The 144,179-nt window shown below is 31.2% G+C and overlaps 3 protein-coding genes across 3 annotated transcripts in view; 2 read left to right on the plus strand and 1 right to left on the minus strand.

The window, feature by feature from the left end:
• Positions 1-40,223: 40,223 nt before the first annotated feature.
• On the plus strand, positions 40,224-101,739 carry LOC148308590 (uncharacterized). The gene is made up of 6 exons (XM_088261495.1): positions 40,224-40,920; positions 64,345-64,541; positions 83,696-83,835; positions 95,119-95,207; positions 98,527-98,719; positions 100,833-101,739. Exons 1-6 carry the CDS (start codon positions 40,357-40,359, stop codon positions 101,066-101,068), a joined length of 1,419 nt encoding a protein of 472 aa, XP_088117621.1. The 5' UTR covers positions 40,224-40,356; the 3' UTR covers positions 101,069-101,739.
• Positions 65,721-77,781, minus strand: LOC148308591 (cytochrome P450 CYP12A2-like). The gene is made up of 8 exons (XM_088261502.1): positions 77,549-77,781; positions 75,369-75,586; positions 73,970-74,216; positions 72,713-72,829; positions 71,473-71,751; positions 69,765-69,936; positions 68,812-69,060; positions 65,721-67,551 (listed from the first exon to the last, which is right to left on the minus strand). Exons 1-8 carry the CDS (start codon positions 77,650-77,652, stop codon positions 67,210-67,212), a joined length of 1,728 nt encoding a protein of 575 aa, XP_088117628.1. The 5' UTR covers positions 77,653-77,781; the 3' UTR covers positions 65,721-67,209.
• Positions 101,740-143,574: 41,835 nt separating the features above from the next.
• LOC148308592 (uncharacterized) overlaps positions 143,575-144,179 on the plus strand; it is a 49,197-nt gene continuing 48,592 nt past the window's right edge. The window contains exons 1-2 of the mRNA XM_088261528.1: positions 143,575-143,652; positions 144,172-144,179. The exon at positions 144,172-144,179 is cut by the window's right edge and continues 1,580 nt beyond it. Coding sequence (XP_088117654.1) covers positions 143,615-143,652; positions 144,172-144,179 — 46 coding nt within the window. The 5' untranslated portion in view covers positions 143,575-143,614. The remainder of the gene's footprint in view (positions 143,653-144,171) is intronic.

Genomic DNA, 144,179 nt, shown 5'->3' on the forward strand with positions numbered 1-144,179 from the left:
TTGCGAATACACCCTTAATGTCAAAGAGTTCACGCATTAGTAGAAGCCTGGGCATAACAAGCATTAAAAGCAAGGTAGAGAAAAGGCAATTGAGATGGTATAGCAACATAGGACGCAGAGAACCATATTAGGGAGATAAGAATTGAAAAAATGAAATTTCGCACAATTTATTGATAATAAAAGTATAATACTTTAATTTACTTTGTATCAAAAATAAAGCTTTCACTTTTATTTGATCAGAAGTGCGCAATAAAAGCTACGTGTGGTAATAAAAGCTTTATCTGTAGCCGTGTTGATATTTAGTATGGGAGATTAGCCTTATCTATTGTGGCTAATGCTGAATAACGTGTACGAGTAAATGTTACGAAAACAGCGAAGGATCAACGTACTAATTAGCTAAAGCAGAAAGCACGTACCCAGAAACACCAACAAGTAATAGTAGGATGACATTTTAATACCTGGAAAATTTATGGTTTTTCCTTAAAAAAATATGTTGTCTTTGGAAAATTTATAAAGTGCTTAATTGATTTATTCAGCCGTTAATAAATATATCGCTCACTCCTTTCAGCTTCGTCATATTTCAAAAATCCTCAATTTTCAGTTGTGTATGTTTTCGGAATGCCCAGAAATGATGCGAGGATTGTTTGCAACGACATATTAGTGTGGCGTTTTATTCGGCTAGACTATGGAATGAACTCTCCCCGTAAAAAATACACCTTCTCTTATAACTTTTAAGAAACGTCTGAGACATTACTATTTATCATTAGAATCCTAACTGTCCATCGAACTTCCTCCTTAAGTTTTTCCCTCTTCCTCATTCCCTAAACTCCATTTTTTCTTTGCCTTCGTTATTATCATTAATTTGTAATTTATGTTTTTTTTTCATGTTCAAGTACTATCTACCCTCTGATTGCAAACAGCTATATATGGTATCAAACGTTTTGACCAATATCACTAGTCTGTTTTTGGTTGGATGGAAGACATTGCTTTTTTAGCAATCAGCCCTCCAATGTACTGATTTCTTCCCTTCACACGAAGTTAAAATAAATGAATACATATTTACAGCATTTTGAAAGTGTCTGAAATACGTGTTCACAAATCTGGATTATCTATTAAGGAATTATTTTTTACATTTTTTGACATCTTGACATAGATGAAGAAGAATTGTGGTTGTCAATCATGGGTAGAATTGGTGAATATTTCGTGTATAAGGTGATCACTTACCAAGCCTATGACGATCGTAAGCATTTCAAATGCCAAGACATCCATAATCTTCTTCATCTATGTTGAGATGTTAAAAAACGTAAACAAAAAACAATTTTTTCATTAATTGATTCGGCAGTCACTTTGTTGTAAAATCTATCCTGTCTATGTTCCCACTGGTAAGAAATAAAAATAAAAAATAAAAAATAAAATTAATAAATAAAAATAAGAAACAGCTACTACCCCCTCTTCAACCTTCAACGTCCCAAGGACCCAACTCTAAAATTAAGAATTAGCTTCACATACGGTGTTTGAAAATGATGCGGAATGCATCGAAACACGTGTCACAGTAGATTTTAGGAATTGGTGGTATTTACTAAATAAAACATTAAATAAAATAAAAAATACAGTTAAACAAACCCTCAACAAAGATTAAGCAAAGTACGCAGTACATAAGGGGTGATTCAACCCTAGGCTAGGGATTGGGGTGAGTTGGGTACATTTTGGGTGATGACATTGGATCAGGTTGTCCGTCGAGACAATTCCTATTTGTGACAGTTCGACGAGTTTCTGGAGGTCTCGGTAAACAATACAATCTGATAATATATTAAGCGCCTTATCATACGAGTGTGAAATCCCAAGCTTAAAATTTTGTAATAATTTAAGTGGATGCGTGATTGAATTTAAGGAAATATATACGTTTGTACATTTTCGATATCTCGTAGTAAATTAATAATATGGAAATCTGGATATTTACAGGGCTTATGAACTGTCATAGGTTGGTTAGGTGATCACTTTACAGACGCGCAACGTTCATTATTCTACCCGTGATTGAAAACCACACTACTATTTTTTTGGAATTCCTACATATGTATAACATTAATTTAGTGGGATGAAAAATGATATTTTTTCACAAAATTTTGATTGTATTCACAAATCTTAATTTTGTCCACTTAAGAGTTATTTTTAACATTTTTGACACATTAACACACACTTCAATTCAAACCCTTAGACGCAACTGTTGGTGCGTAGGACACTGCACCATTTAAACGCAGTGTTATTTTGATCATTAACACACAAAGGACAGGTAAAAAAGCCTTCCACTTCAGATACTAGTCCAGGGTAATATTGAATAAACATTAGAGTGAAAAATCACTTATTTATTTGACCCGCCCTGAAAATCGAACCTGGGACCTCCAGTGTGCTATCCGAGCATGCTGACCATTTCGTTACACTATGGAAGTGGACAATACGTGCAAATACGACTGAATTTCAAATCACTTTATTTTTTATTAAGTGTCTCAAATCATTTGCTACGAATAAGGGTAGGAAAAAGAATGAAAAAATACGTGATCCTGTCGGGATTAGCTAGGAAAGTTTTCCAGGCACTTGAGACGTATGGGTTTAGGGGTGGAAATCTCTTGAAAGGATGCGGAAAGTAGATTAGGGACATGGAACAGCGGGGTTATGTTCGGAAGGGAAGGTTAAGTAGCTGGCTCAGACAAGGGTGTGGAATGCTGCCCAACCAACTCAGCAGGAAGCTACTCACGATCCTCAAGCCTGCGGGCATTCACTCGTCCATGGAGTTTTTTACACAACCATTTAATATTTATAAGTGGATATTTATATATATATATATATATATATATATATATATATATATATATATATATATATATATATATATATATATTATATATATATATATATATATATATATATATATATATATTTATATATATAAATATATATTTATATATATATATATATATATATATATTTATATATATATATATATATATATATATATATATATATATATATATATATATATATATATATATATATATATATATATATGTATATATATATATATATATAAATATATATATATATATATATATATATATATATATATATATATATATATATATATATATATATATATATATACATATATATATATATATACATATATTTATATTAAGAGATCGCGTTTCGAGTGCATTCAGTATAATTTCATCCTTCTTTCGCCAAAACTATGCTTCATTTCCAAACATTAGATTTGGTACCAGGACTGCATTGTGTATTGCCAGTTAGACTTGTTATAACTCACCAAATCGAATAACCAATAAACCCAATAACTAAAGACTTTTCTGGAAGATATCGTTTCCTAGCTTGGTCTTTAAATTCGATCTCTGAAGGGTACACAAACTTCCTAGAGTGTGTATTTTTTTGGGTCCAAATTATGTTTGTTTTGCCTCAATCTCCAAATAAGGCTAGAAACAAATACATGCTCTATGACCTTAATAGCGTCCAACAGGCTATCTCGTAAAATCACAATACAAGATTGAACGGATGAAGTGGATTTTAAAATGAATTTTGCTGGAAGAAACACAATTGACATCTCAACTGCATATGAAGAAGAACGTTATGTGTGGTCCAAATACTTGTTCACAAATCTGGATAATATTAAAGAAAACACTTGTTTTTATTTCACTTGAGTTTATTTATGACTACTAGTTTCGGAAGCAAAGCTTCCATCCTCAGGTCTAAATATTTGTTTACATTTAGACCTGAGAATAGAAGCTTAGCTTTCGAAACTAGTAGTTAATGATAAAATCTAGTGGCATAAAAACAAGTGTTTTCTATTATTTTTTGATATCTCATCAAAGATGAAGAAGTAGATGGAAGTCTGGGCATTAACGGGGCTGACGACCGTCATAGGCTGGTTTAAGTGATCAGTTTACACACGTGTAACATTCACCAATTCTACCCATTATTGACAACCACACTACTCAAATTCTTGGAAGTTCTATATGTATGAACCAATTAAGAAACCTTGTTATTGAATCACTAGAACTTCACTAAAAGACTATTTAGACACACTCAAAATGTTGTAACTGTTTTTTATAATAATTTTAACATGTCTTACCACAAAGTAAATGCCGAAACCATAAATATTGTATTTTCTATATAAAATTATAAGAAACGGTTTGACATTTCTTGAAAGCATTCGAAATCTATTTTAACAGTATTTTGATCAAATATTGTAAAACGAATAATTTCAAAAGTTTTTAGTTTTAGAAGCAACAGTTCGTAATTGGGAAATAACCTTTCAATCTTTGGGGAATACTGAATGTCTGCTACTCTTATTTAAGCCGACATGAATTATTAATAATAAATTCAAACGGAATCCACAGTTTACTATTATTTTTACCCTCTTTTGATCTCGTATACACGAGTAGATACCGTTTAAAACTACACGTAAATAATTCAGGCATCTCGTGACGTCATGCAGCAACTCCCCGTAGAAAAATAACAGGCAATTAAAATAAACTCTTTACGTGTTATGCGCTCCCGGTGAGCTGTACTAAAAACAGTTCTCATATTTTTAAAATTGTACTTGGTAATTTTTTGTTAGATGTGGATTTTGGATTTTGCGGCCTGAAAATAACTAGTTTTTCATGTTTCTTTAATGCATTAAATTTTATATAAAATATATATATTTTTTAATTCGAAAAATAAATATAATACTTATACCATATAACTCGAACTTTGTTTTAAAGCATTTATATTTTAAAAGAGAGAAATATATGTGTTTTTATTATTTACACAAATATTTCAATTTTATTCTATTTTTGTGAGCCTAAGCGGCTCATCATTAGAAAAAGGTATCAAATTGTGGTAGAGTGGATTCAAACCGAGAAACTCTGACTTAAGAGTCCGCGTCACTAACCACGGGACCACAACCCGACAATTTTGGTTTTATTTATTTTGATACTTTTTTCCGAATGGTTTCGATAAGCGCCTTGTCATCTTCGAGGATGGATATGTACATATATATCCCTGATGATGACAAGGTGCTTGTCGATACCAGTTGGAAAAATGTACGAAAATCAATGTGGTTTGATAAAGAAGTCTGTTTGAAGAAGATGATAAAGAAGAAGAAGAAGAAGAAGAACAAATAATCTGTGGTACATTTCATGAAGATTTTTCCTAAAAAAATCAAATTTGTTTCAACCATAGATGCTGCCGAAGATTGTGTATGAAGAAGATATTTCAAAATGACGATAAATACAACTTTTCGAAATTTGAGTCATGTGGTTGTGTCAATCTTGGGTAGAACGGTGAATGTTACACAGTGCATAAGATGATAATTTAAACCAGCCAGTGACAAATCGTAAGCTCTGTAAATGCCCAGACTCTTTGTTAAGGTATTAATAAAAAACTTCCTACATTTTTAAGCTTTTACCATTTTTGATCCATGATATTGACATCCATATTATGGAGAATTCCGTGTAATATTTTCACACGTCAATTTCAGTAACGCCTGTTAAATTTTAAGCAAAGTGAGTTGAAATTTTAATTAATGTACGTGAATCAATAGTTTTAGCGACAATAAATCAACACGTTAAAAATCCCATAAACTGAATGGCAGTCAAAATGCAATCTCACGGACAAATGTGCCGCAAAACAATGTTTGACAGATAATCGAATAGTAAAATAAGAAAATAATGCAAGGCTGAGGGTAAGCATTATCGATAAAATTAAAAAAAGCCGTTATGAGATGGTTTGGACATGTGGAACGAATGAGTGAAGAAAGAGCATTAAAAAAAAATTATGAGGTGAATGTAGTTAGAGATAGGAACAAAGGAATATCGATGAAAACTTATTTCCAATTGAATAATTGGCGGTTATGTATGGGATGGATGCATAAATATAGAAGAGGCAAGGGTTGTTTGCAAAGACATAGTGGTGTGGCGTTCTATTTGTCCTGCTTACACCTGCGTGGAGGCGGCTTGATTAGTTAGCTATATTAAACATTGATTTATATTTTAAAAAGTCCTAAAGTGCAACATCTTTAAACAACAGAAATTTATAAAAAATTTGAATAATAATAAACCCATAATTAACAAAATGACAATGACTTAAGCCTTGCCCCCATTGTCTATGTTTACATTGATAAATAAATAGGTAATTGATAAATAAATAATACTTGAAAGTGGTCAGGTTAGGAGTCGTAACAATCGGCGGGTATGTATGAGGAGATGCATGAACGTGGAAGAGGCGAAGAATGTTTGCAAGGACAGAGTGGTGTGGCGCTCTATTCTCTCTGCCTACCCCTGAGGGGAAGCGGCGTGATGGTTAGTTAGTTAGTTAGTTAATAAAAATAAGAAACATCTCTAAGAAGGGGGTCTTCGTCCTTCAACGTCCCAAGGACAAGTCTAAAATCACAATTAGCTTCACATACGGTGTTTGTAAATTATTCGGAATGCATTTCAATGCTTACCACAATAAATTTTTAGGAATAATGGTATGTACCAAGTAAAATTTTAATTAAAAATGGAAAGATATTACTGCATAGTGACTCCAGACTCAATTAATGAAAATATCAACAATCCCTTAAAAATGCATTCAGCGATGATACCTTTGACATTCGCTTAAATTTGCAATGCACATACTCGTATATTGAATTCAAATGATCCGGAGTTAATTTGGAATACGTAGACAGTAAACAAATAAATACAGCATCTTTGTGCTAACGTCAGCACCCCAGTGAAATGCACCCCTATCGCATCAAACTGACTAGCAGATATTGAACATTTAAATGTCAGTGCTCTCATGTCGTGAATAGAAGTTGAGCACGCTGGTTTCTCTCGGTTCAAGGTTACAAGGTTTAGAAACAGCTAACATAGTACGAGTAGATGAAGGCTTCTTCCATAAGATTATTTATCTAGTTTGATAACTGACACACACACAGACGTGAATTATTATATGATGTGAAAATGATAATGATTTATCATTTTCACATCATATGTATAATAATTCACGTCTGTGTATGCGCCCTTGAGGAAGTGTTATACGAAAATGGCACTCCTGTAATTATCCATTTTATAATTTTTATTTTTCATATTATTTTTTGACATCTCATCAAAGATGAAGAAGAATATGAAGTCTGGGCATTTACAGGGCTAAAAACTGTCATAGGCTGGTTTAAGTTATCACTTTACACACGTGTAACATTCACCAATTATATCCATTATTGACAACCACACTACTCAAATTCTGAACAAATTCTGTTCAAATTCTCAAAGATTTTGTGAACAAGTATTTAAACACACTCAAAATGTTGTATATGAAAAATAATTCCTATAATTGGAGATAATCCAGATTTGTGAATAATTTTAATTATTATAAGAATCATTTTTATCATCATTGATCAAATTCAGTTTTTTGCTTACATTTAGGTGTGGAAAATTGTCTTATTTTCGATTAAAAAGCTGTTTTATTAAATTTTGGGCAGTGATGTATTGAAATGAAGCATGGATTAGCGAAAGAAGTATGAAATAGACTGATGCAGTCTAATACGATCTCTTTGTGCGACAAAAGGGGATAAGTATTATCGATAAAATTAAGAAATGTGGGACGAATTATTGAAACCAAAGCAGTTAAGCAAATTTATGAGGCGAATATAGGTAGGAGCGGAGGAAGAGCGAGGAAAACTTGAAATGATCAAGATAAGATAGAACCTCCAAACTCTAACTGTTATGGTTATCGCATTTGACTACCATGCTGTGGGTTCCGGGTTTGAATCCGAGGGGGATAAACAAAAATATAAGTAATTTTGATTATCATGTTCAGAACTTTAAATATTTGGGAACCAAGAACTTCAATAACCTTCCTACAGATATAAAAGACATTAAAATGCCAAAAAATAAAAAAATAAATTATAAGATTATAAATATTAATCTAAAAAAGAAAAAAAATATGTAATAAATTAAATCACAAAAAATAAGTTATAACAATAAATTATATTACTAATTTATAAATAATAAGTCCCTCTCCAAGCACAAGAGCTAAGTTTCTTTATTGGAGAGATCTGCGTTATTAATTTTAAGATTGTAAAAGTAGAAATATCTAGAAAATTAAATGAAATAATATGAAAATAAAACTTTTATAACTATATTAAATAATAAATAAATAAAATATAATATCACCCTGAAATGTTACAAGCACAGAACTGATCACTTTAATGAAATTACCGATCTAGGTAATGCAAAGATACGATACAGTGCCCTTTGCACCATTATATGCAAATACCAGTAAAGCGGAAAGGTCCAGAATTATTTTTTGATTAATTTATTTAATCGAAATTTTATTTCAATTACGAATTGACCTTATTATAACAGTCCATCAATCGTTTAGATTTATTCTGAACAACTTCACAAGAACTCAACTGGAAGAATAATTTTAGATTGAGGGTGGTCTAATAACTTTAGGGAAAGCTTCGGCAAATACATTTAAACGAAAGTAAACATTCGCCCCTCCTGAAACTCCCGAAATACCTGGAAGAAAGCGTGTTAATTGTACTGAGATATTTAAGGGATTCCTTCAAAGCCTCGGTCAATTTAACAACCCTCAATTTAGGCCAAGGAAAAAAGAAATTCTGAAAGAAAATGTAACGAGCCTCTGAAAATAATATTTATTCACTTCTTGTCGTAAAAGGTTTAAGCCTTTGATGTTGAACATATAATGTCCTTAACTTTTATTTTGTCAAAGAATACTTTTTTTAATTATGTAAACAATAAAAAATAATCGCACTTTTGAAAAAATACAAATCTTAAATATGAACGATTATTTGGAATATTTAAAATGTTCCACAAAATATCTGAGAAAAACATTAAAATTATCATTATTACATTATTACATACGATGGAGATAGACATGTACCTAATATGGTTCCCTGAAGATGAAAGGTGTTTTTTTTCAAATCCGGAGAAAATAAAGTACCAAAAATATAATTGGTTATAAACAAAGTTCTAGTTTTATTTTAAAAAATGAGAAAAAGCTTGATTTGGTTAAGAATCTTTTTTGAACAAAAAACATCTGAAAAATGTATTTCTAATTGTGTCATTCTTAATAAACTTAGAGATTAAAATTCTGTCGCTTTTACAACAGTTTTCTGTTAAAAAGCTGATAATAATTTAGTGAACAATACTAAAATAGCGGTTAAGTAATATCTTAATAATTAATTAATCAGGTGTTGATTTAAAACCCATCAAAATTCTTTGAAAAAGATTTTTAATAATCTATTTCTTTGAACTCACTTATCGAAGCGAGAGATTTGGTTTTTACAGAGAGATTTCTTGTGACAACTTCTCTTTTGTTATAAATGAGATTGAGAAATTAATTGAAGAAAAAAATATTCGTAGTTGAATCATTATTTTCTTTTATAAATTTAAAATATAACTATTTAAGGAAATGTTTTATCTCAACTTTTAATCTAATTGAAATTTTAATCCTTTTTACAATTAATTTTATATTTTTTATCAGACTGTTTCATAAAATAAAGTACTTTTCTAGCTTTATAGTACTATTCTGTGAGTATGTATATATTTTCACTTTCATAATTATTATTTTTACGTAATTATTAACTTTTTCGTACATTTAATGCATTTCGTGAAAATAAAGTTAGATTCAAATAAAATTTCAGTACTTATCCCAAACGAAATTGTATATTGTGGACATGTGGAACGTATGAGTGAGGAAAGAACGGTTAAACAAATTTATGAGGCGATTGTAGTTGGAAAAAGAAGCAGAGGATGACCGAGGAAAATTAGGCATAATCAGGGATGTCAAATACTTAAAAGCGGCCGGGTCAGGAGTCGGGTAATAATCGTCGGGTATGTATGAGGAGATGCATGAATGTAGAAGAGGCGAAGAATGTTTGCAAAGACAGAGTGGTGTGGTGTTCGATTCTTTCTGCCTACCCCTGTGGCAAAGCGGCGTGATGGTTAGTTAATTAGTTAGTATTTTCCCTTTTAATAATATGAAAAAGATTTGTTGAAAATAGTGGATAGAGAAGGTGAAAAATGTAATGGTAAATATGTCCTGAATGAATAAATTTTTTATATAATATAAATTTTGAAAAAAATCTGTAAAAGTTTATTATGTAGTATGTTTTATGAAAAAAGCAATCTATTCGCAATTTTAAAAACTTAATTTGTAATATTTCAAAAGTTTAACGTTTATGTAATGCTGACTTTTCTATTCGACCCCTTCTGCGACCTACCCCTAACTAGCTTTCATAAAAAGCTTGCATTTCCTTCGTAATAACGACAATGAAAAATGGTATGCATATTTAAAAAATGTGAAGCGAAATTAGCATGGAAACCTTATATCTTACGTTATTAACCTTTGTTCTTATACTCCATGAAAGGTTCTATGAAAAATGACCAGTATATTTTATAATAACCATAGTTAATTTTTATTATTAATTTTTCCTTAAAATCACGCCGAAAGAGAAATTTTACAATGGAATAAGAAAGAAAATGAAGGGTGTAATTAATTGATAATAGGTAGAATCCAACCCATTTCTGTTAAGGCTGAGATCTCAAACGTTCAAATTCAGAACGCCACCTGCCGCGCTAGGAGTTAGACATTTATTATGTTTCCGCGCACATTTATTTTAAGAATATAAAATATATCGGATTTGTAAAAAGGAAAACTTGTTTTTTACCACTCGAGTTATATTTACTTTAACGACTAGTTTCGGAAGCAACAGATGCTTCCATCATCGGGTCTGGCGTAGTTGGGTAGATGTTTAACTGCGAAACTGACGTCGCGGGTTCGATTCCCTCCAAATGCAAAATCAATTCAAGAAATATTTGTTTTCAATTGGTTTGGGTGTTTGTGATATATTTTTCACATTTACCTTCCCTATCCTTACTATCCTACCTGCAGACAAGCCTCTAATACAGACTTTGCGGGTTAATTTTTTTTTAATATTTAGACCCGAAGTTTGAATGCATCTGAAGCTTCCGAAACTAGTCGCTAAGTAGTAAAAAACAAGTGTTTTCATTAATTTTTTAAATTAAATAAAAAATCACACAGTGAATGCTGAAACAATAAATAAAATAGCCGTGTTTACACGAATAAACGTAAAATTGTTATTTTACAAGCGTTTTTTTTATTATTTAAATCATCATGACATTCCATAAAGTTGATACTGAATCAATTAATGATATTTTAAAGATTTCGCTTAAAGGATTCGTGTCAATTCCATTTTATTCGAATCTAAAAATAATTGGAACATATCTCGCTAAACGATCAACGCTTTTCGAAGCTAAAAATAAAATGTTCCTTTTCACCCCCGAGGTATCAAATAACACGATATAAAGTAATTATTACCTTTTAGGTTACATGCGAACTTCACGTTATAATAAATAAAATTTATTTCACAGATTTATTGTGATTTTTATTTGAATTTTCATCATTCCGATGGTGTAACTTTCACTTGTAATATTATATAAAGAACTTGATAAGAATTGAAGGGTAACTTCTTTAAATAAAATTTTCTGGCGTTTAGGAATTTGTTATTATAATTAAACCTCGATATAACGGACCTCTATTTATCAGGTCAATAAATAATATATGCATTTTTGTATTTGAAGTAAGTTGATTGTACAAAAAACAGCAAACAAAACTTGATTACTTTTTCTAAACAGGATTACCGAAAGCAAACGCGTCGATATCAAACAGCCATGTCACTTCACGATAAGTTTCCGAAGACAATAAATAGATTTTTTTTTGTGTTTTGCATTTTTTATTTATATCTGAAAACAGTCTTCATCTTTTACTAAAACTAAAAGCATTCCGATTTGTTTTAATCATATTTTTATATAACGAAATTTTGGCTTCAACTGACACCTCGTCATCCGAATTAGTCCGTTATATTGAGGTTTTAGTGTATTTGTATGGGAAATGGAATCACAGAACCAAATTAAATATAACAAAATATTTTTTTAAGGAATATTTTGACCAATTGGGAAATTCATTTTTGTTATGTATGGGGTTAAAAAACGGGGGCTGCTGGAGGTGTTTGAGATGTGGTGCTACAGGCGCATATCGGGGATTCATCGGTCGGAACATGTGAGGAACAACGAGGTGTCAAGCGGGCCTGGAGAGTCTAGAAGCTTTCTAAATAAAGTGAACAATAATATAATAGGCCATAATATAAGATATATTATTTTGAGAAATAAAAAGACTTTGTTTTTTATCCACTCATATTTTTATAAATAACCAACTAGTTTCGGCAACAACCTGTTACCCTCTTCAGGGTTTAATTTATGACTAAACATATAAAGGTTGTTGCCTACGACTAAACATATATAGACAACATTTTGAGCGTGTCCAAATACTTGTTCACAAAATCTGGATTATCTCCAATTACAGGAGTTATTTTCATATTATTTTTTAACATCTCTTCAAAGATGAAGAAGAATATGGAAGTCTGGACATTTACAGGGCTGACGACCGTCATAGGCTGGTTTAAGTGGTCGTCAGCCCCGTAAATGCTCAGACTTCCATATTCCTTTTCATCTTTGATGAGATGTCAAAAAATTAAACATATATAGGTTGTTGCCGAAACTAGTTAGTTGTTAATAAAAATGTGAGTGGATCAAAAAACAAAGTCTTTTTATTTCTCAAAATAATATATCAATATGATCCACAAGGTTAATGCTTTCAATATTCAAAACATAATATAAGACACCCAGGCCTGCTTTTGCGATTGCGGAGAGCATGTGCGAAGGCACAAACTACAGAGGACGACCACACTTAACCTACATGGAACAAATTATCTCCGACATGCGCTGTAGCAGGTATGCCGAGTTGAAGAAACAAGCGAAGGATAGAGATGGATGGAGACTGACCATAAAAGAAGCAAACCAATTATAACGAAAATTATAACCCACGAAAAAATGGCCGATCAAATTGAGGAACAGAATTAAATACCAATTCTTTAAAGGAACATTTCTGTCTTTTGAGAATTAATTTTTGTTCCATGTATTAGCGATCAACTGAAAGAACATAATTAAATTACGACTTTTTAAAGGAATATTTATGTCCTTTGAAAATAAATTTTTGGTCTATCAAATAAATAAAAAAAATTGAATTAAATTATGACATCATTATAAGAAAATTTCTGAGAATTTCCTTTTGTTCCATATCTGTAAAAAGTCTTAACTAAACGTTTCTTTTCGAAATCTTTTGGAAAACCATTAAACCAATTATCAAATAGGTATGGACGCATTTTCATCAATTTCAATGGTTAAAATTGAAAAAGTGCTGATATCGAGAGACTTGTCACGATGGTTCGCATGATATTAGGCACTAAAAATTATATATATATATATATATATATATATATATATATATATATATATATATATATATATATATATATATATATATATATATATATATATATATATATATATATATATATATATATATATATATATATATATATATATATATATATATATATATATATATATATATATATATATATTTATATATATATATATATATTTATATATATTTATATATATTTTATATATATATATATATATATATATATATATATATATATATATATATATATATATATATATATATATATATATATATAAACATATATATTATTATACATATATACATCTTTATACATAGGATTGTATTATATTGACCTTTGAGCAGATTAAGGTTCGTCGCGTTTAAGTAAGGCAATCTAAAGTTATATTACTGTCTTACAACATGTAAGCAGCCCGTTTGTTCATCAAAAATCCTCTAGATTAATAAATCTAATAAGATAAGTAGATAAAGATTAAGTAGATAAAGCACTAAAAATAATTATATTAGTATTTTGTTTTAAATCTTTCCCAACTCTAAAGAAATATCTGACTATCTCACCATTTTTTACTAGCATAATCGTTCGTCAACCTTTCTGATCTTATATGTTACTGTGATGTTCTTTAATTAAATGCCAGGTGTCTTATATTCCTTTGAAAGCACTAAACAGTTATCATTTAAAATAAAAGTTTTTGGGGTCGAGAACCTTTAATTTTTAATTTATTTTTACATCAACATGAATGAAGACTAATATTAATAATAATAAAATAATAATAAAACCCTTATCCGCACCCCAATGATGCATAGGGCACTGCGTCATATAAACGCAGTGTTATCTTGATCGTTTACACATGAAGGAAAGGTGATCAGCCCTCCGCTTCAGGTACCAGTCCAGGGTAATAATATTGAATAAATATTACAGTGAAAAAATCACTTATATTTATTTTACCCCCCTTGGGAATCGAACCCGGGACCTCCAGAACGGTAGCCGAGCATGATGACCATTACACTACGGAGGCGGAGGCTTAATATTAAAGTCTTGATATTTACAGGATTTATGTCCTGTTAAAGGCTGGCTAAGTGATCACTTTACACACATGCAACATTCACTATAGTATCCATGATTGACGACCACACTACTCAAATGTTTGTAACTCCTACATACGAGTATATCATTAATCTCATGAGACTGTACATCTGCGTTCACAAGAACCATCTTTGTTGGAGTAAGAAAGCTTTTATTTATCAGAAACCATTTATCTATGTGGATGTATACAAGATTTGAACCTTTTTAAACACATTTAAAATGTTGTCATAAAGACCATTATGAAAAATGCATGCAAGATTCTTTTCGGATTATTTCACATACGCAAATACATTTTTTTACTTTTTATGCACCTTAAAATATCACCAGTTATTTTGGACATTTTCAAAAGATTTTGAATGTGTCCAAATATTTGTTGACAAATCTGTTTTTTTTTCCACTTATTGGTTATTTTTACGTTTTGTGATATCTCAACATCAAAAAACTTAGAAGAAGAATAAAATGGTAGTCTGTTTATTTTTAATTAAAATAAAATACTTACAAAAGATTTTCTGGCATCAAATTAAATTTTAAAGCGTCCTCACAGTTAACATAACGGGAGCCCATAAAGTGGTATGGTAAATCACAAAGTCTTGTATATGTAATATTATAATCAAAAACACCCCGGCAAAAGCTTCGTACAGCCTATTTAGTTCTTTTGTTCAAAGGAGTTTATTAAATCCGGGAAGGAACAAAGCCTCCAGAACGTGTGGAACTATTCAGCTACAGTGTCGGGATGGGATGCGGAAATATTTTCTTTGTGGTGCTATGAATTCACTAGGGGCTGCTTTTATTAAAAGCATTATCATTTTGTGATTTTTAATGAAATCATTTCAAAATAAAGCGCTTTTTGATATCCTTAAATTTATTGTAATTTACGTCTAAGTTTGCGAGAATTTTTTTTGAACCCAACTCCAATTTAATGGGGCATAAGGTACCACAGCAGATTAATGCCTTGGTCTTTATCTTCAACTTCATCTTCAACCACATTGCGCCAATATTACCCTGGACTGATACTTGTAGTGCAGGAATGATCATCTTGCCTTTAATTTGATGCAATACCCTATGCACTATTATGTGACGATAAGGATCAATAATAGTCAGTAGTTATTAATATTTAAAGCGCTAACACAGGGTCTCCTCTCTAGTGCAGTGGTTATTGAGTTTGTCTGTCGTTCTCGAGATCCTAGTTTCTATTCCCATGATTTTCACCATTCTAGCCAATGACAGGTCATAGGCCCAGACTGCCATATTTTTCTTTCCAGTTGAGATGTTAAAAAAAGAAAAAAATTCTGTTAAATGGAGAAAACCCAAATTTATGAAGTATTTGGACACACTCAAAATATTGTGAAAAACAAATCATTTCAATAATTGATACGGCGGTCACTTTTTGGTAATATTTATATATATTAATATAGGGTTTTACTTGGTAAATACCACTACTTCTTAAAATCTACAAAAATATATAAAATAAGATGTGTTTTTCTCACATACGGTGAATACATTGAAATATATATTCACCGTATGTGAAGCTTAATAAAAAATTAACTTCACATACGGTGTTTGAAAATGATGCTGAATCCATTGAAACACTTGACACAATTGATTTAAAAAAATGGTTTTTACCAAGTAAAACGTGAATTAAAAATATAAATTTAATCTGTTTTGAAAATAAACAGGTATGAAGAATACGTGTAGAAAATATGACAATTTTCGTACAACAGGTTTCTAAACTAAAATATCCGAAATATCTTTTTTGTTAAATTCGCTTATTGAAGAACTACCCTTTTTATCTTCTCTTATTCCACCCAAAAAACTTCAAATCCATTACTTTTTCCCAATGGCATTGTTAAGGTAATATATTTCGATGAAAACTCTAACATATGTACTTTTATTATTATATTATCTACCTTCATTTTACCGATAGAAACAAATTTACCTTTTCTGCGTTTTCGTGTGTGAAAAGGGAAATGTTTCTCAGAAAATAAATAAAATACTTCGATCCTGAAATGGTACTAAAAGGAATTTTTCAGCAAATTATTTCCCCGATAATTCTTTTTCATTCTAAAGTGCGTGTCTTTTATCTCGTGAAGTAAGTGCTGCCGCTCAAGGGTAGTTTTATCTGTGTTACGTATCGCTTACAGCATTTAGGGGAAAATATAACCTTACACGCTTCAAATTAACTCGAGGCTTGTAATTCTTGTAGAAAATATTTTACACGAGCTTTCGTGCAATTCAAAGTTTGTTACAACACAATTGTATCGAAATATTTACTAAATAAATAAATGACGATCAAACTTTAATGTAAATAATTAATTCAATGTAAGGATATTCAAAGAGGGTAGAACACCATTTAGATCTTACAGTCAAGAACATTACATCCAATTTGGAAAATAAGGAGGAATATTAGGTATAAAAAGTAGGGCATTAGTGTCTTGAGCACTCGGGATAATGCTCTCGCAAGGCAAGAAACAGCTGTCACGAAAATAGATCCGTTAGGTAAAATGAAAAATCTTAACTAACTCACTAACCATCACGCTGCTTCTCACCAGGGGTAGCCAGATAATAAAACACCAGTCTTTGCCAACACTCTTTGCCTCTTGCACAGTCAAGCATCTCTTCATTCACACTCGACGATTTTTTCCACTCATTACAATTTTCGAAATATTACGATTTCTAACAAATAAAATAATTATTGAAAGAAGAATCATGCATATATAAGAATAAAATCATATAAAATAAATTAAATTCACAATAAAAACAGAAATTTTACCAGTAACTACCCCAAATTTGAACCAATATTTTATTGTTTGTAATATTGTATATTTCGTCTATAATGATTATTTATTATACTTTTGTAGTCCAAGACACATAATTTATTTATCTTGATAACTGATAAAATTTTGAGTTGAAACAGATACTCAATATTGTAAAAAAGTAAGTTCGATATATAGATTTGGCATTTAAATTGTAGAACTCCATTATAATTTATATATTAATTATTAAACTAAAAACACTAATTTTTTGGTTCTACAAAATTGTATTTTATTGATAAAAACACATGAAAATTATATTTGTGACAATTGTTTCACCTTGTTATGGCATTTTCAAACTAATGTCATTAGTTTGAAAATGCTACAACAAGGTGAAATAATTGTGACATATATAAGTTTTTAACTATACAATACAATTTAGTAGACTCAAAATATTAGTATTTGATTTTAACATTTAATATAGAGAATACGTTTGGATTTTTTTGTGTAAATGTGTATTTAAATATATTCTGCGTACCCTGATTTGAAACTTTGTGCACTCCACTGACTTTCAATTTCATTTAACTTTTTAATTTTATTCACATATTTAAAACTTGGCGTGTTTATTTCAAAACTTTTCAAAATCTAAATCAAATTTTCTTGCGAAGAAAAGAAATCCATCACGTCTTAACGGACTTTATAACGAGGCTAACTTTCCTCTGTTGAGACCAACCATAAAAAAACAGGAAAAAGTTCTAAATTTTATAATCCCATCTTGAATTTACCATAAATAAACAACAATAAGTATATAAATATTGAAAAAGAAAATTGTGAGAAATACAGAATCGGCATACTAAAATTACCCCTTTTCATACAGAATTTCTCTTAAATGCTTATATTTTAGTTACAATATTTAATATTTATCAAATATGTAATATGTATCGGTCCACCTCCATAGTGTAGTGGTCAGCGCATTCGGCTACCGTGCTGGAGGTTCCGGGTTCGATTTCGAGGGGGGTTGAAATAAATATTAGTGATTTTCACTCTCATATTTATTTAATATCACCCTTGACTAGTACAAGAAGCGCAAAGCTGATCACCTTGCCTACACGCAATCAACGATCAAGATAACACTGCGTCGCTACGATACAGTGCCCTATGCACCATGGAGTGCGGATAGGGGTTAAAAGAAAAAGAAAAATTAAATGGGAAAAATAAAATGACACACCACTCTGTTCTTGAAAAAAATGCTTGTCACATTTTCCAAATATCACACTTTGCCAAACATCTTTTCCACATTCATGCATCTCGTCATGTATACACGCTGATTTTTTGACTCCTCACCTGATTGTTTTGAAGTATTTGACATGCCTGATCATGTCTAAGCCATCTGAACACACCTTTCTCAATTTTGTCGATAGCTCCTTGAAAAATATAGTTTTAAATAAAATCTTTTTTTTTAAATTACCCAACGTCCAAGTGACTCTGAAATCTAGCTACGACTTATGCAACACCGCTTATTCAGACTTATACTTTTTAACTTTCATAGCCTATGCTTACTCGTGAGTGGATTTATTCTTTATGTTTAAGGTTACTATAATTTCATGTAATTCATGAGTGAATATTCTAGGCAAAAAAACTCACTGAATTAAAAAAAAATCAGTAAGACATATTGCTGATTAAATACCAAAAGGCTGCAACGCAAAAAAAAAAACAAAATATGCCAAAAATTGTATCTAAATCATAAATATTTTCATATTCGAAAAATACACCCATGATTCTTGCGTTAGAAATGTCCATTTCATTTAGAATCACGGTCGTCAGCCCCGTAAATGCCCAGACTTCCATATTCTTCTTCATCTTTGATGAGATGTCAAAAAATAAAATACAATTATGGGTGTCTATTTCTAGTATAAAAATATTGACGATTTAGATACCATTTTTGGAATAAAGAGTTTAATTGTTTTTGCGTTGTGACCCTTTGGCATGATCTCAGCGATATGTAAAGATGTAAAGGTTTTTTAAAATCATATTTATAACGCAGTTAGGATGTTCCTCTGCTAGTGGAGAAGTTGAAATAAATCGACCAAGAAAAAATGTCTAATCTAAAATATTACAGGCGACAGTCGACCGTTACCAGCTGGTTATTAATTAGATTTGAAAATTTCTCATTAATTTCCTTTCACATTATTTTCATTACTGTTTAATTTTCCTTTCTTTAATGTCCTCAGCGTTAATTGAAGCGCTTCAAAAGAATATTGAAATTAGTATTTTTTTCTTGAATTATTAATTGGACGGTATTTTAAAATATCAACATTTTGTGACAAAGTGTTTTTCTCTTAAAACGTTTATAAAAACGAAAATTAACTCATTAATGCCATAATAAAAGCTTTGCTCGTTTAATAATAAAGGTTAAAGGTTAATTTAAAAGTGGGTGAACTTAGATTATAAATCATAGATTTGGACACACTCAAAATATTGTTGATTTGGTCAAAAATGGTAAAAATATACGAAAATTACACTTTCAATCTTCTCATAAAAAAATAAATATCCCGCAAAGCTTCTACTTTAAGAGGCTTGTCTGCAGGTAGGATAGTAAGGATAGGGATGATAAATGTAAAAATTCATCACAAACACCCAGACCAATTGAAAATAAATCCTTCTTGAATTTATTTTGCACTTGGCAGGAATTGAACTCGCGATGGCTGTTTCGCAGTCGAGAGTCTACCCAACTCGCCAAGGCGCCAGTCAAATTTAATTTATCATGTAACTTCTTCATCTATTTTGACTGCCATTTTGACACTCAACAAAGATGAAGAAGAATTTGAAAGTCTGGGCATGTATAGGGCTTACGACTAGTCTTTGACTGGTTAAGCGATCACTTTACATACGTGTAACATTTACTATTTTACCCATGAGTGACAACCACACTTCTCAATTTTTTGGAACTCCAACGTATATTTAAAATCTAACGACGCTTTATTCTTGAATTCACTTGAGTAATCTATGGATAGTTTGAAAGCTTTCATTAAGCAGAGACCCTTTTGTTTAGATGTATGCAAGACCCTAACCGGATTATCTTACATGCTGAGAGACGCCTGAAAACATGATTTTCAATTTTAATGGAGTTTGTAATTTGACCAGTTTATTTTATTCAAATTGTTCAACAAGGGTTTAGAGTCACCTAAAAATGTCGTGATTTTAAATAGGTAACTCAAGCATAAAGTTTTAAATTAAACTCTTCAACATTTTTTAAAAACCGTCTTAAAAAAACTCATTGTAGCTACCAATGGTTAGTTTGAGAAACTTACTAGATTACATATTTGACATACCTACCGTGGGACGCTTGAAAATATGATTTTCAATTTTAATGCAGCTTAAAATTTTACCAGATTATTTCACTCACAGCATTTAACATTGTGAATGTTATTTTATTAATTACCGGATATGAGGTGTATCACTTGTTCTTCCTTCGCATGTTTCCGGTGTTGTAACAAAAATCGTTTCAGGAGTCGAAATTTCAGAATGATAAGTACCCCTTAGCCCAAAAAGGTTAAGGACCTTTGAAGCAGGATCTTTTCCGCAAATATATTTTTCTCGTGGTGATTTTCTTTCTACTTTATTAAAGATTTTGGTATTATGGCGCGGAAAACGTGTGAGGTATTGAAGGATCGAAGCGATTTACTCATGACCGTGGGTAGATTTAAGATTTGAAAGTTTGCTCGCTTTAACTTAGTAACGTTTCGCTTTTCGTCTGAGCTATTTGCCGCTCGATCAACCTGTATTATTGGCTACAAATATGAAGACTTTTTTTACAAATAAAATCGTGTTATGTTTAAAATATTATACTTTATTTAAGTTTATTGGTGTAACTTGATGTGTTATCTTCGTTACTCACATGAAGGCAAGATGATCTTGCGCTTCAAGAACCAGTTCAGGGTAATATTAAATAAATATCTTCACTAGAATCAATCTAGTTTTTAAAAAAACTACATATGTTTTCATCGACAGGTGATCACAAAAACGATTGACCGAAAAATCAAATAAAAAATAGTAATAATAATGATTTTCTATAGTTAGTTTCTTGATCACCTGTAGCTAAAGACATGTGTAGTTTTCGAAACTAGTCTTGTAAAATGAAATTAAACTCATTAAGTATGTAGTGTTATCAATTTTTAAAAATCAATACATTAATCGCTCACTCCTTTCAACAACGTCATATATAAAAAAAACTTGATTTTTCAGGAGATCGTTTTTAATGTTTAAAAATATGATAAAATGTATTAAAAATAAATATCAAGCCACTTTTTGAACTTTTTACTGTGCAACAAATCTTTTTGGGTAAGACCTGAATGTTTTTTCTCCATTTGAAAAATATTTAGTATATTTAAAAAAATAATTAAACAATATCTTTTCTTCAAAATGCAAAATCAATACTTTCTGCCCTGTAGCGGATGATATTAAGGTAAAAATATGCCGCTATTGCAGAGACATAGTACATTTTCTGGGCATTCCAAAAACATGCACAACTGAAAATTGATGATTTTTTAATATGTGACGTTGTTGAAAGGAGTGAACGATATGTTTAATATATGATGTGTTTGTACATTCGCTACATTAAGGTCGATACGACGACATGTGCAATTAAAACAGCTTTATTATTACTACATCTCGTAGAGTGCTTTGATTAATGTAATTATTTTGACTTCCAATATCAGAACGAAGGAAGGAGCTTTGCGTTTACCCTTGAAACTATAAACCCACTAACATTTACACCGATTCGTGTATAGGGTAGTCCACACCCCAGCCCCTAAATAAGGGACAAAGTGCGTCGGAAGTGAACTCAAGGCGCGCCCTACTTCTGCTGCTAACTTCACACATAAATACGTTTCAGCGAGGTGATATCAGGAAACCGACTGAAAAACTTTTTCAGGAAATTCGGTGACCCAAATTCGATTCCTGAATTTTTCGATATCACGTCAAGAGTTATAACTTTTTTTCTTGGAAACTTTTATAAAATTAAACCGATGTTTTGAAATATTACGAGCTTTTATCCAATATTGATATTTACTCGTATATTGTATTGTATATTGGCAGTTGTTCTAATACTTTTTTTCATTAAAAGTTCTTGATAAAAATGTGCAAATAATATAATTTATATTTAAAGCACTAACTTTGTGATTTTCCATTTTATAATTAAAATGTAACTTTATTTTAAAATCACTATTAATATTTAATTATAACTTAATTATAATGTCTACCGGTTTCGACGCTAACCGCTTCTTTATCAAGACTGATTAATACTATAAGTAATTCATATAAGTAATTTAGTATTAATCAGTCTTGATAAAGAAGCGGTTAGCTTCAAAACCGGTGGACATTTTAATTAAGTTATAATTAAATATTTATAGTGATTTTAAAACAAAGTTACATTTTAATTATATATGTGCAAATAAGTTTTGAAGACACTACTTTGATTTATAAGAACAAACTAACTAATCATCATACCGTTAGAGGCAGATGGAATAGAATGCCATATTAATATGTCTTCGCTGCTTATAATCTTCGCTACTTCTACATCCATGCATACCCGCCGATTACTTTAACTGATCGCTTTCAGTGGAGTGAAAAAGTCACTTAAATTTTCAAAAGTGATTCATCGAATGGTTTAAAAATTTAACGAGTTGCCATCGAACATGAGCGTTTCTTTATACACAAGTGACAGGTAAAAATGTGTTTTTTACTAAACAATTTTTTAACCAGCAACACTTTAAATACTTAACACTGTACATTGTTCATGGTGGACAACATACTTCTTGACAGCTGCTGGAGCTGAGCATTTTCAATATTTTCATTTGCATTGATATTTAATAGATATTTAATATTGTTATTGCTTAACAATCATTGTTAAATAAAACATGTTGGAAATGTTTAGTTTTAATTTTATTTTATTTCTATGTAATCAGACTGAGCTACAATAACTCTTGGCTAAATACATCTAATGAAATAGTAATAAAAATGACGAAAAAACAGAAGAAAAAAATAAAATAAAACAAAAAAAGGAAAGGTCGGATCATAAGAAAATTGGGTTGTTGTTTAATTTTGTACGAATTGTAAGCCGCTTAGTAGTTCTAAAGCTGTCTTCGGAAATATTATTTAATTCCAAATCAATAAAAAAAACCCAACAAAAAAAACTAAAAGGATTAACTTTGTCCAAATTATTTCTTTCAATAACGCCAACCCTTAAAAGTGACATACATAATTACATATCGTATTTTCGAACAGCTTAATATCAGTAAATTGGAAGTTTTCTACTACTGCTACTACCATCACGCCATTTTCTTACAGTGGTAGACAGAAAGGATAAAACGCTCATTACTTGCTTCTTTCACATCCATACATCTAGTCATATATCGTAGTCGTACAGGAGAAAGTGACCAACTGACAAAACGTAAAATGTTCAGGAGGGCCGTTCAAATCACTTTTGCTTGGCAAGAAAATAAACATCAATGCCGTCATTTTTAACAAGTGAATATATTATACTTCCTAGTTTAAAATCCTTTGGGATTTTTTCAGGGCAATATTAAGCTAGAAAGATGTAAAACAGTCAATGATGACGTTTTTGTAAAAAATGCACTTGGTCACTTTCTCCTGTATGACTACGATATGTCCTCCATTGCGCAGATTTTGACACCATTAGATTTAAGGTTCTGATTGATCTGATCGTCCCAAGTCTTTTTTGGTCGACCTCCTTCTTTTCTTCGGTTTACATTTGCCACATATACGTTACATAGACTTCCAATATTGTAGCCCAACGCGGATAAAAAATTACATAATAAAACTTAAATTAAAAATATAAAATTTATATAGTATTAAAAAAGTTTTTTTGAAATATAAACTTACACAATTTTTTTTAGTATTTTTTGTATTATTCCTTCGTCTGAGATATTTAAATAGAAAACTAAGAACAAGCACAACGATGTTTTTCTTTGATTTTTAAAAATAATTACTAAGCCCTATGATGAGGTAAGAAGAAAGAAAATCTGGGGGAAGTTCTGTTGAAAATATTGAAAGTTTGATTTTATTACGAGGTGTGTCGTTCCATATCAAAATAAGCCAGGTCCACAAAGGATAAATGAAAAAAATAATACTTCCACAATGCCCTAAGCGATTCGGTTGAGAGAAATAAAATTAAGAAATAAATAAATAATACTCATTATGAAATAGAAACGTAGTAATTTTTAAAATACTTAAAAGTTATAAAATATTACTTCTATGGCAAAAACATTAAAATGGTTATTTCCTTAAAGTACTACTTCTACTATTACTTTCATGCTGTGTCACTGCAGGGCTGAGCAGATAAGATGGAAAGCCACACTCATTTATCCTGACATACACTCCTAGTTTGCTTCACATCCATACATCTAGTCATATGTAAATATATTTATAAATATTTGATATTTCTTTACTTTTTTATACGTATTAGGAAAGAATATTTTTCATGCCTTGTTTGGGATATAATATAATATAATGTATATATATATTATACAATATCACACTATCTGCCACTAATTTCAGCTGTACTAGGTAGAAATCAGAAATAAGCACCAAAAATTTGTCTCTGTTTAGACTTTTAATATATCATAAACAATAGTCTGTGATATATTTATTATTACATTATTATTGCTGATTGAAACAATGAAAAGGTCAATATCCCTTTAACCTTTTGAGAATCGAAAAAACATTTTAGTATTAAAAATATTACTTAATGTTTTGAATCGTCTCTTTATCTAGGCGTAATTTTGGACCTAGCTTGTTTTGATTTGGACGGACACAATTTCGAATCGTAATTCAATTCGACGCTTCACTTTCTCCGCCCGTTTGGGTACATTGTTAAGTATAATTGGAAATTTAGCGGTCCCGTCGTCGTTCCGAAACAATGATTTCAATTTTGAGTTTTCCTGAAATACGTGTCACACTCAAGGATGAACCGTGGGAGCGACTGAAAAGTTATTGGCCTGAATTTCAGAAATTTTAGCTTATTTCATAAAATTATTGTCGAGGGTACATTATATTATTTATTTTAAATGTTGAGAAAGTTTTGACACATGGAACGAATGAGTGAAGAAAGAACGGTAAAACAAATTTATGACGCAAATGTAAATAGAATTAGGAGCAGATCAAGGCCTTAAAAATCTTATCATGATCAAGTTTGTCAAATACTTGGGCCTTTGGTCCAAATCATCGGGTGATATGTCTGAGGAAATACATTTATGTGGAAGAGGTTAAAAAAAACGAGTAGCCCGCTAAGCCTCTACTTTAATAAGCTTATCTGTAGGTAGGATAGTATGAATAGGAATGGGAAATGTAAAAGATGTATCACAAACACCTATACTAATTGAAAATAAAAATGTCGCTTACTCCTTTCAACAGCGTCATATATCAAAAAACTCGATTTTTCAGGAGATCGTTTTTAAAGTTTAAAAATATAATAATATGTATAAAAATAAATATCAAGCAGCTTATTGAACTTTTTCTGTGCAACAGATCTATTTACCATAGGTAAAAACTGATTTTTTTTTCTCCATTTGAAAAATATTTAGTATATTTAAAAAAATAATAAAACAATACCATTTCTTCAAAATGTTAATACAACACTTTCTGGCTTGTAGCAGGTAAGTTAGCGTATTAAATTGAAAATATTCCCCTTTTGCTGGGATATAGTACATTTTCTGGGCACTCCGAAAACACGCACAACTGAAAATTGTCGATTTTTGGTATATGTTGTTTAAAGGAGTTGTGTGTAAATAGGTGTGAATAATCAAATTGTAAAAGATGCATAGCAAAAATTAAAAACATATTTCCAGGCCTTTTCCACTGTATTAAATAATACGCTAAGGATCTTGCAAGGATATAAATTTCATATTATTATTGTAGGCCAAAGCATCCCGTTATTTAAAAAAGGAATCAAATTATAGTGGACTGGGCTTGAACCCAAAGACTATTGATCACAGACCGTGACACTTACCACGGAACCATAACTTAATTTAAAAAAATGATATATATATATATATATATATATATATATATATATATATATATATATATATATATATATATATATATATATATATATATATATATATATATATATATATATATATATATATATATATATATATATATATATATATATATATATATATATATATATATATATATATATATATATATATATATATATATATATATATATATATATATATATATATATATATATATATATATATATATATATATATATATATATATATATATAAATATATATTAATAATTGGAACTTTTCAGATACCCTGGAACAATGAATAATTAATTGTTAGCGGGAAATGGTACCGAAGTCTGGGAATTTGTTTTTACACTAAACCGTTTATATATTTTGTCATTGACTTTTGTAGTCGGGACGAATAATACTCGGTTATAATACTTTGTTGAACTTATGGCGGTCGAAATGAAATGGAAACGATTGCCGAAAACTTATTTAATTAAGATTTATTGTCTAAAGAAACATAACTGTCCTTTAGATTCCGAACGATCATTATGTTTTTCGGCTTGTTTATTTATTTATTTTTCAAAATATATTGCATATGTCATATATATATATATATATAATATTCCCGATGAGTAATTTCTATTTCTCATTTTGGGACATGGAACTAAGGTTAACAAGACTGGAACACAAATAATTAAGTAAAAAAAAGATTTTTTTTTAATAACCAAAACTAATACATGGCAAAATATAAAATCAATAAAAAGGTATAATAAATAGGCAAAAGAAGCATATTTAAAATAAATTAATGATAAAAACACAAGGTAAAAAGGATATTTAAAATAAACAAATGAGAAAATATAAAAAATAAGAAAATATAACAATTGAGAAAAAAAAAACATAACATGAAAACAAAATAAAATAATATAGTTTGAATACAATATTTTGAGTGGATTCAAATCATTGTTCACAATCTGGATTTGTCCTCGTAGGAGTTATTCATATTGAAATCTGAACAAAATTGAAGAAGAATTTGGAAATTTTATTCACAAATCTTGGTTTCTTCACTTATGCGCTTTTTTACATTTTTGATATCTGAACATATGTGGAAAAGAATAAAAAAGTTTTGATACATTGACAAGATATTTATAATGCTTATGACTGATTAAGTGATCACTTTTCTCACGTGCTAAATTCACCATTCTACCCATGATTGATAAACACACTTCTCAAATTTTTGAAACTCCTATATATTACATATCATAAAACTCGTGACGGTTTATGTCTGAGTTCAGTAGAGCCATCCATTATTGGATTAAGATAGATTTTATTAAGCAAAATATCTTTTTTTAACTTTTTTCCAAATAAAATCCAAATACTGGTTAAAAATTATGGTCAAATTATAAGCTGTACCTAAAAAAATCATGTTTTCAGACTTCTCCTTTATGTTAAAAAATCCAGTAAGGATCTTGCATACATCCAAATAAAGCGTCTTTGCTACAAGTACCTCTGAAAAGTAAAATACCTCTTAAAATTAAAGTACCTCTTAAAAGAAAAGTACCTCTTAAAAGTAAAGTATCTCTTATAAGTTAAATTTGTCTCAAAAGTAAAGTATCTTTTAAAAGTAAAGTACCTCTTAAAAGTAAAGTGGTAAATAGAAATAAGCTTAGGATAAGACTTGTAAATAAACAGACATCCACATTCTTCTTCATCTTTGTTGAGATGTCGAAATCTGACAACAAATCTTCAATTTCATGTCCAAGATTTTTCAGGCATAGAAAACCATAATTTTGTGTTATCATTTTATATAAAAATATATATATATATAGATATTTACATATATTTATATATGTATATATATATATATATATATATATATATATATATATATATATATATATATATATATATATATGTATATATATATATATATATATAAATATATATATATTTTTTTTTTTTTTTTTTTTTTAAACTAATTTGCATATTTAGCCTCGTAATGCCTTTTAATGTTATACTTTTTTCAAGAAAGAAACAGAATCATTGCAAATATAGTTTTCAGTCCATCTGTCTTAAAAACTTCTCAGTTCTTCTGTTACTCTTCTCTTTCTTATTCCAACGTTTTAACTACTTGACGCCATTATGGGATAGCGAAATAGTGAAATACTCCCATATATTGGATATTATACGAATTACGCACGATGGAATGTTCTTTTGGTGGTTTTGTGTACACTAAAGGAAACAATGTGTGATTTGTTCCGCGGGTCACAAGAAGACACCCGGTGGGCCGTATGCGGCCCGCGGGCCGGGATTTGGCCACCCTTGGTGTAGTTGTTTCCCTAATTGATTTCAGGGAAACCTTAATCACGTTTCAGGACAGTTTCAAGATGGTTTCAGGACGCAACACCGGTTGTAATGGAAATTCTCGGAGCTGATAACAAACTTCCGGATTCTCTCGGCATTCGAGGACATCATTTCGGATTTCTCGTCAATCCCGTGACCCGACAATTATTAGTAATATTATAAACGAAATTCTACGAAATAATTCGCTTCATGAAATTAATGTACCCGGATGTTTTACTCATCTTAATTTAAAATAGATTACTGGTTTCAAATTATGTTTTCTTACCTTTACCAGCACGAAATGGTGCATCGGGCACTACATCGTATTAACGTAGAAACTCTTGTGTAATATTTTGAGCGTGTTCAAATACTAGTTCACAAATCTGGATTTTTTCCTAAAAACCCCTTTCCGCACCCAATGGTGCATAAGGCACTTATCTTGATCGTTGCTAACATGAAGGCAAGGTGATCACTCCTGCGCTTCAGGGACCAATCCAGTGTAATATTAAATAAATTTAAGAGTGTAAAATCACAAATATTTATTTTCACCCCCCCTTGGGAATCGAACCCGGGATATCCAGCACGGTAGCTAAACACGCTTACCATTACACCACGGAGGCGGACATTAAATTATCTCCAATTAGGATTATCTCCAATTACTAGTATTTTTTACTTTATTTCACACATACCTACAAATGGAAAGAGTTTCTGCTCAGAAAAAGCTTTCCTCATCCCACTAAAGATGGTTTTTGTGAACTCGCGAGTTTGATCAATATATCTAGAAGTTTCACTAATTTTGTAAATGTTGGATTTTTTTAACTCCTTTATATATTCATCAATCTCGTGACACTGTACGTGTGAGTTCACAACAGCCGTTTATGTTGGAAAAAGGAGTTTAAAAAATCGGTAAATATTACATGTGTGTAAAATAAACACATAACCAAGCCTATGACAGGCCATAAGCCCTGTAAATGGTAAAAACTTCCATGTTCTTCTTCATCATTATTGAGATGTCAAATTACATATGTAAAAAATAACTCCCATGTAAAGATAATCCAAATTTGTAAAAAGTTATTTATAGATTCGTCGTTTAATTTGTAAAACTCCATTTTAATTTATGTATTAAATGTTAAAATCAATCAATGAATTTTTGAGTCTACTAAGTTGTATTTTATTGTTTAAAAAAATACATAAAAATCAATTTTGTTACAATTGATTTGCCTAGTTATAACATTTTCAAACGAATGTTTAATTCGTTTGTTAACAAGTATTTGGACACACTCAATATGTTGTACGAGTAAAAAAAAATAGTAATATTTATTCAAGTGTTTTAGTTTTATATTTTAATGAAAGGATTCTTGTCTGTAGGAAGAAGACCCTTAATTTCATTTCACTCATAATAATAAAAGGACTTTTTCATTCGAGTTCAATCACCTCGAAACTTTGTTATAATAATACAATAAGGCGACCTTTATTTTGTAACCTTACGAATATACTAATAATTCTTATAAGGGAAGTACACCCTATCCAAATCAATTATGTATTGAATACTTTTCTTCTTATTTTCTCGATACGAGTAACTCGAGTTTTTGAATATCTTATTTCATGTATTTTATTTATTGTTTCGGCATTCACTTTGTGGTAAGACATAATGAAATTTGAAACGAAAAACACTTGGTTTTTTACCACTTGAGTTTATTTTATGACGACTAGTTTCGGAAACTATGCTTCCATCTTACCTTCCATCTTGATGGAAGCATAGCTTCCGAAACTAGTCGTCATAAAATAAACTGATGTGGTAAAAAAACAAGTGTTTTCATTTAAAATTTCATATTTCATGCAATATTTCATTAAACTGTATGTTTTTAGTTCAATCATTTTACATTCATAGAGCTAAAAATATATCATATATTGTTTTGTATATTTTGAAAGCATTCACTTTGTGGATCATATTGATATATTTTGTCGAGAAATAAAAATACTTTGTGTTTTGATCCACTCACATTTTTATTAACCAACTAGTTTCGGCAACAACCTGTTAATTACAACATTTTGAGTGTGTCCAAATACTTGTTCACAAATTTGGATTATCTCCAATTACATGAGTTATTTTCATATTATTTTTTGACATCTCATCAAAGATGAAGAAGAATATGGAAAATGTATGTGTTTACACACGTGTAATATTGGTGAATGTTACACGTGTGTAAAGTGATCACTTAAACCAGCCTATGACGGTCGTCAGCCCCGTAAATGCCCAGACTTCCGTTTTCTTGTTCATCTTTGATGAGATATCAAAAAATAACCTGTTAGTTGGTTAATAAAAATGTGAGTGGATCAAAACACAAAGTATTTTTATTTCTCGAAATAATATATTTTATATTTCATTGTTATGTATTTTTTTAGTAGGTACCACTATTTTTGTAAGATTTACATATATCTTAATATATAATTTTGACATCTCAACGTAAATGAAGAAGAATATGGAATTTTGAGTACTAACAGGGCTTATGATCTGTCCATTGCTCCTGATCTACAATTTATATGTCTGGGTCCCCTTCAAGGTAGTCACGTCTTCAATATTCTTACAGTGTTTGTGATTTTGGAAACAGTCCTGGAACAGTTCTTTTGTGATGTCCTTCAGCTTCTTCGTCACATTTTCCTTAATCTCGGGAATCGTCTCGAATTCTTTCTTTCTTTCAAAGGTCTATTGTGACCCATTCATGTTACTTCTAAATGAAGTACATTTGGTATCATACATGATAAAAATAGTGATGAACATTGGTAACATAAACCAAGCTAGGACACAAAATGCCGAACCCTCTTCTAGTGGAATGGAAGATCTGCTATTGACAGTCAACAGTCTGGCTTCTCCTGAGGAGTTTTACGTGGTTTTCCCACAGTAATGAGCAAATGCTGAGAAGTTCCTGATTGGCTCACATTAGATCATCCCTCCTGTTTCCAACACAGATTCAAATAAAAACATATTTATTTAGTTCGAAGAAACAAAAATCCACTTAATGATCTTTAAACCTTATACATAATAAGCAAGGTAAAAAATAAATGCAATTGCCATCTAATTTTTTTTTCAAATTTAAAAATATAAAATTAACACGTTTTATGACGTCAGTTATATTAATTGATAGGGGGACATGTACTCGTATAACATATATGGTATTTTTCAAGCAAAACGTTGAGAGAAATGCCCTATTTCTGAAATTTACATTGATAAAACCCCCATTTTATCAATTCGTTGATGACTAACAGTACAAGAATTAGAATCTCACCGTTTTTGTTTTTTATATTATAATTTTTCAATCCAAGCTTTTTAAAATTTATTTTAATTAAGGTACTTTTTCAATCAAAAACTCACCGCTTTCTAGATAGTATCTTTATTAAAAGTATGTCTGAAAAAGATATAAATTATGTTTTTATTCATTGTGCTGTTCCACCGCTGTATTGACTCGTCATCAGCTGTCACCCCCCATCAACCACCGCGGTTCCCCTTCATTTCCTTTTTTCCCGCCATTCTGGCATTACGACGTCACTCTTATTTCATCCCTTATCTACGTCAATTTATTCAGGCAATAATAATGTCGTTACCTTCGAATGAAATTGAGGAGCGTAATCGAAGCAAATATCTGCATTTTTATAACGAAAAAAACAGTCTTTATACACTCATATCTGAAAAATAGGGCTTTCGACAGAGAGGGGGTGAAAACTACAGGACGAAAAGAGGCTATTTGTGTATATTTACACCTGGAATGATTGGGTACAAATTAACAACAACGTTTGTAGCCAGTTACAATGATTAGTTTCTCCATTTGAAAAATATTTAGTATATTTAAAAAAAAAAAACAATACCTTTTCCTCGAAATGCAAAACAACACTTTCTGCCCTGTAGCGGGTAAATATTAAGTTTAAAATATGCCGCTTTTGCTGGGATATAGTACATTTTCTGGGCATTCCGAAAACACGCACAACTGAAAATTGACGATATTTGATTTATGACGTTCTTGAAAGAAGTGAGCGAAAAAAAAAATAATAAAAAAAAATATATATATATATATACAATATATATATATATATATATATATATATATATATATATATATATATATATATATATATATATATATATATATATAATAAAATATATGCAATATACATGCTTAGTACAAACTGTTAACAATGTTGCTTTATTTAAAGTTCTTAAAAATTGTTTAACAATGAATATGGGGACTTCGATATGTTCAACTCGACATTGTCGGAGCTGAGATCGCTAAGATTATAACTCGACATTGATATTGTGGTCTGTCCCTCGTTTCGCCTTTCTCCTTTCCCTTCCTCCTGTTCCTCTCCCAGGTATTTTCAAAAACTTACAAGCGTTGAATTTTGCTATTGGAAATACTTATTTTGTAACACTCGTAAATGTGAATGACTTGATGTACCTGTTCTGTTGAATTCCGAAATAAATAAAGAAATAAAATTTCTAATTTTTTAAATACAGTACAGGTTGATAGCCTCTTCCTATCTATTTTGTAAATTTTTATTACCCCATTTAATTTTTTTTTAAGTTTTTGGATTAAAATATCTGTTTAATTAATTTTCAACATCGACTACAGAATCCTTTAAAGTTCAAGAAGTGCTTCATTGATTGTAATAGATAAAAGTCAGGCAGAACAAGTTTTGGTGAATAGGAGGGTGAGATATACCCTCCCACTTTGGTTTTGTAATTTTTCACAAGCATTATAAGTGAGGGTGTACATTGCCTTAGTGCAGTATCAATCCACTTCGATCGACTAAATTAAGGCTTTTTTTCTTTCATCAGATGGAGACTCTCTAATTTCCGAAAATAATCTTCTGACGTTATTGTTTTAAATATAACAAATAAAACTCTTATCCGCACCCCAATGGTGCATAGGACACTGCGTTATATAAACGCAGTGTTATCTTGATCGTTTACACACGAAGGAAAGGTGATCAGCCCTCCGCTTCAGGTACCAGTCCAGGGTAATATTGAATAAATATGACAGTGAAAAAATCACTAACATTTATTTTACCCCCCTTGGGAATCGAACCCGGGACCTCCAGAACGGTAGCCGAGCGTGCTGACCATTACACTACGGAGGCGGGCAAAAATTGTTTTATTTATCAAAAATTATTGTTTTAACCGGTTTTAATAACTCGATGTAATCGATGCCTTAATTATCCCACCATACGCACAAAATAACCTTTTTAGTTTTAATTTTGGCTTTGCTGTTGGAATGGGTGTTTCATTTTACGTAAACCATATTTTACTCTCTTTATTGCAGAGGAATAACGTAACTTGTGTAAGATATTGAGGGTATGTTGGCAAAAAACGTAAACTCTTAATTTCTAGCTTAAAAAATCCCTGTTATTTAAAGCTTTTAGCTTAAATAAAATACCCGTTATTGATCTTACTCTTAAGTTGATTTTACTCTTCAAACCACGTAAATATGACATTTCAAACTACTTCGTGTATTTTTCCAGTTTAATGAACGTTGAAAATTTTATAATGCTGCATCATTAAGTCAAAATTGCATATAATTAATATTTGAAGCACTAATTTTGTGATTTTCCATTTTATAATTAAAATGTAACTTTGTTTTAAAATCACTAAACATATTTTATTATAACTTAATTTTAATGTATACTGTAAGCTAATCGCTTCTTTATTAAGACTGATTAATAATGGATTTGAACACAAAGTTACATTTTAATTATTCAAAATTGCATATTTTCAAGTTAACGTTTTTTGCGAGTATACCCACGATATGTTAAAAGTACAAATGTCTAGCAAATTCAAATTATTATAACATTTTTTATGATAATAATAATAATCATAATCTTGGATGATTTATATAGCGCCATTTTCGTAAAAAAATTACCTCAAGGGCGCTTATACAGGTATGGATTATGATATGAAAATGATAATGAGAGAAAATTAAAAATATATTGATGAAAAACGTCGTCAATCGGCTGAGTCTGAAGGCAGGAAAGTGGAGGCGCCGTATTGTTGCGCTTTCTTCTCGGTCTTCTTGGGCTGAAGCATGGCCAAGATGTTGGACAGGACGCCTCACTGTGTAATGGTAATCCCAGAGCGCAGCTTGTTAAGGTCCCGTCATTGTGTGGCGTTCCATTCTTCCTGCCTAACCCTGCAGAAAACTGTTGTAGTAGACCTCTCTGAGATTCGAACTGCTGACCTCGTTATACTCGTATATGTATCATCTCATCCTAACATTTGAAAATATCCTTTCTCTTTACTCCTGGTTTTATTTTTCTTTTCGAAATAAAATTTCATTAGAAATATGTATTTTGTGTTTACCATAAGGGCCTCTAATCCTCGAGATAATCTCGTCTTTACAAAATATGAAAATGAAACTTTTACCAATAGATTTTACTAGATCAGTTTTATATAACATCTTCGTGTAATTAAAAAGCAATTAAGTTTCAATTACTAAAGCATTTATAATCTCTTATTAATTAGGAATAGAGGGTGACAGTAATCTATAGCCCACTGCAGCGGTCACCAACTTTTTTGAAAGGGCAGGATTAATTTTTTTAAATGAAAAATAAATTCCAATTTTATTAAAATATTGATTTTTATACGTGTTTATTTTACAATTTTTATTTTTTTTATGAAAATGAAGGAATATGTAATTTTCATTATTAATTGAGTTATACTTGATTAATACCACTATTTCTTAAAATGTATTCTGACACGTGTTTCGATGCATTCCGCATCATTTTTTAACACCATACGTGAAGCTAAGTTTAAATAATTATTGCGAATAAAATAAATTTTCATATAATAATATAAAATGGAATAAAATAATAATCAAGGTATTGATATCTCAAAATAGATTATGATGAATATGTAAGTCTGGGTATTTACTGGGCTTAAGGTCTGTCATAGGTTTGGAAAGTGATCACTTTATTCACGTGTAACATTCACCAATCTACTATTGACAACCACACTACAAAATTTTCAGAAGCTGTATTTATTCTTTGATTGACACGTTATTTCACGTATGTGTTCTTAAAATAATCTATGGATGAATTAAGTGAGATTTTGATCTAGTAGATACCTTCATGAAATGTTTGTAAAAATTTCGGATAAAAATGAATTAAAGTTATAATATGACACGTTATTTCATTCATAAAATTTTTATTGTGTTGTATTTATGGTTTAATTGATACCTTGTTTTACGTGCTAGTTCTCATCACCATCTTAGGTTGACTTTTGTAAGTTTTTTTTTTCTTATATTTTTTCATACTCTTCTTTATCTTTGTGGAGATATCAAAAAAAATATTTCCTAATTTGGACAAACTAAGATTCTGGGCCGGATTCGGCACGCGAATCTCATGTTGGTGACCGCTGGCCCACCGTAATCAAGCTGTTGTTCAGAAACGAACGTATTTTTGGAATATGTAAGTGCTTAATATCCGTCGAACAATATTGTGTTACAATTTGATGATGGTAACTTAAGAAAACAAAATTTATATTTCAAACTCCCACCTGTGGTATTTTCGTGGACCTTTAGTTGGATTTGAAACGTTAGATGTATAAGTCCTAATTTACTTACACGCCTTTCACAAATACTAATTAGGGTAAAAACCATAGACCTTGAGATGGAAGCATAGCTTCCGAAACTAGTCGTTAAAATAAAATAAATATAACTCAAGTGGTAAAAAATCAGTGGTTGTCAATAATGGGTAGAATTAGTGAATGTTACACGTGTGTAAAGTGATTAAACCAGCCTATGACCTGTTCACCTCAGCTTTTCATTCTTTCCATATTTCACCATTCGAACATCTATTAAACACCGTTTTGCCGCGCATTCGTCTGAGAGATCACATTTTAAATGCATTCAGTTTATGGGAATTTTAATGTGCCGATTAATCGTCGTTGAAATTATTTATTCACGTACATTATTTAAAATAATTTGGCTTTTCTTTTAAATGTGCCAATTGTTTCCTGAATATCTTCAGAATCTTTTTATTAGACAATTCAAATTGTGGAACCTTTTCTCCTTTTTCGTATGTGCTAGTACATCCTTCTTCCTTTAAATTTAATGAAAAAAAATGTATTCTTTGTCTTGTCGGCTGAAACCCTCGTTAATATTGTCAACGAACCATGACTTTGTATGTGGCAAGGAGGATTATCTATGGGATTAATAAAATATGAAGGTAAATTGAAAATACAAAGGATGGTGAGTGCGAATGAGTGCTAAAAAATGTTTTCATCTTTCCAAACAATATTTTACGATTGAATTATCACGATATTTTTAGTATGTCTAATTTTTTTATCACATTTTTCTTGGTTTGTTTGCAGCAAAGAGTTATTTATATCAAGATTTTTATTGATATATCAACAAAGATTAAGAAGAATAAAGAAGTAGTTTACAGGGCTTACGACCTGCCATAGGTCAGTTTTAGTGATTATTTTATAGACGTGTAACATTCACCATCTTTCTCTACAGGGTTAGGCAGAGAGGATGGAACGTCGCACTGTTCTATCCTGAGATACTCCTAGCTTCCCTCGCGTCCATCCACAACAAGCCCTCCGATCACGTTCACTTTTAACTCAACCAGATTTTAGGTTCTGACAGATCGGGTTGTGCCAATTATTTTTTGGCCATCTGCGCCCATTGTGAATAATATATAAAACATAAATATCATATTCCAAAGATACAAAAATATTTTTTTAATTACCCAAATTCAACACAAAACAGTATCAACAAAAATTATATTTCAATGATTAAAGAAAACACTTGTTTTTTACCATTTGAGTTTTATTATAGACTACGTGTTTCAGAACTTAAACTTCCATCATTCAGGTCTGTATAATAACTTACACTATATGTTATTATACAGACCTGAATGATGGAAGTTTAACTTCTGAAACATGTAGTCTATAACAAAACTTAAATGGTAAAAAACAAGTGTTTTCTTTAATCATTGTAACATGTCTTACCACAAATTTAATGCCGAAACAATAAATAAAAATTATATTTACTTAAAAATAATAAAAAAATTCAATATTTTGATATTAAAGACACAAACACTCTAAAAACTTAACTTCATGAACACTACAAATACATACAGACTATACAATAGAAAACTAAACAAGATAACTACCTCGTACCGCATAAATATATATGTTCCCCTGCAATGTATATATTCTTTTAATGTATTACATAATACTTACAAAAAAAAAATTAAAAATTCTCTCCGAGTACAAGAGCTCAATCTCTTTTTTGGAGAGGCTGAGCGCAACTAAAATTATCAGATTGTATTAAGTACAAATGTTTAAAAAATCGTATTAAATTATATTAAAATGTAATTCTTCTTTTTTCTCTTCATTCTGTTGTAGGCCTTGTGGCCTGTTTTAAGAGGGATAACATAAAAAATTACAGAAAATAAATGAGTCATGTTTATAATGGATCAAATATGGTAAGGAAAGTTCTTTTCGAAATACTACGAGTATTAAAAAACTAAGGAATATGTTCCAAAGTTTGACACTACGAGTATAATCCTATTAGCAGGAAGCGAAATTATCTATATGAAATTCTAACAATTTACTATTAACCTCACTATGACCTGAGAGAGACTGGGTCGTCTAGCCTTACAATGAGAAAGGGGATGATCCAATGGAATTTAGGACACGTGTGTGTAAAGGAATTCGTCGAAAGCTTCAGAATATTACATGGTTTGACATCATTAGTAATTTTAACTATTATATCGACTTTAAATAGGTCAACCACTAAGCCATATCCTAGAAGGTCCTTAGAGATTATCCAATAGGATCAAATTATTTTCCTCTTCTATGGATGACTTTTATTGTTTGGGTCAGCGTTCCCAGACTGGTGTGAAATGTGTAATTAGAATCAAAATAATTGTGACCCATTTTCAGTATTGTCAATATTAACAGGTGCCGTAGCGTAGTTGGGTAGACGCTCGACTGCGAAACTGACGTCGCGTCGAAATTTTAATTTTAATTTTGAATTTAAATTCTGATTAAACATCAATTCATAATTTTCTTTTCCAAAATACATCACCATTATTGACTATGTTCCCATAGTCAATAATGGTGATATATTTTGGATAAGAAAATCATGAATTGAAAAAAGTGTATGGTCGGGGTTGTGGGCGTCTGTGTACCGGCCAACGTCGAGTCGGAATCGGATCTAGCTGACTGATTGAACTAATCACTAATCCCTTTCACTGCTTACACTGGGGTACTTCTAGAAAATTTGGCGATGGACTTACAATCTTGTATTTATTTAGATTGGCAGTGACAGGTATATTGAAAGCTTTTAAATGTAAATTTATAGTAAAATCGGGATACAATTTTATATTGTTTCACATTTTCAATAAATTTCGCAACTTAGTTAAAAAAAAATTGCTTAGCAAGAGCAGATTTGTCAGGAAGCCTCGATGCTTCTGTATCAGATCTGGGCATGCGGTGGGACAGCTTTCAATACAAATCCGCACCTGATGGTGCATAGGGCACTGCGTCATATAAACACAGTGTTATCTTGATCGTTAACGCATGAAAGAAAGGTGATCAGCCCTCCGCTCTCACCAGTCCAGGGTAATATGGAATAAATATTAGATTGAAAAATTCACTTATATTTATTTGACCCCCAAGGGAATCGAACTCGGGACCTGTAGAACGGTAGCCGAGTGGGCTGATCATTACACTACGGAGGCGGACTTGTGTGTAATGAAATAAAACTCAATAAGTGGGAAAAACTCAAAAGTACTTAATGCCAAATCTCGATGATAATAAAATCTCTGTATCAATTAATTGTATAATATTGTAACCACGATGTACTTTCTGGAATACTTCAACTCCCAGTTGTTTTTCGAAATGATAACCGCAAGGCGTGGGATAAATCTGACTTCCTTTTACCGAATTATAATCCCAGAATTCGATACGACAACTTGAATCACGTTTTGATAAAATAATATTTCCCCGATATCGAAGAAAAACATAATGATATTTCTTCGAGATAAATAAACGGATATCCTTTCAAAACGCGAGTTTCCGATCAAACACACAAAGGATAAAAAGATTTCAATTTATTTTTACAAATGCCTTGAAAAATTATAATACAATACAATACATACGTACATTATATTACGTACAACATGATTTAATTTATGAGGAGAATGTAGTTTAAATGAGAGCGTAAGAAAATTTTGGGTAACTAGACATTATCAAGTATTTCAAATACTTGAAAGGAGTCAAGTCAGAAGTCAGAAATAATCGGTTGGTATGTATGAGGACATACATGAATGAGAGGCGAAGATTGTTTGCAAAGACGGAGTGCTATGGCACTCTCTGTCTACCCCTTTACGAAGTAGCGTGATGGTTATCTTTTTTATTGAAAAATTCTATCATTAAAAATTTTAATTTATTTGTGTTTTTCTTTTTTACAGGTACCAGGATTTCACAGGATTGAAGAGTGATGTTCAAAAGTTGAGTTGATATAAAAAGAACAAAGGAAAAACTTACAGTGTAGTGTGGTATCATGGATTCAAAATGCGTTAGATCGTGAAATATTGTTGCTAATAGACATTTCAATGAAATCATTTTCAAATGCTTCTTACTTCTTCGATTTTTATTTTTCTAAGCTCTTCTTCTCTCTCCTTCAAAGTTTCTACGAGCCTTTCATGTTCCATTTCCCCTATCAAAAATGATGGCCACATCTTCTCTACGCAATCCCTTACGTTACGATTCCCGTACGTCAGGATTAGTTTGCCCGACCGCGTTTCCAGAGTCATTCAAAGACTTCTTCACAACCTTGAATGAAGACGACGACGGAGCAGAATTGCTAGCCACAATGTTAGAAGACAAACTGATACCCCGGTGCTCTGACACCAGTAGCGAGTCGGGACAGAGCAACTTCGAGGTAGTCAGAAAGACTCCTTGTAGAAGAGTAATGTCCGCGAGAACCTTCCAAAGAAGGGCGTCGGAGATCCACTGCAGGAGCAGACACAGGATCAGTTGCTCCCAGGCTTTCCAAGCGAGCGAACGTGATATCAAAGAGCACAACGGAGCCCAGAAGATAACATCTCCTTCTGAATCTCCTGAGAGGATCCGTAGGAGATCTTCGTCTCTGGCTGTCAATAGAGCTCCGCCCGATATCAAGAGGTTTCTGCAAGCTGAACCCCCGAGAACGGAAGCTAAGAGCCCAGGACACTCTCCGGCCCGATCTCCTAAGCCGCGAGCAAGGACAGCTTCAATGCCATTGCAAAGGGTAAGTTCTATCGATTCTCATTTTTTTATGTAAATATCACATATGAAACAAGGATACAAGGACTATGTATAGCTGGCAGAATGAAAAGATCGTGGCCGTGCAGCATTCGCGACTTTTTTGTTGTTGTTTTAGATGGGAGTTGCATTTTTTGTTTACCTTGCTTGGTATAAAGATACCTTGGTTTATAGATCATTAAGTGGATTTGATCATTGCCGGGAGGAAACCAAGTAAAACTCCCCAAGAGAAGTCTTCAACTGACCTTCCGTTCACTAGAAGGGGGTTCGGCATTTTGTATCCTTGCTTGGTTTATGGTACCAATGTCCTTCACTAGTTTTATCATGTATGATACCACCTCTCGTGAGAGTTCCTTATGATCTATCACAGATCCAATGTCAAGTAAGTCCCAGGCTTCCGCAACGCGCCTCCATCTGTTGTCTTTCAATATTTGCTACTAAACTGGGATAAGAGAGATGGAAAAGTTGTTCCGAAGGCCGCAAGACCGCGAAGCCTTTGCCAGAATGATTTCAAACGTTGTGAGGATCTGACAAGGTACAAGCAGAAGAAAGGAGAATTAATTAATTAATTTTAGAACTTAGTGCATAAACCCTGATGATGACAAGGTTCTTGCCGAAACCGGTTGGATAAAGTGTACCAATAAAAAGTGGTTAAAACAAAGTAGCTTATATTTTTTTTTACAAAAATGTTAATTATATTAAAACAAAGTTGTTTTATTTTATAAAGTTTATAAAATGTGCCACAAAGTATGTGTGAAAAACATTCAAGAGAACATTTTATACACTATATAATGTTATTTCATTTATTGTTTCGGTATTAACTTTGTGGTAAGACATGTTACAATGATTAAAGAAAACACTTGTTTTTTACCACTTAAGTTTTATCCCTTGACTAACCCCTTCCCCTTACTTTCCCCTCTCCTTATTTATAGAACAATTTTATATTTTAGTTACTATACAGACCTGAATGATGGAAGTTTAACTTCTGAAACATGTAGTCTATAATAAAACTCAAGTGGTAAAAAACAAGTGTTTTCTTTAATCATTCTATATAATGTTTGTAATTACCCAAAATTGAGGCTCCATATTTCCTTAATTTTTGAAAGTTGTATATTTGCAGTATGCAACAATCGCATTCGTATTTTGGTTGAAAGTGACATCTGTCAAAAAGTTTTTAAAATAAACAGCTTTCCATCTCTTGGCCTTGAGTTATCTAGGTTAATGCTGTGCCTTTGAGGGAGCAGTCTGACTTTGATCAATTAATCTACCATTTCATATCGAATGTACTCGTACATATCATCACGTACGTATTATCGAGATTACTATTATAATAATTACTACCTCGCCAACAAAAGATCCAAGTCCTTGATATATGGTTAGACTGCGGAGGCAGACGAATCAACAAATATGGAGTCCTTCAAAAATAATTTGGCTTAAAATAAATTATTTGTGCTAAATATAAATTATGTAATCAAATTAGATTATTTGCATATAATTTATATTTGAAGGACTAACTTTGTGATTTTCCATTTTATAATTAAAATGTTACTTTGTTTTAAAATCACTATAAATATTTTATTATAACTTAATTATAATGTCTACCGGTTTCGAAGCTAACCGCTTCTTTATCAAGACTGATTTTAACTAATAGATACAATAGTATATAGCGTTTTAGTATTAATCTGTCTTGATAAAGAAGCGGTTAGCTTCGAAACCGGTAGACATTATAATTAAGTTGAAATAAAATATTTATTCTTCAAACCCTTATCCGCACCTTAGTGGTGCAAAGGGCACTGCATATAAACGCAGTGTTATCTTGAACGTTAACACATGAAGGAAAGGTGATCAGCCCTCCGCTTAAAGTACCAGTCCAGGGTGATATTGAATAAATATTAGAGTGATTAAAAATCACTTTTATTTATTTGACCCCCCCTGGGAATCGAACCCGGGACCTCCAGAATGGTAGCCGAGCGTGCTGACCATTACACTATGGAGGCGGACAAATAATAAAATATATAAATATAATAAAATATTTATAGTGATTTTAAAACAAAGTTACATTTTAATTATTTATTTATAGAATATTTGCACTGAATTCAGATTTATTCAGCAAATAAAACCCTATCAGAGAAAAATAAACTGGCAGTACACAATGGAGTCCTGGTTCCAAACCTAATGTGTGTAAGTGAAGCATGGAGTTGGAGAATGAAGGATGAAAGTAGACTGAATGCAGTTGAAATGCCTTCTCTCAGACGAATGTGCGGCAATACGTTACAAGTAACATGTTCGAATGGTGATGTAAGAAGGGAATGCATATCTGAGATATAGCACTATCAATATAATTAAGAAAGGCGTGTTGAGATGATTTGGGCATTTGAATCGAATGAGTGAAGAAAGGATAGTAAAACAAATTTATGAGACGAATGTGGTTGGTAATAGAAGCAGAGGAAGACCGAGGAAAACTTGGAGTGAAGAGTTAAAGTATTTCAAAAAAAGTAGTGGTCAGGTCAGGAGTCGGAATAATCGGCGTGTATGAGGAGATCATGAATGTGGAAGAAGGGAATATTGTTTGAAAAGGCAGATTTGTGTGCTAATAGCTCTTTTTTTAATGACTTTATGGATAATGGAAGCAAATAGATTTTGTTTCATATATTTCTGTATTTTGGATCTTATCGTTCTATGTGCGTTACCATAAAGTATGATTGATTACATGTTTGAGGAGATGTATCAACGTGGATGTCACGAAAAATATTTGAAAATACAAAGTGATGTGGCATTCTGTCCTTTCTGCTTACACCTACGGGAAAACCCCGCGATGGTTGGAAAGCAAGCTCATAACGAATTTGTGAGAAATATAACGGATGTATTGAATATATATGTATATTTTTTTCAAATAACAGAAATTGTTTATAAGTGAACACAATCTTACATTTTTTAAAAACAAAAATTGAATTTATTTTATGTAATCAAAAGTTGTCTGAAATATAATTGGAATTTTCGTAAATTGATATCTGCCACGTGACAGCTCAAACAATATTTGGTAGAAAAATATAATCGAAACATCTAAAACATACATCGTTTACATTATAAAACTGTTCATTTTGCGGTTAGGTTTTAATTTAAATTTTTTGTTTTAAACCCGACGACTAAGAAGATTTACGGAAAAAGGGTTCGGGTATTTACAGGGCTAACGGTTTGTCATACGTCGGATTAAGTGATCACTTTATACACGTGTGGCATTCACTATTCCACGCACATTGATTGACAACCACACTACTCAAACTTTTGAAAATCATAATATACATTTGAAGAAGAGTTTCTGCTTAATAAAAAGCTGCTTTTCATTTCACCAATAGATGTCTTTAGAGACTAGTGAAGTTCTAGTGATTCAAGAAGAATGTTTCAAAATTGGTTCATATATATAGAACTTCCAAGAATTTGAGTAGTGTGGTTGTCAATAATGGGTAAAATTGGTGAATGTTACACGTGTGTAAAGTTATCACTTTAATCAGCCTATGACGGTCGTCAGCCCCGTAAATTCCCAGACTTCCAAATAATTCTTCATCTTTGATGAGATGTCAAAAAATAATATGAAAAATAACTCTTATAATTGGAGATAATCCAGATTTGTGAACAATTATTTGGACACAATCAAAATGTTGTAAATATACATACTTCGCTTCATATGCGAATTATGCGAATTCATAACGCATAATCTATGGTTAATTTGAATAAGATTTGTATTTGGCAGAGACCCTTTTAAATGTAAGTGAAAATAACTCCTTAGTTGTGGAACCCAGATTTATGAACAAGAATTTTGACACACCAAAAAGGTTGTAAATTTAATACTAAAACATATTTGTCTGAAGGATTGAATGAATAAAAATATTACAGTTATATACAATAAGACCTTTTATTCCCAATTAATGAAACTACTCATGTGTCAGAAATATGATACTCAAGGGAATCTCCTGTTATTATTTAATTCGTCTCTTTACACACATAAGCTTGTTACATTACAAACATCGCCTCTTTTGTTGGAATTAAATCATGAAAACATTTAGTTTAAACAGGATGTTGTTGTATCTTCCATTTTCTCTTACAAGGCCCTTACAAGGTTCAGTTATTTTTAGTTTCCGTAAATATCTTATTATAAGTGATAAAACTTTGTTCATTTATTTGTTTTTATCCTGAACATATTTAAAGTTTTACGAAATTGTATTCTGATTTTGCTGTGAATTTATATAATAAAACAAGAACCAAACATTTAATTTTAGTTTTCTACTGATGTTTCTTGGCAGAATTATATTTTATAAAAAAAAATAACAACGATGTAGTTGTTTCCAAATATATTTTATTTATTCTCAATATTATTAATATTTAAAGCATTTACTTTGTGGCTAGTCATTTTTACATATTTATTTTTTTACAAAAATGTTAATAAAATTAGTATTTAACCGCTCACCGAGATTTTTACGTCTACCGGTTTCGAGACGTACCTGTCTCTTCGTCAGGACAATCACTAACACAGCATGCAAACAATACTACCCTTCACCATCATAGCACCATTTACGCACTCAAAACTATACAAAATGTCTAACACATGCGATTTTTGGTCGACCCGAAGACCAACATGCACTATAATTTTCAATACAGACATGCGTTACGAGCCGAGGTTAAACGTGCAATAAAATAAGACCTGTAATCGAATCAACTTATATACTCGTAGGATGAAAGGAGTGGACGTGGTATAGGATTGGGGTACTCGTAGGATGAAAGGAGTGAGGATATTTTATTTGACCAGTGACCGAGATTCATCTTTACCAACATCATCAGACTTAAATTAATGTTATATACACAACAAGGCAGGAATTGGAACCTTGGATTTTATAGTCTTTATTGTTATTTGATTATTTTAATAAACTTTATTATTTGTGTTATACGCCTTAAATATAAGTTTGTCATGTACATTTTAATACATTAATAAATTGACATTTTCTTCAAATTCATAAATTAAAAATAATAACAATAACTTGACGAACAAAAAAAAACAACTTAATAATACTTTTCGATAGAAACAGTTAACAAATAAAAACAAATAAAAACAGTTACGTATTTTATTTATTGTTTCGGCATTAACTTTGTGATAAGACATGTTACAATGATTAAAGAAAACACTTCGTTTTTTACCACTTGAGTTTTATTATAGACTACATGTTTCAGAAGTTAAACTTCCATCATTCAGGTCTGTATAATAACAGTTAATAATAGTTATTATACAGACCTGAATGATGGAAGTTTAACTTCTGAAACATGTAGTCTATAATAAAACTCAAGTGGTAAAAAACGAAGTGTTTTCTTTAATCATTAAAACAGTTACGAACAGTATTAAAAACTTTCAATGATTCAACCAAAAAAAATATGTCACTGTATTTTTTAACAGAAAATATATTTTTATCTTCAATTTATTCATAATTTTTGTAAATATATGGGTATGGATTTTTGAAACATCTTTATTTTAGAATCTACAATAAATAAATACATTTTCGGAAAATACGAAATAAAGTCCTGTACTTTGAAAATTATAAAAATTACAAATTGAATAAAATAAAAATAATAATAATCCATAAATAGCAAAATGACGATGATGAAAATCTCCCCTATTTTCCACTTTCCCACCGATAGTAAATAAGGAACAGCTCCTACCCCCTCTTCATCCTTGAACGTCTCAAGGTTATATATATCTCTCTCTAAAACATATCTATATATCTCTAAAATTCAGACTAAGCTTCACATACGGTGTTTGACAATGATGCCGAATGTATGGAAACACATGTCACACTATATTTAAAAAAAAATACTCCTATTCACCAAGGAAAAATTAAATATTATTTTCCTTAACCCATTGCAACACGAAGCCGGCGAATCGCCGGCCAATGTCAATATGTCACTAACTCCTAAAGTCAGCGATTCACTGGTTTGTCTTTAAATTGATTTTTTACATTTAAACTGAATGACTATAACTTTATTCACAAAAATGACATAAGTAAATAAGTTTATTTCGGTTACTGATTTCAAATTAAAATGTAATAATCACAATTTATTTCACATTATTTATAACAAAATAATACGTTATTTTAACACATGTCAATACCTCCAAAATGGCCGAACACACTCGTAAACAAATAGTTATATGGTATTTCATCAAATAAGGATGAAATAATATAAATAAATTTAACCAAATCCAGTCAAACAAAACCCTTCGAGATTATGCAAAATGTGTTCCTTAAAGAAAAAGACAAGCGAATCTCGATGAGAATGTGAGAAATTTTTGGTGGCTCTCCACATGCCAGAATGCTTTAAAGCTTATCGCACTCTTTCAAAACTACCTGGGGATGAGCCATAATGATCTAGCTTACGATCAAAAAAAATATTTATGTTTTACCATTTTTATTTTGTGTGTAATTAAGTCTTGTCTTAAATGTTATTGTAATAAAAAATTAACAAATAATTTGTATGAACAAATTATATCATATTATTTGGAGAAATAAAAACACTTTGTTATTTGGTCCACTCACTTTTCTATTATCAAAAACCAACTAGTTTCAATCTGTTGCCCTCTTCAGGGTTTTTTTACTAAACAGACATATAAAAGATACAGTGAACAAATTATTGGGTTTCGATAAGGATAGGGTTGGGGGTGATTGTGTTTCAAGGTGGGGTAGGAGCGGAGAATGGGGTAATTGTGTTAAGGTTTTACTTTTTCTTTTATATGTTTGTTTAGTTATAAAACAAACTCTGAAGAGGGCAACAGGTTGTTGCCGAAACTGATTGGTTTTTTTAAAAAAAAAAGTGAGTGGATAAAAAAAATTGTGTTTTTATTACTACTACTACTACTACTACTACCATCACGCCGTTTCCCCGCAGGGGTAGGCAGAGAGGATGGAACGCCACATTCTTCTGTCCTGACATACACTCCTAGCCTCTTTCACATCCATACATCTAGTCATACATACCCTCCAATTACGCAGACTTTTGACACCGCCAGATTTTAGGTTCTGATTGATCTGATCGTGCCAAGTCTTTTTCGGTCGTCCACGTTCTGTTTTCCCTCTCACATTCGCCACATATATTTTCTTAGTCATTCTCTCGCTATCCATTCGCTCCACATGTCCATACCACCGCAAAGAGCTCTTTCTAATCTTTTCAATTATTCCTCGTTCAGCCTTACATTCCTTTCTTATATCGTCGTTTTTAATTCTGTCATACAATGATTTTCCACACATTCGTCTGAGGGAGCGCATTTCAACAATATGTGTTTTTATTTCTCCAAATAATACATTAAATTAATCCACAAAGTTAATGCTTTAAATTTTCATAATATAAATTATATCGTCTTCATTAGTGGTGGAAGGGTTTAAACACTCTTATGACGCAGCCAGCACCCTTCATAAACCATATGTTATCATTTTAAAACCGAATCCTCTCCCTTACACAATAAAAACACGTGTACATTCTTAAGACGTCTGACGTAAATAAGTATGTAAGTATAAATATACTCTTCGGTATTATTCAGCCGTGTATGATTTCAGAAAACGTGTTCCTGAAGAAAACACAATTATGAAAACAGACGGAATGAAAATCTTCACAGCCGATTTCATTCGAAAGTTGTACGAAATAATGTTTTTTTCTTAAGAGGAGGTAAATGCTATCAGGCGGTAAATACTTTTTTTATATTTTCTTATGTTTTTCACAGTTTTATATTGGTGAAATACAATGCTTGAAGATTCAGAATTCAATCGTTGTAAGTCATTATTTCATGAATGGATTTATGACACTTAATATAGAAAAATATATATAATTATGTTTTTGTAGTTACTTTTTCCTGTTTATGATCTGCTCTTAAGAGGTAAATAGGGCACATATATTCTAACCCTTATCCTTTCGGTAAAAAACTTTTTTTAAATTTTTACCTGTCTGATGATATCCTATGAAGGATTATAAATAAAAAAAACAGCACGTTTCCAGATAAACGTTTTGTCAAAATTTCAATGTGATGATTTAAGACTTTGTACGTACTAGAGTAAACATTATTTAAATAGAATAATGTTATTATACTTGAGTTCATCCGTCTCCGTGGAGTAATAATTAGCGTGTTTAGCTTCCGGGTTCGATTCCTAAGGAGGGGAGTGAAAATGAATATAAATATTTTTTACTCTAATATTTATTTAATATTACCCTGGACTGGTTCCTGAAACGCAGGAGTAATTACCTTGCCTTTATGTAAGTAACGATCAAAACCTAAGAATCGAACCCGGAACCTCCAGAACAGTAGCCGAGCGTGCTGACCATTACACTACGGAGGCGGACAACTACTGCAAATAACTACTTTATCTTAAGATATCTAACTAACTAACTAACTTACCATCACGCCGCTTCCCCGCAGGGGTAGGCAGAGAGAATGGAACGCCACACCACTCTGTCCTTGCAAACATTCTTCGCCTCTTCCACGTTCATGCATCTCCTCATACATACCCGCCGATTGTTACGACTCCTAACCTTACCACTTTCAAGTATTTGGCATACCTGATCGTGCCATGTTTTTCGGTCTTCCTCTGCTTCTTTTCCCACTAACATTCGCCTCATAAATTTGTTTTACCGTTCTTTCCTCACTCATTCGTTCTACAATATCAATATAAGATATCAATATCAATTTCTATAAAAATGTTTTGTATTTTAAAGTACGATTTTGTTTTTATATTTAAACTCATTTCACTTGCAATTTTTATAAATCTTTTATCATTATACGTATCTTATTTTTTTTTCAATTATTTTTATTAAAATTCTAGTTTGTTTGTTTCAGTTTTCGGCTAGAAATAGTTAATTTTTTTTTATTCGTTAATTTTTTTTTAATTCCGACCCACGGGTATCAGTAATCGCGGAATGATGAAACGTAAACAAACAAAAAAATCGATCTAAAATTACATTTCTTGATGAGAATATCAATAGTTTTTGAAGCTAGTCGAGTTCACATTAAAAAACTCAAAAATGCTGTTTTGTATTGAAATAATTGAAGTTTGAATGAACAGATGAACATCAAATTAATGAAAAAGTGAATGCCGATTCAATAAATGAAATTAACGTTAATCTTTAAACAAAATTTACGAATTGAAAAGTATTGTGATTAAATAAGAGAAAACGCTGCTTAGGAGTGAATTTTATTTATTGTTTCGGCATTAACTTTGTGGTAAGACATGTTACAATGATTAAAGAAAACACTTGTTTTTTACCACTTGAGTTTTGTTATAGACTACATGTTTCGGAAGTTAAACTTCCATCATTAAGGTCTGTATAATAACTAAAATATAAAATATAAAATTGTTCTATAAATAAGGAGAGGGGAAAGTAAGGGGAAGGGGTTAGTCAAGGGGCGGAGTTTGAAAACAAAGGAAAAAAGGAAAGCAAAGGTGAAGAATTTTGAAACAATATATTATTTAACTTGACTAACCCCTTCCCCTTACTTTCCCCTCTCCTTATTTATAGAAGTGTTTTTTTTTTAATCATTGTAGGAGTGAATTTCCTAAAGTTTTATTTATTTCTTTAATTAGCTTATATTACACTAATATAAACTATTATTTACATTTAATTTACATCATCTATATATTTATATATTCACATCTCCTTACAGTAAACAAAAGATTTATTTTTAAATTCTTTCAGACTCTTTTCATTCTTCATACATTCAGGCATCTCATCATACATTTTCAAACCCTTATACATTAAACAATTTTGTGACATGGGTTTTTTCAACAATGGCAGTCGTATTTTATCCTTATTTTTATTTATCCATGAAATTTTTTGTTTAACATTATTTTATCCTTAAAATATTTGGGTAATTTATTGTTACCGTCCGCCTCCGTAGTGTTATGGTCAGCACGCTCGGCTACCGTACTGAAGGTCCCGGGTTAGATTCCCAGGGGGGGGTCAAGTAAATATTAGTGATTTTTTCACTGTAATATTAATTCAATATTACCCTGGACTGGTACCTGAAAGAAAGGCTGATCACCTTTCCTTCATGTGTAAACGATCAAGATAACACTGCGTTTATATGAAGCAGTGCCCTATGCACCATTGGGGTGTGGATAAGGGTTTTATTATTATTATTTATTGTTTAAAATTTTATAAATAAAGATAAGCATATAGATTCAATTTAAGTCTCTTTTTTTATAGATAGCCAGTTGAGTTTTCCTCTCATTGTTTTTATATGATTATTTTTATTTTTCTCGAGCACCATTTTCATCGCTTTATTTTGTATAATTTCCAATTTATTTAAATTTCCTTCATTTGCCAAAAATAATATTGTTGAGTAGTAATCTATATGTGGAATTGTTCTATTTTTTATGAAGGAATGAAAAATATACGATTGAGTTTTTTTTAAGAATTATGTTTTTGGGTAAATCCCAGTATGTAAAAATAATTCGGTAATGATCTTGCGTACATTTACAATAAAAGGGTATTTGGCAAATAAAGCTTACTCAAAATCAGCCATAGATACAGCCGTGAACTTGTACATGATGCGACGTATATACAGATAGCTGTTGTGAACTTAACCATGAAACGTCATGAGATTGATCATATATGTATGACTTCCAAAATTTGAGTAGTGTGGTTGTCAGCATTGGTGTCGGTATTGAAATTCTAGTGAATTCAAGCACTTTATTTCAAATTAAAACAATATATATATATATATATATATATATATATATATATATATATATATATATATATATATATATATATATATATATATATACATAAGTTCCAAGAATTTTAGTAGTATGGTTGTCAATCATGGGTAGAATTAGTGAATGTTACACTTGTGTAAAGTGATCACTTAAACCAGCTTATACAGTCGAAAGCCCCGTAAATGCCCAGACTTCTATATTCTTCTTCATCTATGTTGAGATATCAAAAAAAAAAAAAATACACTTTAGTCTGTATAATTTTCGTTATTTTTTTGAAACCTTATGACAGACAGCAAAATAATATTATGTTAATATTAAGTTTATTAAGGGCTGTGAAAAGCTTCTTGTAAAATCAACCCCTAAATTATTTCAAGCTATCAGAGAACAACGCATCCCACTCAGACCTTTAAATACATTATTTTGGAATGAACTAAAATAATTAACCTGTATTTTAAGAGTAAATATTTAAGATACGTTTTGAAACAGAGGAATGGAAATAAATTTCTAGTGAATTAAGTCCTTAAAAGAAGTTCTAAATATACATACTGAATATTTAAGTCGCCTTTTGTCATTCTTATGTCTATAAATGGAAATATAAATGTTTATTTGTTCAAAATCTTAAGTAATCTTAAGTATTTCATGGATTGTCTGAAATTTAACACCCGCGACACATTAAAACATGTTTTTAGCCGATGTTGAACGTAGTATAGACTAGTCATAAAACAAACTCTGTTAGGGCAACAGGTTGTTGCCGAAACTAGTTTGTTTTAATAAAAATGCCAGTGGATCAAAAAACAAAGTAATTTATTTCTCCAAAATAAATTAAGTGGTAAAAAAATGTCAATGCCGTAAACAAAAAATTAAATAAATGTTTTAAATCTATTTGAATTACTTTTGCATTAGCTTAACTTGAAATTCTTGAATTGAATTTAAATTAACTTTTCAATCAGTTTCAAACAAATTTTAGTTACATATAATAATTTTATGTAATAATTATTGTGTAAATGATTTCCAACAAAAGTTTTTCTTCCAAATCTTGTTCGAATTTCCCGGGATTTCGTATTTTCGTGGTTCTACTGTATTTTGCTGTAGTTGTTATGTTGGCTAACTATATATAAATCAGAGGTAAAATAAATATGAACATAAATACAATAAATATGTATAAATATGTATAAAGTAAAAAAAATATGAACAAAAATAAAATAAAATAAAATAAATACGAAATAAATAAAAAAGTACTTATGTTTAAAAACGCTCATATCCATTCCATATGTAAATGTGAAATCGATTTACGGAATCATATGTAATTTTAGTAATGGGATTGATATTTTTTTCGATAATATTCGATCTTAATTTTGCCTGAATAATAAAACATAATGACAAAAAAAAATTAGATTACTCTGAAAAAATATGTCATTATTCGTATCTTGTCTGCCTCGGCAGTGTCAGCTGCAGTGGTGGAGATTCCGGGTTCAACTCCCAGGTGGGTCAAAAAAGTTATTTTCAATAATTCTGGGTTAGTTCATAATTCTGGGTTATCCCACTTGAGAGTTATTTATATTTACGCCTGAACATAGATAAAGAAGAATGTGGAATATCTTTTTTTCGTTATATCCGAATCCTTCTTTGCAAACCTTGTTTTCTCCAGGAATTATTTTGACATTTTAACATCTCAACATATATGAGGAAAATATAAGCGAGAAGTATATAATTTAAAATGCAAAATAAAATGCAAAATTTATAATTTTTTATGTAAAGTGATCACTCAACAAGCAACTCGTATGTATAAATGTAAATATCTAGAATTTCATTTTCTTCTTCATTTTTCCCCTTCAAACAATCAAAAGTATGATGGCAGTCAATTTTTGGAATTTCAATTAGTAGATAACAGAGATACATATGTATATCAGAGATTCATATATCCATTTTGTGTCAATCATATTAAATTTAGTTTCCCATATTTTTATTCATCGCTATTATGATCGATGGGTAGGGTGTATGTTTGTATATATGTAGATTTATGTTAATTAACTGTAAATTAAATAGGTGTATTAAAATAAGAACGTAAAAAAATCCTATTAGAAAATACAGTGTTTTATTCAATGTTATTTTATCCCATTAATTATTTTTTTTTAAACAAAGACCATAATAAAGCTTTGAATGTTAAAAATTTGAAAAGGAAAGTTTTGTTTGTAAGTGTCTTCTTTGTGTTGAGAAGTCAAAATATAAGAATATGGATGTCTGGATATTATAGGGCTTACGACCTGTCATATGCTCAATTAAATAAGCTTAAAAACAAATTTATGAGTTTTTAATGACGTTGGAAATGGGAGCAGAGGAAGACCGATAAAAATTGGCACAATAAAGTATTTCAAATACTTGGAATTGGTTAGGTCGAGTCGGAACAATTGGCGGGTATGGATGAGGTGATGTAGGAATATGAAAGAGGCGATGATTGTTAGCAAAGACAGATTGGTGTGGCGTTCTATTCTCTCTGCCTACATTTCCGGGAAGCAGCGTGATTGTTAGTTGGTTTGCTTGTTAAGTATGTATAGTACAGGCTGCATCTACCTTTGCCTCATATATTAGTATTATTTTTTTTAAATTGATTTTTAATAGAGCCTTCTAGAGAAAATTCTCCTTGCCTTTTATGTACAAGGATTTATAGCATATTTATTTAAAATCTGAAACATGATAGTCGATTTAAATAGTTTATATTAAATTAATACAGATGTTCCTTAAAAGAATATTAAAGATACAACGATACAATAAACACAATGGACTCAATTTATTTACAACATTTTGAGTGTGTCCAAACACTTGTTCACAAAATCTGGATTATCTCCAATTACAGGAGCTATTTTCATGCCCAGACTTCCATATTCTTCTTCATCTTTGATGAGATGTCAAAAAATAATATGAAAATAGCTCCTGCAATTGGAGATAATCCAGATTTTGTGAACAAGTGTTTGGACACACTCAAAATGTTATAAATAAATTGTCTGGTCAAATTAAAAGCTTAAGTAATAAAAATGAAAATGGTATTTTCTAACGTTTCTCATGTGTGTGATTGAAATCCAGGATTTGGACCTCACATACTACATAATATAAGAGTTTCTGTTTCATAAAAAGCTTCGTTTCATCTCACCAATAGATGTCTCTAGTGAAGTTCTAGTGATTCAAGAACAAGGTTTCTAAATTGGTTCATATATATAGAACTTCCAAGAATTTGAGTAGTGTGGTTGTCAATAATGGGTAGAATTGGTGAATGTTACACATGTGTAAAATGATCACTTAAACCAGCCTATGACGGTCGTCAGCCCCGTAAATGCCGAGACTCCCATATTCTTCTACATCTTTGATGAGATGTCAAAAAACAATATATAAGTAGTTGTTATTTTATCAAGTGGAGATACATATTTGTCACGATAGACATACGCATAAATTAGCATCTAATTTCGCTTTTAGTTAATGTATTAGTTGTGTTCGACTAATCGGTTATTAGATTTGATAAATTCATCGAACGCCATTCCCCCTTCGTGAGTGATGGATGAATATTTCATATCTGACCCGACCGACAGTTCCGTACCTAGAGGAAACCGATCGATTACTTATTAATCTAACAGCGTTCGAAGGCGAACTTCAAACGCAATCAAATCATTAAATTACTAAGGACTTCATTTTGGTGAGAAACTAAAAGTCGAACAATTATATAAATATTGATAGCGTCTTATTTAGAAAATATGACTAGACGAATAAGACAAGAAGAATTTTTTTTTATTTATTGAACGGCCTTTAATATAATACAAATACCATATACAGTGTTTATGATAATATATGACGCGCTTCGTCTTATTAAGACATTATCAAATAAACTGATAATAAGACGAAACGCGTCACATATTATCATATCTTATATATAAATAGTAATAAAGTAGAATTCAATCCAATAACCTTGTTTAATTTTGGATATATAATATTACCCAACAATTCAAAATGAAATTCTACCAACTGTCTGCGGTTACAATAAATAACTATGTAGTTATATTATTTATTGTTCCGGCATTCACTTTGCGGTAAGACATGATGAAGTTTTAAAAGAAAAACAATTGTTTTTTACCATTTGAAAAATATTTAGTATATTTAAAAAAAAAACGATACATTTTCTTCAAAATGCAAAAACAACACTTTCTGCCCTGTAGCGGGTAAATATTAAGTTAAAAATATGCCACTTTTGCTGGGATATAGTACATTTTCAGAGCTTTCCGAAAACATGCATTACTGAAAATGGGCGAATTTCGATATATGACGTTGTTGAAAAGAGTAAGCGATATATGATATAGTTATGTATGGGTTCCAAATTTGAGCAGTATGGTTGTCAATCATAGGTAGAATGGTGAATGTTACTCGAGTATAAAGTAATAACTTCAAACAGCCTATGGCAGGTCGTAAGCCCTGTTAATAGCCAGCTTCTATATTCTTATTCATCTATGTTTTGATGTAAAAATGCCAATTTGAAAACCCTTGTTATTGGATAATTTATAAAATGACGTTACGATCGTTGTCCCATACCTCCTATTCGTCCGTTGAGACTACAACCAAGAGAGGGTTAGGGTCTATATTATAGGTTAGGTATTAATGTAGGTTTTAAGTTAGGACTTGAGGGTTCTCCAAGTAAAGTATATAAAGGTCAAAATCGGAAATCGATCGGATCAAGTTAAACATAATCGTATAAGGTAATTATTATTTCGATGACAGGGGAATTTGAACCCTAAGGGTGAATTAGTTACCAGGTTTAATTACTTCAACTGAAACTTGCTTAGGGAACAATGAATTACATACTAACTACGAACATTTTTCAATATATTAGTAGCACTTAGCCAAACGTTGCTGTGACTCAGTCTGCTTAAATTTAAAAAAAAAAAGTAAACACAATATTCTAACATATTTAATCTTACTATGCTTGTGGGTATGCAATTATGCAAACGTCAAGCACTGTTTATTATTGCGTGTCTTGCTATTACATTCAATAGATGGCGCTGTCATTGCGGAAAAACAGTTTTTTTTAAGTATGTTTTTTACCTGCCGTAGGTAATTAAACACGCACGTATTCGAATGCAATCGGTAAAGATCACATATTATTTATCTGATTTAAATATCTCTCTGCCTACCCCTGTGGAGATGCGGCATGATGCATAGTTAGTTAGTTACTTCTAAAAATAAATAGAAACTCGTCTAATAATAAATCTTCTTCTTCTCACCCTTATTCGCATCTGAAGATGCATAGGGCACAGCATCACATAAACGCAGTGTTATCTTGATGGTTAGCACATGAAGGGAAGGTGATTAGCCGTCCGCTTCAAGTACTAATTCTGGGTAATATTGAATTCATATTAGAGTGAAAAAAAAACTTATATTTATTTGACCCCCCTGGGAATCGAACCCGGGACCTCCAGAACGGTAGCCGAGAGTGCTGACCATTACACTACGAAGGCAGAATGTCTGCTTCCGTAGTGTAATAGTCTGCATCATATTAAACGCAGTATTATCTTGATCGTTAGCACATGAAGGAAAGGTGATCAGCCCTCCGCTTCAGGTACTAGTTCTGGATAATATTGAATTAATATAAGAGTGAAAAATCACTTTCATTTATTCGACTCTCCCTGGGAATTCAACCCGGGACCTCCAGTACGGCAATCGAGCGTGCTCACCATTACACTAAGGAAGCGGACAGTTAGATAGTTAGTTAGCAGACTTTTATATTATTCTTCATCTATGCTGAGATGTCAAAAAATGTAAAAAAAAAACGCTGTTTAGAGATGGTGCAAACAACGTTTAAGTGCCACCGCGATTGCCAAACTTCATAGTGGATACTAAATGGGTAAATGAAAAATATCTTAAAATAAATACAATTTAAAAATACCGCCATTTTAAAGAGACGTTGAATTTAAGATGGCGCCAGCGGGAAAACTTCGCTCTGAGGAGGATGAAAAACCTCCCGAAACTTCGGTTTCCTTTCCACGTCCATTTTAAACTTCTGGGATCGCCAATTAATGGTTAATGGCAGTTTTAGGGATGATGAAGTTATCCCCAGAAAGGATACATAAAGTTACTTATCTGTCTAAATAATCTACTATAGCAGTGTTCCGCAAACTTTTTCTGTTCAATGTACACCTGCAAAATTAAGAATCTTTAGATATATACCAAAGAAAAAAACAAAGTTTTTTTAATGTTGATTTATTATTAAAATGAATATAATCCGAATACATGCATAACATATCGTTCACTCCTTTCAACAACGTCATATATCAAAAATCGTCAATTTTCAGTTGAGCATGTTTTCGGAATGCCCAAAAAATGTACTCTATCCCAGCAAAAGCGGCATATTTTTAACTTAATATTTACCCGCTACAGGTTAGAAAGTGTTGTTTTTGAATTTTGAAAAAAAGGTTTTGTTTAATTATTTTTTTAAAATAACTCAATATTTTTCAAATGGAGAAAAAACAGTCAGGTTACCTAAAAAGATCTGTTGCACAGTAAAAAGTTACCTAAAAAACAGTCAGGTTACCTAAAAAGATCTGTTGCACAGTAAAAAGTTCAATAAGTGGCTTGATATTTATTTTTAATATATTTTATTATATTTTTAAACCTTAAAAACGATCTCTTGAGAATAATAATAATAAAACCCTTATCCGCACCCCAATGGTGCATAGGGCACTGCGTCATATAAACGCAGTGTTATCTTTATCGTTTACACATGAAGGAAAGGTGATCAGCCCTCCGCTTCAGGTACCAGTCCAGGGTAATATTGAATAAATATGACAGTGAAAAAATCACTTATATTTATTTTACCCCCCTTGGGAATCGAACCCGGGACCTCCAGAACGGTAGCCGAGCGTGCTGACCATTGCACTACGGAGGCGGACCTCTCTCTCTTGAGAAATCAAGTTTTTTATTTATGACGTAGTTGAAAGGAGTGAGCGATATGAAGTTTGATGCGAAATGTTAGTATACTTAGTTAAGTAAGTAAGTCTACTTAGTTGAGCACAGGCGATAAAAAATTGGAGCAATTATTGATAAGGCTACTCTCACCGTTGATCGTCCTCAGGCGTTCTCTTTTTATTTTTTATTTAATAGTATTCACAGTCTTTCAGCTATTTCTAGGCGTGTTATCTTCACAAAACTAGATTTTTTTCACAACCACACACCAGTGTGCCGCGGCCCACACTTTGCGGAACACTGTATTATAGTATTCATGACCCTTATTACCACTTTCGATTGGAATTATAACGAACGTTTACCATCCCCTAGGAATGAGGGGTTGATTGGATATTCAGATCGTTATTATTTAGTTATAGTAACATTTGATTGTCACAAATTTTGTCCGCCTACCGTGCTGGAGGTCCCGGGCTCGATTCCCAGGAGTCCCAGTTTGAAAATAAATATTAGTGATTTTACACTCTACCCTCTACTGGTTCCTGAAGCGCAGGAGTGAGCACCTTGCCTTCACGTAAGTAATTATCGAGATAACATGGCGTCGATGTGATGCAGTGCCCTATGTACCATTGGGTGCCGATAAGGGTTAGAAGAACATTTGATTGTCACAAAAAACCCTTTTGACATAATACCAGGTTCGATTCCCAGGGGGGGTCAAATAAATACTTATTCATTTCGTTTAGTTTGGTTTCATTTTAGTTTACATAGTTATTTTTTCCCTCTTATATTTATTCAATATTTCATCTGGACTGGTATCTGAGGCGGAGGGCTAATCACCTTTCCTTCATGTGTTTTTTTTTAAGAATAACCCGGAAATTCTCTATTTGAGGCTTGTCTGAAGGTAGGATAGTAAAGATAGGGAAGGTAAATGTGAAAAATACATCACAAGCACCCAGACCAATTGAAAATAAATATTTTTGCAGTCGAGCGTCTACCCAACTACGCCACGGCGTCAGTTAACGATCAAGAAAGCACTGCGTTTATATGATGCATTGCCCTATGCACCATTATAATGCGGATAAGGGTATGAATGAAATGAAATGAATGAAATGTTAATTAATTCTGGAACAAGGTCTCGATGTTGGAATATTATTGGCACATCCTTTATTTCAGTGGAAGTATGGATATATCGTAGTCATACAGGAGAAAGTGACCAAGTGCATTTTTTACAAAAACGTGATCATTGACTATTTGATATCTTACTAGCTTAATATTGCCCTGAAAACATCCCAAAGGATTTTAAACTTGGAAGTATAATATATTGACTTGGTAAAAATGACTAACTGCATTGATGTTTATTGTCTTGCCAAGCAAAAGTGACTTAAATGGGCCTCCTGAACATCCACTGAGGATAAAATACACTCAAAATAATTATTTGATGGTCCCGAGTTCGATTCCCAGGGGGAGTGAAAATAAATATTGGTTATTTTACACTAAATATTTATTGATATTACTCTGGACTGGTCCCTGAAGCGCTGGAGTGATCACCTTGCTTTTAGGTAAATAAGATCAAGATAACTATGCGTCAATACGATACAGTGCCCTATGCACCATTGGGTGCGGATAAGGGTTTCATTCAAACCGAAGATATGTGTATTGAAATTATCCTTCATTTCGTGTACGTCCTTACGTTTTGGTAGTTGGTCACTTTCTCCTGTACGACTACGATATGTAAATGTATATGAATTTTCCTACTGAATTTCTCGTAATAATTACGCCTTTGATGGCTGGTTATTTCAGCGCTGAAACTGAAAGCTGCCAGCGAATGCTTATGAAATAATAATTATAGTGTAATGCTCTCCTCACGATATTAAACGTAATGTAGTTTTACTCTCATTCGAGGAGAGAGCATTTAATAAATAAATGAATAAATACCTCCATTAGAATAATTTCGTCAGTTTAAAGACGAAGCGCTTAGCTGAGATAATTTTCATAAAGGTAATTTGAAGTATCAGCCTTTCGGAGTCTAGGTTGTTCAAAAAGAGAGCCAAGTCAGAGGGAATGTGTATCGTCAAATACAGATCAAAACGAAGGTTTGATAGTCCCAAGAATCAACAATAAATATGGGAGTCCAACACTGCAATATATCGTTCCGAACATTTTTAATTTGTTGCCGACGGATGTTAGAGGTCAAAATAAAATATGGAACGAAGGCAAAATAAAGGAATGGGTGTTGTAAAAAAAAAATTATTCTTATTTTTTTTCTATTTTTTAAATTGTTAAAAACAATAAAAAATGTATGCAAAAAGAACTTCACCGACAAGACATACAAGGTGGCTTGGTGGGTCTCTGCATTTTTCAAATGTTTAAATATGATAAAAATTGTTTTTTTTTTTAAATAAATGTATACAATTTATGTAAATAAAAAAAAATTACAATCACCAAATAAATTCTTCTCAATTTTATAATTATTTATTATATCAGGCATTGGATTATTTACCCTACGGATGAATTGTCCATATTATAGGAGCCTCAAATTGAGATGAACCTTAAATATCTTTCTGAATATAGGAAAGAAGCTTAAGGATTAAGAATGTACTAGCAAATATACAATTCACTACGCAACCAACTTCGCGAGGAGCCAAATATGTCATTCACTCCTTTAAACAACGTCATATATCAAATATCGTTAATTTTCAGTTCTGTAAGTTTTCAGAATGCCCAGAAAATGTACTATGTCCCAGCAAAAGTGGCATATTTTAAACTTAATAGTTACCCGCTACAGGGCAGAAAGTGTTGTTTTTGCATTTTGAAGAAAATGTATTGTATATATTTTTTTAAATAAACTAAATATTTTTCTAATGGAGAAAAAACTTTCAGGTTTTACCTAAAAAGATCTGTTGCACAGTAAAAAGTTCAATAAGTGGCTTCATATTTATTATTAATACATTATATTATATTTTTAAACTTTAAAAACGTTCTCCTGAAAAATCAAGCTTTTTTATGACTTTCTTGAAAGGAGTGAGCGATATACCATTTTACCATATGGTTATATGCATATAGCAACTAGCGCTAATCTGCGTCATTCAGATATAGGGTTGAAAAAATTCGGTAGTCCCAGACTGAGGGTTAGCTAAATATTTGTTTGGCGAAATTATTATGTCATGTTAGAGTGGGTGGCGGGATGTACGTACACAATATAATATTATAAGAACGTATGAGTGATTCCGAGTACACATCTCTATCAAAAGATTACCCTAAGGCCAGACATGTGAGGCAGAAAAACGTACGTACTTGTACTAACGTCCCTAATTAGTAAGTGTTACTTTATAATAACGTGCCTAATGAGTAACTCTTAGTTTGTGTATCGTGCCCAATGAGTATCTGTTACTTTGTATACCGTGCCTTATACATGTAAGTAATTGTAACTTTATTTATTGATTTGGCGTTTAATTTGTAGAACTGCATTTTAATGTATTCTTTTTAAATTAAACACAGATTTTTTGAGTCTACTAAGTTGTATTTTATTAACAAAAACAGATAAAAAATTAATATTGTGACAATTGTTTCGCCTTGTTAGGATATTATCAAACGACATTCGTTTATCGTGCCCAATGAGTAACTGTTACTTTGTAATAACGTGCCTAATAAGTACTTGTTACTTTGTAATAACGTGCCTGTATGTAACAGTTACAATAACGTGCCTGTAGAGTAACTGTTACTTTGTATAACGTGCCTAATGAGTAACTGTTACTTTTTACCAACATTCCTAATGGGTAACCGTTACTTTGTACCAACATTCCTAATGGGTATCTGTTACTTTGTACCAACATTCCTAATGGATAACTGTAACTTTGTACCAACATTCCTAATGGGTAACAGTTACTTTGTACCTACATTCCTAATGGTTGTGAGGTGAACGCAACCAACTTCACTTTGCAAGGGTGCTGCCATCTAGCCATTATATTTGCAACTCAAATCGCACAGTAAATGAGCCAACATTAAATTTTGGTTTTCGTAATTTCGCGGAGCATTTGCAACAAGCTCGCGGAGCACCGGTTTAGAACCACTGGTTTAAAGTATCAGCTGCTAAATGAATGCCGTATTTTTGTTACCCACGCGAGTTTCCAAGGGCTCTTCACTAGAATTTTCCACGCTTTTTTTGTTTGTTAAGTAAACATGTACCTAATAACTTAGATAAAAATATTCTGTTCCATTCATAAATTTATTTAATAAACATGAATGGACTTCAAACGTTTTCATGGTCGCTCTTCAAGTTCGAATGGGATTTTTTATTGTTTTTTTTTTATTTTGAATGATTTCAGGCCTTGGTTTGGATATAATTTTTTTAAATATGAAGGGTTTAAAAATAGAAATTTGACCAACGATCAAAAATAACCTTATAGATTAAGCAAATTGATACTCAACTCTCTGATAAATACTCTAAATCACTAAAATATACATTAGAAAAGTATTCGAATCTACAAAAAAGAGACTTAGCTCTTGTGCTTGGAGAGGGACTTATACTCAATGATTATTATTTATACTTAATTAATGATATCTTATTGGTTATTGTTTCATTAAAAAATATATCAACCAAAAATATTGTTTCTCTTCCTAGCTCCATCCCAACTTATCATTTTCTTTACTGTTGGGGTCATATCTCCTTGGCTTTCTGCCATGGGTAACGTCACCTAGGATATGCCTTCGAATCATGTTTAGAAACTTGACTAACTCATTTAATTTATTTTTAAGAAATTTAATATCTTCTGATTTATTTTTTGACATCTCGTCAAAGATGAAGAAGAATATGGAAGTCTGGGCATTTACAGGGCTGACGACCGTCATAAGCTGGTTTAAGTGATCACTTTACACACGTGTAACATTCTTCAACTCTACCCATTATTGACAACCTCAATACTCAAATGCTTGGAAGTTCTATATACATATATTAATCAATTTAGAAACCTTGTTCTTGAATCACTAGAACTTCACTGGATACATCTATTGGTGAGACGTAAAGAAGCTTTTTACTAAGCAGGAACTCTTATATTTGTATTTGAGGTCCGAATCCTGGATTATAATCACACACATGATTTTGTGAACAAGTATTTGGACACACTCAAAATGTTGTAAATAAATTATCTGGTCAAATTATAAGCTTAAATAATAAAAATGAAAATGATATTTTCTGGCGTTTCTCATGTGTGTGATTATAATCCAGGATTCGGACCTCACATACTAATATAAGAGTTCCTGCTTAGTAAAAAGCTTCTTTACATCTCACCAATAGATATCTCCAGTGAAGTTCTAGTGATTCAAGAACAAGGTTTCTAAGTTGGTTAGTAAATATAGAACTTCCATGAATTTGAGTAGTGTGGTTATCAATAATGGGTAGAATTGGTGAATGTTACACGTGTGTAAAGTGATCACTTAAACCAGCCTATGACGGTCGTCAGCCCCGTAAATGCCCAGACTTCCATATTCTTCTTCATCTTTGACGAGATGTCAAAAAATAAATCAGAAGATATTAAATTTCTTAAAAATAAATTAAATGAGTTAGTCAAGTTTCTAAACATGATTCGAAGGCATATCCTAGGTGACGTTACCCATGGCAGAAAGCCAAGGAGATATGACCCCAACAGTAATGTTGATTTTTCCATTCCTACAAAGGTTTTACCATTTCATCAAAGGTATTTCCACTACAACGAAGGATTTTCTGTCCTCAGCCGATGCTCGGCAGCATCGCCAACAGCCGGCGGAGACCAGCCCTGCACGGGGCCAGCGAGGCGGGGCTGGACGTGGAGTACTACCGCCTGAGGAGCTTCAGCGTCAGCGCGCACGGGGCCGTCAGCAACCTCGGGGACTGCCTGCGCAGCCGCAGCATCAGTTCGGTCACCAGCGCCGGCTCCAACAGGAGAGACAGGTAACCTAAGCATCTATGTACAATTCATTTTTACCTTGAACATATCGTCGTAAAAACTCTCATCTCACGATTACATTTTTTTGTTGCATGAGAAGTTTCGATGGTTGTAGTACATATATGATTTGACAACATTTTGAGTGTGTCCAAATACTTGTTCACAAAATCTGGATTATCTCCAATTACAGGAGTTATTTTCATATTATTTTTGACATCTCATCAAAGATTCCTTCTTCATCTTTGATGAGATGTCAAAAATAATATGACAATAACTCCTGTAATTGGAGATAATCCAGATTTTGTGAACAAGTATTTGGACACACTCCAAATGTTGTAAATAAATTATCTGGTCAAATTATAAGCTTAATAATAAAAATGAAAATGGTATTTTCTGGCGTTTCTCATGTGTGTGATTATAATCCAGGGTTTGGACCTCATATACTATATAAGAGTTTCTGCTTAGTAAAAAGCTTCTTTACATCTCACCAATAGATGTCTCTAGTGAAGTTCTAGTGATTCAAGAACAAGGTTTCTAAATTGGTTCATATATATATAGAACTTCCAAGAATTTGAGTGATGTGGTTGTCAATAATGGGTAGAATTGGTGAATGTTACGCGTGTGTAAAGTGATCACTTAAACCAGCCTATGACGGTCGTCAGCCCCGTAAATGCCCAGACTTCCATATTCTTCTTCATCTTTGATGAGATGTCAAAAATAATATGATTTGACAGTTGCGAATGTCAAATTGCGTTTACATTTCTGTTCAGTAAGGTTTGGCAATTCATCATGAATCGTTTAACGCCAGAACAACGTGTCCAAATCATGGGAATTTACTTTAAAAAAATTAATGTGCTTTCCAAGTTCACATAGCACTTTTACTGAAGAATTATGTGTAATGATGAAGCTTATTCTGGTTAAATGGCTTCGTCAATAAGCGAAATTGCCGTATATGGAGGGAAGACAATCCTAAAGCCATTAACGAATCACCATAACATCCATAAAATTTACCGTTTGGTGCGGTTTACACGCTAGTGGCATCATCGGTCCTTATTTTTTTGGAAATGAGGAAGGAACTGCCATTACGGTAAATGGCGAGTGCTATAGAGCCATGGTTGATTAATGTTATACGAGTATATAATAATACAATATATCAATATTAATTGAGCAAATAAAACAAAGAGTAGGTTTGATCAAATAAATTTTATTAGTTCTTCATACAAAAAATAAAATAGTAAAAAAAATGATCACTTGCATAAGATTTTCATTGAAAATTGATTAGCCCATCATTTTGTATCAAATATTGCATTGAGGCAGTCAAAGAAAAAGTGGACCATCTCATAGTATGACCAAAAGTGCTTTTCCATAGTGAACTGTATTTTGGTCTATAAGTGAGATGGTTCTTTTTTGCCATACCTGTTTCAATCAGTAAAAGCTTGTTAATTCAATCCAGGGGAACAAAAATATATGCTCCATATTCCATTTCCGAAATTTTGTATTTTTGGTGACAAAATAACTACAGCTACTGACCATTATCTGCACCCAATGTTGCATGGCGCACTGCATCAAATTGATGCAATGTTAAGTTGATCGTTTATTATACAAAGGTAAAGTGATTTTCGTCTGCCTTTGTAGTGTAATGGTCAGCTCGCTCGGCTACCAGGTCCTGGGTTCGATTTCCAGGGGGGGATCAAATAAACATAAGTTATTTTTTCACTCTAATATTTATTCAATATTACCCTAGACTGGTACCTGAAGCGGGGAAGGCAGATCACCTTTCCATCAAGCTTTAACAATCAAGATAACACTGCGTTTATATGATGCAGTGCCCTATGCACCATTGGGGTGTGGATAAGGGTTTGAAGGTGATTAATCCTACACTTCGGGTACTTGTCCATGGAATATTAAATAAATATTACAGTTAAAAAAAACACTTTTTTGTCTACATTTGATCTGATGATGATGATGATAGAATGAATTATGAATAATCAAAACGCATTGAATCTGTTGTTTGAAAAAAAAAATATGATCAGAATTTTTTATTTAAAAAAAGTACAATGAAATTGTTAAAATTAACAACCTTTTACTGAATTAAAAAAATTACATAATATACATATTTGTTTTATACATAATATTATGCAATACTTAAAAATAATTATACACACATTTGTATTCTGTCATCATTAAAAATACCACCTTCGATATATGTATGTTATGCTGTTTACATTATATTGCCATTTTTCATAAATTGCAAGAAAATAAATAATTTTTTTAATAAAAACTTAACAAACATATGAATATTTAAAGCTTTTAGTTTATTTGGAGAAATATAGCACCATGAATATTGCACTTAAAATATACCGGGACAACATAAATGTTATAAAATAAAATCTAGAGATGGTAAGTTTTATTTTATTATTTTTACATAATTTCTATCTTTATAATAAATAGATTTTATATATTTTTTTCATGTAAAAAGAGAGAGTCAGATATCAATTTTTATACTCCCAGAAAGGTTAAAATCTATTGTGACACGTATTTTGATGCATTCCGCATCACTTTTATTCAAACGGTGTGTGAAAATGATGTGAAATGCATGGAAATACATGTCACAGTGAATTTTAAGAAAAAGTGAGATTTTAATTATGTACGTTTAAAAATTATACAAATTCATCAATTCTGGCTTAAATAATTATCTTTGAATATGAAATTAAATGGAGGCCTCAAGTAATTGATACTCCGGATCCCTTTCACTGGATCCGGTCCATCCCAGGCTATGTTGAAATGCCGGATGAAGTTGATGACGGCCACTTCCAATTCCAGCTCTGCGAATCTTCTGCCGATGCAGGAACGGGAACCAAACCCAAAGTGCATGGTGGAAAATGGATGCGCCTTCTTGTAGTATAGTTCCGAGTCCACGTTCTCTCTCAACCAGCGCTCAGGGATGAATTCCATTGGCCTTGCGAACTGTTCTTCCTTTATCGATAAGTATTGATGAACGAAGAATATTTTTGTCTGAAAAAATAAAATTATTATGACATTGTTGTCGGAAGCCAGTAATACCACATCGATAATTAAAAGTTGAGTGGGAAATGCGATAACTGAAAATGATAAAAATCAGGGGTTCCTAAAGTGTCCGCCGTACAAAGTTAAGAGGGGCGCCGTGAGTCGATCCTCTATCATTATCCAAAGCCACAGATATTCTCGGGTACTATAAAGCAACAATTTATTTTTTGAGAGCTAGCATCTTTCTACCCAACTACTATTATTGTAGGTACCTACCTATTTCTTTCGACTGTAATATATGTATATACATATATAGTCACATTGTCTTTTCCAAATAGCTTACTAAGCTTATAAGTGCGCCGCGGGCTGAAAAAGATTGGGAACCCCTGATATAAATAATAAATAGTGCTGGAAAGATGATAATAATTTCTTGTGATTAGGATTTAATGCTAGGTGGGATAGGTTTGTTTTTTCCATGCTTTGTTGGGATTGTGATAGGCTTGTCCCAAGACAAACATTTCGCAACTTGTGAAAGAGATCCGTAATAGAATGTCAATGAATAATGGATGAGCATTTCTACAAATGCCTCTGCACTGCTCCGTGTCCGTCTACTGTGCCGGTCGGGGTTGTGGAGGCGTTGTGTACCGGCCAACATTGGGTTGGCATCAGATCTAGCTGACTAACTGAACTAACTGACTTTTAATACCTTTCTCTGCCTACACTGGGGCACTTTTAGAAACTTGGTGGTGGTTTTACAAACTTGTATTTATTTAGATTGGCAGTGACATTGAAAGTTATTAAATACAAATTCACAGTAAAATCGAGATACAATTGTGATTCACATTTTCTAATAATTTTCGCAACTTAGTTCATAAAATAGAATGGCTTTGCATCAACGCCTGTCAGGAAGCCTAGATGTGCGTATGTGCGGATAAACCTAGTATGACTGATATTCAAATGGTGATATAAGAAACAGTGCAAGGCGATAAAATTAAGAAAGGTGTGTTGAGATGTTTTGAGCGTGTGAATCAAATGGTAGAAGAAAGAACAGTAAAACAAATTTATGAACCAAATGTGGTCGGTAATAGAAGCGGGGAAAGACCAGGTAGACTTGAAGAAGAAGGTATGATCGAGTGCTTCAAATACTTGAACGTGGTCAGGTCAGAAGTCAAAATAATCGGTGGGTTTGTATTAGGAGATCATGAATTTGGAAGAGCTAGTTAGTTTTGGTCGGATAAAAATTGACAAAATACAGCTAGTTGCTCTCACCCCCTTTGGTATCCTGTACCCTGAGAGGACCGTGTCCTTGGTGAGGTTCCTCATGGTGCCTGGGGTCACAGGATATATCCTGGCAGCCTCCTTGATGCACGCCCGGAGGTAGGGCAGCTGGTTCAGGTGTTCCGCTTTCACCGGAAGAGATGTGGAGGGCAGGATACACAATATTTCTTCACGGAGCTTCTCCTGCTTGATATTGTTGTTGGCCAAGTGGTACAGGATGTTCACAAACGCAGTCGAAGTCTATAATTGAAATAATAAGGGTTGTAGATTCAATGGGTACTATGCATACTCTTTTAAAGGTGTCTGAACTTGATATGAAACATATAAAATTTTTCCATTTGTTGCAAAAGAAGTCTGAGCATCCCAGGGCTTACAACCTGGCATTCGGGTGGCTTAAGTGATCACTTTATATACTCGTATAACATTCACCACTCTGCCCATTTTTGAATATCCATTCTTCTAACCCTTATCCGCACCCGAATGATGCATAGGGCACTGCATCATAAAGAAGCAGTGTTATCTTGATCGTTAAATACAAGAAGGAAAGGTGATCAGCCTTCCGTTTCAGGTAGAATTCCAGGGTCATATTAAATAAATATTAGACTGAAAAATCACTTATATTTATTTTGACCCTCTTGGGAATCGAACCCGGGACCTCCAGCATGGTAGCCTAGCGCGCTAACCACTACACTATGGAGGCGGACAAATGAATGAAGCGGAAATTGAATATCCAGAATGCATTAATTCTTGAAACCTGTATATATATGCAATGGTCTTAGATCCTTCCGCATAACGGTAAGATTTTTGATATATTTGTGAAATAGTCCGATCGTTACGGCATCAGTTGAGGAATTTGTAAAGTATTTATAAAGCTTTTTTTTCATTTGGGTAAAATGGTTCAGCACTGAAATGGTCAATGAAACGCTTAATCTAATTTACTTTACCGTGTCTATTCCGGCCAACAGCATGTCCGTGACCATGACCACGGCCACTTTAGGGTCAATATCGAGTAATTTCTCCAACACGCTGGCTTCTTTTTTCCCTTCTGTGGTGACTCCGGATTCTTTCTTCTTCTTAATTCTTTCCAATGCGGAGTTGATGTTTACTTGAGCTAAGCTGAAAAATAATAAAAATATATTGGATAACGTACCAATGAGTTGAAGATCACACGCTTTATTTTACAGCAAATGTAGTACAGTAAGTCTTCTACTTACGTGATTTCGACTTACGTGAATTTGTACTTATAAAAAAATATTTCGTTTGTTTACATAAACTATTGTGTTGATGTAATAATGAGAGAGAGAGAGAGGGAGAAACAAACGGCACTGGCACCTCTCCCCCCTCCCTTCACCGTTACTGTCCACAGGATGTGATTAAGAACTAAGTCATAATTTCACATTCTCATTCTAGGATTAGAACTTTTTTTTCAACACGATTTTTCGAATGATATGAAAACTTTTAGAACAAATTAATCACATAAGTAGAGGACTTACTGTATTTCTGAATATTATTATGAAGATCACAAAAATATGAATCGAATTGTTTGAATTTTTTAAAGTTATTGAGTGAAAAATTGTTTTAGATCCCCTTCTTAGGTCCGGGGGGGGGGGTTAGTACACGTATTGTCACATGAATCATGACCAGTCAGTACACATGTCAGCCAAGGGAGTCTAGTAAACGTCACATGCTCTAGCCATCTGTCTGTAATGTCAGTCCTTCAATGTGACATGTGTAAAGGAAATATATTCATATTGTGTCACAGCTGGATGGATATGTACAAATTTTAAAAACCATTACTCTTAAAAATTTTATTTTATATAGGTTTTCAAAATCTCAAAGTTTTAAGAAAATTTAAATGATTTTATATATTACTGTTTCATTTTAATATATGTATTTTGTATATACTTATATGTTTGTATAATAACGGCAAATTTATTTAAAAAACAAAAAAAGGACAAAAAATTTCGCTTTGGTTACTACACCCGCATACTTTTTAACAGATCAAAGCAAAGCAACCTTGCTACTGAATGTTTAAGGAAGGACCAAATAATAACATATAAAAATGTATTTATGTATATATGTAAGTTTAAATGTATGCATATATGTATCCGTATTTATTCCACAAAACGATATATCGACTGTGTGCTCTAACTACATTTTTGTCAATTTTGATATATTTGGTATATGTTATCAACTGACCGTTATCTATAAATACAAACAAACAAAAAAAAATATAAAATTAATTACGCCTAGTTTTCAGGCGTATGAGACGCTAACTACATCGAATTTTTGAAATGAACTGAACTCCAAAAACGCTAACTACTTAATTTTGACAAAGCATAAGGTTTTAAAACGATGTAATACATTATTTTATCGTGTTTTTTAATGTAGAATACTAGTTTTTATAATACTGATAAAACTGTTAATTTATAAAAAAGAATACATTGAAAAAATCTTCTAAGCCTCTCCTGTAAAGTAACAGATTTGCAGATAGAGTACTTTACGTAGGGGCCGTTGATATGATAGATGTTTGAAATGAGGAATGAGGAAATAAAGCAAATTAAGTGTTGAGATATTTTGGACATGGGTAACGAATGAGTAGATATTTGTGAACAAATATCTGGACACACTTAAGATATTGCGGATACTCACTTGAGCTGCTCATCGTACAGCCGCATCGCCCTTCTATAGTTGGAAGTGGCGACGTATCTCCAGATGCTGGCTTGGAAGTCCAGCTTCTCGCTGGCCGCCAGCACGTCCTGGACGTTCTGCACCATCCTGTTGGGGATGGAGTCCGCCGGAAGGTCGTCGGCGAGACAGCCGAGTCTCGTGTCCAGGGCCAGGGCGGCGATGCTCTCCAGCGCCCAACGATTAGCGTCGGCCATGATGCAGTCTCCGACTCTGTTCTCGGAGTCGCGTTTTCGTTTGATCCTGAAAAAAAAAAAATATGCATATGGCCTAAATGATACAATCCCATTTTACGATATTATTCTGGTGTTCCATCTTGTAGCATTACAATATTTTTCTTCTTCGAACCCTCATCCGCACATGATGTAGATGAATAATGGTCGAGTGGAAATGCGATGACTGACCATTTTCTGTAAATGTCTTTGCACTGTTCCGTGTCTGTCTGCTGTGCTGGTCGGGGTTGTGGGCGTCTGTGTACCGGCCAACGTCGAGTCGGAATCAGATCTAGCCGACTAATTGAACTAAACACTAATCCCTTTCACTGCCTACACCGGGGTACTTCTAGAAAATTTGGTGATAGACTTACAATCTTGTATTTATTTAGATTGGCAATGATAGGTACATTGAAAGCTTTTTCACAGTAAAATCGGGATACAATTTTATATTGTTTCACATTTTCAATAAATTTCGCAACTTAGTTTAAAAAAAATTGCTTAGCAAGAACAGATCTGTCAGGAAGCCTAGATGCTATTATATCAGATCTGGGCATGTGGTGGGACAGCTTTCAATACAAATCCGCACCTGATGGTGCATAGGGCACTGCGTCATATAAATACAGTTTTATCTTGATCGTTAACACTTGAAGGAAAGGTGATCAGCCCTCAACTTTAGGTCAATATATATCAGTCCAGGGAAATATTGAATAAATATTACAGTGAAAAAAATCTTATATTTATTGGATCCCCCCCCCCCCGTTCCGAGAATCGAACCCGGGACCGTATGTCGCTTTTGCTGGGATAAAGTACATTTTCTGGGCATTCCGGAAACATACACAACTGAAAATTGATGAATTTTGAAATATGACATTCTTGAAAGGAGTGAGCGACTTGTGAAAAGTTTACCATCGTTGAACGTTCTTGTTTCTAGTTCTCTGAATTCTCGGGTGTGGATAAAGAATTAGGAAACACAACCAAATGCAACTTACTTCTCCACAAAATCTACAGCTATGACATCCACCGGCTCCACGTACTGTCTGACCATCTTTGGCTGCATCATTATAGTATTAACTTTGTTCCTGAAGTGGTACCAATCATAGCCATTCCTGAAAAATTAATGCAAAAAATTGACACAGGACAGACACTGGCTATCGGCTGTTAACCCTTTCCGGTCCCCCAAAATTAAAAAAAAAAAAAATCTATGTAGACAGTTGCATTCTAATTGGAAAAATCGTTAGTCCTCTGCTCCACATACTGTAGCAATAGATACGAGTGACAAAAATGTAAGCTTGGAATTAAAATAAATAATACTAATGATGAAAAAATGTCGAATAACATGCGACATGGGACTTAAGAGCAAAAACTCGATGTCGAATGAGATTCCACATTGGACCAGTAAAGGTTAACCCTTTGCCCGTACCACATACGGGCGAAAAATAGAGCTGAACATGATGCCAACTTCAGAAGTTAAGGTAATCGTTGCCTTTAAATTTGCTATCCGATGTTGCCAACCCCGGAAATCCGAACTCATTGAGGATGTGGCCTGTTCGGATTTGGAAAATTTTAGATTAGCCGAGAAATTTGTAATGCAGTCCATACTCGTACGTAAAACGTAGTTGCGTTGTACGTGCCTTTCAAGGTATATGTACATTATTTGCAATTTTTTACATTTCAATCCAATATAACAGTACTGAGTAGCAATACAGATACAGTACTGTATACTTTATTAAGTTTTCAAATTTTTTAATGAATTTTTTATTTTTATTTTTTATTTCTTAAATATAAATTACCTATTTTTATTAATATTAATTTATTTTTACCCTCCCCTCCTGGGAATCGAACCTGGCATTGAACTCGGGACTTCCGGCATGGTAGCTAAACATGCTAATCATTACACCACGGAGGCGGACAACACTGTGTTAAAACCCTGATAACAGTGTGTTAAACTTGCATACGGTGTTTGAAAATGATGTGGAAAGTATCGAAACACATATCGCAATAGATTTTTAAAAATAGAGGTAATTTTTCTCCTGTTCGTGTCATGTCAGGTTTCTTGACGTGGACCATCACTTGAGAGTAATTGTCCTAGTCTTGGGCAGCTCTAAACAGCGCCTCGGCGGTCCTGATCCCCGTCCAATCTCATATATTCTGGAGCCAGGAGATCCATCTTCTGCCCACATCTCATTGAGCGGTAATTACCAAGTAAAATTTTAATTGAAAATGTAAAAAATCAATCAAATACGTACGATGTGAGAAGCCCTTTTGCGTCCTTGAACACTTCCTGGCGCTTGTTAGCCCGGAAGTAGGTCATGCTGGGCAGGATGTCCCTCTCGGGAACGGAACCTTCTTGTTTGTAAACTGTTTCTATGTCATCCGGATTGAGCACATACACCGCGTCAGGCTGACCCACAATTCCTGTTATCTTGATAACATTGCCATACTTTTTCTGCACGGCATCCACAAACTCACATATTTGTAGTTTATAGTACTCCCCTGCAACACAAATACATATGTTTTAGAGGGATGGAAAGATTGATAATGATATAGAAGGGTGAATGTTGAATGGTGAGTGAGTGAATGAATGCTGGGAGCAGAGTGAATCGTGCACTGAATTTAGTTATGGCAAATAAAACCCTATCAAAGAAAGCTAAACCGGCCGTACACAGTCCTGTGTACAGTGAGTCTGAGTCTGAGTCCTGTTACAAAATGGACTGAATGCAGTCGAAATGCATTATCTCGGAATATGCAGCAAAACGTAATATGATAGATGTTTCAATGGTGATTTAAAAAAAGAATGCAAGACTGACATAACCATTATCGATAAAAATTACAAAAGATGTGTTGAAATGGTGTCCCATGTGAATCGAATGAGTGACGAAAAAATAGTAAAACAAACTTGTGCGGATGTGGTTTGTATTAGAAGAAGAGGAAGACCGAGGAAAACTTGATATGATCTATTTCATACTTGAAATTGGTTAGGTCAAGAAACGGAATAATTAGCGGGTATGTATGATGAAATACATTAATGTGAAAATGGTGAAGATTGTTTGCAAAGACCACCCCTTAGGAATCGAACCTGGGACCTCCAGCACGGTGTTAACAACGCTAACTAATACACCACGGAGGCGAACTCTATTCTTGGGCGATAAAATGACAAAAGTGAAGTCAAAGGTTAACTTTTCTTTGGTATTTGTATTGATATGAGATTCAGATTTCAATATGCACACATCGCTCACTCCTTTCAACAATGTCATTTATCAAAAAACTTTTTCAGGCGATTATTTTTAAAGTTTAAGAATATAATGAAATGTATTTAAAATAAATATCAAGCCACTTATTGAACTTTTTACTGTACAACAGATCTTTTTAGGAAAAACCTGAATGTTTTTTCTCCATTTTAAAAATATTTAGTACCTATACTTATTTGAAAAAATAATTAAACAATAACTTTTCTTCAAAATGCAAAAACGCTTTCTGCCCTGTAGCGGGTAAATATTAAGTTAAAAACATGCCGCTTTTGCTGAGATATAGTACACTTTCTGGGCATTCCGAAAACATGCACAACTGAAAATTGAAGATTTTTTATATATGACGTCGTTGAAAGGAGTGAGCGACATGTACAATTTGAACCATGCCATTTCTCACCAATTTTCGGTAGAAACCTCCAAGTGTTCCCCAATATGGGAAGTGGTTTTGGTCCGGGCATGTCCTCGAAGGGCTTGGCTGCTTCCCATGTGGCTCTGTCCACGTGGCATGATGGATCCGCCTCCTGGATCCTGGCTGCCTGCCCGGCGGCGGGACACTCCGGCACTAGCGGGACATTCCCGGAGACCTGACTGCCGGGACATGACCTAGTCACGAATCTAGGGAAGAAAAAATAATTGCTTACAAAAGAAATATAAAATAAAATACAAAAATTAATTAAGTATGTTTTAAAATTTTCAATAAAACATTCAATTTTATAAAATTAAACAATTTGGTTTTAACCACTTTTTTATTATTTATACACTCTAACCTACCAGTTTCGACAAGAAACTTGTCATCATCAGGGTTTATTAAATTCTAAATCATTATAAACATTTAAATACTTATAATTAATTACATTCCCTTGCAAAAAACTTCCACACACTCTGTAAAAAATCCTCAATGTTATTTTTATCAATAAAAAAGTGGTTAAAACTAAGTTGTTTAATTTCATAAAGTTTATAAAATGTGCGACAAAGTATCTGCGAAAAAAATTCAAGAAACATTATTTTTTTTTATAATTAAACACTTGTAAAACTCAGTTTTACTTTTCACCTGTAGATGAAAACGTCTGTTAGTTTTCGAAACTAGTGTGTAATGAAATAAAAACTCATTAAGTGGTATTATACAAGTGAAATATCAACATGTCATTACACAAAGTTATGGCATCAATAAATAATATAATAAATTATTTACACAGATGAAAAAGAATACAGAACTCTGGACATTTACAGGGCTAACGACCAGTCATAGGTTAGATTGAGTGATGACTTTATACATGTTACAGTCACCATTCTACTCATGATTGACAACCACACTACTGAAATTTCGGAATTTGTATTTATGCTTGAGGCCTGGTCAGGAGTTCTTATAATCGTCAGGTATGTATGAGGAGATGCATGAATGTGGAAGAGGCGAAGAGTATTATCACATATAGAGTGGTGTGGCGTTCTATTCTCTCTGTCTACCCCTGCGGAGAAGCGGCGTGATGGTTAGTTAGTTAGTATATATATGCTTCTTGAAACTATCTTAAGGATACTATTCTTCAGCACCATCTATGGGTGATGTTAGTCAGTTTGTTTTTTATATGCAAGATGCTTCTCGATTTTTTTTACATACTAGGAGACGCCTGAAAATATCATTGATTTTTTTTTCCAATTATTTATTAACAATATTCTGAGTGTGCCCAAATCTTTGTTCACAAATTCTGGGTTTGTCTCCACTTAGGAGTCATCCAATTGATTTCTTAACATAGATGAAGAAGAACATGGATGTCTGGGCATTTGCAGGGCTTACGACCTGTAATAGGCTGGTTTAAGTGATCACTTTGTACACGTAATTTTTTTTTCGTAATCTGTAAAAAAAACTTTTTCTAATCTCTATCTCCACGCAATGATGCATAGAGCACTACACCGTACTAATGCAGTGTTATGTTAATTACATGCTGATTAGTCTCGCACATTAGGTACCAGTCCAGTATGATATTAAATAAATATTACAATAAAGAAATGGTAGCAAAGGAAATTCGGATATTCCTTCAAAAAATTTGTTTATATGTAAAATATATATATTTATATATAACATATATATTTTTTTATTATTATTATACATATATATGTATATATATATATATATATATATATATATATATATATATATATATATATATATATATATATATATATACATATATTTATAAATTTTTTTTTAAATATATAGTCTTAACAGTTATGATTATTTTACTGGGTTGTTATGCTGTGTGAAGAGACATTTTACACAAAGAGAGTCGCTATCAAAACAACTGAGATAAGAATAATAAAAATATTCCGAGATAAAAGCATAACATAAACTTGTTTTCAAATTGAAATTAATTTATCAATTGACGCGTCACTTTATTATCTACAATTGAACACTTGAAACGAACACTTAATAAATATTTTGGCTAGTCATCAAAATGTCTGAAACTCACTCGATTTATTTATTACTATCCACTAACTAACAGCCCAAAGACTTATTATTAAATAAAGCAACACAAATCAGAGTAATAAATAAAATACGACACAAAAAAAAGTTTGTTTTACCTGATATTGTGCGAACGGTTGTTTAATAAACAAACTGTGTATTTTTCGCTCGAATCTAGAATTTTCTTCAATCCGGAACTTGCGCAACGATGAAACTTCAACATTTTCACAATAAACTTGAAAATAAAGATAATTTGTACGGATGAACTTATAAATTAGCGCTGTTTTTAAACTATCCCGCCGCTAGCGTTACGCAAAATCAACAACTTGCAACCACCTGTCAGCTGACAACTAAAAAATGGTGGCAAATTGTAAACAAATTGATATCGAAATGCATAGAAAATTCTTGTAATATTATGGTCATAGACAAAAGAGTAGACTTATTTGTAGGTAGGTTGATGTTACTGTAACCAGAATACGTGACCTGCTTATACTTTGCATTGCTCTTATTTTCTTATACGGCTGAAACATTGCATCTTACAAGGGCCCAGAGTAGCCGTTGCGTTGGTATCTGTATACTCAACGAAAATAGATGGCTGCGAAGAATCTTATCCGTGCACTGGTTTGACTTTATGGGGAACGAGGAAATAAAGCGTAGGACAGTTACCCGCAGTTACAACTCTCATCAAGAAAAGGCGGTTTAGTTGACTAGGTCGTGTCGACGTGCCCTACGTAAAGTGCTCTAACTACATTTTTGTACATTTTGAAATATTTGGTGTACGTTATCAACTGACCGTTATCTACAAATATAAACAAACAAAAAAAACATATTAAATAAATTTCGCCTAGTTTTCAGGCGTATAAAACGCTATCTATATCAAATTTTCGAAATGAACTTAACTCCTAAAACGCTAACTACTTAATTTTGACAATGCATAATTATTTAAAACGATTTAATTCATGGTTTTATCGTGTTTTTAAATGTATAATACTAATTAAGAATTCCAGATAAAACCGTTAATTAATTTTTAAAAAATACGTTGTAAAAATCTTCTAAACTCTCTCCTGTAAAGTAACAGATTTGCAGATAGAGTACTTTACGTAGGGGCCGTCGATGTACTCTGTACTCCGCATGCCTCCCGAGAGCCAACTTGGTCTCTTTTATTTTTTTTTTTTAAATACAAGGTGCTCCGGTCGACAGACGATATTTCGCTCACTCCTTTCAAGAACGTCATAAATCAAAAAACTTGATTTTTCAGGAGAACGTTTTTAAAGTTTAAAAATATAATACAAAGTATTAAAAATAAATATCAAGCCACTTATTGAACTTTTTACTGTGCAACAGATCTTTTTAGGTAAAACCTGAAGGTGTTTTCTACATTTAAAAAATATTTAGTATGTTAAAAAAAATTAAACGATACCTTTTCTTCAAAATGCAAAAACAACACTTTCTGTCGTATAGCGGGTAAATATTATGCTGTAAATATGCCGCTTTTGCTGGGATAAAGTACATTTTCTGGGCATTCCGAAAACATGCACAGCAAAAAAGTGACGATTTTTGATTTATGACGTTCTTGAAAGGAGTGAGCGATTTGTAGGCAGTTTGTTGACTATTGTACACATATGGAGCACATCCCATATGATTTAATGAATGATTAATTTAATTTTTTGGTACCAGATGCTTTTTTTGGTTATTTTCTCCTTAGTTACAAAGTAAAAAAATTCATACGTCTTATTTGGGTTGGTACTTATTTTTAAAAAAAGGTTTATTTTTTGTAGAACTCCACTGGTTGGAAATGTCAACAGGAAATTAAATCGAAATTCTATTTTCAGGCCTGTTATTTTTATTTTTGAATTTTATTTATTTTTTATGTCAATAATCTATTTATAAAAAAAAAAAACACTTGAATATACCACTTAATGAGTTTTATTTATATATACGACTAGTTTCGAAAACTTACAGATGTTTTCATCTTCTGTTAAAAATTAAAACATAATTATCTATGCAATTTAATTAAAAGAAAAATTTATTTTATATTTTATTTGCATATCTTGTTGTGTACCTACCTACTATATTTAAACACAAAATTGCAATAAATTAATCTCCGAATCACTGAATCACTGACAGTAACTGAATCACTAAATGATTCATTCATCAGATCGCATCAGCAGGTCACTATATGTGAACAGATCAATGTTCGCAAACGAGATGGCGAGTGTTTTTGCATGGATTTTTTCATTTTTAATTTTAAAAATTACTTAGTCAATACCACTATTTATTAAAATCTACTGTGATCTGTAAAATGAAATCATTTTCAAACACAAAAGGTTTTTTCACTCAAGAATTACATGAAATAATATTAACTTTAAACATTAAGAGAAAACCCACTCTTAAGCAGAAAAATCAATAAAACAAATAAAGCTGGAGCCAAAGTAGGAACACTATAAGTTTTGCATAAGCCGAAGCTAGACTTCACAGACACTTTTATATTAGGTAATTTAAAATAAAATCATTCTTGAGATTAACTCGAATTGGAGAATCGGTCTCTCAATTACCGTATCTAAACGGATCTTCAGGATCCGTTCGTTCACGAATGAACCACGTCAAGATGTCTGCTGGTCCGGATACGTGATGGAAGGGGGAGCGATTGTTTTTGCCTAGAATTTTGACTCATGAATCACATGAAATTATAGTAACTTTAAACATAAAGAGTAAATCCACTCACGAGTAGGCATAGGCCATGAAACTTATAAAGTTAAACATGATAAACGGTGTTGCATAAGCCGTAGCTAGATTTCAGTCACTTGGACGTTAGGTAATTTTAAAAAAATGATGGAAAGGGGGTCTCTTGAAGAGAAAACTTGCTCAGAGAAAATATGCTTTCAAATTTGCAAATTTGAAAAGAGAAAAACTATACCAATAATAAAAGGAAATATTGTAAACCGAATCCTAACATAAAACTCAAATAAATATATCATGTTTTTTAAATGATAGATTTATATTATCCACTGACACTTCGTGATGGAATTGCATTTTTAATTTATTATTAGATTAAAACCAATATTTTTAGCTTTTCCACTTTTTTATTTGACCAGCGACCGGGTTTTGTCGTTACCGACATCACCAGTCTGATGATGTCGGTAACGACGAAACCCGGTCGCTGGTCAAATAAAAAAGTGGAAAAGCTAAAAATATTGGTTTTAATCTAATAATAAAAAATAAAAAAATTTTAAATGACCCGAATTCTTACTATATGTTGTGAATATTTGTTCTTCTCATCTCTTTCATTATTTTGCCCCCTCATTTTATCTTCAGTTCGGTCAAGGGGTTTTGAGCAGTAAGTCGTAGAAACATATGAGAGCGAAGGAAAAGTCGACATGGTATTACCCCTCTACAAACTTATTTGTGGAACGCTAATGTGCTTATTTTTATACAAATATGATTTTGGATACATTTTTATTTTAGAAATATGTATATGAAAAGAAATTAGTTCTATTGCTATAGTGTAAGTTTTACAAATAAGTCGCTCATTCCTTTCAAGAACGTCATATCGCTCACTCCTTTCAAGAACGTTTTCAGAATGTATAAAAAATGTACTATATCCCAGCAAAAGCGGCATATTTTCAACTTTATATTTACCCGCTACAGGGCAGAAAGTGTTGTTTTTGCATTTTGAAGAAAAGGTATTTTTTAATTATTTTTTTAAATATACTAAATATTTTTCTAATGGAGAAAAAACAATCAGGTTTTACCTAAAAAGATCTGTTATACAGTAAAAAGTTCAATAAGTGGCTTGATATTTATTTTTAATACATTTTATTATATTTTTAACCCTTAAAAACGTTCTCCTGAAAAATCAAGTTTTTTGATTTATGACGTTCTTGAAAGGAGTGAGCGATATATCAAAAAACTTGATTTTTCAGGAAATCGTTTTTAAAGTTTAAGAATATAATAAAATGTATTAAAAATAAATATCAAGCCACTGTTATAACCTGATCATAATGTGAACCAGGCAATCGCCATGGATCTTTCTCAAAAGGCATATACTGTTAGACCAAAAAAATCATGGATGCTGCAGAAAGATAACGTGATTCGAAGTCATGGCCTAGATGACGTTGCCCGTGACAGAGGGACCTACAACCTGAGGACGGTGAGAGCTGATCCCAACAGTTTACAAAGATGATAAGTTGGAATAGAGCCAAGAAGAAGACGATTTAAGAGCATGTTTATTTCAAGCAAATGTATACAGGCATGCTCGTTAGTAGCATGTCCTCTGTACCTTGAGAATTCTCTCGAAAATGTAATCAAACCATTCAGTTACATAACTTTTTCTCCCTTTAAAACAAGTTGTAACTAATTACATTTGTTTCTGTACCGAAAATTAGCTCAAGTTAGCATTTTGGAAAAGTTATATGGAAATAATGAATGAAACAAACACACAACAAAGAAATTATGTACCTTATTATTTCGGACATACCCATCAATTATTATTTATATTGTAAACACGGGGCCATTAACGAAAATATCAGATTATTATAACTTTTATATTTCAGCCGTCATTTAACATGGAAAGCAAGCTTTAATGGAGATAACGTCCTATCTAAAGCATTATCATTGATTAGACACAAAATCAATACCGCCGACGGAGATATTACGTTCATTTATGAAACATTTTGTTCCGAATAATAATGATATATATATATATATATATACTAGTACTACTACTACTATTACCATCACGATAGGCAGAGAGGATGGAACGCCACACTCATCTGTCCTGACATACACTCCTCGCCTCCTTCACATCCATACATCTAGTCATACATGCCCTCCGATTACGCAGACTTTTGACACCGCCAGATTTTAGGGTATATGTATATATGTATATATGTATATATATATATATATATATATATATATATATATATATATATATATATATATATATATATATATATATATATATATATATATATATATATATATATATATATATATATATATATATATATATATATATATATATATATATATATATATATGTATATATATATATATATATATTTATATATATATATATATATATATATATATATATATATATATATATATATATATATATATATATATATATATATATATATATATATATATATATATATATATATGCATAACAATTATCTTCTTCTTCTTAGCTCCATCCCAAATTATCGTCTTTGTAGACTGTTAAGGTCAGCTCTCCTAGTCCTCAGGTTGTAGGTCCTTCCTCTTAAGGTTTTTTACCCTTTCCTTGGACAAACTTGTTTCCCTGCTTCACTTTGCTTGCCCTTGTCGCGCAAGCTGGCTCTGACATATTGTCAGTCTCAGGATCACCGAGAGAAGAATCACCCTCGCTGCCAGACAGGGTAGTGCATCTTAGTGTTGCTTTTGAAAAGAAGCTTTGGTTTACTCGACTATTTCTTCTTTTGTCCGTGTCAGTTAAGGTCTCTTAGATGTCCACTATTGAGAGTAATTATCCTTGGGTAGCTCTAAACAGATTCTCGACGGTCCTGATCCCCGTCTAATCTCGTATATTCCGGAGCCAGGAGATTGGTCTTCAGCCCACATCTCGTTGATCTTCTATTTTATTGTCTTTTTTTATTATTTCAAAACATATTACATACAAAAGTCATATATACATATAATATTCCCGATGAGTAATTTCTATTTCTTATTTTGGGACATGGGATTAAGGTTAACAAGATTGGAACACAAATAATAAAGTAACAAAAAAGATTTTTTTAAATAAAAACAATAAACCGGTATAAAAATAGGCATAAGAAGCATATTTAAAAGAAATAAAGAGAAAAACGTAATGTAAGAAGCATTTTTAAAATAAACAAATGAGAATATATAAAAAATGAGAAAATAGTACAAATGAGAAAATATAAAAAACATAAGGTAAAAACAAAATATAACTAATCACTAGATATATATCTTTCTTTATTTGACTAAAAACTTTTTATCCACCTTGCGTTATTGGGTTATCAGGCGTGGAGCCTTGAGAGGCCCAGCTAAGTCAAGCGATGACCGATTACAGAATTTGACTAATGAGCCTGGATACCCATTAGGGATAGTGCATATGACTAGCATCCGAATATATAATCGTATTATATCTTGCTTGGTTTCCTTCTACTTCTCTCCCTCTACTCCTCACCTGACTCCTTCAACTACTCTTTTTTTATATATTTAAAAAAATATATAAATATATACATATTTGTTTTCAGCACCGGATCGCAAGTGGCCCCACCAGTTCCGAGAGGTCCGTACAGGGTGGCCATGCTAGGTGCCTCGGGGGTGGGAAAAACAGCCCTTACATGCCAATTTACTACTAGCGAGTACATATGTGCATACGACGCCTCATTGGGTGAGTTGAAATTCTAAATATTTTAAAAAGATAAATAAAACGAATGAGTCATATTATTTTGAGAAATAAAAAGACTTTGTTTTTTGATCCACTCACATTTTTACTAACCTACTACATAGTTTCGGCAACAACCTGTTGCCCTCTTAAGGGTTTAATTTTTGACTTTAATTTATGTCATAAATTATGACTTTAATTTATGTCATGTTGGTTGTTGCTGAATCTAGTTGGTTAGTAAAAATGTGAGTGGATAAAAAAAAGTCTTTTTATTTCTCAAAAAAATATATCAATATGATCCACAAAGTTAATGCTTTCAATATTCAAAACAAAATGAATGAGTCACTGTAGGAAAAATCACTTCAACATCTTTTATGGGTGTGTCCAAATATTTGTTAACAAATCTGGGTTTCTCATATTTTTGAACAAGTTTAGATAAATATGAAAATGTTGTGAATAAAATAACCTGGTTAAATAATAAGCTGCATGCAAATTTTAAATCTTCTTTTCAGGCGTATCCCAGTATCTAAAATCCAAACATTTGAGTATTGTGGTTGTCAGTCATGGGTAGAATGGTGAATGTTACACATGTGTTAAGTGATCACTTCACCAAGTCATAAGCCCTGTAAATGCAGACTAGACAGATGAAAAAGAAGTGGAAGTCTGGGTTTTTACAAGGCTTACGACTTGTCCTAGGAAGTGGCTTCTTTATCTTTATTGAGATGCCGAAAAAGAAACTTCAAATAAATAAAGTGAAGAAAATCCAGATTTTCTAGTATTTGGACACACTTAAAATGTTGTGGATATATATATATATATATATATATATATATATATATATATATATATATATATATATATATATATATATATATATATATATATATATATATATATATATATTGATAAAATTAAACACTTGAATAAACCACTTTATCGAGTTTTATTTTTAATTACGACTAGTTTCAACAGATGTTTTCATCTACTAGTACAAATTAAAATCAATTAAATTCAGATTTAATTTGTACCAGAAGATGAAAACATCTGTCGTTTTCGAAACTAGTCGTAAATAAAAATAAAACTCGATAAAGTTGTATATTCAAGTGTATGTCAAAGTGGTATGTTTAATTTTAATAAAATAATCATGTCATTCCACACAGTTAATACCGAATCAATAAATAATATATATATATATATATATGTATATATATATATTTATATATATATATATATATATATATATATATATATATATATATATATATATATATATATATATATATATATATATATATGTATATATATATTTATATATATATATATATATATATATATATATATATATATATATATATATATATATATATATATATATATATATATATATATATATATATATATATATATATATATATATATATATATATATATATATATATATATATATATATATATATATATATATATATATAAATAAATAAATAAATACGAGTATACATATAAAGTAATCTAAACAACTCCGTGAGATATGTGATTTTTTTATAGTACATAAAATATAACGTTGTGTTTGAGAGTCAACCTACGTTAAGAACTTGTCAAATACAGAAATCAAGCACTTTGTTTAGTAAAGGCTTCACAGAATAAATATCATAAGGCTTTCACGAAGTTAACAAATAAGGCAGTATTTCTTGACGTCTACAATTATTACACGTCATCTTTTTAGAACAATATGTACCAAATATTAATTAAAGGTACATATATCCTTTTATCATCATATATACAGGAAATTGAGGTAAACTTTTCGTACACGAATTCTTGGTAAGAAACTGTGATCCCTTCCCAAAAATTCAAGAAAGTTTATTTTCAGTGTAAAATTTATATATTACAATGATCCACAAAGTAAGTGTTTTGAATATTCAAAATTTAATATTTACCATCTCAGTGTGGTATGTGTGAGGAAGCAAACATACCACTCGCTCTACATCGCCGGGGTAACATTATGAGGGCCCTGTTTCCATTATTGTAACATGTTTTTTTTACCCCTCAAATCTGTTTAGTTTGGAAATATTTAATACTGTCACAATGGGTCTCATGCGTCCCCATTAAACCTGAGACAGGTTAACAAATCAAAACTAGCTCTCAAATGTCGAGAATAAGTAAAATATGTGACATGCTGTGAAATAAATGGAATTGTGCTTTCTCCGGAACATCTGAAAACGCGTCGGCGGTAAGTGACGTCCTTTTGAATAATGTTCTCGAGGAGATTTCAAAAGGCACTATCGCCAAAAAAAAATATAAAAAAAGATTGTCGCATTTTTTTGGGAATTTTACAAAACAGTTACATCAAGTCGTTCATATATTCAAGTAATAAAAAACAATAAGTGTAGTATTGCAATTACAAAAAAGTATTCTAGCGTATTATGCTTTTTATAGAGTGATGCTTTTTTTTGTGGAATCTGAGCCCCCCATCCACCCGCAGCAGTTATAGAGTCCTGAGGGACTCTATGTCAGCTGCACATAGAGGAAAATCTTCAAAATATTTCTGAGGAAATAAAAAATGCTCTATTCAATTAATGAGGGGGGAGGAGGATGTACGGACAGAGGCCGACACTTCGTCCCCACCCCTCGGGATCCCCTCATTACCTCTTTTACTTTTAATAAAATAAAACAATAAGAAAACAAAAAAAACTAACAAAAAAAACAATAAGAAAATAAATAAAAAATAACAAAAAATAGAGTGATACTGCAATTGTTGGGTAATAATATATCCAAAATAAAACAAGGTTTGTTGGATTGAATTCTACATTTATTTATGTATGTGTTAATACGTGACGCGTTTCGTCTTCTTAGGACATTATCAAACACTCAATCACACGTGTTAAAATATATATAAATAAATGAATAATTCAATCCAACAAACCTTGTTTTATTTTGGATATATTACCCAACAATTCAATATGGAATTCTACCAACTGTCTGCAGTTACAATAAATATGATACTGCAATGTTAGTAGGTTTTCATAAATTAAGAACATTCAATTCATTCAATTTAAATTCATTATGAAAGAAAAATATATAAAATCGAAGTTTTCAACTCTTGCGTTGTTTTGTTTATAGCAAAGAATTTTGTCTAGCCTATTTAAAAAAATATATAAATATTAATCACTGGTAATAAACCACTAAATGGGTTTTATTTTATTATACACGACTTGTTTCGAAAACTAACGGATGTTTTCATCTACTGGTGAATATAAAAACTGTCATTTGTTTAGCCTCACACCAGTCTAATGATGTCGGTAATGACAAAATTCGGTAACTTGTCAAATAAAATAAAAGTGAAAAAAGTTATATAGGTAGTTGTTGTTTTATCAATAAATCATTTTTAATTAAAGTTTTACTTACAACATTTTGAGTGTGTCCAAATACTTGTTCACAAAATCTGTATTATCTCCATATGTGTACAGTGATCACTTAAACCAGCCTATGACGGTCGTCAGCCCCGTAAATGCCCAGACTTCCATATTCTTCTTCATCTTTGATGAGATTTCAAAAAATAAGATGAAAGTTTTACTTGTTAATAATACCACATTTTATATTGGTATTTACCGAGTAAAACGTCAATTAAAATTGATAGATACTAACACAAAGTACCTGCCAAATCAATTCGTGAAATAATATTGTATATCATTTTCACGGTGTTGAAGAGTGCCATATGCACCATCGGGAGCGTACGAGGGTTGTTAGAAGAAAAAAAAGGATTTGAATTTTGGAGTAGATACATAAATCGAGGATCGGTTTTATTCTTGACATGGCATTCCCGAAAGGGAAGCCATGTTATCATTATAAACCGGAGGTTTTTTTCTATCCTTTCTCGTGTTCAAACGCCCGAGCCTTCTGAAGGGGAGTGTATGAGGGGTGAGTTGCTCGCGGAGATGTAACGTTTTTACTTTTCGTGAGTGTGTTTGCGGGCTGGATAAAATATCGAATGTGATTGGAACTCACGGCTGGCAACATTTCGAAGGTAGACTCTTTGAGGTCTTTTAAATTCGCTTTCACTAAGCTCGATTCCGTTTGGCAAACATTACTTTATAAGTCGAAACATACAAAGGCATATTTGGTTGAACGACTATTCACATGTATATATATATATATATATATATATATATATATATATATATATATATATATATATATATATATATATATATATATATATATATATATATATATAAAACCCTTATCCGCACCCAATGGTGCATAGGGCACTGCATTGTTTAGAATTAGTGTTATCTTGATCGTTAAATACGCGGTGCTCACCACCTGTAGGCTGGTTTAAGTGATCACATTGTTTGCACGTAGGGTTAAAAACTACATTACAGAATTTTATATTACTTTTATCGTTGGAAGTGAAGCATGATGTTTTTAAAATACTGAAACTGAACGTATGGTAAGCCTAGCTTTACCCTTCATATCATAGTTCATATCGTAGTCGTACGAAAGTGACCAACTAACAAAACGTAAAATGTTCAGAAGGGCCATTTAAATCACTTTCGCTTGGCAAGAAAATAAACATCAATGCAGCTAGTCATTTTTAACAAGTCAATATATTATACTTCCAAGTTTAAAATCCTTTGGCATTTTTTCAGGGCAATATTAAGCTAGTAAGATATCAAATAGTCAATGATGACGTTTTTGTATAAAATGCACTTGGTCACTTTATCCTGTATGACTACGATATGTGAGGTCAATTTGGCCTTAATTCATATTTAGTTCTAACAAGCAATTCATACGTTCTTTCCCGAGACTCTCCAAATTCCGCTGACCGATTCATTATCTCGTGGAAAGCTCTTCGCGTTGATTGGGCAAACAGAACGTCCCACTTCGCCTCCTTCCATCTCCCGACCTGATCCCGACCTACCTCCAACCTACTCGCTTCCATTGTGGACCATAGATGGCGAGAGAATACAGAGATTCGGCACGAAGTGTGGCGTGGCGATTTAAGATGAATATTTTTTCCTTTTGTGATTGAACTTTTTCAGTTTTAATGATAAAAAAGCACTCCCCTAAGGTCGAGAGCGAACGATCGCTCTTCGTGAATCACAGCCCGTGTTTTAACGGTATTATAAAATTCCTTTAATTATATCAAGTGTGCAACGTTTTATTCCTGGCATAAAGGAACGCGGTACTCTGGGATGTTAGATGGTTTAAAAAAATAAGATCTTTTTAAAAACTTAATATTTAATACGATATATAACATCTACGAATATACGTTAATATTATTTAGCTAACTTTTAATAGCTCTACATAATGGAGTCTTGGTTCCAACTCTAAGGTATGCAAATGAAGCATGGAGTAAAGAAAAGGTTGGAAGTAGGCTGAATGCATCTGCAGGTGAAAATTAAAACATGTTTTAATTTTCACCTGCAGATAAAAAAACATTTGTTAGTTTTCGAAACAAGTCGAGTTTAATGAAATAAAACTGGAGATTGCGATAAAAAATATATAGGCCAAACCGCGAGAAATTTAGAGATTAGAATTAAAGAACATCGTAGCGGTATTGCTAGTAATTATTTTTCGAAATTTGTAAATCACATAATATATACAAATCACTCATTCCACTCTCATAAATTAAAATTATTACACCTTGTTCCACATAAAGGCTAAATTAAGAATTATTTAGAAAATTTTGAAATCCAAAAAAACCTAAATTCTAATAATAATTTATTAAATAAAATATTGTTTCAAAATTCTTCACCTTTGCTTTCCGTTTTTCCTTTGTTTTCAAACTCCGCCCCTTGACAAACCCCCTCTCGCTAACTTACCCCTGGACGATGGAAGTTTATCTTCCGAAACTAGTAGTCTTTATATATATAAAACAAGTGTTTCTTTCGTCATTAAAATAAAACTCATTAAGTGGTTTATTACAAGAGTTTAATTTTAAAAAAAATCAACATGTCATTCCACAAAGTTAATACCGAATCAATAAATAATATGTATGATAGATGTTCGAATGGTGGAAACAGGATAGAATGGAAGGATAACCTAAGCATTATCGATAAAATTAAAATGTAAAGTACATGAAAGTGGTAAGGTCAGGAGTCGGAATAATCAGCGAGTATGTATGAGGAGGTACGTGAATTTGGAAGAGGCGAAAATTGTAAACAATATAAACACATAAAACAAAACCTAACACATACCTCTTTGGGTAAAAAGAACTTTGATTATTATGCAATAAAACTGTGCAACCTACTTCCATTACCTATACATCTTTTTTAATTAGAAACTTAATATAAAAGAGCTATTCATAATTGGAAAATGGAAGTGGGTAGATCTGAAATAGATCGCATCATTCGGCATAAAAAATCATGTAAATAGTTTTTTAATTAAGTATTGTGCCATCGGCACGGAAAACTCAGTGAGGGCACATTATTGCAATCTGTAATTTGTAATTATATGTATGATGAAATATAAATAAATAAAAGAATACTAAAATTATATAATAATAATAATAAAACCCTTATCCGCACCCCAATGGTGCATAGGGCACTGCGTAATACAAACGCAGTGTTATTTTGATCGTTTACACATGAAGGAAAGGTGATCAGCCATTCGCTTCAGGTTCCAGTCCAGGGTAAAATTGAATAAATAGTACAGTGAAAAAATCACTTATAATTATTTAACCCCCCCTGGGAATCGAACCCGGGACCTCCAGAACGGTAGCCGAGCGTGCTGACCATTACACTACGGAGGTTAACAAAATTATATAATTCATATATAACTTCTACTTAATATATTCTTATTTCTTTATGTACATATAGCTTCTAGAAGTTATGACCACTCTACTGTGGAAGTTCGACTGTGTTATCGGAACTTCAAATAATGTTATGTTCAAGAAGGCGTAAAGAAATAAGATTAAACTTCAGCCGCTTCCTCCGGATGCTTACTATGGATGAGCGCGAGGTGAGGTGATTGCTGGACTAGGGTGGATCAAATGACGAAATCTAGGAAAAAAAAAAAAAAAAAACTCTGCGATTTATTTTTTAATTTTTTAAATATTTGCTTTTCATGTAACTAATTAACTAACTGACTATCAAGCCGCTCTTCAACAGGGGTAGGGAGAGAGAATAGAACGCCACACCAATCTGTCATTGCAAACAATCTTAGCCTCTTCCACATTTGTGCATCTCCTCATGCACACCTACCCATTATTCCTTTTTTTAGTGCCAGAATAAAATCACAACTATATACTCATACTTAGTTTTTTTCACAAACATTTTATTTGACCAGCGACCGGGTTTTGCCGTAACCGGCATCATCAGACTAGGTCAATAGGCTAGGTCAACCGACATCATCAGACATCACCAGTCTGATGATGTCAGCTACGACGAAACCCGGTTCCTGGTTTTCCAAAAGAAAATGATGAATGAAAATATTGATTATATATCGTCTGTTATAAACACAACGAGTCTACATAATACAATATTTTATAGGTTGAGTATGTTAAATTAGAAATTCCTCCCGTCTGACAAAGATCCATTATCCAGAAAACAGTATTGTCCATCAAAATTCCTTCATCCTCACAAAAGGGTGTTATTACCATTTTTCGAACCTATGCTACTTCTGATTTTCAAGCTCTCCAATTTGCATTTTTAGAGTATCTGTCCACCCTAACGCAGCATCTCTTCCTGAAAATATATTGTAAATATATGTACTCATATATTGAACGTCTAGACAACTTCCACGTCAGGGTAGGATGCTACTAAACATAATATGATTCCGTTCATAGCTCAAAGTGTAAAGAGCGTTGCCCTAAAATGGTGTAGCTTTCCAACCAATATGATAATGTGATACTACCTAGTATCATGTTTATCCTGAATGATTTTGCATTTTTCGTGGCTCAGCTCAATTTTTACAATCGTATATATATATATATATAAATATATATATATATATAAATATATATATATATATATATATATATATATATATATATATATATATATATATATATATATATATATATATATATATATATATATATATATATATATATATATATATATATATATATATATATATATATATATATATATATATATATATATATATACATAAATATATATATAAATATATATATATATATATATATATATTTATATATATACATATATATATATATATATATTTATATATATACATATATATATATATATATATATATATATATATATATATATATATATATATATATAAATATATATATATATATAATTTAAAACCCCTTTTTATGTATTGATTCAGCAGTCATATTGCGATACGGCAAGCGCCGTGGCGTAGTTGGGTAGACGCTCGACTGCGAAACTGGTGTCGCGGGTTCGATTCCCGCCAATTGCAAAATAAATTCAAAAAAGATTTATTTTCAATTCGTCTGGGTGTCTGTGGTGTATTTTTCCTTACCTTCCCTATGCTTACTATCCTACCAGCAGACAAGACTCTAATAGAGGCTATGCGGGTTGTTCCTTTATTTAAAAAAAAAATAATAATAATAGTTGTAATAATAATAAATATTCCTTTTTACAACATTTTGAGTGCGTCCAAATACTTTTCACAAACAATGTTACACGTGTGTAAAGAGATCACCTAAACCAGCCTATGACAGTCGTCAGCCCCGTAAATGCCCAGACTTCCATATTCTTCTTCATCTTTGATGAGATGTCAAAAAGTAATATTCCTTTTTAATTTAAATTTAAATCGGTAAATACTAAATAATAAAATCATTAATGACACGTGTTTCGACTCATCCTACTTTATTTTCAAACACTGCATGTGAAGATAAGTCTTAATTTTAGAGTTGTGCTCTTAGGACTTGAAACTAAGGACTTAGGACTAGGAGTTGTGACATAGGATGAAGAGGGGTAAAATATATATATATATATATATATATATATATATATATATATATATATATATATATATATATATATATATATATGTATATTTATATATATATATATATATATATATATATATATATATATATATATATATATATATATATATATATATATACATATATATATATATATAAATATATATATATATATATATATATATATATATATATATATATATATATATATATATATATATATATATATATATATATATATATATATATATATATATATGTATATATATATATTTATATATATATACATATATATATATAAATATATATATATATATATATATATATATATATATATATATATATATATATATATATATATATATATATATATATATATATATATATATATATATATATATATATATATATATATATATATTTAGCAGTAGAAACATGGTATTAGCGGGATGCTTTAGTCAAATTTAGACTAAGATTCATATATTGTGTTTGAAAATAATTCGGAATGCATCGAAACACGTGCCAAAATAGATATTAAGAAAAAGTGGCGTATACTTAAATTTAAATAATACAAAAAAAAGTTACGATGTTCAACTGTTTTATTATCAATAATTTTTTAAATAGCTATATGGAACATATAGTAGTAAAAATACAAAAGGGTTTGGTAACAACTTTATGTCAGGATTAAAATTACGTGATTGGCTTATAATAAAATTACAATAGAAAACGGACTCTCTTAGCATAAACTTCATAAAACTCAACATTGCAGATAAAAATATGTCAAATTATAAACATATGTGATAATCCCTAATAAAATGACAGTATCTTCAAATTTTTTATTAAATACGTATGTTTTAAAATTCAAATTTGTAAAAATATATTTGTTGAAAATTAACTTCAGTTGGAAAGATATATAAACTGAGAGAAAGTGATATCATCACAATCGTGCAATCGAAAAACTAACAGTTATTCATCAGTCACACCTCTACTAAATATACAAATATCGCTCACTCCTTTCAACAACGTCATATTTCATAAAACTTCATTTTTCAGTAGATCGTTTTTAAAGTTCAAAAATATAATGAAATGTGCTAAAAATAAATATCAAGCCGCTTATTGAACTTTTTACTGTGCAACAGATCTTTTTAGGTAAAATCTGAATGTTTGTTCGCTATTTGAAAAATATTTATAATTTATAAAAAAAATAATAAACAATACCTTTAAAAATGCAAAAACAACACTTTCTGCCCTGTAGCGGGTAAATATTAAGTTAAAAATATGCCGCTTTTGCTGGGATATAGTACATTTTCTGGGCATTCCGAAAACATGCACAACTGGAAATAAACGATTTTTGATATATGACGTTGTTGAAAGGAGTGAGCGACATGTGTGTAGACTTCTTGGTTTATCCTAGTTTTCTCTTGTACAATATTATTTGCTTCGAACGCGGAAATATCCTGTCATGAATAGTAAGATGTATTATACATATGTGTGTGTACATAAGAAAACCGGAGGTGGCTGTCCAGAGCACACTCATATCAAAAGGAGTCGAAAGGACTTTATACGAATACATATATTCATACCATATTTGTAGGGGGTGATTTTGCAACGAGAAACCTTTCTATAGAGCCTCAACTCTGGACCCGGAATGGAGTCTTGATATCCACCCTTAAGTGAGTACTTTTCCCCTAAGAAAAGGAAATGTCAGAAAAAGGTTGAAAAAAATGTTTGGGGTAGAATTAAGCATGTTAGGAGCAGTCGGATTTGAAAAATTACGCTGTGTGCTGAATGTATGACGTTCGTTTATCATAATCAACTACGAAACGGCGAACATTCCCTATCTGAGAAGCATATGTATGGGCGTGTATAGAAATATAAAACAGAGGTATGGTTTAAAGTAAAGGTGTGGTATTCATTACTTTTCTCGGTTTATACTTCTTTGCAGCTTGAGTTTTTGATGTCAAATTACCGAACAAATTTTTCTGTTTTTTTTTTTTAATGTTTAAGAGGTCGATTTCTCAGATATGCATATAATTGTTCTATTTTAATTTTTGTTTTATTTGATGTTTTTTAATTTAAAATTTAATTTATTTAAATTTTATTGTATGTCTTTTTCCTGTGTTACGTTTTTTATGTCAAATTGTCAAATTAATATATTTTTCCGGTTTGAATTTTTTTAACGTTATTGACGTCAAATTCAAACACATTTTTAAATCAAATTCTCGAATCTATGGCTTTTTTGAAAAACGCATCGTGCACTGAATGGCGTGATAAGCGTGTTCTTGAAACTTATTACTTAAGTTTTAATGCTTTCTTCTTCATCAATGTTGAAATATCAATAAAAATCTTTTCTTTTTCAGATGAAGAATACGGCCAGAAAAATGTGTCTGTTCTACTCGACGGTAATGAAACTGAGTTGGAGATTATTGACCATCCCTGCCTCAGAAATGTCGGTAAGTTAATCATTATAGGGTTATATATATATATATATATATATATATATATATATATATATATATATATTATATATATATATATATATAATATATATATATATATATATATATATATATATATATATATATATATATATATATATATATATATAAATATATATATATATATATATATATATATATATATATATATATATATATATATATATATATATAAATATATATATATATATATATATATATATATATATATATATATATATATATATATATATATATATATATATATATATATATATATATATATATATATATATATATATATATATATATATATATATATATATATATATATAATATATATATATATATATATAAATATATATATATATATATATATATATATATATATATATATATATATATATATATATATATATATATATATATATATATATATATATATATAAATATATATATATATATATATTTACTACTGCTACTACTACTACCATCACGCCGTTTCCCCGCAGGGGTAGGTAGAGAGGATGAAACGCCACACTCTTCTGTCCTGACATACACTCCTAGCCTCCTTCACATCCATACATCTAGTCATACATGCCCTCCGATTACGCAGACATTTGACACCGCCAGATTTTAGGTTCTGATTGATCTGATCGTGCCAAGTCTTTTTCGGTCGTCCACGTTCTGTTTTCTATATTTATATTTATATATATATATATATATATATATATATATAATATATATATATATATATATTTATATATATATATATATATATATATATATATATATATATATATATAAATATATATATATATATATATATATATATATATATATATATATATATATATATATATATATATATATATATATATAAATATATATATATATATATATATATATATATATATATATATATATATATATATATATATATATATATATATATATATATATATATATATATATATATATATATATATATATATATATATATATATAAATATATATTTATATATATATAAATATATACATATGTGACAGGACGTGTAGAGCTTCTGTAAGAATCATCCCTGAATCATTCCCATGCGATAGGAACCTTTCAAACACATATTGAGAGAAATATTTTTTTTAACAAATTTTTAATTTTTAAACCAAAATTTTAAATGAAAATTTGTCGAATTAAAATACTTTTTCCAAAGAACTAAGCTATTATGTGTGATATAAATGTTTGATAATGAGTAGAATGGTAAACATTAAAATGTGTAAAATGATCGCTTAAGCCAACGAAATGGCAGGTTGTAAGCTGTGGGAAGCTAAGACATCCATATACAAGTTTCATACCAAGTTGAGACACTTTTAATTCTTTTTTTAATTTTTTTTTCCATTTCACGAGAATCATTCAAGGTGATTGAAAAGTGGAAAAAATTCCGTGCGAACTTTCGGAAAATTATCGGAAAACCGGAAAAGCGGAATGTGGAAAATCTGTGCCTTTATTGTTCTCGTTGGCGGGAAAATAAAATAATAAAAACAACATGGCGACCGCTAAACGCCATTCTGTTAAACGAAATACCTCATACGCCTGCATTCTCCGATAAAAGCGTTTTTTCGCGCGTGATAAAACGTTAAAAGCGTATTTACACCCATAAGGTTGAAAATGTGTAACTAGGTATTTGCTGTTTAAATACGAGTATAAAATAAAATAAAATAAAATCTTTGTCCACCTCCATAGTGTCATGGTCAGCACGCTCGTTTAACTAACTGGAGGTCCGGGTTCGATTCCCAGGGACGGTTCAAACACACATAAGTGATTCTTTCCCTCTAACGTTTATTTTATATTACCCTGGACTGGTACTTCGAGCGGAGGGCCGATCACCTTTCCCTCATGTGTTAAGCTGCAGTGCCCTATGCACCATCGGCTTAGGGTTGAGGAATTGAATGGTTTGAATGAATAAAAAAATAAAATAAAATAAAATATATGTTTGAGATCGTTAAAAAGCTTAAAAATATAATACAATGTATTAAAAATAAATATCGAGCCACTAATTGAACTTTTTATTGTGTAACAGATCTTTTTAGGTAAAACCTGAAGGTTTTTTCTTCATTTGAAAAATATTTAGTATTTTTAAAAAAATAATTAAACAATACCTTTTCTTTAAAATGTAAAAACAACACTATCTGCCCTGTAGCAGGTAAATATAAAGTTTAAAAGTTTGCTGGGATATAGTACATTTTCTGGACATTCCGAAAACATGCACAACTGAAAATTGACGATTTTTGATATTTGACGCTGTTAAAAGGAGTGAGCGATATATTACTAATTTAAAGCTGCCTAATATATGTACACGTTTTAGATTATCAGCGACCGTCATACGATAAAGGTTTGTTTGACGTTCTTGAAAAAAATGAGCGATATATATACATCTTCTTACAATAAGCAAAACATTTATTTTTAAATTCTTTCATACTCTTTTCATACTTCATACATTCAGGCATTTCATCATACATTTTAAAACCCTTAAACATTAAACAATTTTGTGAGTCGATTGTTTTTTTTTAATGGCAGTTTTATTTGAGCCATTGTTTACTTTGTGTAATACCACTTTTATAAACATTTATTCGTGACTACCGTTTTCGGAAAATCAATTCATCGTCAGATCATTAAAATAAAATTATGAGAATTTGACATTTGTATGAAAATAAAATTTTAAAAGAGAGAAAGAAGACAAATGAATCTCAATGGGAATATTTTCAAATGTTGACTCGAATTCATATTGTGATTCATTGGTCTTATTTCTCTCTTTCAAAATTCAATTTTTAGACAAATGTCAAGTTGTGATAATTTTGTTTTAATGACCTGACAATGGAATAATTTTCCGAAACCGGTAGTCACGAATAAGTGTTTATAAAAGTGGTATTACACAAAGTAAACAATAGATTATATTTCATTTTTTGGTGCATAGGGCACTGTATTATACAAATACAGAGTTATCTTGATCGTTAACACACGAAGGAAAGGTGATCAGCCCTCCGCTTCAGGTACCAGACCAGGGTAATATTGGATAAATATTAAAGTGAAAAAATCACTTTTTTTTTCACTCTAATATGGATTATAAGGAGAGTGTTTTTTTTTAAATTCTCTTTTGGCTAATACAGTAGAGTCCTGAAAACTTGGACCAATGTGGACCAAAGGGTAGTTGAGTTTAGGAAAATGTCGGGTTATGAATGAGCTTACTATAAGCTGATTCAAATTAACGTACGAGTTTATATTTTATATGTTTCCAGGTGGAAAGTTTTTGCGCAACGTACAACGCTGACGTGTTCGTGGTGGTGTACTCAGTGGAAGACCGACAGAGTCTGAAGGTGGCTGAGGAGATCTTGCTGTACCTCCTGAAGGGAGACTACATGTCCACCCGGGGAGTCATCCTGGTGGCCAACAAGGCGGACCTGGAGAGGAAGAGGGAGGTTCCCATGGTTGGCAAGTATCAGAAAACTAACTATATTACTCAAAATTAACTTAGAACATTTTTATTATTTAAACCATATCGGCTCCCTATGTGGAGCATATGGAGTCTACAAACTGTCCCCAAGCTTTTCTGTCAGCTGCTAGCTCCTTTGCATCCTCCCAAGTCAGATTCGCTTCGCGAAGTTCTGACTTGTCAGCAGTGGCCGTCCTGGGCGGCGCGAACCTGATGCCTTGTAAAAGAGGCAAGCTTGATGAAGGCTCTCGGGAGGCATGCGGAGTACATGACCAAGCTCTACTTCATATATGTTGAGATGTCAAAATATAAAAATAACCCCTCAGTAGAGAAAACCCAGATTAGTGAACACACTCAAAATGTTGTATTTAAAACATATGTGAAAAAAAAAATGTCAAGGGTAGGACCAATCATTTTGTTTTCGCATAATTTAACGCTTATGTTAACACTGACGCGGTGCCATATGCACCGTCTGAATGCAAAGAGAGGTCGAAGGAAGAAAACTTTGTTGATTTGAATGTGTTATCCTGTGCGGAGGAAGTAGCCTAAGACCGATAACTCACCCTTTAAGTAATTTACTAGAAAGATAACCAAAGGCTTAGCATGGTCCTTATAGACCTTTGAAACTACCGTAGTAAGCAGCTTACAACCCTCATAGTATGAAAGTTTACCTCCCGTAGTAAGTCTAGTATTTAAGACAGGATAATCAATAGTCCGCAAATTAATTTTCTTTAAGCCCAGGTAAAATTCAACGTATGTTATTGAATTTTTTGCTTCAAACAACGTTTTTGTATTAATAAAATAAGGTTTTATTAACGTAGTATACAGGATAAAGGAACAACATGAAGTGCCCTTGAGGTAGTATTTTACGAAAATGGTGCTACATAAATTATCCAAAATTATTAATTACTTTTAACATTATCATAAATATCGCTCAATCCTTTCAAGAACGTCATAAATAAAAAAAATCGTCAATTTTCAGTTGCGCATGTTTTCGGAATGCCCAGAAAATGTACTATATCTTAGCAAAAGAGGCATATTTTTAACTTAATATTTACCCGCTACAGGGCAGAAAGTGTTGTTTTTGCATTTTGAGGAAAAGGTATTGTTTGAATATTTTTTTTAATAAGCTAAATATTTTTCAAATGAAGAAAAAACCTTCAGGTTTTGTATTAATAAAATAAGGTTTTCTTCGACATAAATATATGGTTTTGAAGAGAAAAAATATGTTTATAAAAAAAAATTAAAAATAATTTTACTTAATTTTAATTTTTTTTTAAAAAATATATCTGACTCTAGGTTTTTCTATTATTGTAATTTACTGTACCAATAATATGACTATTTTTTTTCTATATTTTCTCTAAGCATTATAGATTAAATTAAAAAAGGTGTATTGGTATAAAAGATGGTTTGTAGGTACATGTGGAACGAATGAGTGAGAAAATCAAATTTTTGAAGTGAATGTAGTTGGAAAAGAAACAAATGAAGACAGAGGAAAACTTGGCACGATCGGGATTGTCAAATACTTGAAAGCTGTCGCGTTAGGAGTCGAAATAATCGGTGGGTATGTTTGAGGAGATGCATGATCGTGGAAAAGGCAAAGAGTTTTAGGAAAGACAGAGGGTTGTGGCGTTCTATTCCTTCTGCTCATCCATGCGTGATGGTTAGTTCGTAAGATTTTATAATTTAAAACTTTTTTGCTTTTTTCTTCCAGGAGGGATAGGATCCCTCTTCCAGGTATTTTCACAAACTTACAATTGTTGAATTTCGTAACCGGAATAGTATAAGTACTTTGTGTAACTCGTTTATGTGTGTGGCTTGATTTATGTAACGATTCTGTATAATTCCCAATCAAAGAATAAAAACATATTTATATTATTTTTTGACATCTCATCAAAGATGAAGAAGAATATGGAAGTCTGGGCATTTACGGGGCTGACGACCGTCATGGGCTGGTATCTCCCATATTCTTCTTCATCTTTGATGAGATGTCTAAAGATAATATGAAAAATACTCCTGTAATTGGAGATAATCCAGATTTTGTTAACAAGTATTTGGACACACTCAAAATGTTGTAAAAAAACATAATTGGTTGTTTGGTATCCCTTTCAGTCGGCAGGCGTCTGGCCAACAACTGCGGCTGCAAGTTCATCGAGGCTTCCAGCGGCATAGCCCACAACGTGGACGAGCTGCTGGTCGGCATCCTGGCGCAGGTGCAGCTGAACCCCAAGCGGGCGCGCCGGCGGCCCCCCGGAGCCGCGGGCCCCGGCGGCGGAGCCCGCCTGCTGGCCAAGCTGCTCGGCTTCCGCCGCAGGGCCAGGTCCTGCGAGAACTTGTTCGTGATATAACTGGCAACTGCTCGTAATATGGTTTTGCACACCTCTTCAATATTCATGATCTCCTAATACATGCCCTCTAATTATTCCTGACAAGACCACACACTTTTTTTAGATGGGAGTTGCATTTATTATTTTACCTTGATAATTATGTACAAGGTTTATACATCATTAAGTGGATTTTTGTTTCTTCTAACTTAAAAAAAAGATGTTTCATTTTTATCTGTGTTGGGTAAAGGTTGGTTAGGTCAATCTCACTGGCTGCCTGCTGAAACAATCTAGCTTTGCACACCTCTTCAATATTCATGATCTCCTAATACATGCCCTTCGATTATTACAACTCCTGTGACCTGACCACATTCTTTATGTTCCACATGTATTTGATACACTTTTTGTTTAGATAGAAGTTGAATTTATTATTTGCCTTGCTTATTATGTAGGTACAAGGATTATAGATCATTGTGTTTTTTTTTGTTTCTTCTAAACTAAAAATTGATGTTTTATTTTGATTTGTATTGGGTTAGGTTAGACTGACTTTCCCTTGATCATGATCTCAATATCTGAATATTCTTATTATCTTTTTTCAGTTTCAGAATTTTGATATTGAAAAATGGTTCATACGTAAAAATTGAACTGCAAATGTATTACGAAATATTTCTGGAAATAATTATTACTTAAAATTTAGTTTGTGTGATAGATGTATGTAAGTTAAAGTTTATATTACATTATGACATATTTAATAACATTTTATAAAAACTAATGTTTTATTGTATAAAATATTATGTAAATATCTATTTTATTCTAAGGAATTGAAAATACACCAAAAACTTTATATTTTACTTTAGTTAGTTATTCAAACATTAAATTATATGGACCGTACTATTGATTCAAATAAAGATTTCATGCATTTTTCTGAATTTAATGTGTTTAAAAAAAACAACCAATAGCTCTTAAAAAATAACCCTTTATATTTATATATATATATATATATATATATATATATATATATATATATATATATATATATATATATATATATATATATATATATATATATAAATATATATAATTTAATGTTTGTAAATTATTTCATTCAAATGTTGACCGCAGCCGCGCCTCAAATGGTCCATACACTTTCCAACATTTCGCATACACTTTCCGACATTTCGGCCGGTATCATCCATTTAACAAAATTACCGATTACCATGTAATTTAGGTAAATAAATATGATATGCATAAGTGTAATAAATACGTATTTCGATAATATTTTTAATACTATGCAGTTTTAATAAGAAACTCTCTAAATTAAGTGTTTTTTTAACTTAAAAATATATAAAATGAAGCTGGATAAGATCTTTGAAAAAGAAAAAAATGTTAATTAAAATATAGTTAAGAAATTTATGCTTAAGATGTAAAAATTGTAAATAAATTCCAAAAATAAATAAAAAATTTATACATATTTTTTCAGCGGTTCTTTTTTTTCGAGAAATCCCATAATGGAACTCGAATTATTAAAATAAACGTTTGAAACAAATTTGTTAGTAATTATTTAAAAGTATATTGTATTAATGATAATATTTATAGATATTCTAAAATGATATAGCCCTAAAATGAACTTATGGTTTTGTGGCAAGAAATGGACGATTTCCGGCAAAATTGACTTTTCTGACAAAATATTGTAAACGCCAAATAGGTAAAAAAATTGTTGTTTTGAAAAAATCCCTCGTTCCATCACGTATCCGGACCAGCAGATAACTTGAAGCGATTCATTCGTGAACGAACGGATCCTAATGATCCGTTTACAAACAGTAACTGAGTGATCGGTTCTCGATTTTGAGTGAATTTTATGGAATTATTTGACGTTCAAGTGACTCTGAAATGTAGCTATGACTTATTTAATACCGCTTATCATAGTCCTACTTAGGCTTCAACTTTATAAGTTGTATAACCTATACCTACTCACTGGCTGGATTTACTCTTTATGGTTAAAGTTACTAAAATTGTATGCAATTCATGAGTGAAAATTCTAAGCAAAAACACTCGCTATCTCGCTAAAAGCGTAAATATTTCGGAAATTCATATTTCATCATTGACTTTAAAAGCGTGTGAGTATCGGGAAAGAAAAATGATGACTATGTGCAAACAGTCTAGGCCAGTTTTCGCCGCCAGTAGTACTGGCGTCAGTAACTGACTCAATGTAAACCGCCTTAATACAAGACGCCATATGCGAATTTGGCGTTTAAAATGTTTTGAATACTTATTCCTTAATGTACGTACGAATATTACTACATATACCTACTAATAATATCGTCTGAATGAATATAGTTTCTGAAAGTGTATAACTACATCTAGACATAGTAAAATGAAGCGCCCTTAATAAATTATCCAAATTTACTTATTATTCTTAAAATAATAATACGTACATAATAATAATTATAATAAAACCCTTATCTGCACCGCAATGGTGCATAGGGCACTGCGTCATATAAACGCAGTGTTATCTTGATCGTTTACGCATGAAGGAAAGGTGATCAGCCCTCCGCTTCAGGTACCAGTCCAGGGTAATATTGAATAAATATAACAGTGAAAAAAATCACTTATATTTATTTTACCTCCCTTGGGAATCGAACCCGGGACCTACAGAACGGTAGCAGAGCGTACTGACCATTACACTACGGAGGCGGACATACATACATAAAATAGATTAAATCGATTCCGATACTACACTTTCTTGTATTCCAAATGTATATAAACATGTTTTTTTTCATTCAAAGTAAATGTGTGTTTTTATTTAGTGTATCCATAATAAGAATGCACCAAATTTATAAAATATAGATGTATGAACGACTGAAAAATGTAAAATAGTTATATTTTGAATATTATCCAAATATGTTAAAATGTTTGTAAGTTTGTATATATATTTTCAGGATATGTATATTTTGTTTTATAAAAAAATTATTTTTCACGTTATCTAACCATACATGCTTCACAATTTTAAAACTACAACGAAAATATGAAAGAAATCCAACAGTGCATATATATATATATAAATATATATATATATATATATATATATATATATATATATATATATATATATATATATATATATATATATATATATATATATATATATATATATATATATATATATATATATATATATATATATATATATATATATATATATATATATATATATATATATATATATATATATATATATATATATATATATATATATATATATATATATATATATATATATATATATATATATATATATATATATATATATATATATATATATATATATATATATATATATATATATATATATATATATATATATATATATATATATATATATATATATATATATATATATATATATATATATATATATATATATATATATATATATATATATATATATATATATATATATATATATATATATATATATATATATATATATATATATATATATATATATATATATAAATATATATAAATATATATATATATATATATACATATATATATATATATATATATATATATATATATATATATATATATATATATATATATATATATATATATATATATATATATATATATATATATATATATATATATATATATATATATATATATATATATATATATATATATATATACATAAATATACTTTTTTTAGTTATTGCCAAACGGATGTTCAATAACGGTGAACGTCATACAAGTATATAAAGTGATCACCAGTAAGCCATCCAAATACCAGGTATGAAGCTCTCGGAGATGCTTTGACTACAGATGCTGATACATCTTAATCTCTAAATGCCCGATTTGTACATCCCAATTTCATTTCTCTGAAATATTCTATAATAATGTATTATAAAATAATTTTTATAATTGCTTCAAATTTTAATGTGTAAGATGCTTGAGTTATCGAATAGTAGGGGGTTGTGCGGAATTAATACTAACCATTTTAGTGCTGAGAATTTAATATTTTCTTTCATGTATGTTAAAAGAGGTGATTTTTTCTTGCAAACATTTTCATTTTAAGCTAAATGTACATTATAAGGGCAAAATAACGGGTTTTTACAAAAAAAAAATCTTTGTATTTTTCAGTAAAAATGGTAAATTTTGTTTGATTGTGAATATAAGGTAAAAACAACGTGTTTTCACAAAAAAATACCTGTATTTTTCATATATTATTAGATTGAAACCAATATTTTTAGCTTTTCCACTTTATTTTATTTGACCAGCGACCGGGCTTCGTCGTTACCGACATCATCAGACTGGTACTAAAAATATTGGTTTTAATCTAATAATGTATTAAAATGCAATTCCATCACGAAGTGTCAGTGGATAATATAAATCTATTTTCAGTAAAAATAGTTAATTTTGTTTGATTGTGAATATAAGGTAAAAAAACAATGGGTTTTCACAAAAATGTATTTCTATTATTCAGTAAAAATAATTAATTTTGTTTGATTGTGAATACAAGGTAAAAACAATGTGTTTTCACAAAAAAATATTAGTTTTTTAGTAAATTGGTTAATTTTGTTTATATTGTGAATATAAGGTAAAAACAAAGGGTTTTCATAAAAATGTATTTCTATTTTTAGTCAAAATGGTTTAATTTGTTTGAATCAACTTATTGACGAAACGCAACACAACCTCCCAGCTTGACCGCCAAAATACACTAGCGTTATCGTCGGCATATCGACGGTCGCTCTGTAAGCATAGTATATCTAAGTCGATATATCGATTCTCAGCACTGTACTGGTTAATATATAAATCAATTACTTTTGTAACGGAGTGTTGTAAACAATTCACACGAGTTTTATGCACAGTAAGTTAACATGTATGTACCCATGTATATAAATTAAAAATTTAATCGATATAATCCCTGAAGTTTACAAAAAAAAATAGATTTTTTAAATGTGTAATATATTTTTGTCCTATGTAATACTTAATTGCAACAATATACTTTATTCTACATACCCACAAATGTATACACATACATATATATATATATATATATATATATATATATATATATATATATATATATATATATATATATATATATATATATATATATATATATATATATATATATATATATATATATATATATATTATATATATATCTATATATATATATATTTAAATTTATATATATTTATATATATATATATACATATATATATATATATATATATATATATATATATATATATATATATATATATATATATATATATATATATATATATATATATTATATATATATATATATATATATATATATATATATTTATATATATAAATATATATATATATATATATATATATATATATATATATATATATATATATATATATATATATATATATATATATATACACATATATATATTTGAAAATATCGATGTGTTTAATAATAATGCACAATTTTGTCTAGTAAATGTTTGTAAAATGAATATACAGTGTTGTATTAAAATAAAATAATATAAATATTTATTCAACGATGTTTTACATATTGTTTTTCGGCATTTACCCTTTTTGTTCTCCGATGGTGCAAAGGGCACCGCAGCCAATCAACGCAGACTTCACTAGGTCGCCGTTACCGAAAAGTTAAATATTTGATGGGATATTTCATGACGTAAGTGAGGGAGTTCATGGTGAAGGGTATAACCTTTATATGGGAATAGAAATGGGGAAGGGGCGTAGTAAATGGAGACAAGAAGAAATGCAGTCATATTATATGGGACACTCGGTGTACAAGTAGAGATAAAAATATCTACACTACAAATTTAAGGAATATCTATTTATTCTAATCGGTCATATGAAAGTTCTATTTGTGGATATGCTTACTATTGATATTAATAAAAAAATTAAAATGTTAAAGTGTTACTATTAAAAATACACAAATAAGAGTGTCGGGTTGTGGTCCCGTGGTTAGTGTCGCAGTCTCTTAAGTCAGAGTTTCTCGGTTCAAATCCACTCTACCACAATTTGATACCTATTCCTAATGATGAGCCGCTTAGGCTCACAGAAATAGTGTGAAATTGAAGTATTTTAGTAAATAATAAAAAACAAAAATATTTCCCTTTAAAAAAAACAAAGGTAGATTGTACGGATCTAGCGCAGTTTTTAAAATAAACTTAATATACTAAATAAAATTGCATTAAAACAACTAAAACGTACATTTACATATTTACATGGATACTACAGAAAGATAGCATGATTCGAAGGAATGGCCTTAATGATGTTGTCTATAATAGAAGGACCTACAGCCTGAGGTTGAGAAGAGCTAACCCAACAGTCTACAGAGACGATAAGTCGCGATGAACCCAGTAACAATTTAATTCAATTCAATTCAATTTTATTTAACAAAAAAATATATATACATAACAAACCAAATTCAAGGCGTAAATAATAAAAGTAAGCAAGAAGACTTAAAGGTGTAGAAGAATCCCGCTTCAGAAAACTCCTTCGGACACATGGAACAGATCAATATCCAGTGTGATAATGTTCAACATAGCGGTAGCTCTTCCTACAGGCATAACCATTGGCAGGTTAGTAGGTACTGTATAAAGGAATATGAAACAATCTAAGCCGACGCTGTCTTAGGTAACTATCGGAAACATACAGACCAATGTTCCGGATAATTTCAGGATTATCGATCATACGCGCAACAATCGATAGAAATGCGTAATAAAATACACATTCCTTCTAGTCTCTAAACTGTTGTAGCCAAGCACACCCTGGAGAAACTCGGTCGGGTAGAGCCAAGGATAATAGCCGTACTCTCTCATAAGAAGAATATATACATACTGTAATTGGACATTTAAATAACGTTAACGTTTTGCTATCATATGAATTTCTTATACTTATTGTAACTACCGACATCTATCGAAGTTTAACAATATTAACAACATAAATGTTTGAATACGTGCATCCTCATTGCGTTTGACACAGATGGCGGTAATATTATATTTATTTTTTCCCTAAATAAGTTCAAGCGATGAAAAGCTTTCTGTTTTGACCGGTTAATTTATTTAAACAATAAACACTCTTGCCACGATTTGCTGTGACTCTTTGTTAAAATAAATCAAATTAAAAGCCCACATTTGAAATTAAACATGCATATTTGTTGTACTTGAGCCGTATTATATTCGCGTTCGAAAAACTGAAAAGATTTTTTACTTTATATTAATTTGCCTTGGTAAATACTTTCATATCGTAAAATTTATTGTCATGCGTGTTTCGATGTATTCCGCATCATTTTCAAACATCATATCGCTCACTCCTTTCAAGAATGTCATAAATAAAAAAAACTTGATTTTTCAGGAACGTTTTTAAAGTTTGAAAATATAATACAATCTGTTATAAATAAATATACAGCTACTTATGGAACTTTTTACTCTGCAACAGATCCTTTGAGGTAAAACCTGAAGGTTTTTTCTCCATTTGAAGAATATTTAGTATGTTTAAAAAATAATAAAACAACACCTTTTCTTCAAAATGCAAAAACAATATTTTCTGCCCTGTAGCGGGTAAATATTAAGTTAAAAATATGCCACTTTTGCTGGGATATAGCTCATTTTCTGGGCATTCCGAAAATATGCACAGCTGAAAGTGGACGATTTTTTATTTATGACGTTCTTGAAAGGAGTGAGCGATATGTGAAGCTAAGTCTAAATCTTAGGGTTGTCCGTGGGATGTTGAAGGACGAAGGATGTAGAAACTGTTTTTTTTTTTTAAATTTCTTTTCAGTAAAACATAGCCAATAGGGGGGAGGCTTTAGTCATTTTCATTTTGGTTTTATTTTTATTTATCTTTTTATGAATTTCTATCGTTTAAATATGTTGAAGCTTATAACTTTTCTCATTGAAAATTTTTGGGATTTCTAACTAACTAGCTAACTATCGCGCCACTTTGTCGAAGGGGTATGCAGAGTGAATAGAACGCCACACAAATCTGTCTTTGCACACAATATTCGACTCTTCCTTTTTTGAAATAATTTATCATGTCAAGTCTTCCTCGGACTTCCTTGGCTTCTTAACCAACCCCGTTCGCCTCGTAAATTTGTTTTCTATCCTTTCACTTCAACACACATCTCTTAATATTGTCGATAATGGTTATCTCAGCCTTGCATTATTGTCTTATATCAATCACCAATCGAACATCTATCATGCAACGTTTTGCGGCACATTCGTCTGCGAGAACGTCTGATTTATATGTTATTTGTGTTAAATGTGTATTTGTGTTATATTGTAATTGGCAGTGCACAACGGAGTCCTGGTTCCAACTCTAATGTATGGAAGTGAAACATGGAGTTGGCAAACGAAGGATGAAAGTAGACTGAATGCAGTCGAAATGCGATCTCTCAGAAGAATGTGCGACAAAATGATGTATGATAGATGTGCGAATAGTGAAATAAGGAAGGAATGTAAAGCTGAGATAAGCATTATCGATAAAATTAAGAAAGGTGTGTTGAGATGGTTTGGACATGTAGAACGAATAAGTGAGGAAAGAACGGTAAAACAAATTTATAAGGCGAGTGTTAGCGGGAAAAGAAGCAGAGGAAGACCGAAAAAAACATGGCACGATCAGGTATGCCTAAAACTTGAAAGTGGTCAGGTTAGGAGTCGTAACAATCGGCGGGTATGTAAGAGGAGATGCATGAACGTGGAAGAGGCGAAGAATGTTTGCAAGGACAGAGTGGTGTGGCGCTCTATTCTCTCTGCCTACCCCTTCGGGAAAGCGGCGTGATGGTTAGTTAGTTTAAATTATAAGCGAATTCTGAAAAGCGTGTCACAATGGATTTTATGAAATCGTTGTACTTACCAAGTAAAAATTTGTTTTAAAATGGATAGACAGTGACTGCCGAATCAATTAATGAAATTCTTAAGGATTTTCTTTTAATAAATCATAAATATGTACAAAATTAATTAATTTAACATTGGAACATTCATTTATTCACGATTCACAACAATTTTGCACATGCCTAATTACATTGAATCATTTCATAATTTCCTGACTTGATGAATAAGACGTTCTCCATTGACCTCGACGGGAATCGAACCCGTGACGGTTGAATATATCATTTGCGGCATTTACCATCCCAATCGCAATTTAAAATAAATAAACATTGCGTATTACCTCGTGGGCCGCTTCCCGCGGAAGTGATCAACCCTAACCGGAAATTGCAACCTGAAATCGGATGTGTTTAATATTATAAATTTGCGCGTCACGATTTCAGGAATTGAACACAAAACCAATTCGATGTGGTTACGTAATTATTTTCAAAAATGGAGGTTCAATTCAACAAAATACAATTCAAGACAGTCAAACAACTATACGCTAAATAAACCCTTAATATGCATTCAAGAATTAGGGGTGAGTGTCCATGAATGGGACGTTTTTGATTTTGCCTCTCTAGTTCTTCTCTGTAAAATAAATCACAAAAAGTAAATGTGGTTTTACTTTATTCAATCTTTAAGCTACAAATATGCAGTACTTTGTTGTCGAAAAAAATTACTTAACTGCCTGAAAAATCTTTTTCAAATAATATCTTCAAATGTCCCATTCATAAACACCTTTCCATGCACGGGACACATGTATACTGTGAATGGGACATTGATTAAAATGCAAGATATATGTATTTTTTTATTATTTTAAAACGAAAATCGCAAAAATCATAAGAAAGCACAAATCATAAATAACACACTTTGTATTAGATTTACGTTTTGTACTGACATTTCATTGTGAAACTGCGTTTCATAGAATAAAATAACAAAATATAACTTTTTCCACATTAATTTTATTTGACCAGTAACCGGGTTTCGTCGTAACCGACATCATCAGACTGGTGTGAGGCTAGACAAAATTCTATGTTTTATACACAACAAGGCAGGAGTTGAAAACCATGATTATACATAATTTTCTGACAAAATTAATTTAAATTGAATGAGTTTAAGTATTGAATAATAATAATAATTACAATAAAGTTAAGGTAAATGTTTCATGCATGATTTGATATAATTTTATATTAGACATGGGGTTTGTATGTATTATTTAAATTCACATATCGTAGTCATACAGGAGAAAGTGACCAAGTGCATTTTTATACAAAACCGTGATCATTGAAATTTGATATCTTACTAGCTTAATATTGTCCTGAAAACATCCCAAAGGATTTTAAACTTGTAAGTTTATTGGTAAAAACGACTAACTGCATTGACGTTTTTTTCTTGCCAAGCAAAAGTGACTTAAATGGCCCTCCTGAACATTTTACGTTTTGATAGTTGGTCACTTTCTCCTGTACGACTACGATATATTAGATTAAAATGAAACATAATACAAGTGTATCTGACTTTTTTTTTAGCAGACTGAGCCACAGTCATGTGTAGTTGGATATTTCTAGCAATCATAACAAAAAATTAAATTTGATGGTCATTTCAGGACCTTCTAAAAAAATCAAATTTATCAAAAATATTCCTATTCATTTTACAATAATTTAGAATGTCATTATAACGACGCTTCCTCAATTATTTATTTCATATTAATAACTTAATTAATAAAAACTAATAAATTATACTCATTACTGTTATATTACATTATTGTTACGGATGGCTTCTTTAATCCTTGCAAAATTTGAATTATGCGCTGGTGATTTTTTATCTAACCCTAAATTGAACTATTTTCAAGTTTTTTTTACCCCTAAATAGTTTTGACAATAATTTGGAAAAAAATGTTTTTTTAAATTAAAAAGACCTTTTTTATTTCTACCATAAATTAGACTTAATATATAAAATATAATCAGCGTATTTAATTTTATAAATAAAACAACATACATAAACTTTTATACACGTGAAAAAATAAACTCGTATTTTTGGGATATTAAATGTATTAAAAAACAAATAGTATTTTTACGGGTATTAAAAAATAAATAGTATTTTTGGGACTGTTATATGTATATTTTAACATACCTTTCTTAGTTTTATCAATAATTCTTATCTCAGCCTTGCATCCTTTCCTTATATAACTATTCGAACATCTATCATACATCGTTTTGCCATAATAGAAAATTCGCATTTTTACTGCATTCAGTCTACTTTCATCGTTTTTTGCATGCGGTTACAACCAAGACTGAATTGTGATCAGGCTGCCAGATTAGCTTTCGCAGATTGGTTTTCACTATAAATTATTTAAAATGAATTATTATTGATTCTATTTTATTTTAATATTTTTGGATTAATAATAAAATTTTAAGAACTTTACTTTTGTACTACCTTCTTATATGAAAAAATAAATATTATTCTTTTTTTTGCAGATTATAAAACAATATTAAGAAATTACCGTCTATGAAATTGAAAATAAAACTGTTTGATAGATTAATTGTTAGTTACATTTCAACAGCCAGCTTTGAACTTATTGAAGAAAATGACAAGTAAGAAGCTGTTAAAAAGACCCAAGTGCCCATATAAGGTTAAGGTAAAAATACATATGCAAGAAAATCAAGTAATTTTGATATATATCATTTCATGGTTGAATAACACGCGTTTTAAGGTCACAACTTCCCTTATTAAATAAACATAATAAGTACTTGATAATAAGACATACAGGCACATGCCCGGATATGTGACCATGATGAAAATTGAATTATTTTAAACATTTCCTTAGCTGAACATCCGTCATAAAAAAAATTATATGGAAAATTAAAATACGACAAGAATTAAAATTTATGAGCATATCATGGACTAAACAATTTAATATCTTAACCCTGAAAATTGTATATTTTGTTTGTCTGTGTAACTGTATTTTATATATATATATATATATATATATATATATATATATATATATATATATATATATATATATATATATATATATATGTATATATATATATATATATATATGTATATATATATATATATATATATATATATATATATATATATATATATATATATATATATATATATATATATATATATATATATATATATATATATATATATATATATATATATATATATATATATATATATATATATATATATATATATATATATGTGTGTGTATATATATATACGAATTTAAGTGGATGATGAGCACTTACAAACGGTTATTTTTGATAAATAAAAATATACAACCTTCTCTTTAATTTAACAGTAGTTATAAAAAGTTTGAACGAATTTTGGTGTTTTATTTTTTTTAAGTCTTTATTTACTATTTACTATACCCGTTTATTGTTTTATATTTTATATTTTGTCCTGTGTTAGTTTTGTTTAATTTTTAGCTTTTTTTAAATCTTTCTTATTTGTATTTCAATCTTTTTAACGTTAATCTCATGTTCCAAGATGAGTAATCCTGATAAGTAATGTAAATTACTTCTTCTTCTTTTTCTTCATCCTTTAGGACTAGGTCCTGTCATTCTCGGGTCGCTCCTGGGAGGTGGAAGACCAGCTATCCTTCCATCGTTTAGGTGGTCTTCCTGGGGGTCTAATCCCGCCTATGCTGCTGTCCGCTGCCACCCTCACCACTCGATCCGAACTCGCTCTTCTCACATGATCTCTCCAGAAACGTCTTCTTTCCCTTCCCCATCGCGAAACATCTTCAACATCGCAGATTTTTCTTGTATCTGAGTTTATTACTCTGTCGCGAAGTGTTAGGCGTGCAATGAGTCGTAGAGTCTTCATTTCCGATGTCCTAAGAAGGCTTTTTGTTCTCGCGGTGTCGGCTCTTGTTTCCATGCCGTATGTCAAGATCGGTCTTACGCAGGTCTTATAGATCCTCACCTTACACTCTTAAATATTTTTTTTATTATTATTAGTAAATTACTACTCATCAGTAATATTATATAAATATGTGACTTATGTTTGTTTACAACATTTCAAGTGTGTCCAAATACTTGTTCACAAATCTGGATTATCTCTCCAATTAAAGAAGTTATTTTACATATAATTTTTTGACATCTCATCAAAGATGAAGGAGAACATGTAAGTCTGGGCATTTACGGGGCTTACGACCGTCATAGGCTGGTTTAAGTTATCATTTTACACACGTGTAACATTTACCAATTCTACCCATGACTGACAACCACACTACTTAAATTCTTGGAAGCTCTATATATATGAACCGATTTCGAAACATTGTTCTTGAACCACTAGAACTTCACTATAGACATCTATTGGTGAGATGAAAATAAGAACAAAATGTTTGTAATATGTTCTTAAATCAATAAATAAAATTTACACATTATTGAACTTCGCAATTTGTAATTATGTGTATGATGAAATATAAATAATTGAATAAATCTTGTTGGCGAATGCAGATCGAATTGAATTGCATTATCTGTATAGAAGTACGTCAAAATTACTAAAAATCACATAATACTTTATTAAGATAATGTACTGTGTTTAGATAAGTCACGATTGTAATAATAATAATAAATGTAATTTGTTCTTATGCACATAGGTACTGGTTGTCAAATTAAACCATGCCTTGAATCATTAAGATATAATAAAATTTCCTATAGTATAAATAACAATAAACCCACACTTTTTTCTGTCATCTCAACATATTTATTCATTCAAACCCTCATCCGCACCCCAATGGTGCTCTGCATCATATAAACATAGAACCAACATCTGGAACTCTAGATTATCCCATTTATAATTAAAATTTGAATAACCTTACCATAACTATTATAACAATGTATTTATAATTATAAAACATTACTTAAATTCATTCAATTTAATTTATTATGTCAGAATGAAAATATATAAAATCATTGTTTTCAACCCCTGCCTTGTTGTGTTTATAACATATCTTTTCAACTATTGTCTAGCCTCCCACCAGTTTGATGATGTTGGTAACGATGAAAACCGGGCATTGGTTAAATAAAACATGTAGGTAAAAAAACTTTTTGTTGTTATTTTATTTTATAAAATGCAGTGCCACCAAGAAATATCGGTACGAAGTATAAATTATGTTTTTATGTATTAATTTTTAATCAAACACAGATTTTTTGAGTCTACTAAGTTGTATTTTATGAACAAAAACACATAAAAAATTATATTGTGACAATTGTTTCGTTTTGTTAGGGCATTTTGACATTTTGATAATGCCCTAACAAGGCGAAACAATTGTCACAATTTAATTTTTTTGTGTTTTTGTTAATAAAATACAACTTAGAAGACTCAAAAAAATCTGTGTTTGATTAAGTATAACACATAAATTAAAATGAAGTTCTACAAATTAAACGCCAAATCAATAAATAAATATAAATTATGTGATTGTTATTATTTTTAATGAATTATTTGGATGGACGTGCATTGGCACTATTGCACGGGACAAGCTCTACAATATATTTTAAAGGATCTCCTTTCACTTAGGATGGACCAAGGCTGCAAAGATCATCCCACCTGAGATATTTAATAGAATACAGGGTGGCTTTAATGTTATAGTTTAACAAATATTTCCATTAATTTCATTAATTGATTCGGCAGTCACTTTGTGGTAAAATCTAACCATTTTTAATTACTATTTTACTTAGTTAATTCCACTATTTGGTATTTACCAACGTCCCAAGGACCCAACTGTAAAATTTAGAAACAAGTGTCACAGTAAATTTTAAGAAATAGTGGTATTTACTAAGTAAAATATTAATTAAAAATATTTCCATGCTAAAAACAACGATACTTATTTGTCCGACTCCATAGTGATGAGGTTATCGCGCTAGGCTACCACGCTGGAGGTCCCGGGTTTGATTCCCATGAGGGTCAAAATGAATTTTAGTGATTCAGTCTAATATTTATTTATTATCACCCTTGACCTGAAGCAGAAGGTTGATTACCCTTCCTTCATGTATTAAACGATAAAGATAATACAGCTTCTATACGATGCAGTGCCTTATGCACCAATGGGTGTGGATAAGGGTTAGAATTGAAGAGAGATTGTTTTTTAAATCATTTTTATTACGATGCAAAGTTCGTTGCGTGAGTCGCGTAAAGGGCGAACAGATACATCGTTGTACGCAGCGTTCGTTATGCGAGACATCACTGTATTGGACCAAGTAACGAGAAATGTCCTAGCTTTTTTTGGTAGCAATATTTTTTCGCTATAGGTTTTTGATTCATGGGGCTAGAGTAGGGGTGGGGTGCTTTTTATTTCTAAAAACCATAATAATTATTCTGATTTAATATAAGACTTCTTTTGTGAAAAAAAAATCAATCCATCGACTGCTTTTTGAGTTTTGAAAACGCAAACATACTAGAACGAAATATATTGAAGTTAAAGACAGCTTCACAAAAAGGCAGGAGATATCAATCAGATAGAGTAATATTCAATAACCAATTTCCTTGGTTTTTATGCTTATTTTTTAAATATTATTTTAACTAACTAACTAACCACCACGCCGCTTCCCCGCAGGGATAGAAAGAGATAATAGAACGCCATACCACCCTGGCTTTGCAAACATTATTCGCCTCTTTCACATTCATGCATCTCCTCATACATACCCACCGATTATTTCGCCTTTCCCGGTCGCTTTCAAGTATTTGACATACCTGATTATGCCAAGTATTCCTCTTTTTCTTTTTCATCATAAACTACATTTGCCTCATTAATTTGTTAAATCGTTCTTTCCTCACTCATACGTTCCACGTGTCCAAACCATCTCAACACACCTTTCTCAATTTTATCGATAAAGCCTTGCATTAATTCCTTATTTCGTTTTTCCTTATATGAAATATTGTAATAATTTTTAAAAAGTAGTATTTAGAATGGAGCCATAGTTTTTACAACATCCATTATAAAATACCATCTCGTTTTCTCAATTAATACAAATTGCCATACACCTAATCTTATACGTGCAGTTATAAATATACACGGTGAGGTAAAATTACTGTGGATTTACTGCCGACTTTTAATTCTTTTCACCCTTATCAACACCCAATGGTGCATAAGGTGCTGCATTGCGCTGAGGCAGATTTTCCGCAATAAAAAAATGTCAACTTGGCTAAAATATGAGTTGTACTCACTAGCCATTCGAAATAAAGGTGAACTCAGCGCATAATTAGTTGGAAGGATAGGCACTCATAATAAGATACAACATTTTGAGTGTGTCCAAATACTTGTTCACAAAATCTGGACACACCGTATTTGGACACACTCAAAATGTTGTAAATAAATTATCTGGTCAAATTATAAGCTTAATAATAAAAATGAAAATGGTATTTTCTGGCGTTTCTCATGTGTGTGATTATAATCCAGGATTCGGATCTCACATAAGAGTTTCTGCTTAATAAAAAGCTTCTTTACATTTCACCAATAGATGTCTCTAGTGAAGTTCTAGTGATTCATGAACAAGGTTTCTAAATTGGTTCATATATATAGAACTTCCAAGAATTTGAGTAGTGTGGTTGTCAATAATGGGTAGAATTGGTGAATGTTACACGTGTGTAAAGTGATCACTTAAACCAGCCTATGACGGTCGTAAGCCCCGTAAATACCCAGACTTCCATATTCTTCTTCATCCTTGATGAGATGTCAAAAAATAATATCATAATAAGATTGTGACGTGTGACGGGTACGGTAGCCGGGTACATTATACGTTATTTCGGAAGTCAAAACCGGACTATCTAGACGACCACTTATTATATCCTGAAGGATTCCCATTTCCCCATATATATAGGATTCCCATATACCTTGATTTTCCACACATTCGTCTGATGGAACACATTTCAACAGCGTTGACCTTGTTTTCGTCATATTCATTGTTAGATCTCTTTAAACTTAAATGCATAGATCAATGTTTTGTACTGACATTTTTTGGTGACTGCATTTTATAGAATAAAATCACAACTATGTAATTTTTTCCAGATGAATTTTATTTGACCAGTTTCCAGGTTTCGTCGTAACTGACATCATCAGACTGGTCTCGGACCAGTCTGATAATGTCGGTCACGACGAAACCCGGTTGCTGGTCAAATAAAATTCATGTGAAACAAATTACATAGTTGTTATTTTATTCTATTAAAGGTATAGTGAAAAACAAAATAGTATATTTTTAATCATTTAAGTACCTACCTATAAATGTATGAATATTTATTATCACATACCGCCACAATTACGAATAAAAGTTTACAATAGTGGGAGTCGTTGATTTTTCCCGTGCCGAGGGCACATTATACAATATTTATTTATAAAATTGTAACGTAAGAAAATTGTTTTTGAATTCAGATCTGCCCACTTCCATTATCCATATGAACTGTATTTTTATATTAAGTTTATACTTTTAATGACTTTATAGATAATGTAAGCCGGTTGTACAATTTTATTGCACAATAATCAAAGTTGACTAAAAGAGGTATGCGATATTGATATTAGAGGTATTGATATAGGCTTTTCGTCTCAAGGCAATTGTGAATACGTAAATAGCTTTAATTTCATATACACCGTGTATAAATATAGATGTAATAGATAGCTAGTATACAAAGTGCATTTTATAGATGCACGACCGGTGCATATTTTGACATTCATAAAACTGTTAACTTTTGTAATCTGGGTTAGATAGATACGATGATGCTACGATCTACATAATACAAGGTGCATCAGATATCGCTCACTCCTTTCAAGAACGTTATAAATCAAAAATTGATTTTTCAGGAGAATGTTTTTAAAGCTTAAAAATATAGCACAATGAATTAAAAATAAATATCAAGCCATTTATTGAACTTTTTACTGTGCAACAGATCTTTTTTAGTAAAACCTGAAGGTTCTTTCTCCATTTGAAAAATATTTAATTTATTTTAAAAAAATATTAAACAATACATTTTCTTCAAAATTTAAAAACAACATTTTCTGCCCTATAGCGGGTAAATATTAAGTTAAAAATATGCCTCTTTTGCTAGGATAAAGTACATTTTCTGGGCATTTCGAAAACATGCACAACTGAAAATTGACGGTTTTTGATTTATGACGTTGTTGAAAGGAGTGAGCGATATGTCTGTAACTTGAAAAAAAAATTTTTTGCACAATTGATATGTCGCCATTTTCGTGAAATACTACCTCAGGGCTCTTATATAAACGTGGATTAAGATATGAAAATGATGACGATAAAAAAAATTATAGAAAAACATCGTCAATCGGTTGAGTTTAAAGGTGCTTGTCCACTACCCGAAATTTCGTGTAATTTTACCGTCCGGCACGTCAGTCAGCTTTTTAAAACGACGATTTTACGATCCATCTTCACAACAGATTCAGTTTAATAAATAAGGTTTCCAAAATACACCCCAATCGTTAATCTGCAGACATCTATCTCTGTTGACCGATGAGAACCACCTACCACTGCACTTCAGTCCCAAGCGGCTGAGAACATTGCGCTAAGTAGGGATTACCAGTTCCTCGGCGAGTCGGTATCTCTCGCTCCGGAGCCAGTCTCGCCCGAGCCCGCGCGTCGCCCGCTAGTCCGTCGCGCGACCTCCTCCGCCGGTATACGGTAAGCACGAACTGCCCTCACATATCGCCGCGTCTGTACACTTTTCGTGACTTTGGTGTGCGAGTGTGTTCTGCAATCGGTGCATCGTGAACATCGGGATTTTACCCACGTCTGCACGGTTCGAGACGCGATAAAAAATATTGCCAAACTGTCATTTTTTGTGCGTTGAAATCGAAAGGCGCCAAAAATTAGATGTATTTTAAAAAAAACACGATTTTAATATTATAAAATTATGTATCTATAAATTTGCCGTATAATTTGTAGAATTCTATTTTAATTTACGTATTAAATGTTGAATCAAACATTGATTTTTTGAGTCTACAAAGTTTTATTTTATTAAAAAAAAAACGTGTTAAATCAATTTTGTGACAATTGTTTCACCTAGTTATGTAATTTTTAAACGAATTTAATTGAAATAATTTTTACATTTTTTTACGTGTTTTTAACAATAAAATACAACTTAGTAAACTCAAAAAATCAGTGTTTAATTTAACATTTAATACATAAATTAATGCAATATCTTAATTATACGAGAATAATGCAAGTTTTGTCATCTGGGCAGATTACCCTTAACTGCTTAAAAACAATAATTCGTGACTGCCAGTTTCGGAATAACCATTCATCATTAAGTCAAATTTGGACTGATGATGGACCTGCTGATCCTGATTATGGAATCGTTCTCACGAAACCAGTAGTAATGAAGTAGTGTTTTTAAGTGGTATAACATTAAGTGAACGATGGATGATAAGAAGAGTGTCAAACGAATCAAAACAATCGCATTTTTTAACTACCCAACGTCCAAGTGACCGAAGTCTAGCTACGGCTTATGCAATACCGTTTATAATGGACCTACTTTGGCTTCAACAAATAAGTTTTATAGCGTATTCCTACTCGTGAGTGGATTTACTCTTTATGTTTAAAGTTACTATAATTAAATGTAATTCATAAGTGATAATTTTAGGCAAAAAGTAGGAGCAGTTTCTTATTTTTATTTAATTTGTTATCAGTGGGAATGTCGACAACAGGAGAAATACTGGTTTTTACCAAGTAAAATATTAATTGAATATACATAAATATTACTACAAAGTGACACATTTTTTTTATTTAAAAAGGAGAAAACGTTATTATCATTTTATTGTTTGTAGGAAAACCATGGTGGTAGAATTAGTCTCTGTTCGATTAAAGAGAATTTTCTTTGCATTTTGTGGATACGTAGAGATGGAACATAAGTACCTAATATAAAAAAAAAATCCTCTTTTCAAATCGAAGACATTTTTTTAAAACCCTTTTTTAGCCTTGAATATTCAGTTTTAAAAAATGAGATACAAAAATCCTTTTGTCATGTAATATAGAATACCTTTATTCCGCGAATAAAAAAATAAAAAAATACTATCAGTATTTTTTTTTTGTACAAAAACATTTCACACGTATCCAATAGAACATATCGCTCACTAATTTCAACAACGTCATGTATCAAACAACTTGATTTTTCAGGAGATCGTTTTTAAAGTTTTAGAATATAATAAAATGTTTTAAAAATAAATATCAAGCCGTTTAACTGTGCAACAGATCTTTTTAGGTAAAACCTGAAGGTTTTTTCTGCATTTGAAAAATATTTAGTAGATTTAAAAAAAAATAATTAAACAATACCTTTTCTTCAAAATGCAAAAACAACACTTTCTGCCCTATAGCGAGTAAATATCAAGTTAAAAATATGCCGCTTTTGCTGGGATGTAGTACATTTTCTGGGCATTCTGGAAACATGCACAACTGAAAATTAACGATTTTTGATATATGACGTTGTTGAAAGGAGTGAGTGATTTATTAGTAATTTAAAGCTATATAATATATGCATGTATATACACGTTTTAGTTTATCAGCGACCGTCACACGATAAAGGTTTGTTTACGTGCCTTTATATAAAGTTTCGAAATCCGATTCTCACTTTGTTTTTTTTCTATGACTCAAAAAAAATGTTTATTGTGGACGATAGTTCGATACTCCCCACGATCAATTAAAATATAATTAGTTCATATTTAAATCACCATATTAAAAAAAATATTCCTTTCATAAATCTTTGTCAATAGTCTTACGTTTTTAATTAAAATTTTAATCGGTAAATGCCACTTTTTCTTCAAATCTATTTTGACAATAGATTCGATTTATGTAGTATCGTTATCATATTTGATAATGATGCTGAATGTATCAAAACACGTGTTTCAATAGATTTTAATAACCAGTGATATTTACTACGTAAATTTTCATTTTAAAACGTATTATATTATTTGTAACGAGTGAAAGTTTGCAGATTTGCTGAATAAATTGTCTACATGTATAGGTCAACGGTATAGGCAATATTACGACATATCACATTATTAAATCATTAATTTCTTGTATCATTACCACTATCGACTAATGCTGTCATTATTAATTTTTCAAGGCTTATTATCGCTATTGGAAGTTTTTAAAAGGATATTATCAGAACGATTTTTACAATGGGATATTGCGGAATGCATCGAAAATTGCACATGTCACTATTTATTTTACGAAAAAGTTGTATTTACCAAGCTAATAAGATAGATATTATAAATATATATTTTATGGTTGGTGTACTGCCAAAAAACTTTAACTCAAAATAATAATAAAATATAATAAAACCCTTATCCGCGCCCCAATGGTGCATAGGGCACTGCGTCATATAAACGCAGTGTTATCTTGATCGTTTACACATGAAGGAAAGGTGATCAGCCCTCCGCTTCAAGTACCAGTCCAGGGTAATATTGAATAAATATTACAGTGAAAAAATCACTCATATCTATTCTTACCCCCCCTGGGAATCGAACCCGGGTCCTCCAGAACAGTAGCCGAGCGTGCTGACCATTACACTACGGAGGCGGACAAAACTCAAAAAGATGAAATTTTAACTTAACTATGCATATTATAATGTTTTCAACGTTCTATAAACTGGCGAAATACACTCAGCAGTTTGAAATGTCATATTAAGGTTTTAAAAGTAAATTCAACATTAAGTTTAATTGCGGGTATGTTTATCAGGCTAAAAGCTTTTAATAACAGGGATTATTAAAACAAGAGTTTTAGCAGTACACCCACGATATCTTAATGGATAAGGTACTGCATAAGCTGTAGATAGATTTCAAAATTAAAAAAAAGAGTTTCATATACCTGTATTTTTGAACTACATACATATATAAAATCCGTTTGTACCATACATATTTTATTTAAAGTTGGGTAATATATCCCGAGTAGGGCCACGATAAGCAGTATTGCATAAGCCGTGGCAAGATTTACTTAGATGAGTCACTGAGACATACCAATTATATATATATATATATATATATATATATATATATATATATATATATATATATATATATATATATATATATATATATATATATATATATATATATATATATATATATATACATATGCATGTACATACTACGAATCGAAAATAATATTCAATAAAAATAGTCATCTTTTCAAAATTTCTAGAATTTTTTTTCGTACGTTTCGTAAGCCCGTATTTTTTTCACTGTACATAGAATCGGTACGTACGTATTTTTTAGAGTGTATGAATAATCTTCAAACAATGCAAAACTCACATTTCCGCGTGAGACTAATTTGAAGACACTTAGAGAACTTAAGAGATTACGAAATTACTCGTCAATGGCGAACGGAGAGGTAAATAAATTATTAATATATTATTATTCCGAATGCTTCCTCGTTCTCGACAATAGGTACCTGAACTCTCCTAACAATAATAAATTATTAAATAAATAAATCCTATATCACATGTTCGCCTCCGTGGTGTAATGGTTAGCATGTTTAGCTACCGCCCTGGAGGTCCTGGGTTCGATTGCCAGGGGATTGAAAATAAATATTTTATTTTTTATTTTATTTAATTTTATTGGAAGGAAGAACAACAGTTACAATATATGATACATCAGAATACCAATTATAGTTCTTCACAACTATGCATAATAGAGGTCTATATAAAGGAAGAACATGAGACAAGGATGGGATGAAGAGAAAGGGAGATGGCAGTGATAGGAAAATAAGAAAAGGAAAGGACAGGGAATAGAATTACCTTTTTAGGTTTATAAGATTTTGAATAATTTAGCTTAAAGTTTGAAAGATATTAAATATTAGTGATTTTACACTCTAATATTTATTTAATATTACCCTGGACTGGTCGTGTAAGTAATGATGAAGATAACGATGCGGCAATATGATGCAGTGCCCTATGCACCATTGGGTGCGGATAAAGGTTAGAAGAAGAAGATATCACATTATAGGTGTCTCAAATTGACACGATACGTCTATTATTTTTACTTTTATATTGTATGCCAATTAAACATTCTCCTTATCATTGAAAGAAAGAATCAACACAAATTTATTTTATTCTAGTTTTATTGTATAACAACTGTATTATAACTGTATGACAGTTTATATTTTATACGCTTTGATATTTTTTATTATTTAAAATATATTTTTAAAGTCAACATAATGGAAAATTGTGATGTTTTGTTTAAAATTTACTTTAAGTATAGTTTAAAAATAATTTCAATAATTTAACGCCATAATTAATAATAGTAATACCGTGTAATGATTAGTTGCTACGTGATATATGATGAACGTTTGTTACTGATTATAAAATCATATTGCGTTTATCAAATTGTTTAGAAAACTCGGAGAAAAACGTGCAGTTCTGTACGCGTACCATCCTATATATGTATTGAACAAATATGTAGCAGAAATTTATAATATATCTCGACTATTGTTTAAAAATATGCATGAATGGATGTATAGGTTAAACAATAATCTGAAATGCACATTGCACACAGTCACAGGAAGTTTGTATGCGCAAACCAATGCAAGATAATGCTCCAGGGTATCTACGAGAGTTTCATTAATTGATTCGGCAGTCACTTTGTATTAAAATTTATCCATTTTTAGTCTAAGTTTTGCATTTTGAGTGTGTCCAAATACTTGTTCACAAATCTGGATTATCTCCAATTATAGGAGTTTTATTTTTATAATTTGTTTAAAAGAAAACAGATATCGCTCACTCCTTTCAAGAACGTCATAAATAAAAAAAAACTAGATTTTTAGGAGAACGTTTTTTAAAGTTTAAAAAATATAATACATTGTGTTAAAAAAATATATCAAGCCACTTACTGAACTTTTTACTGTGCAACAGATCTTTTTAGATAAAACCTGAAGGTTTTTTCTCCATTTGAAAAATATTTAGTATATTTCAAAAAATAATTAATCAAAACCTTTTCTTCAAAATGCAAAAACAACACTTTCTGCCCTGTAGCGGGTAAATATTAAGTTAAAAATATGCTTCTTTTGCTGGGATATAGAACATTTTCTGGGCATTCCGAAAACATGAATAACTGAAAATTGACGATTTTTGATATATGATGTTCTTGAAAGGAGTGAGGGATATATTTTTGTTTTTATTATTTACACAAATATTTCAATTTCATACTATTTCTGTGAGCCTAAGCTTCTCATTATTAGAAATAGGTATCAAATTGTAGTAGAGTGGGTTCGAACCGAGAAAGTCTGACTTAAGAGTCCGCGACACTAACCACGGGACCACAACCCGACACTTAGTTATTGTGTTGTGTATTGATTTGCCATTAAATTTGTATAGCAATATGGTTTAGCGTTCTACCCTCATATAACAAAATATAACATAAACATTATTTTTACTTTAAAAAATTAATTAATAGTTGAAAACAGTTTTTCACTTTTAAAAAAAAAATATTTATTGATTTATTTACACATAAAAGAGAGAAAGAGAGATTATTTTCTCGTAATTTTCTCTAGTATATTTATTTAACCTTTAACCGGAACGAACGTCATCTTTTGTGATTTAAAATAGCTTTTAAACGATGTCATTGTGAATTACTAGCTCATAGCTGACTCTGAGTGAATAATTAATGAGAGTGCTGGGTAATGAGCAAAAAGTGAAATGATTCATCTAGTGTACTTTTTTGTTTCCCAAAGTGAATTCTCTTGTTTTGTTTGAAGAAAATTTGAAATACCCGTCAGTTTTTCCTTGGATGGTACACACACTGTATTGAGACAAGTCGCCCATCATTTGCAGGTAAGAAAATATTTTATTCATAAATTTATTTGTCTTTAAATATTTTGAAAATTGAAACGTATATGAAGATCCAAAAGCATACATCGAATTTTAAAAAAACTCTCAAAATATTTTTTTCTGACACTTTGTGGGATATTATTTAAATAAATAGAAATTATACAAAATAAAGCGATGAGAATGGTGCTCAAAAAAAATAGATAAAATAATACAGAAAAAAATTAGAGAAGAACTTAACTAGTTTTGTATAAAAAAGAGACTAAAATTAAATAATGCTTATCTTTTTGTATAAATTTACAATAATTTTCCCAAATACTTTAAGGATAAAATAGTGTGTAACAAAAATTTTCATGAACAAATTACTAGAAATAAGGATACAATAAGACTGCCATTGTTGAAAAAAACCGAGTCACAAAATTGTTTCTTGTATAAGGGTTTGAAAATGTATGATGATATGTCTGAATGTATGAAGAATGAAAAGAGTCTGAAAGAATTTAAAAATAAATGTTTTGTTTACTTTAAAAAAAATGTAAATATACATGATGTTAATTAAGTGTAAATAATAGCTTATTTTAGTGAAATATAAGCTAATTAAAGAAAAAAAAATAAGAAATATCAAAAATTATAAACTCAATAAAATAAAACCCAAAATTTGTTTTTAATAGAAGTGATTTAAAACAAAGTTTGTGTTTAATTTTATAAAATAAAAATAAAATAAAAACTGAAATTTTAAAACTTGATATAAAAATTAAACACTTGAATTAGATAATTTTTACGTTTATTAATATATATACGACTAGTTTCGAAAACTATGGATGCTTTACTTTTTTATAAAATTATATTACTTGGTAAATACCATTAATTCTTTAAATCTACATTACATTAATCATTGTTGTAATCACATTACAGTGCATTCCGCGTTATTTTCAAATACTGTATTAATGTTTGAAAATGATGCAGAATTCGATTATAGATGTCACATTAGATTTTATGTAATATTAATATTTACCTACTAAACCATTAATTAAAAATGGAAAGAAATTACCACAAAGTGAGTGCCGAATCAATCAATGAAATTGTAGGCAAAATTAAAAATAAGAGTTTTCTTTTTGTCCACCTCCGTAGTTAAATGGTTAGTACTTTGGAAATTATTAAAATTAATTAATAAAAACATTCTTCCATTTACAACATTTTGATTGTGTTCAAATACTTTTTCATAAATCTGGATTATCTCCAATTATAGGAGGTATTTTTTATATTGTTTTTAGACATCTCAACATAAATAAATGCCCAGACTTCCATTTTCTTCTTCATCTATGTTGACATGTCGAAAAATTCGAAACGTCTGAGACATGACTATTTATCATTAGAATCCTGACTGTCCATCAAACCTCCTCCCTTAGTTTTTCCCTCTACCTCCTTCCCTAAACTGCCTTTTTCCTTTGCCTTCCTTATTATCATCAACTTGTAATTTATGTTTTTTTTAAATGTTCAAGTACCATCTATCCTCTGATTGCAAACAGCTATTTATAGTATCAAATGTTTTTATCAATATCACTTGTCTGTTTTTGGTTGGTTGGTAGATACTGCTTTTAAGAAATATGCTCGCCAATGAACTTATTCTTTTTCTGTACATGAAGTTTAAAAAATGAGTAATAAATAAAATGAAGCATTCTTCTATGTTTGATTAATAGCTCACTTCTTTTAACAACGTCATATATTAAAAAAAACTTGATTTTTCAGGAGATCGTTTTGTAAGTTTAAATATATAATAAAATGTTATCAAAATAAATATCAAGCCACTTATTGAACTTTTTACTGTGCAACAGATCTTTTTAGGTAAAGCCTGAAGGTTTTTTTCTCCATAATTTTTTTTTTAAATATATTAAAAAAAAATAATTAAACAAAACATTTTCTTCAAAATGCAAAAACAACACTTTCTGTCCTGTAGCGGGTAAATATTAAGCTAAAAATATACCGCTTTTGCTGGGATAAAGTACATTTTCTGGGCATTTCGAAAACTAGCATAGCTGGAAATTGACGAGTTTTGATATATGACGTTGTTGAAAAGAATGAACGAAATATAAGACGGATAAAAATCCAACTATCCGATTCAGCAATACAATAATATTGAAATAATTGTTGGCCTGGTCAAATCGACCGGCTTCGCGCGTATCGCAATTTTCGCAAATGTGGCGAAACACGCCCAAATTGTTTTCACCACACGGCGATTATTATCAAAACGTTGAGCGATATAAACCTTTATTTTACAGTGATTATTTTAAATCGTGATATACAAACGCACGCTGAAGAAATTCCCCGTAAACCGCCGGTAAGTCCACGTGGGGCTCTTACCATATTTGTGTAATAGCCAATCTACATTACCGGGTACTCGCTTGGTACATACCATTCTTAGGTCTTGAACACAGGGTGATCAGAAAAAAAATATCACAAAAAAACTGAAAATTTATTTTAAGTTGCTATTTATTTTGATTTGGTGTATCCCAGTCCCAGAAATACCGTACCTAACATTTGCTTTTTTTAAAAGAATTCAATATATCAATATTTTTTTCCTTTGAAAAAGAGAAATATTTGCGATTTTATTATTTTTTTTTAACCCTTATCCGCACCCCAATGGTGCATAGGGCACTGCTTCATATAAACGCAGTGTTATCTTGATCGTTTACACATGAAGGAAAGGTGATCAGCCCTCCGCTTCAGGTACCAGTCCAGGGCAATATTGAATAAATATTACAGTGAAAAAAATCACTTTTATTTATTTGACCCCACCTGGGAATCGAACCCGGGACCTCCAGAACGGAAACCGAGCGTGCTGACCATTACACTACTGAGGCGGACAAATTATTTACAAAAATAATTCAATTTCATACTTTTTCTATGAGCCTGAGCGGCTCATTATTAGAAATAGGTATTAAATTGTGGTAGAGTGGGTTCGAACCGAGAAACTCTGACTCAAGAGTCCGCGACACTAACCACGGGAACACAAACCGAAAAAATTGATTCGGCATTAACTTTGTGGAATAAGATAATGATGATTTAAATTATTTAAAAATAAAAATTTACAACACTTTTATGAGACGCCTGAGTTCATGAAACTATTTATATTTATTTATTGATTTGGTATTCATTTAATGATTTAAACATGATAATAAATTAATAATCAAAACTTGTATATCACCACTTTCGAGTTTAATGTGACATTAACGTAGTTCATGACTAGTTTTGATGACATCTGCATTTCTTGAAATTAGTCTTTATTTTTTATTTATTCATTTATTTTTTTTAGCATTTTTTTATTATAAGTTATTACTCCACTCGTTGGCTAGCGATTTTGCAATTAGCTTTGTGTAAAAACATGATGATTTAAATATGTGAATAAATGACACCTTAACATAGATGAAGAAGAATATGGAAGCTTGGGCATTTACAGGGATTACATAGGTTTGGTTAAGTGATCACTTTACACACGTGTAACATTCATCAATTCTAACCATAATTAACAACCACACTATTGAAATTCTTGAAACTTCTAGATATATTGATCAAACTTATCAAAAAAAGTAAGAAAAAACCCCTAATCCAGATTTGTGAACAAGGATTTTGACACTCAAAATATTGTAAAAAAATTATACCCTGGTATAAGACCACTTTTGAGTCTTTTTTAAATTGCCTAACGTCCAAATGACTTTGAAATCTAGCTACGGCTTATACAACACCGCTTATCATGACCCTACTCAAGCTTTAACTTTTTGAGTTTTATAACCTATGCCTACTCTTGAGTGGATATACGCTTTATGTTTAAAGTTACTTAAATTTCATATGATTCATAAGTAAAAATTTAAAACTTGAAAACGCTACAGCAACGGTCGGGGAACCAGGGTAAATTACCCCAAATGGGGTAAAAATGAATTTTTCGGGTTTATAAGGAAATTCTCTAGTTTGCTATTTCATAAACAGGTTAGCATTTTTACAAATTTAAACGATTCACATATCAAAATGTCCCGATTTTTAGGTAATTGTATTAAACATGAAGCAACATCATTTCTCCAAAAACTGAAAAGGAAACCTGAAAACCTGAATTTTCGTTTGTTCCAATTTGAGAATTTTATTTTGTCTGTCTCCAACATACTAAATTTTTTAATGTATTTTTTTTCGTGTAACTTAATTCAATAAATAAGTTTTTTTAAGTGTACATTGATTTTTCAAAATGGGGGGAGGGGGTTATATCGATTTACGCAAAAATATTTTGGGGTAATGGTTAAAAAAGTTTCCTAGAGGCATGACTTTTGAGTTTATTGCTGTTCACATTCACGAACACCCTGTTCGCCATCTGGCTCGCTGACATCAGGATGAAAGTGAAATTGAGTCTACCAACACTAGCGAGCTCGTTCTGTCAGTGTGGGTCTATCGGCACGTCCGCTGTACCCGCGATACCCACACCGTCTGCGGGCCGCGTTGCGTAACCATCGGGCCTTTTTATACGACTTACTGCTCACTTTATACAATATTTCTTTTTATCTTATTCCTCTGGCCGGAATGGTGTCGAAGAAAGTCGCTCTGACCTACTGTGGGCTGGAGTGCGAATAAAGCTGCATGCATAACCGCGCACTCTCAAATTCTGCAATGTCCAATATTCAAAATTTTGTAACTGCTCATATGTGGCGGTACACACACGTCCGCCTCTGTAATGTACTTATTCATATTTGTGTCACTTATATTTGGCTTTAACTTGGCATTATATATGGAATAACATGTGGATTTAAATATCAAAATAAAAACACTCGTATGAGACAGCTTTTGAGATTATTAATATAAACACAACTAGTTTCGATTACATCCGTAGACTTCGAAACAAGTCGTATTTATTTATTGATTTGAAATTAATTTCATTGAATAACATATTTAAATATATTTGTAAAATAGACTTTTGAGTACATTAATACAACATTTGTAGTTTTCGAAACTTGACATATTTATTTTTTGATTTTGCATTATCATTAATGAATAACATGATGATATAAATATGAAAATAAAACACTTGTATAAGACCACTTCTTGGTAAGTTAATGTAATCACGACTTGTATAAGACCACTTCTTGGTTAATAAATGTAATCACGACTTAATAAACTACAGATTTTCTCAAGTGAAAATACAAAACTGTTAATATGCAAAAAGTTTGTGTTTTCACTTGTTGATGAGAGCACATGTAGTTCTCGAAACTGGTCGCGTTTACATTGAAAAACTCAAAAAAGATACTCTAATACAAGTGCTTTATTTTTTAATTTAAACAGTCATATTTTCAGTAATAAACTCAAATGTGGTATCATTTGAGTAATATTATTTTTTTTTTAATAAACTTATGATGAATTTTTTTATTATTATTTATCTTTTATTGGTTAAAACCACTTCTTTTAAAATCTATTGTGACGAGTGTTTTGATGCATTTCGCATAATCATAAAATAACGTGTGTGACGCTTGGTCTAAATTTAAGAGTTTTATACATAAATAACTAGGCATACATATGTCGCTTACTCCTTTCAAGAACGTCATAAATCAAAAATTGTAAATTTTCAGTTGTGCATGTTTTCGGAATGCCCGGAAAATGTACTATATCCCAGCAAAATCAGCATATTTTTAACTTAATAGTTACCCGCTTCAGGGCAAAAAGTGTGGTTTTGGCATTTTGAAGAAAAGGTATTGTTTATTTTTTTTTTTAATATACTAAATATTTTTCAAATGGAAAAAAAAACCTTCAGGTTTTACCTAAAAATATCTGTTACATAGTAAAAAGTTCAATAAGTGGCTTGATATTTATTTTTAATTTATTCTATTATATTTTTAAACTTTAAAATGGATCTCCTGAAAAATCAAGTTTTTTATATAAGACGTTGTTGAAAGGAGTGAACGAAATGTGGTATCATACAAGTTTTTTAAATTTTTAAAATTAACTAGGGATGTTTTTTTTTCATTTATCTTTTATTGGTTAAAACCACTTCTTTTAAAATCTATTGTGATGAGTGTTTCGATGCATTCCGCATCATTATCAAATAGCGTGTGTGACGCTTAGTCTGAATTTTAGAGATTTATAAATAAATAACTCTGAAATTTAGACAGACATACATAACAAGAAATTATTTTTCGGAATTTGCAAATCATATTATGGAAACTAACCACTCATTTGACTCTCATACACTTAAATAATTACACTCTGTTACAAATAAAGGTCAAGTCATGAATAATTAAGAAAAATTAGAAATACATAAAAATTTAAATTCAGATAAAACAATAATTAATAATATACTGTTTCAAAATACGTCACCATTATTATCAATGTTTCCTTTTACAAAAAATGTTGTTCCTCAACCCCCCTACCTATATTTATAAACCTATATATACACCTAAATAAATTTTTATTCGTTAGTTTTAATTTGTACCAGAGGATGAAAACAATTGTCGTTTTCGAAACTAGTCGTAAATAAAAATAAAACTCAGTTAAGTGGATTATTCAAGTGTTTAATTTTTATTAAAATAATCATGTCATTCCACAAAGTTAATGCCGAATCAATGAATAATATAGACATACATATGTTTAAACATAATATTTCGGTGTAATTATTTGAATCTTATATTTTATAAATAGGAATTTAACTGGTTTTTAATGGGTAAGCAGATCATCAACTAGTAAACTGAATAGCAACTCTCATTACGAATACCAGAGATTATGTAAAGCGTCACACTTGATAAGAGTTATATTAACACGGATACTTTTCCAATACCAACTTTGTTTATACACATGAAACTAGAACAATTTTTACGTTTTAAGAATTTGAATGTCGACTGTGAAATTAATCTCTTTTTTTTAGCGGTATTAATTTGAAATTCAAATTGAGTAATGCTTTTAATTTAGTTGATTAAATCTAGTTATAACATTTATTGATTTGGAGTCTAATTTGTAACTCCATTTTAATTTATGTTTTAATTTTAAATCAAACACAAATTTTTTGAGTCTACTAAGTTGTATTTTATTAACAAAAACACATAAAAAATTATATTGTGACAATTGTTTCGCCTTGTTAGGGCATTATCAAACGAATGTTCGTTTGATAATGCCCTAACAAGGCGAAACAATTGTCACAATATAATTTTTTATGTGTTTTTGTTAATAAAATACAACTTAGTAGACTCAAAAAATCTGTGCTTGATTTAAAATTAATACATAAATCTAGTTATAATCCCGATACTCTTAGGTAACGTATAATATCTTCAAAAAAGATCAATTATCAATTATCATTTACGAAAAAAATCACTCAACATTAGAAACAACCATATCCTAAAGATATAAAAATAATTTTAAGATACCCAAATGCAACACAAAAGAGTACCAACAAAATTACATTTACAGTCAGCCTCCGTAGTCAAAATTTTTATTTAAATTGTATTCGAAGCTGTTACACTCCTTTACTATTTATATATTTTTATATATAAATAATAATAATATAATAAAACCCTTACGCACCCCAATGGTGCATAGGGCACTGCTTCATATAAACGCAGTGTTATCTCGATCGTTTACACATGAAGGAAAGGTTATCAGCCCTCCACTTCAAGTACCAGTCCAGTGTGATATTGAATAAATATTAGAGTGAAAAAATCACTTATATTTATATTTATATTAAACCCCCCTGCGAATCGAACCCGGGACCCCCAGAACGGTAGCCGAGCGTGCTGACCATTACACTACGGAGGCGGACATATATATGTGTAATGACATATGTATGCGTAATGGTCAGCGTAGTTGCCTTCCATATATAAATAAACGTTAATAAAAAATACATAAAAATTTACTATTCTTTCGGCTTGGAACGCTAAATCGTATTTTACAATGCTTTCTTATAAGTTATAAGGTAGGTATCAAATATTTTGACAGGTCTGTTTTTGGTTGGTTATAAGATATATATTTATTTTACCCCCCCTGGGAATCGAACCCAGGACCTCCAGAACGGTAGCCGAGTGTGCTGACCATTACACTACGGAGGCGGATAAATATAAGTGATTTTTTTCACTGTAATATTTATTTAATATTACCCTGGACTGGTACCTGAAGCGGAGGGCTGATCACCTTTCCTTCATGTGTAAACGATCAAGATAACACTGCGTTTATATGACACAGTGCCCTATGCACCATTGGGGTGCGGTAAGGGTTTTATTATTTTATTATTAAGATATTGATTCTTAGCAATAAGCCCGCCAATGTATATATTTATTTTCTGTACATGAAGTTAAATAAATTAATTAATAAAAAACAAATAAATAAATATTTAAAGTCAAGTATTTATGTGTATGTAATTAATTTAATAAATGGACGTGAAAGGGTTACCTCGCACGACGTATTACCAAATTCGACCATTGTTTTTTAACAAATAAAAAGTGTACCAGCATTGCAAAAACTCCCAAGGAAGAAATTCGTACAGTTACGCAACGCGGCAGAACGAAAAATCGCAATATGTAACAATGTGTTATATTATATTAAATATAATGATTCCACCGCGTGAATCTACCATTACTATTGGTAAATTACATTTTAAATTACGTGTCATGGAGCTAAATGTCTAACGGAGCTGTGATCGTCAATCATAATTTAGAGTCATATACCGAGATGAGAAAATTACAGCCACAGCAGGGTGGACGCAGTCCCCAATGTATACTATGTGCACGAGGTAATAAAAACCAGACTTGCTGCCTTTTACTGTATTACTCTTATGTGCATGCAGATGTACACGAGTATTCTAACCCTTGTCCGCACCCAATGGTGCATAGGGCACTGCATCGTATTGACGGGGTGTCATTTTGAGTGTTACATACATCAAGGCAAGGCGATCACTCCTGCGCTTCAGGGACAAGGACAGAGTAATATGAAACAAATATGTGAATGTCATATCACTAATATTTACAACAATATAATAACACAAATATTTCTCTAAAAAAACACATTTTCACCTCCCCTGGGAATCGAACCCGGGAATTATTGCAAGGTGGCTATACACACTGATCTTTACACCACGGAGGAGGAAACCGTACTGACGGAAGGTGTCAATCGATGCAGTGCCCTATGCACCATTGGGTGCGAAAAATTGTTTAGAAGTAATAGAAGATATAAGGTATCAAACGTTTTTACCAATATCTTTAGTCTGTTTTTGGTTGGTTGGAAGATATTGCTTTTTAGAAATAAGATAACTTTTTTTTTCTGTACATGAAGTTTAAATAAAAATAAAAATAAAATGATATCAGTAAGGCGTATCTACTAACTGCCTCTCCATCATTTTGTTGTGCATTCGCCTACGTCATATCAAGCTATAACGGGAAAATCCGAAGACAGGTAACTGCTCGACATAAAAAGAATAGAAAAAAGCTTGTCAGTGTATGTTATGTTATGTGTAAATGATAGGAAAAACACAAAAGCATGAGTTATTAAATATCCCACGCTTTAAATATTAAATAAAGGCATAATACAGGGTGGCACAAAATTAATCACTATACCAAAAGGTGTTATTATTTTTGCTAATGGCGTCGTACGTCAATAGTATTTTATTTTTCAAAAAAATATAAATATTTGTGTTTTTACTATTTACACAAATATTTCAATTTCCTACTATTTCTGTGAGCCTAGCGGCTCATTATTAGAAATAGGTATTAAATTGCGGTAGGGTGGATTCGAACCGAGAAGCTCTGACTTAAGATTCCGTGATACTTACCACGGGACCACAACCCGACTTTAAATATTTGATATTTGTGAACTAGACAATTTGTGCCCGTTTTACCAATCTGTTTGTAAACTGCAGCTGTTAGTTCATAAATGTCATATATATACGGGCACGTATTAAAATATTTAGTAATAAAATTACACATAAAGAAAGGAAATTATTAGTGCTATAAAAACAACGTGGTCGAATGATACGATCTATTTCAAATATACCATTTTAAAAATATTTTGGACCGTTTAAATACATAAAAAGCAAATATTTAGATTTGAAGCACTAAATTTGGGATTTTCTATTTTATAATTAAAATGCAACTTTGTTTTAAAATCACTAAAAATATTTGAAGCTAACCGCTTCTTTATCATTCATCCATTCTTTATCAAGTCTTGATAAAGAAGCGGTTAGCTTGGAAACCGGTACACATAATTAGTATTAAAAAAATATTTATAGTGATTTTAAAACAAAGTTTAATTTTAATTTTGAAAATGATACGATTTATAGTTTTACTTATTGAAGTTTAACATCTTTGGTTCACGAAACTAGTCGTGTTTATATTATTAAAAAAACTGGTCCTAAACAAGTGTCCGCCTCCGTAGTGTAATGGTCAGCATGCTCAACTACCTTTCTGGAGGTCCCGGGTTCGATTCCCAGGGGGGTTTAATAAATATAAGTGATTTTTTCACTACAATATTTATTCAATATTACACTGGACTGGTACCTGAAGTGGAGGGCTGATCACCTTTCCTTCATGTGTAAACGATCGAGATAACACTGCCTTTATATGAAGCAGTGCCCTATGCACCATTGGGGTGCGGTAAGGGTTTTATTCTTCTTCTTTTTCGTCTTTTAGGACTAGGTCCTGTCATTCTCGGGTCGGTCCTGGGAGGTGGAAGACCAGCTATCCTTCCATCGTTTAGGTGGTCTTCCTAGGGGTCTGATCCCACCTATGCTGGGTTTTATTATTATTATTCAAACAAGTGTTTAATTTTTTATTTAAACCTAATAAATAAATTTCAGCAAAATGTCTACAAGTTATTGATCACCGTGTAAGAGTTAAGACACTTTCCTTAGCAGAATATATCCGGAAATGCCAAACGAACTGTAGTCAGCCGCAAAGAAATACATAAAAAGAGGAAAATTAATGATTCCTCCGGCGTTTGTGTCATCAGGAAGAAGTCTACAAAGCTTGACAAAAATGTTAATAATATAAATAATGCAGTCTAAATGCGTCCTCTCAGACGAATGTGCTGCAAAACGTTGTATGATAGATGTTCGAATGGTGATATAATGAAAAAAATGCAAAGGCTGAGATAAGCATTGACGTTAAAATTAAGAAAGGTGTGTTGAGATGGCTTGGGCATGTGAATCGAATGATAGTAAAAAAAAATATGAAAACTTGGCAAAGTATTCATGATTCGAAGTAGTATTGAAAATCTTGTCTGAAAACTTGAGTACACACCTCGCGCACAGACTATGACAGCGCGCCGCGCAGGCTTGCCAACTTGACGACTAACGACACTTGCTAGTCTTAAAAATAAAAGATTTTGCAGGTATTCGTACTGACATACATATATATATATATATATATATATATATATATATATAAATGTACACTAAAAAACAGTTTCAAAATCATGTTTTTATTTAAAAGGTCATTGGTTTGAACATGAGTTCGGAATGCATACGAACTCATAAAAAATCTCCTTATATTTGAATAATCATCAAGGCCCATTTAACATCTGATGATTTTTAAATATAATAATAAAATAGACTTTGAATAATATTGCGGTGATGCAAACCGCTTTTTGTGGACGTTTTGAAACTGGTAAAATGGATTCATAAAAACACTTTGTTTTATTAGTGATCGGCTTCTCAAACGGTGGTTCCTGAAATCTTCAATTGGTAAAAATAATTACCCTTCATAAATTTTCAATTCCAACTACCAGGCAGTTAGAGATCAACTGGATGTATTCTTTAAAATATTAAATTTTAAAATCGAACAGTGATTTTTTTACTCTAAAAATCATTGTTTGATAATAGCATTCAATGTAAAAATTTAAATGGAGTTCTTCAAATTAAGCGCCAAATCTACAAACAAATAGGATGTCTTCTTCTTCAAACCCTTATCCGCACCCCAATGGTGCATAGGGAACTGCATCATATAAACGCAGTGTTATCTTTATCGGTAACACATGAAGGAAAGGTGATCAACCGTCCGCTTCAGGTACCAGTCCAGGGTAATATTAAGGTAATAAAAGTGGCGTCATGTTTAGTTACTTGAATCACTTTGGTTGTTACTCAGAAGAACGCTATCAGCATTTGGAAGGCCGTAAAAATTTAAAACGTCGTCATACAACATAAAAAGTTTGACAACCTCTGCCGTAACCCATATCGCTATGTTTGAAAACAAGTTTCGTCACATATTGTGGTTTGAGTGTTCGGATTTTAAACTGGATCATCTTAATCTGATTCGATTATTGAAATCTTGCCCAGGGCTTTCAAATTCTTAGACAAAACTTTTTAACCTTTTGCCGCATCACATTTTCGTGCATAAAATAAAACTACTAAGTATATTACATTGTTATTTTAAAAATAGTTTATAACATTGTTATTTTATTTGACCAGTGATCAGTGACCACCAGATTGGGGAAGCCTGTAACGACATTACTTGGCAATATCAATAAAAAGCTTATTTTTTGACATCTCATCAAAGATGAAGAAGAATATGGAAGTCTGGGCATTTACGGGGCTGACGACCGTCATCGGCTGGTTTAAGTGATCACTTTACACACGTGTAACATTCACCAATTCTACCCATTATTGACAACCACACTACTCAAATTCTTGGAAGTTCTTTATACATGAACCAATTTAGAAACCTTGTTCTTGAATCACTAGAACTTCACTAGAGACATCTATTGGTGAGAAGCAGAAACTCTTATATTAGTATTTGAGGTCCAAATCCTGGATTATAATCACACACATGAGAAACGCCAGAAAATACCATTTTCATTTTTATTATTTAAGCTTATAATTTGACCAGATAATTTATTTACAACATTTAGAGTGTGTCCAAATACTTGTTCACAAAATCTGGATTATCTCCAATTACAGGAGTTATTTTCATATTATTTTATTTATTAATTTTTTCTTTTTTGAGAGATGAGATGTCAAAAAATAATATGAAAATAACTCCTGTAATTGGAGATAATCCAGATTTTGTGAACAAGTATTTGGACACAATCAAAATGTTGTAAATAAAAAGCTTATTGGAATAATGCGTAATAATAGTAAGTTGGCAAAATGTTTCATCATTACGATATTTACAACTAAAAATGCTGTTATTTGTGACTTAAAATTATAATATATACCATGAAAAAGTTGATCTACGACTAAAATTACTGATATTTATTTATAACTAAAATTATTAGTTTTCACCGGTAAAAATTATGATATTTACCCCTAAAAATGTCAATTCAGACAACTGCGTTGATATTTATCGTTAAAATGCTGATATTTTTATTTTAATAGTTATTAAAAATTATGATTTTTACCGGTGAAGATGATAAGATTTCCAACATTTAATTATTTTATAAACACTGCGCTGACATTTTTCACTAAAATGCTATTTAGGACTTAAAATGCTGATATTTATCGGTAAAAATTGACATTTAAAACATAATATGACTTTATAAACGAATCTGCTGATATTTATCAATAAATGCTCATATTCGCAAATAAAAATGCTGATGTAAAAAATGTTTTCCCCGCCTCCATAGTGTAGTGGTTAGCGCGCTAAGCTACCATCCTGGAGGTCCCGGGTTCGATTCCCAAGAGGGTCAAAATAAATATTAGTGATTTTTCAGTCTTATATTTATTTAATAAGACCCTGGACTGGTACCTGAAGCGGAAGGCTGATCACCTTTCCTTCGTGTATTTAACGATCAAGATAACACTGCTTCTATACGATGCAGTGCCCTATGCACCATTGGGTTGCGGATAAGGGTGAGAAGATGTAAAAAAACCTTATTATTCATGATATAAACAAAATAATAATAATAAATCAAATTTGGTTCTAGGCGTCCACGGGTTAGCTCGGTTTTCAGTTTCACACACACAAAATTGTGCAATGTAGTGTTATTGTCGATTATTTTTATTATTATTAGAGACGGCATTGTGCAAGTCGTGAAGTGTAACTCGGGGCTAATTGGGACTTAGGCGGCGCTCATTCCAGAACAGATTAATCACATCTAGAATACCCGCCCATGTCGCAACGCACCTCCGAATCCGAGCTCAAAGGCTACCAGTCTTATATTTTTACCGACGTGCGCGCGTATTCACAATTGCCTTTTAAATTTGACCTTGTAACTGAAAATGAAAAGGAATTTCGTTACAATTGGCTTTAAAATTTGAATTTGTAATGAAAAGTATGCCTCCGTGGTGTAATGGTCAGCACGCTCGGCTACCGTTCTGGAGGTTCCGGGTTGGATTCCCAAGGGAGGTAAAATAAATATAAGTGATTTTTTCACTGTAATATTTATTCAATATTACCCTGGACTGGTACCTGAAGCGGAGGGCTGATCACCTTTCCTTCATGTGTAAACGATCAAGATAACACTGCGTTTATATGGAGCAGTGCCCTATGCACAATTGGGGATAAGGGTTTTATTATTTTATTATTAATGAAAAGTATAGATATTTCTTTATAATTGACATTAAAGTTTGATGTTGTAACTAAAAATACACAGATTTGTCCTTACGATTGACTTTGATATTTGACCTGGCAAACTAAAAATGTATAAAATGCAATGTAAATGTTAATGCGTATTTTGTTACAGTCGATTTTTAAATTTGACTTTGTAACGAAAAATTTAAATTATCAAAATGTATACTATAGTTACAATACAAAATTTTACCCATTGTAGGGTTTTGGCCATAATTAATAAAATTTTACCTTGTTACTAAAAACAAACAGGTTTTTTTGTTATTTTTATTTCTATATATTATTTTATTATTATAATATTGAATTTATTGTTGTTTTTAAATGCGGTGTGTTCGCTCTGCATTCGATCACACATCGCTCACTCTTCTCAAGAACGTCATAAATCAAAAATCGTCTATTTTCAGTTGTGTATGTTTTCGGAATGTCCAGAAAATGTACTTTATCCCAGCAAAAGAGGCATATTTTTAAAATAATTTTTACCCGCTACAGGGCAAAAAGTGTTGTTTTTGCATTTTGAAGAAAAGGTATTGTTTAATTGTTTTTTTAAGCATACTAAATATGTCATGATGGGTCGCATACAAGTTTTATATATTTTAATTTTGTCTTCTTCCTTGTCTTTCCCACCTAACGACGTCTTCGATCTCGAATTTTTCCTTTATCCTGGTGTTCCTTATTCTATCTCGTAGACTCTTGACAAATATGCTCCTTAGAGCCTAAGAGCCTTCATTTCTGAGATTCATCAGTCTTCACTTTATTAGATGAAACAAAAGAAGAAATCCACGTCATAAAATGGACAATTTCACTTTCATCGATTCATGAATACATAACTGGTTTACTAGTATCTCGGCTTTGAGATGGTCACAAATTTGAATGAAATATTAACACCCGTAACGAGGTATGCGAGCATAATATAATAATAAGAAATTTCACTTTTAACACCACAGCTTGCACGCCCACACGCATATGTGTATTACACAATATAATATAATTATTACGTTTGTTTTTTGTATCCATTATGTGTAATCACGAGCCATTAAACAAAGATTTATCATTATTTATTGAGGAAAAGAAAAATCTACATTGATGATTTGCTGTTGGGTTCTGTTAACTGGATTTTTACACGGGATACGGATTAAATGGGACGTGTTATACACAAGAAACGAATTATCAGGCTTCAAAAAAGATATAGAAAGTGGAGCAAATTCTAGGAACAGAATAAATAGTGCGATGATTCAGTCAAAGTAAATTAAAATCTATAACTGAAAAATAAACTGGCAGTACATCACACAGTTCTGGCTCCAACCCCAATGTATAGAAGTGAATCATGTAGTTGGGAAAAAAAGGATGAAGGTAGACTAAATGTAGTCCAAATGCTATTAATGTATGATAAATTTTTGAATGGTGATATAAAGAAAGAATGCAAGGCTGAGATAAGCATTATCGAAAAAATTAGGAAAGGTGTATTAAGATAGTTCGGGTGGAAGAACTCAGGAGATCGAATGTGTGAAGAAAAACTGTCATTATCTTTTACAAGTGCTTCAAAGAGTTATACCTGTATATGTATGTTCTGCCTACTTTCAAAATCCGCCAGATCCAATTTTATAAGATTTTAAAATAAATACTCTTTCGGAATGCCAATTGTTTGTTTACTTGAAAATATTTATTTACTTGAAAACCTTGCTAAAAATACTTAAAAACAGCGTTGTATTTCAAATTCTGCTACATTAATGGAACTTGCCTTCTGACCCATATCGGCCAATCAGAGAGCGGGGATTGGTCAAAAATTAAGATGACGTCATTATCAATTTTTGTCTCGTGTTTTTTTCTTTAAATGCTGAATAAAATCTAAAAAAATGTTAAAATTCCCTATTTCATAATATTTTATCTAAAGATAGACAAATCTTTTCAACATAAATTTTATCCGGAGAATTTTGCATGTTTCGGAAAATCGACTTACATGGATCTGGCGGATTTTGACAGTAGGCGACACATAAAGTCATGATCTTTTACATGTACATATATATTTTACACGTGTTTCAAAGATTTTTACCAGGATATAGTCTAAGTCTTTCACATATCCTTAACTGTGTGTCTTCTTCTTCTTCAGCCTCTTTCCGTCTACTCCTGGACGAAGGCCCCTCCCATGTGTTAGATACTGTGTAAAGTCATTACATTTTACATGTGTTTCCAAGGGTTTTATCTGTATATATGTAGTCAACATCTTTTAATTCGTACTGATCCGTGCCAGCACGCCCGCATCGTATGCACGGTGGCGGTGGCCACACTGACTAGGGCAGTGTGTCACGAGACGTGTGTAATGTAATATTGATAATAATTAATGTGGATACCTACATATGATAATGTTATATAAAATGCCGATTGTAATCGATAGTTTGTCGACTCATTGACATAATGAATTGAAGTCAACGATCTCTCGGTAGATGGTATACGAGTAGGACAAATACATAGATTGGCCCACGTACCAAAAAGATACTAATTTATACTGCTCTTGGAACCAATTATCCGAATTTTCTCAGTAAATGGATTTTTTTACTCAGGAATTTTTTTTAATGTATGTATACTTATTTTTAGTGTGTCCAAATACATGTTCACAAATCTGGATTATCTCCAATTAGGAGTTATTTTTGACATCTCAACATAGATGAAGAAGAATATGGAATTTATGTATTAATTTTAAATCAAACACAGATTTTTTTACTCTACTAAGTTGTATTTTATTAACAAAAACACATAAAAATGAATATTTTGACAATTATTTCGTTACATTCGTTTGATTATGCCATAACTAGGCGAAACAATTGTCACAATATTAATTTGAAACAATTGTCACAATATTAATTTTTATGTGTTTTTGTTAATAAAATACAACCTAGTAGACTCAAAAAAAATCTGTGTTTGATTTAAAATTAATACATAAATCAAAATGGAGTTCCACAAATTAAACGCCAAATCAATAAATAAGAACATGGAAGTCTGGACATTTACAACATTAGTAACATTCACTAATTCTACCCATGATTGACAACCACACTACTGAAAAATTTGAAACTTCTAGATATATTGATCAAACTCGTAGCCCAGATGTGCGAGTTCACAACAGCCATCTATGTTGGAATGAGTATAATCCAGGATTTCGACCTCACATACATATGGAAAGAGTCTCTGCTTAATAAAAAAGGCTTTCCTCATTCCATTCCATCATGTATTAGCCCTTAACAATCACTGTAGGTACTGAAGAAAAATCAAAACAAACACTGTTGTAGGGAAAGTGACAAGTTAAAAACCTATATTAATTTATTGTTTTCTATTCTTTTAGGTGTTGCGGGTCTGAGGGTGGGGCATGCGGGTCGCGGGGGGAGACCATGCAGGGATGGGTGGGGGGGGCACCCTCACTAACCAGGTACATATTCAATTATATTATATTGCCAATCATAGGCTGGTTTAAGTGATCACTTAGTAACATTCACCATTTTACCAATTATTGACAACTACACTACTCAACCGACTATACTCAGCGGAACTTAGAGACGCCGGATTGACCTGCGAGGAAGCCAAGGAGATGGCGCGTGACAGAGTGACTTGGAGACGTCTCGTGTTGGCCATATGCTCCACCAGGGAGTTAACATGGAACGAAGAAGAAGAAGACACTACTAAAAAAATTTGGAATTCACAAAAATTTCAAATGATTCTTCCGTAGCTTCACGGGCAGTGTCATAAGCTTTTAAGCCTACGACAGGTCGTAAGCCCTGTGAATACCCAGACTTGGGATTCACAGAATGTAAAAATAATTTCTTAGTGAACTGAAATTACAAGGATTTGGAGATTCCCTTTTTTTATACATTTTATTATTTAAACATCTTTGTATGTAATAAATAGGCTGCGGATATTCAGAATTAAAAAATCTTTATTTTTGTTTCAGGGTAAATC

Source organism: Brachycentrus maculatus, unplaced genomic scaffold, assembly GCF_059751285.1.
Source record: "Brachycentrus maculatus isolate JH-2025_06_01 unplaced genomic scaffold, ASM5975128v1 h1tg000157l, whole genome shotgun sequence".
Lineage (NCBI taxonomy): Eukaryota > Metazoa > Arthropoda > Insecta > Trichoptera > Brachycentridae > Brachycentrus > Brachycentrus maculatus.

What these genes read in the sequence shown, in the direction of transcription:
- LOC148308590 (XM_088261495.1), top strand. Translation starts at nt 40,357, where the DNA reads ATGATGGCCACATCTTCTCTACGCAATCCCTTACGTTACGATTCCCGT. An exon ending in CTTCAATGCCATTGCAAAGG is followed by an intron (nt 40,921 to 64,344) that starts GTAAGTTCTATC and finishes TTCTGTCCTCAG; the next exon opens with CCGATGCTCGGCAGCATCGC. An exon ending in GAGGGAGGTTCCCATGGTTG is followed by an intron (nt 98,720 to 100,832) that starts GCAAGTATCAGA and finishes TATCCCTTTCAG; the next exon opens with TCGGCAGGCGTCTGGCCAAC.
- LOC148308591 (XM_088261502.1), bottom strand. Translation starts at nt 77,652, where the DNA reads ATGTTGAAGTTTCATCGTTGCGCAAGTTCCGGATTGAAGAAAATTCTA. An exon ending in GAGGTTTCTACCGAAAATTG is followed by an intron (nt 74,217 to 75,368) that starts GTGAGAAATGGC and finishes TTTGTGTTGCAG; the next exon opens with GGGAGTACTATAAACTACAA. An exon ending in GCAAAAGGGCTTCTCACATC is followed by an intron (nt 72,830 to 73,969) that starts GTACGTATTTGA and finishes TTAATTTTTCAG; the next exon opens with GAATGGCTATGATTGGTACC.